The following is a 144,179-nucleotide window of genomic DNA, read 5'->3' as shown; positions in this document are numbered from 1 at the left end:
AACACTTTGGGAGGCTGAGGTGGGCAGATCAGGAGTTTGAGGTCAGGAGTTTGAGATCAGCCTGGCCAACATAGTGAGACCTTGTCTCTACTAAAAATGCAAAAATTAGCCAGGCATGGTGGTGTGTGCCTGTGATCCCAGCTACTCAGGAGACTGAGGCAGGAGAGTCACTTGAACCCAGAAGGCAGAGGTTGCAGTGAACAAAGATTACCTCACTGCACTCCAGCCTGGGAAACAGAGCAAGACTCTGTCTCCAAAAAAAAAAAAAAAAAAAAAAGATGTCACAAAGAAGACAATGCTTGTCTACAAAGAAGTGACATTATCAAAAAATGGCAAAGTGAGAACTTCCAAAAATTCTTTCTTCCATAAAAGCAATGAGAACACTGGCAGAATTTGTCAGAACCAACTATTTCAGAACTCTAGAAACAAATCAAAGCTTACAGCAATCTGAGGAGCATTTATTGAAGGAAAACAATGAATCTTCATAAGAACCTTGAGCTTTGTGACATTTTAACTTGACCTCAACCCATTCCTGCTCTTCAGCCCACAGTAACCTTGAAACCTAACAGCCTATAATCACAGGAATAACCAATAGCCTACCAGCCCCTGGAGAAGTTAGAAGGGGGCTGGAGCTCCTTTAAACCTCCATTCTCAGAGAATTGTCATTATTTGACCTGTCTGGAAGCCCCCTGCAAAATCCCACTCACAAGCCATGTCTTTATTTGACCTGACTCAGAGTTCATCCATTGTGAACATTCTTTTTTCCCCCTTTGGGGGCTTTTGTCAAAAACAATATGCAGAATTATTTAACATTGTACATGCCTGAAGGGAAGATAACAGTTTGGGAAAACAACAAGCTAACCAAAAAGCTTAAAAGGAAAACCTAGAGAAAGAAATTCCATAGTGGGTTTTGAAAAGAAGGCCATACATATGTGTAGGGCTGTGTACATGATCAAGAAAGACATGAGAAGGGCCTAAGCACTCACCTCTGGCTGACCTTCAGGCTCTCTGCAAGCAGACAGTGAAGACTAAACCAGAGTTACAAATTGCTTGGCCGAATATTGAAAGTGTGCCCCAGCATGCATACAGAGCCCCTTAACAAAGACTGGGAGACTTATTGGTTCTGGACATTTAAGGAAATTTCTGCCTGATCAATAACTGATCACTAAGCTAACCTGAGCAGAGGCTTCAGTGGTCACACACAATAAAAAATACAGACTTTAAGAATTAGTCCAGGAAAGTCACCAAATAAACAAATAATGACAACAATAACAAACAGCAAAAACAACAAACCCTAGGAAGAAGCAAGAATCTGATTTCCAGAGTTGTCACATGTTATTTAGAATGTCCTGTTTTCAAACAACAACAACAACAACAACAAACTTTCAAGACATGCATAGAAAAAGAAAGTATGGCCCATATACAGGAAAGAAGTGGTCAACAGAAACTGTGCCTGAGGAAGCACAGACATTGCACTTAATAGACAAAGCCTTTAAATTAGCTCTTTTAAATATATTCAAAAAACAAAAGAAATCATGTCTAAAGAACTAAAGGAAAGTATAAGAATAATGTCTCACCAAATAGAAAATATCGATAAAATGGAAATTCTGGAATTGAAAAGTATAAGAAGTGGAATGACAACTTCACTAGAGAATTTTAACGGCAGATTTGAGCAGGAAAGATAAAAAATAAGGCAGCCTTTAAGATTAATCCATTGAGGTTTCCCAGTCTGAGAAAAATTTTTCAAAAGAATTAAGAAAAATGAACAGAGCCTTAGGGACGTGTAAGACACCATCAAGTGTACCAACACACACACCATGGGAGTCTCAGAAGTAGAGAAGAGAAGGGGATAAGAACATTTGAAGAAATAATGGGCAAAAACTTCCAAAATGTTACAAAAAAAATTCATCTACACATCCAAGAAGCTCAGTGAACTCCAAGTAGGATAAACTCAAATAGTCATGCCTAGACACACCATAATTAAATGGTGAAAACCCAAAGACAAAGAGAGAACCTTGAGAGCATCCAGAGAAAAGTGATTCATCACATACAAAGGATCCTCAATAAGATTAATTTAGATGACTTCTTGTCAGAAAGTATGGATGCCAAAGTCAATGGAATGACATATTCAGAACACTGAAAGACAATGACTGTCAACTAAAAATTCTATATCCAGCAAAACTATCATTCAAAACTGAAGGAAAAATAAGAACTTCCTATATTTAAAAAAAAACAGACAGAATTTGTTGCTAACAGGCCTGTCGCGTAATAAATACTAAAGGGAGTCCTTCAGGCTAATATAAAAGAACACTACACAACAACTTGAATAAATATGAAGAAGTAAAGAATATCAGTAAAGGTGAACTACACAGGTAAATTAAAAGGCAGTGTATAGGCATTTTTTTTTGTAACTTTTTCTTCTATTTGTTTTAAAAGACAATTTCATAAAGCAATAATTACAAAACTGTATTGAGGGCAGGTGTGATGGCTCATACCTGTGATCCCAGCACTTTGGGAGGCTGAGGCATGGGCATTGCTTGATGTCAGGAGTTTGAGACCAGCCCAGGCAACATAGTGAGACCCTGTCTCTACCAAAAAATTTTTTAATTAACCACGCACGGTGGCACACATTTGTAGTCCTAGCTATTCAGGAGGCTGAGGCAGGAGTATCACTTGAGTCTAGGAGTTCAAAGCTGCAGTGAGCTATGATCTTGCCACTGCACTCCAGCCTGAGTGACAGAATGAGATTCTATCTTTTTTTTTTTTTTTTTTTTTTTTGAGATGGAGTCTCACTCTGTCACCCGGGCTGGAGTGAGATGGTGTGATTTTGGCTCACTGCAACCTCCATCTCCCAGGTTCAAGCGACTCTCCTGCCTCAGCCTCCCGAGTAGCTGGGATTACAGGTGCACACCACCATGCCAGGCTAATTTTTTGTATTTTTAGTAGAGACAAGGTTTCGCCGGGTTGGCCAGGTGGGTCTTGAACCCCTGATCTCAGGTGATCCACCTGCGTCGGCCTCCCAGAGTGCTGGGATTACAGGCATGAGCCACCATGCCTGGCCAATTCTATCTCTTAATAAAAAAAACTGTATTGATAGGCATACAGTATATAAAGATGTAATCAGTATGACAAAAACAGCACAAGGTAGGAGGGAGGTAATAGAGTTATTTTTTAAAAGTTTTTGTATGCTATTGAAATTGAGAAGGGATTAATCTGAACTTCATTGTTATAAGTTGTTAATTACAATTCCCAGGGTAATCACTAAGAAATTTACTTCAAAAAACACATAGTAAAGGGGGAAAAAAGGGTTTTTTAATGGTACACAAGAAAATACCTAGCTAATACAAAAGAAGACAATATGGATGCATAGAGGAATACAAAAGATCCAACATATATAGAAAACAAATAGTAAATGACAAATGTAAATTCTACTTTATTAGTAATTACAGTAAATATAAATGAATTAAACACTCCAATCAAAGGACAGATACTGACAGAATGGATTTTAAAACATTTTTCATCTGTGTGCTATTTATAGAGACACACTTTAGATTCAAAAACACCAATGAGTTGAAAGTAAAAAGATGGAAACAAATGTGCCATGAAAACAGTAACTAAAAGAAAGCTGTAGTAGCTATACTAAGATCAGATAAAATAGATGGTAAGACAAAGATATTTTACTAGAAATGAAAAAGGAAATTTTATAATAATAAAAGGATCAATCTACACAATAATTATAGGCTGTATCCTTTATCCAAAATGCTTGGGACCAGAAGTATTTCAGATTTTGGAATATTTGCACATACATAATGAGATATTTTGGGGATGAGACCCAAGTCTAAACAAGAAATTCATTTATGTTTCATATGCACTTTGTACACATAGTCTGAAGGTAATTTTATACAATGTTTTAAATAATTTTATGCATGAAACAAAGTTTGTATACAGGTACGTTGAACCATCACAAAGCACGTGAGGTCAGGACTAGAATTTGTCCCTTGTGGAGTCATGTTGGCACTCAGAAAGATTTGGATTTTGAGATGCTTCAGATGTCAGATTTTCTGATTAAGGAAATCAACCTGTATAAACATACATGAACCTAACAACAGAGCTCCAAAATACATGAAACAAAACCCAACAGAATTGAAGGAGGAAATAGACAAAAGGTCAATAGTTAGACACTTCAATAACCCATTATGATAATGGATGGAATAACTAGACAGAAGATCAACCAGAAAATAGTAGATTTGAACAATCCTATAAACAACTAGACCTAACATCTATGAAACATTCCACCTAACAACAGCAGAGAATTTGTTCTTGTTAGGTGCACATAAAACATTCTCAAGGATAGACCATATATTAGGCCATAAAACAAGGTTTAATAAATGTAAAATGATAGAAATTATATAAAGTATATTCTCCAACCACAATGAAATAAAATTAGAAATCACTACCAGAAGAAAATTTGAGTCCTCTCTCCTCTCTCCTCTCTCCTCTCCCCTCTCCCCTCTCTCTCCCCTCTCTCTCCCCTCTCTCTCCCCTCTCTCTCCCCTCTCTCTCCCCTCTCCCCTCTCCCCTCTCCCCTCTCCCCTCTCCCCTCTTTCCACGGTCTCCCTCTGATGCCGAGCCGAAGCTGGACGGTACTGCTGCCATCTCAGCTCACTGCAACCTCCCTGCCTGATTCTCCTGCCTCAGCCTGCCGAGTGCCTGCGATTGCAGGCGCGTGCCGCCACGCCTGACTGGTTTTCGTATTTTTTTGGTGGAGACGGGGTTTCAATGTGTTGGCCGGGCTGGTCTCCAGCTCCTAACCGCGAGTGATCTGCCAGCCTCGGCCTCCCGAGGTGCCGGGATTGCAGACGGAGTCTCGTTAACTCAGTGCTCAATGGCGCCCAGGCTGGAGTGCAGTGGCGTGAACTCGGCTCGCTACAACCACCTCCCAGCCGCCTGCCTTGGCCTCCCTAAGTGCCGAGATTGCAGCCTCTGCCTGGCAGCCACCCCGTCTGGGAAGTGAGGAGCGTCTCCGCCTGACCGCCCATCGTCTGGGATGTGAGGAGCCCCTCTGCCTGGCTGCCCAGTCTGGAAAGTGAGGAGCGTCTCTGCCCGGCCGCCATCCCATCTAGGAAGTGAGGAGTGCCTCTTCCCGGCCGCCATCACATCTGGGAAGTGAGGAGCGTCTCTGCCCGGCCGCCCATCGTCTGAGATGTGGGGAGCACCTCTGCCCTGCCGCCCCGTCCAGGATGTGAGGAGCGTCTCTGCCCGGCCGCCCCATCTGAGAAGTGAGGAGACCCTCTGCCTGGCAACCGCCCCGTCTGAGAAGTGAGGAGCCCCTCCGCCCGGCAGCCACCCCGTCTGAGAAGTGAGGAGCGTCCTCCCTCCTTGTCCGGGAGGGAGGTGGGGGGGTCAGCCCCCTGCCCGGCCAGCCGCCCCATCCGGGAGGTGAGGGGCGCCTCTGCCCGGCCGCCCCTACCGGGAAGTGAGGAGCCCCTCTGCCCGGCCAGCCGCCCCGTCCGGGAGGTGAGGGGTGCCTCTGCCCGGCCGCCCCTACTGGGAAGTGAGGAGCCCCTCTGCCCGGCCAGCCGCCCCGTCCGGGAGGGAGGTAGGGGGGTCAGCCCCCCGCCCGGCCAGCCGCCCCATCCGGGAGGGAGGTGGGGGGGTCAGCCCCCCACCTGGCCAGCCGCCCCGTCCGGGAGGGAGGTGGGGGGATCAGCCCCCCGCCCGGCCAGCCGCCCTGTCCGGGAGGTGGGGGGTGCCTCTGCCCAGCCGCCCCTACTGGGAAGTGAGGAGCCCCTCTGCCCGGCCAGCCGCCCCGTCCGGGAGGGAGGTGGGGGGGTCAGCCCCCCGCCCGGCCAGCCGCCCCGTCCGGGAGGGAGGTGGGGAGGTTAGCCCCCCGCCTGGCCAGCCGCCCTGTCCGGGAGGTGAGGGGCGCCTCTGCCCGGCCGCCCCTACTGGGAAGTGAGGAGCCCCTCTGCCCGGCCAGCCGCCCCGTCCGGGAGGGAGGTGGGGGGGTCAGCCCCCCGCCCGGCCAGCCGCCCCGTCCGGGAGGGAGGTGGGGGGGTCAGCCCCCCGCCTGGCCAGCCGCCCCATCCGGGAGGGAGGTGGGGGTATCAGCCCCCCGCCCGGCCAGCCGCCCTGTCCGGGAGGTGAGGGGCGCCTCTGCCCGGCCGCCCCTACCGGGAAGTGAGGAGCCCCTCTGCCCGGCCAGCCACCCCATCCGGGAGGGAGGTGGGGGGGTCAGCCCCCCGCCAGGCCAGCCGCCCCGTCGGGGAAGTGAGGGGCGCCTCTGCCCGGCCGCCCCTACTGGGAAGTGAGGAGCCCCTCTGCCCGGCCAGCCGCCCTGTCCGGGAGGGAGGTGGGGGGTCAGCCCCCCGCCCGGCCAGCCGCCCCGTCCGGGAGGGAGGTGGCGGGGGTCAGCCCCCCGCCCGGCCAGCCGCCCCGTCCGGGAGGTGAGGGGCGCTTCTGCCCGGCCGCCCCTACTGGGAAGTGAGGAGCTCCTCTGCCCGGCCACCACCCCATCTGGGATGTGTACTCAACAGCTCATTGAGAACGGGCCATGAAGACAATGGCGGTTTTGTGGAATAGAAAGGGGGGAAAGGTGGGGAAAAGATTGAGAAATCGGATGGTCGCCGTGTCTGTGTAGAAAGAGGTAGACATGGGAGACTTTTCATTTTGTTCTGTACTAAGAAAAATTCTTCTGCCTTGGGATCCTGTTGATCTGTGACCTTACCCCCAACCCTGTGCTCTCTGAAACATGTGCTGTATCCACTCAGGGTTGAATGGAAAAAAAAAAAAAAAAAGAAAATTTGAAAAATTCACAAACGTGGATATTAACACACTCCTGAGTGACCAATGCTCAAAGTGATAGATATTCTAAATACTCTGACTTGATCATTACAGATCCTATGCATGCAACAAAATATCACATGTACTCCATAAATGCATATAAGAACTATGTATCAATAAAAAACCAAAAGGAAGAAATTACAAGTATATTAGAAAATCCTTTGAGATGAATGAAAATGAAAACACAACATACCATACATGGGATGCAGCTAAAGCAGTGCTTAGAAATTTACAGCTGGAAATGTCAATATTAACAAACTAAGAAAGATTTCAAATCAATATCCTAAACCTCCACCTTAAGAAACCAGAAAAATAAGAGCAAACTTAACCCAAACAAGAAAAAGAAAGAAATAATAAAGACTAGAGCAGAAATAAATGAAACAGAAAATAAAAAATAATAGAGAAAACTCAATAAAAGCAAAAGTTGGTTCTTTGTAAAGATCAACAAAACTGGCAAATCTTTACCTATACTGACAAGAGAAAATAAAGAGAGAAGACTCAAATTACTAAATCAGGAAAGAGGTAACATTACTGCCAATCTTACAGAAATAGAAAGGTTTATAAGCTGGGCACAGTGACTCACACCTGAAATCCCAGCACTTTGGGAGGCCAAGGAGGGAGGATTGGTTGAGTCCAGGAGTTCAAGACCAGCCTGGACAACATGGAGAAATCCCATCTCTACAAAAAAAAAATACAAAAATTTGTCCGGTGTGGTGGCCCACCCATGTAATCCCAGCTACTATGGAGACTGAGGTGGGAGGATTGCTTGAGGCTGGGAAGTCAAAGCTGCAGTAAGCCATGTTTGCACCACTGCACTCCAGCCTGGGCAATGGAGCAAGACCGTGGCTCAAAAAAAAAAAAAAAAAAAAGGTTTACAATGGAATATTATGAACAATTGTATACCAACAAACTAGATAACCTAGAGAAAAATTGAGAAATTTCTAGGAAGAAAAAAACTACCAAAACCAATTCAAAAAGAAATAGAAAATCTCAATGAAACTATAACAAATAAAGCAATTAAATTAATAATCAGATCACTTCCCACAAACCAAAGCCCAGGACCAAATGGCTTAACTGGGGAGTTCTACCCAACGTTTAAAGTAAAATTAATACCGACTTTCCACAAACTCTTCCAAAATAAAGAATAGGAAGGGGCACCTTCTAACTCATTCTTTGAGATCAATATTACCCTGATACTAAAACTAGACAAAGACATCAGACAATAAAGAAAACTATAGATCAATATCCCTTATGAATAAGGACAAAAATCCTCAACAAAATACTAGCAAACCAAATCTAGCAACTTATAAGAAGAATTATACACCATGACCCAGTGAAATGTATCCCAGGAATACAAGATTGGTTCAACATATGAATATTAATCAACATAATACACCATATTAATAGAATAAAGGACAAAAAACACATGATCATCTCAAAGGACCCAGAAAAAGCAACTGAGAAAATCCAACTACATTTTATGATTTAAAAAAAAAAACTCAAAAAAATAGAAAGAAGGAAACATCCTCAATCTGGTAAAGGCCATCTACAAACAAACAAATCCACAGCTAACATCATAGTTAATGGTGTAAGACTGCAAATTTTATGCCTAAGATCAGGAAAAAGACAAGGATGTCTCCACTCATAACTTCTGTTCAACATTGTGCTGGAAGGTCTAGCCATGACAATCAGACAAGAAAAAATAATAAAAGGCATCCATTTTTCCAAAGTAGAAGTAAAATTGCCTGTATTCACAGGAGACAGGATCTTGTATGTACAAAATCCTAAGGAATCCACAAAATAATTGAACAAGTTCATCAAGGTTGCAGGATACAAAATCAACATAGAAAAATCAATTTTGTTTCTATATACTAGAAATGCACAACCAGAAAATGAAATCTAAAAAACAATTTCATTTCAAATAGCAACAAAATAAAATACTTAGGCTTTTACACTGAAATTACAAAACATCCTTGAAAAGATTTAAAGAACACCTAAACAAATGGGAAAACGTCCACGTTTATGGATTGCAAGATTTAATTTGCTAAGATGGCAAAATTCTTTGATTGCTCTACAGATTCAAAGCAATCTCAATCTAATCCGAGCAGACTTTTCTGCAAAAAGTGTTAAACTGATCCTAAGATTAACATATAAATACAAGAGACCTTTAATAAGCAGAGTAACCTTGAAAAAGAAGAACACAGTACGAAGACTGAAAAGTCCCAATTTTAAAACATATTACAAAGCTACAGTAATCAAAACAGTGTGAGACTTTCATAAAGATAGACATATAGACCAAAAGAATAGAATTGAGAGATCAGAAATAAACCCTTACATTTATGATCAATTAATTTTTGACAAAAGTGTCAAAACAATTTCAGAGGGGGTAAAATTGTCTTTTTAACAAATGGTGCTAGGATAATTAGCCAAAAAAATTTCTTTACAAAAAGAATTAATCGAACCCCTACCTCACTCTATATATAAAAATTAACTCACAGTGGATGCAAGATCTAAATGCAAGAGCTAAAATTATAAAATTCTTAGAAGAAAGTTAGGTAGAAATCTTTGTGACCTAGGATTAGACAAGAATCTCTCAGATATGACACCAAAAGCACTAGCAACAAAAGAAAAAAATAGATAAATTAGACTTCATCAAAATTTAGGACTTTTGGCCAGGCACAGTGGCTCACACCTGCAATCCCAGTGCTTTGGGAGGCCAAGGTGGAAGGATCACCTGAGGTCAAGAGTTCAAGACCAACCTGACCAACATGGCAGAAACCCATCTCTACTAAAAATTACAAAAATTAGCCAGGCATGGTGGCACATGCACCTGTAATCCTAGCTAATTCAGAGGCTGAGGTGGAAGGATCACTTGAACCCAGGAGGCAGGGGTTGCAGTGAGCCGAGATCACGCCCCTGCACTCCAGCCTGGGCGACACACTGAGACTGTCTCAAAAAATAATAATAATAATAATTAGGACTTTTGTGCTCCAAAGAATACTATCAAGAAAGTGAAAAGACAACTCACAGAATGAGAGAAAGTATTTGCAAATCATGTATCTTATAAGGGAAGAGTATTTGGAATATATCAAATATGTTTAAAACTCAACAATAATAAGACACATAATCCAATTTTATAATGAGTGAAAGGCTTAGACATCCAAAGATATACAAGTGGCCAAGAAACACATGAGAAAATGCTCAATATCATTCGTTATGAGAGAAATGTACACCAAAACCCCAATGAGATACTACTTAGCATCCACTAGGATGGCTATAATCCAAGAGACAGAGAATAACAAATGTCAGCAAGGATGTGGATAAATTGGAAGACTTGTGCGTTGTTGGCGGGAATGTAAAATCATGCAGCTGTTTTGGGAAAGAAGTTTGACAGTTCCTGAAAAAACTAAACATAGAGGGACTGAGCAATTGAACTAATTAAACAGCCATGGGCAGTGAAAACATGTTGAAATAAAAACATGTCCACAAATATTCATAGAAGCATATTCATAATAATCAAAGAAATGAAAACAACCCAGTGCCTACCCATTGATGAATGAATAAATTATGGTATATCCATACAATGGAATATTATTCAGTCATAAAAAGGAGTTGAGTACTGAGTTCTTCTACAACATGAATGGATTTTGAAAACTTTATGATTCATGAAAGAAGGCAAACACAAAAAGTCACATATTGTATAATTCCATTCATATAAAATGTCCAGAATAGGAACATTTGTAGAGACAGAAAGCAGATTAGTGGGTTAGAGGAAGGGGCTGCTATGTCTGACTGGGTGATCAGGGAAGGCCTCTCTACAGAGGTACCATTGGAAGAGTCCTGACAGGGTGTGTCATGCAGATTCCCTTGGGAAGCACATTCCAGGCAGAGGGAACAGCCAGTGCAAAGACTCGGAGCTTGTGGGAAGGGATAGGAGGCAGGGCAGGTAGGCAGAACTACGTGCTGTCAGGCCTAGAGTGCAGGATGGGGAATTTAAAGTTTCTCCTAAGGTAGAAGGAAGCTTTGGGGGGCCTTAATGGTACATGGAAGGTTGGGGGTTGGTTGGTATTGAAAAGACTTCCCTGGCTCTCATGTTTAGAATAAACTGGGGGGGTAGCAAGTGTAGAATTGAGTAGACCAGATCAGAGAGGAGGGAAGAAATGGACATGGCCCTATCCCCAGTGGGAGCTGGGAAAACAGAGACAAGCGGACACATTTAAGAAAGCTTGTTGGCCAGGCGCGGTGGCTCATGCCTGTAATCCCAGCACTTTGGGAGGCCGAGGTGGGTGGATCACAAGGTCAGGAGTTCAAGACCAGCCTGGCCAAGATGGTGAAACCCCGTCTCTACTAAAAATAAAAAATTAGCCGGGCGTGGTGGCAGGTGCCTGTAGTCCCAGCTACTCGGGAGGCTGAGGCAGGGGAATTCCTTGAACCTGGGAGGCGGAGGTTGCAGTGAGCCGAGATCGTGCCACTGCACTCCAGCCTGGGTGACACAGCGAGACTCTATCTCAAAAAAAAAAAAAAAAAGAAAGAAAGCTTGTGGAGCTAGAGTGGATGAGATTTGCTGATGCACTAATGTCCATCTCCCAGCAAGAACTTTTTCCTCTGTTCCTTAGAGGCTTTTATTCTTCCCTCACCCATGTGTAGAGAGAGAGCAAATGAGGGTATTTTTAGAAAGTCTTTAGGAGTGAAAGCTGAAGAGATGAAAGTTCCACTATCACCTGGACTGTCAAAACTGAAGCACGGCCTGTCCACAGACACAACTACATGGGAATGTTCGTGGCAGTTTATACCTAATAGCCCCACACTGGAAACCACACAAATGTCCATCAACAGAAGAATGGAGAAATTGCATGTATTCCTACAACAAAATACTATAGACAACAATGAAAAAAAACAGTCTACTGCCACCAGCAACAACACTGGATGCATCTCAAAAACGTTATATTGTGCAAATAAAGCCAGGCAAAATAGGAGTATATGCCTATGATTATCATACGAAGTTCAAGCACAACAAATTTAACATATAATGATAGAAAGCTGATAACTTATAGTGATAGAAATCAGTGGTTACCTAGCGGTGGGAAGCAGAGATTGACTGGAAGGGGGCACAAGGGAACTTTCTGGAAATCTAAAAATGTTCTATATCTAGATCTGGGGGGTGGTAAATGGGTATATATACTTTATTTTATTTTATTTTATTTTATTTTTTGAGACAGAGTCTCACTCTGTCCCCCAGGCTGGAGTGCAGTGGCACAATCTTGGCTCACTGCAACCTCCGCCTTCTGGGTTCAAGCAATTCTCCTGCCTCAGCCTCCCGAGTAGCTGGGATTACAAGTGTGCACCACCTTGCCTGGCTAATTTTGTATTTTTAGTAGAGATGGGGTTGCGCCATGTTGGCCGGCCACCGCACCCAGCCAATAATGTCTTAATAAAATATGGTGCTGACATGGACAGAGCACAGAAAATGCTCCCCAAGCATTTGGGAGCCCAGCAGCAACAAGGGGGGTGCCGAACTATGCTCTCCCCAGGCCTGGCTCTCAGGAGGGCAGCTGACTACTCTTGCATTTCCCCAACACCTGAAGGTAATGCAACAGCTACCACAGGTCTCATGTCATTCTCTCAAAGGGTTCTGAACTCTCTTTACAAAAATTCTGTTTCCCTCTTGAACGTCATCGTTGAAAATTCAAATGTCCCACAGATGCCGGGAAACAGCCCTGAGCCAGGCATGGGCTGGTTGAGGGGGTGAAAGAGGAACGACCAGCTCTGGTGAGAAGCCAGGTCAGGCTGTAGCTGCATGGGACAGTCTGGGTTAAAAGCACAGGCTCCAGAGTCACCCTGCCTGGGTTCAAGTCCCAGCTTTGCCCCTTACTAGCTGAATGACCATGGGCATGTCAGTTAACTGTTTGGAACCTCAAATTCTACCTGTGTGAAATGGAAATAATAATACCAGCCTCACAGGGCCCTAAACTTATGTATATATCTTTAAAGTGCAAGGACACCCCATCGCCTATATCTTAATGGATGGAATATCCTGTCCCATCCCTGACATTGGCTTTCTACCTCAATGTCCACCACTGCCCCACAGCTGGCCCTCTCGCTTGACTTTACACTCCACCAGCACCTACTGAGGCTGGGTGCGGCAGCTCATGCCTGTAATTCTAGCACTTTGGGAGGCCAAGGCCAGAGGATCACTTGAGGCCAGAGCTCGAGACCAGCCTGGGCAAAATAGTGAGACCCTGTCTTTATAAAAAATTTTCAAATTAGCTGGGTGCAGTCGTACACACCTGTGGTCCCAGCCACTTGGGCCCCTGAGGCAGGAGGATCACTTGAGCCCGGGAATTGGAGGCTTCAGTGAGCTATGACTGCACCACTGCACTCCAGCCTGTACAACAGTGCGAGACCCTGTCTCTAAAGAAACATAAAATAAAATAAAAAATAAACAAACAAAAACCTACTGAGCACTCTCCCACTGGAGACACACCACATGCTGCGGGGAGATGGCTGGAACCTGGCCTGTTTATGCCTTGGTCTCACCCTTCTTGTCCTCTAACACACTCTCTTCCTACCCAAGGCCTTCCCCTCTCCCCACCCTCACTCCTGTGGCTAACTCATACACACCCTTCAGATCACCCTGATGTGTCACTTCCTCTAGGAAGCCTCCCCTGATTCTGTCTGCTCTGCTCGTGTCTCCTCTGTATTCCCCACTAGCAGAAAAGCTCCTGGCATCTGTCCTTTTGCTGCTAAGTCATCTTCAGTACCCAGCACAGGACGTGGAACCTGCAGGCATCCTGCGAGTGTTTGCTGAATGAGAATGGGCGAATGAATGAATGACCATAATTCTGCCTGAGAAATTAGGGAAGGCTTCACAGAGGAGGTGACATTTCACTGAGTCCTAAAGGATAAGTGGAAGTTAACCAGGGGAAGAGTTGAGGGGCAGTGTGCATGGTTGAGGATTGTGGCTGAGCCCCGTGCCTTCTGGGGCCCAAAGGGGAGGAGGCCATTGAGGCTAAGATGTTAGGCTAAGATTTTAGGGCTTGATCCTGTAAACCATGGGTTGCCCTCCGCACTGCCTGGGCGCGAACTCTGTGGACTCTGGTCCAGCCAGCCTGGGTCTCCAAGATTCTAATGAACAGCCAAGGTTTGGGGCCCCTGCTGGGGCATCAAGAAAAAAGCCAAAGCTGAGGAGACTTTCAAGCAGAGAAGGAACATGATCACATCTTCAGACTTACCACTGTGCAGGGAGTGGTGCCGGACAGAGGAAGAGGGTCAAGTTCTAAGAGGAGGGTCAGCCTCAGGCCACTGTGCTTAAGATGACAGAAAGGGGAAATCAAGGGCGGTTCCAGCTCCCATTGTCTGTAGGGCATGAGGGAAGCAGTGTTGAGGCTGAGTGATGAAGGCAGTGAGTCGTGGTTTTACTGCTGTGGAAGTAGGCAGAAGATCTATGAGAAGCAGATGTTCACGATCTGTGTACCAGGCTGCACAGCTCACCCCTCTCAACACATACAAATGCACAGGCAGCCCTTCCCTCTGAAGCCAGCTGAGCATCGCTGGAGACCCCATCCTCACACCCAGCCTAGCTGAGAGTCTGGCTGAGATCTGCAACCTTATAAAAAATTGCCTGCGCACACATTGCCAACCAGACCCGGCACAACTCCAATTTCCACAGTATCAGTTTCCACGGAACAAGACAAGCAGTGGCTTCTAGAAGGAGCTTCAGGCTCCAATGGTTTTGCCTTTTCTCAGAAGCAATTGCTACTTTCATAAACACTGGGTGGGGGCGGGGGGAGATAGCACAGACAGTGGCTAAGCTATGCTCATTACAGGCAAGTACTGATACAGAGAAGAGAAAAAAAAAATCCAGCTTGTACTATCTCCAGATATCAGTGTTGTGACTTCTAACAGCATCCACTGTATCTTGTTTCATTACAACTGCCAAAAAGAAAAAAAAAAATTGAATTACCATGCTAACGTCTTCTCTTTTGGTGAAATCTGTGATTCTGGTACGTGGATATAAAATACATCATTAGTTGCTTTTAAACTTGTCTCTAATGATGAAAATAACATTGCAGGGCATGAAGGGGAGACATAAGTAAACTCAGGGGGCTGGCAGCACTGGAGAACCTCTCATAAGCCCGTAATGTGACAGTGTACTTTCTTTCTCCCTCCAAGATGACAGTTAATTCCAGACTAGGAAGGCTGTCAAAAATGCTTAGTTCTGCTCCACTTGAGTTAATTACCGGCCCTGGGGCAGGCTGCCCTCTACTCCTCTGCTAATGGGGCTGGGCTCCAGGTAAAAAATCCATTTGCAAGAATGTTTTCCTTGCTCCAGATCTAATTTATTGAATATCAAATATTTATGCCAATGCAATTAAAGTGACAACATTGCTCTCCCTTCTCCCCTGCCCCCAGTCCTAGACGAGCCCCGGATGGCTGACAGAATGCTTTATCCAGTCAACACAGGATGAAAGTTTTACTTGAGCTTCTAAAGCAAGAGCTTTAAAACCCCTTTAACCCACAAAGTCACCTGGGATTCTTTTATCTTCTTCTCCTTTGTAGGCAGCCACGTGACTGGCTATGGAGCACTGATTGAGATGCTGAGGCAGGAGGCTCAACTGTGGTTTCAAATCAACCAACACTTGCTGCAGCCCTCTGTGTGCCAGGCACCAGACAAGGCCCTGTGACTGAGCAAGATGGAATGGGCTCAGCCTGTTTCCACAACAATCTTGCAGCCTGACAGCAGAGACAACTTGGGGCATGCACAGAAGAGTGAGAAACACTGACGATGCAGATAAGCTGGAAGGTTCTAGGTATACGTCCTTAGAGATCTTGGATTGGGGATCTCCAAGGCTTGAAGGCCACCCAAGATCCCCTTCCACCCAACCAGACCTAACTACAGAAAGTTTCAGATCCAGCCAAGTGTATTTCATTTTTCCCAAAATGCTACTCCCCAGCAAGAGGGTCTCAGACTGTCCAGACCTGGAGCTTTGGGCCATTCATTCCCTCTTAGACAGCACCCAACCCTGCTCCACCCCCATGAAGCTCTTGCATCACGAGACACATGATTTGGCATCTGCCCCAGAGGAGTGATGGGTAAAGGTGAGCCCATGGACAATCACATGTGTACCCTCCCTGGTACACTCTGGAAATGGGAAAAAGAAATGCAGCTGGCTAAAGAGGACTTTCTTTTTCTTTTCTTCCCTAAAGCAAGGGAGCTCAGCAAAGCTTACGGCAGCATATTTGAGTTGTGCTATACCTGCTACCTGGCTTGAATTCCTTCAAGGCCTTGCAGGCTACACTCACCTCTCCCTTCTGACAATGGAACAGAGGCCTTTCCTTGGGGCTGAACTGGGTTGTGAAGGAGAAACAGGCATCACAAGGTGGGCCACATGGACAAAGGCCGAGTAGAGAGAATGCAGGACATTGCGTTCAAAGAACTAAAAGCAGATGGATTTTTATTGTAGCCTTAATTGCAAGGGAGCAAGCCCTGAGAATGTAAACATCAAATGAGGTAATCTAAGCATGTTAGAAAATGTCAAACTGTGGATAAATGTGAATTACTACCTATATCACTGAGGTGATGGGGAAACCAAGTGATATGTTATATGCATACTAGCATTACATAAATTATAGTTGTTACAGGATATTTTGGAAGATTAAGCTTCACCATGGACACTGATTTTAAAATATACCTATCTGTCTATTTCTTTTCATCCTACCTTTTTACAGCTGTTCATAAACTGAGAATTATGATCAATTTCTTCTCTGTTCTCTTTTCCAAATGAACACACTCTACCCAACTTTAACCTTTACTTTTAGATATTCTTAGTTTCCTGTCAATTTGACCACCATGCTTCAGGTTTGAAGCATTGTGATCATGTTTTATGGACAGACCATTCTTCTGGCTATGAGTATGAGGGTAAGAGAGTTGGTATTTATATCCCTTTTTATGTCTTCGGTTATCACCTGCTATGGTTTGACTGTGTCTCCCGAAAAGCATGTGTTGGAAACAGAATCCTCAATGCAACAGTGTCAGGAGGTGGGGCCTGTTAGGAGGCGGGGCCTCATGGGAGGTGTTTAGTCATGAAGGCTTCACCTCCATGAATGAATTTAAGGGTTTGAGGCTGTGAGTTTGACCATTTGCTCACTCTCTCGCCCTCTCTTTGCCCTCCCATCATAAGATGACATAGCAAAAAGGCCCTCGTCAGATGCCAGCCCCTTGATCTTGGATTTCTCGGCCTCCAGAATCATGAGCCAATAAACTTCTGCTCAATATAAATTACCCAGTCTGTGGCATTGTGTTACAGCAGCAAGAACTAAGACACCACCTTATTCAAATGTATTATCACACCACATCTAAGCTTCTGTCATAATTTGAGCTGTATATACTGCCTCGAAGCTTTGTCTCAAAATCATCTTCCTCTTAGCTGGTCAAATATCAATATTATGTTTACCATTAAAACTAACTGTAGTGCTCGCTTTGGCAGCACATATACTAAAATTAGAACAGTACAGAGAAGATTAGCGCGGCCCCTACACAATGATGACATGCAAATTCATGAAGCATTCCATATTTTTTAAGAAAAAATTATATACATTTAAAAAGCTAACTGTAAAAGGACCTCTACTATAGCTAATGTGATAAAACAAGAAAAATAATAAGGGGTAAAATGGTTGGAAAGGAAGAAACACATTTATCATTATTAGCAGGCAATATAATTACATATGAGAACACCAAAAAAATCACAGAAAAGCTATTCAAACTAACAAGAGAGGCCAGTAAAATGGTCTAATACAAAGTAGATTTGCAGCTGGACTCAATGGTTCATGCCTATAATCCCAACACTTCGGAAGACTGAAGTAGGAGGATTGCTTGAACGCAGGAGTTTGAGACCAGCTTGGGCAACATACCGAGACCCGTCTCTACAGAAAAAAATAAATAATTTTTTTAAATCAACCAGATATGGTGGTGCATGCCTATAGTCCAGGCTAATAGAGAGGCTGAGGTTTAAGGATCACTTAAGCCCAGGAGGTTGAGGCTGCAGTGAGCCATCTTCCCACCACTGCACTCCAGCCTCAGCAACAGAGTGAGATCATCTCAAAAAAAAAAAGTATCTATTTGTGTGAAGCAACAGTTTTCCTATATATAACAATAGCCAATTAGAAATAAAACAGAAAAATCTGGTTCATGATATACATCTAGCTACCTTACTGACATCTCCATAAGAATGTATCACGGAAATTTCAGCACAAAAGTGAATTTTGGATCTTCCACTCCAATATTTTCCTCCCCCAGTGCTCCCTAATTCCATGAAGGGCTCTTTCATCTGCTTATTTGCACAAGACAGAACCCTAGGATTCTTTCCCTTTCCCCTCTCCCATACTCCCATCCCCAAATCTGTCATCAAAGCCTGACAATATACTCTACGTCCATCCACTCATCCCTCCAACCCAACTGCCTCTACGTTAGTTCAAGCCTCCATTATCTCTCACCAGGACAACTGTAGTAGCCCTCACTCTTCTCCTCTTTTGTGTTCTTGCCCTCCCCAATATGTCTCTATGAAGCAGGCATAAGGACCCTTTAAGATTTTAAGCTAAATTACACTATTTCCCAGCTGATACCCTTCAGAAGCCAATACACCCCATATCCTCAGCATCACCTGCATGCCTTGGCTTCCCGTGGTCCTGAGGACCCTTCTAGCTTTGGCTCAAGCCAATCTCCTCCTCACTCCCTGTGCTGCAGCCATGCCAGCCCCCTTTTGTTTCCTTTAATGCCCCTAGTCTCTTTCCTACTTCAGGGCCTTCGCTCTCTGTCTTTCCTCCTGGGAGTAAGAATCACTGACCTTCCTTCAAGAAGACTGAGGAGAGCCAGAGGGCATTAGTCCTTGCCAGAGATCACCCTGACTTTCTGGGCCTCAGTTTCCCTGTCTGCAACCCCAACTCGTTGAACTAGAGATTCTCTCTGGAATTGCATGAGCTGAGATTTCAGTAAGAGTTGACAGCAATTGAACTGGTGGAGAAGGAGAATGGGAAGTGGGGAAGAGGACAGAGGGGAAATGGTCCTGGGGAAGAGGGCACAGAAAGAAAAGCCTAGAAAACCATGGGTAACCACTTTCAGGGAGCTTAAAACACTGAGTGCTATTTAGCAAAACAACTCAGATCAAATCTTAACAGGATTTGGGACCATCATAAAAATCTTGTCTGAAGACAGAAAAAGCCAATGAACTCGCCATATTGAAATATTAAATGCATGCACTATATTGAAAATTTGGTTCTACTGCATGAAAATAATCCACATTATCCAAAGCCAAGGGGGGAAAAAAAAGGCTATCCATGTGAACAGCTTCTAGCTAGCCAAAGAAAGGGATACCTTAGCTGCTTTTGTTCCTGGCTTTCACAGAGACTCCTGGCTGCCAACTCAAATCTTTCTTCCTAACAGAGCTTTGGTTTCACCCAAGGAAGCAGTCCAATTAAAACGCCACATTTCCCAGCTTCCTCTGCCAAGAGAGGTGGCCACATAGCATAGTCTGGCAAATGATACTTAAGAAGAGGCTGCTGGGTAGACTTCAGAGAGATGTCACAAAAGGCAGGGCTGGTACACATTCTTTTTTGCCCTTTGTTTTCCACCCTTTCTCCTTCTTCCTTCTTCAACCATCTTGTGACCTCGTGGTGATGATAAGGGACAGGCCAAGAGAATCAGAGACCGCCATGTAAATCCCACCTCTGCCACCTGCAAATTCTATGAACTTGGACAATTTGCTTAACCTCTCTGAGCCTCATTCTTGTCTGCAATATGGGAGTCATAATGCCTCACTTGCAATATTGTTAAGATTAATTGATATGTTCGTATTGTTCTGAGAAAAAAAGACAAATTTAGATAGTTTATCACATATAGGCCACAGCACTTCGTAAACCGTATAGCTCCAAAAAAAAAAAAAAAAAGCTAAATTGTTTATTTTTTCCTCCTCCTTATTTTGTAAGTGACAGATTCTTCTCCCAACCAAATCTAAAATACTTTAAAAATTAGGATGCTACATTTCTACATGACATTCTTTCATTATAGGAATGTCTATTTCTTTGACATCACACCAGTCCACTTTGTTACAGATGCTGCCAGAGGTCCTTTTCTATGCAGTCTGGCCACATGCAAATCACAAGTTATCTTGTATTCTCCAACTTTGCCATTAAAGTTAACTTGGGCCAGGTACGGTGGCTCACATCTGTAATCCCAGCACTTTGGGAGGACGAGGCGGGTGGATCACTTGAGCCCAGGAGTTCCAGACCAGCCTGGCCAACATGGCGAAACTCTATCTCTACAAAAAATACAACACTTAGCCAGGCATGGTGGTGCACTTACAGTCCCAGCTACTTGGGAGGCTGAGGCAGAGAATCTCTTGAACCCAGGAGGTAGAGATTGCAGTAAGCTGACATTGCACCACTGCACTCCAGCCTGGGTGACAGAGCAAGACTTTGTCTCAAAAAAAAAAAAAAGAAAAGAAAAAAGAAAAAGGAAAAAACACAAATAAATGTTATAAATGCCAAAAGGGAAACTATAGGTTTTAAAACTCTAAGAGGACTCTACCTACAATTATATGCTTATAATTTCAAAACTGCAATGAAATGGATTATTTTCTGGGAAAACATAACATTAAAAAATTGCTTCAAAAATTGCTTCAACAAAAACTAGACTATCTGAATAGAACAATAATAAAGGAGAAGTTTAAAGAAAGTTCTTAAAATATTGCCTCCTAAAATGGTTATAGCCTCAGATGATTTCACAGGTGAGTTACCTCACCTTTCACAAAACAAATAAATTTTGTAACATTAGCTCTTTCAGGGCATGAAAAGAAAAAGATGTAAATCTTTTTTTTTTGAAACAGGGTCTCACCCTGTCACCCAGGCTGGAGTGCAATGGCACCATCATAGCTCACTACAGCCTCCATCTCCTGGGCTCAAACAATCCTCCTGCCTCAGACTCCCAAAATGCTGGGATTACAGGCATGAGCCACCATGCCCGGCCAAAAGATGTAAATCTTATCAGTTCATTTTACAAAGCTAGCAAAACAATTGATATAATATTTTGGATGAATCTCAAAAACATGATGCAGCCAGGCACCGTGTAGTCCCAACTACTCAGGAGGCTGAGGCTGGAGGATCACTTAAGCCCAGAAGTTTGAGGCTGCAGTGAGTTATGATCACATCTGTGAATAGCCACTGCACTCCAGGTTGGGCAACATAGCAAGACTCCATCTCCAAAAAACAAATTTAAAAAACTTTTTTTAATTTTTTAATAAAAACTTTATGTTGAATGAAAGAAACCAGATACTGAGGAATACAAACTATATGATCATATATAGGACAAGTTCAAGGACAGGACAGACCAAACTAATCTCTGGTGATAGAAATCAGGGAAGTGGTTGCTGGGGTGTGGATCGAAGATTGACTGGAGGGGCCATGAAGAAATGTTCTGGGACCATGAAAATGTGCTATATCTTGATCTGGATGATGGTGACTGAGGTATATATATTTGTCAGAATTCATCAAGCTGTACACTTAAGGTTTGTGTAGTTTATATAAATGATATCTCAATAATGTCCTATTAGGAAAGACAAAACCTTGTAACTGTGACTTAAAAGATAGTCAACAACAACAAAAACAGGCCAATCACACTTAATATGTTATACATACAAAAATACTAAAAAGATACAAGCAAACATAATCCTGCAATAGACTGGGAGAATAATACATCAAAAAACTCCAAGGTTGTTTCAATATTAGAAGTCTATTACTATAACAATTTGTAGAAGGAAAAAACTATAATAATATTTAAATTAGTCTATAAAATTCATTTAATAAATTCAAATGAAAAATAATACCTCAAGATGATAAATAAAAATTAACATTTCAAACCAAATGCCAAAGTCATCCTTAACAGTGAAATTCAGGAGGCAACTTCATTAATGTCAAGAACAAAACAAGGATAGTCACTGTTCCCACTGCTGTTTACTACTGTTCTGAAATTTCTAAGCAATGTACCAGACCAGAAATAGATGTGAATCATAACTACAGGAAAGAAAGCAACAAAAGTATTATTTTCAGTTTGTGATAATATTGTCTTTCTAGAGAACACAAGAGAACCAACTGAAAAACAATATTATGACTGTATAAAAAATAAATATACACAAACAAGTAGTGATGTTCACTGAAGCAGTGTCATACTGAACAATTGGAAACCACCTAAATGTCCAATAACAGAAGATTGGAGAAGAGAAGTACGCAACACAGTAGAGTATTATACAGCAGTTAAAATAAATTAAGTAAAGAATATTAAGTGGATCTGGGTGTGGTGGCTCACACCTGTAATCCCAGCACTTTGGGAGGCCGAGGTGGGCAGATCCCTTGAGGTCAGGAGCTCAAGACCAGCCTGGCCAGCATGGGGAAACCTCAACTCTACTAAAAATACAAATATTAGCCTGGCATGGTGGCGGGCACCTATAATCCCAGCTACTTGGGAGGCTGAGGCAGGAGAATCACTTGAACCCAGGAAGCGAAGGTTGCAGTGAGCCAAGATCGCACCACTGCACTCCAGCCTGGATGACAGAGCGAGACACTGTCTTGAAAAAAATTTAAAAAGAATATTAAGTGAAAAAGAAAATGCAGAAAAAGTATGCACAATGTGATACTTTAAGCGTAATGTTTAAAAACACACTACTCAGTAAGCAACAAAAACACACAACCCAAATCAAAAACAGACAAAGGACTTGAGTAGACATTTGTCCAAAGAAGATATACAAATGGCCAATAAGCCTATGAAAAGATGCTCAACATCACTAATCATTAGGGAAGTGCAAATTGAAAACACGAGATACCACCTCACACCCATTAGGATGGCTACTATTAATAAAGGGGAGAGAGGCCAGGCGCAGTGGCTCACACTTGTAATCCCAGCACTTCACCTGAGGTCAGGGGTTCAAGACCAGCCTGGCCAATATGGTGAAACCCCGTCTCTACTAAAAATACAAAATTTAGCCAGGCATGGTGGTGTGTGCCTGTAATCCCAGCTACTCGGGAAGCTGAGGCAGGAGAATCACTTGAAATTTCGAACCTGGGAGGCAGAGGTTGCAGTGAGCCAAGATCATGTCATTGCACTCCAGCCTGGCCAACAGAGCAAGACTCCGTCTCAAAAAAAGAAAAAAGAGAGAGAGAGAGAGAAAACAAGTGTCGGTAAGGATACAGAGAAATCAGAGCTTTTGCACACTGTTGGTAGGAATGTAAAATGATACAGCCACTGTAGAAAACAATATGGCAGTTCTGCATAAAATTACCGTATGATCTAGCAATTAGACTTCTGGATATACACCCAGAAGAATTCAAAGCCGTGTCCCAAAGAGATATTTGTACACCCATGTTCACAGCAGCATTATTCACAATAGCCAAAAGGTAGAAGAAACCCGAGTGTCCACTGATGAAAGAATGGATAAACAAAATGTGGTACCGTATGTATGTGTGCATATGTATGTGTGTGTGTGGTGTGTGTGTATCTACATACACACACAAAAATGGAATATTATCCAGCCTTAAAAAGGAAAGAAATTCTGACACATGCTACAATATGGGTAAATCTTGAGGACATTAAGCTAAGTGAAATAAACCAAACACAAAAAGACAAATACTATATGATTCCACTTACATGAAGTCTCTAGAATAGCAAAATTCATAAAAACAGAAAGTAGAATGGTGGTTGTCAGGAGCTGGGGGAATGGAGGTGTCATTGCTTAATGAGTACTGAGTTTCAGTTTTGCAAGATGAAAGGACTTCCGGAGGTGGATGGTGGTAATGGTTGCACAGCAATATGAATATACTTAATATCGCTGTACTTAATATGCTAAATGGACTTCATATACCAAATTATTTAATTACTTAATTAGGTGAGTAATTAAATTAATCAATGTACTTAATATACTAAAATGGTTAAGATGGTAAATTTTATGTTACGTATATTTTACTGCAATAAAAAAATTGAAAAAAAAAACACACCAAACTACGCTGCTTGAAAAAATACAAAAACATGGATGTGAAAGATAACTTATCAATTTCTGGACATTGGCTGCCTCTGGGGAGACAGAAGGGGGAATGAGCTGGGGCCAGAGCAGGATATCAAGGGGCTTCTGATGGCCGGGCACAGTGGCTCACAACTGTAATTAATCCCAGCACTTTGGGAGGCCAAGGCAGGAGGATCACTTGAGCCCAGGAGTTGGAGACCAGCCTGGGCGACATAGTGAGACGCTGTCTTTACCAAAAATAAATAATAGTAAAAAAATTAGCCAAGCGTGGTGGCACATGCCTGTAGTCCCAGCTACTCAGGCTAAGGCAGAAGGGTCACTTGAGCCCAGGAGACTGACGCTGTAGTGAACTGTGATTGCACCACTGCACTACAGCCTGGGCAACAGGGCAAGACCCTGTCTCAAAAAAAAAAGAGGGGGGTTACTGCAGCTATAATTGTGCCTTGTTTAAAGAATAAAAAGTCCTGGGGAAAAACACTCTCCATCACCCAGGCTCATTGTGCCAGAAATAATCCCCAAAACTTCCCTTGCAGCCTTTCCACTCAATCCTCTCCCCAACCCCAGCAACCACACCTCTGATTTCCATCACCAGATGTGAGTTTTGCCAGTTCTTGACATTTATTTAAATGGAATCATGGATTTTCTTTCAGGCCTTCTTGGTCTCTCCCCAGAAGACACCTCCTCTGGGACACCTAGTCTCTCTAAGAGACCTGTAAGAGGCGGAGCCACGGTCAAGGGCCACACACCATCGTGTTCTTGGGCTCTGTGGAAGTCAAGGGATGCTGCCTCTCAAAGGAGGCTGCTCCTCCCAGGGCTTGGAACAAACACCTAGAGAACATGGACCAACCCCTCACATGCTTAACAGATCTCCTCTGTTACTGACCAAGATACTGCTATGTCAGTAGGACAATCCGTGAGGAAAAGACTTCACTCACAATATAGATAGATGACAGTTTCTTTTTTTTTTTCCTTTTTCTTTTTTTTTTTGAGACGGAGTCTCACACTGTCGGCTGGAGTGCAATGGCATGATCTCGGCTCACTGCAGCCTCCGCCTCCCAGGTTCACACGATTCTCCTGCCTCAGCCTCCCAAGTAGCTTGGATTACAGGCACACACCAGCACACCCAGCTAATTTTTTGTATTTTTAGTAGAGACAAGGTTTCACAATGTTGGCCAGACTGGCCTCAAACTCCTGACCTCATGATCCACCCACCTCAGCCTCCCAAAGTGCTGGGATTACAGGCATGAGCCACCACACCCGGCTAGATGACAGTTGCTTAATGTAAGCACTACTGACATCTGACACTAATAATTTTTGTGTGTAGGGGCTGCCCTGGGCATTGTACAATGTACAGCAGCATCCCTGGCCTCTACCCAACAGATGCCAATAGCTAGTTTCCAGTTGTGACAACTAAAAATATGTCCAGAAATTGTCAAATGTCCCCTGGGAGATGATCCCAGTTGACAGATGATAGATTGATAAATGATTGATTGATTGATTGATTGATTGATTTTTTTAACCTACAAATAAAATGTTTAAGATATATGCAGGGCCAGGTGTGATGGCTCATGCCTGTAATCCCAGCACTTTGGGAGGCCAAGGCAGGCGGATCACCTAAGGTCAGGAGTTTGAGACCAGCCTGGCCAACATGGTGAAACCTCATCTCTACTAAAAATACAAAAAACTAGCAGGACGTGGTGACGGGCACCTGTAGTTGCAGCTACTCAGGAGGCTGAGGCAGAAAAATCCCTTGAACCTGGGAGGAGGAGGTTGCAGTGAGCCGAGATCGCGCCATTGCACTCCACCCTGGGAGACAAGTGAAACTCCATCTCAAAAAAAAAAAAAAAAGATATATGCAGAAGTATTTGAAGTAGTGACAAAACTTTGTGGAGAATATAAAAAAAGATCTGCACAGTTAGAGAACATACCATATTCAAGGATAAGAAAACAATATTTCAAATGGATTATTTCTGCTTAAAGTCATATGAAAGTTTAATGGAATTGCAATTCAAACCTGGCTAGGGCCGGACGCAGTGGATCACACCTGTAATCCCAGCACTTTGGGAGGCCGAGGCGGGTGGATCACCTGAAGTCAGGAGTTCGAGACCAGCCTGGCCAACATAGCGAAACCCCATCTCTACTAAAAATACAAAAATTAGGTGGCGGGCACCTGTAATCCCAGCTACTTGGGAGGATGAGGGAGGAGAATCACTTGAACCTGGGGACGGAGGTTGCAGTGAGTTGAGAGCTGGACATTGCACTCCAGCCTGGGTGACAACAGTGAGACTCCAACTAAAAAAAAAAAAAAAAAAAAAAGGCCAAGCGCAGTGGTTCACACCTGTAATCCCAGCACTTTGGGAAGCCAAGGTGGGCAGATCTCTGAGGTCAGGAGTTCGAGATCAACCTGACCAACATGGAGAAACCCCATCTCTACTAAAAATACAAAATCAGCCAGGTGTGGTGGCACACGTCTGTAATCCCAGCTACTCAGGAGGCTGAAGCGGGAGAATCGCTTGAACTTGGGAGGCAGAGGTCACACCATTGCACTCCAGACTGTGCAACAAGAGCGAAATTCCATCTTGAAAAAAAAAGCAAAAAACGCCCTGGCTACAAAGTTTCTACAAGTTAAAAATATCAGTCTAAAGTTTGAATGGAAAATAAAAGAGGTTAAATAATAAAGAAAATTTTCAAAAATATAAATAATGGATTTCATCTACCAGATATAAAATGGGTTGTAAAATTATAATAATTAAAGCAGTGTCAAAGAATAGACATAGCTATGAAAGAATAAGCCTGAAAACCATCCGGAGTCTACACAGGAATTTAGTATTGATTAAAGTGGCACTTAAATTAATGGAGAATTTCAGCCAGGCGCGGTGGCTTATGCCTGTAATCCCAGCACTTTGGGAGACCGAGGAAAGCAGATCACTTGAGGTCAGGAGTTCAAGACCAGCCTGGCCAAAATGGTGAAACCCTGTCTCTACTAAAAATACAAAAATTAGCCGAGTATGGTGGCACGCACTTGTAATCCAGCTACTCTGGAGGCTGAGGCAGGAGAATCGCTTGAACTCGGGAGGCAGAGGTGGCAGTGAGCCAAGATCGTGCCACTGCACTCCAGCATGGGCAACAAAGGGAGACTCCGTCTAAAATAATTAATTAATTAAGCCGGGTGCGGTGGCTTACGCCTGTAATCCCAGCACTTTGGGAGGCCGAGGTGGGCGGATCACAAGGTCAGGAGATCGAGACCATCCTGGCTAACACGGTGAAACCCTGTCTCTAGTAAAAATACAAAAAATTAGCCGGGTGCGGTGGGGGCGCCTGTAGTCCCAGCTACTCAGGAGGCTGAGGCAGGAGAATGGTGTGAACCTGGGAGGCGGAGCTTGCAGTGAGCCAAGATCGTGCCACTGCAGTCCTGCCTGGGCGAAAGAGCAAGGCTCCATCTCAAAAAAAAAAAAAAAAAAAAAATTAATTACTGGGGAATTTTGTGGGGTGCTCAATAAATAATGCAGGAACAATTCGTTAACAATTTGGGGCAGGAAAAAGTTGAGCGTTTCATACCATGTATCAAAATAAATTTCAACCGGGCGTGGTGACTCACGCCTCTAATCCCAGCACTTTGGGAGGTCAAGGCGGGCAGATCACTTGAGGCCAGGAGTCTGAGACCAGCCTGGCCAACCTGGCAAAACCCCATCTCTACAAAAAATACAAAAAATTAGCTGGGCATAGTGGCGCACACATGTAGTCTCAGCTACATGGGAGGCTGAGGCAGGAGAATCACTTGAACCCAGGAGGCAGAGGTTGCAGTGAGCTGAGATCATGCCACTGCACTCCAGCCTGGGCGACAGAGCAAGACTCTGTCTCAAAAATAATAATAATAAAGTAAAATAAAATAAATTTCAAATCAATCAAAGAGCTATTATTTTAATGAAGCCATGAAAAACTAGGATAAAATATAGATTAATATTTTTTCTGATATCAAGAGAATATTGCTTGACTTTTCAAGCAAGAGGAGAAAAAGACAAAAGGAAAGACTCAAAAAAGAAAAACTGATATACTTGACTATAGTCATCTGCCTACCTTCTGTGTATCAGGAAGCACCACAAACAAAATTAAAATTCAAAAAACACTATTTGTCATATAATGAAGAACATAAGATCTAAAATTTCTTCTCCATCAATATGAAGAGGACAACACCCTACTCCCGTTTTTAAAATGGACAAAAGACACGAACTTGCAATCCACAGGAGTTAAAATAGGAATGACCAAAAGGCATTATGAAGTTAATCATGGCTGCTCTGCCTACGGAGTAGCCATTTTCTTTTTACTTTTTTCTCTTTTTTTTTTTTTTTAAACGGACTCTCGCTCTGTCACCAGGCTGGAGTGCAATGGCAAGATCTTGGCTCACTGCAACCTCCACCTCCCGGGCTCAAGCGATTCTCCTGCCTCAGCCTCCCGAGTAGCTGGGACTACAAGCGTGCGCCACCATGCCCAGCTAATTTTTGTATTTTTAGTGGAGACGGGGTTTCATCATGTTGGCCAGGATGGTCTTGATCTCTTGACCTTATGATCTGCCCACCTCAGCCTCCCAAAGTGCTGGGATTACAGATGTGAACCACTGCACCCTGCCTCCTTTACTTTCTTAATAAACTTGCTTTCGTTTTCCTCTGTGGACTCACCCTGAATTCTTTCTTGCACCAGATCCAGGAACCCTCCTTTGGAGTCTAGATCAGAATCCCTTTCCAGTAACCTCTTCCTAGCAAACCTCAAAGGGACAATACTGGAGAGAACCCTGACCCAAAGGAAATAGACTGCAGCACCAATTGGTTGACTTTGGATATCACCTTATGTTGAAATTTTGGAGTTATGAATGGCCCTCAGCATACCAATGCTGTCTGACTGAGCGCCTCTCTACCCTGGATACGAGAGACCCTAATAGTTAAGCAGGAATATCATGGCCCCTATTCAGCCTAAAGAAGCTGCAGAAGATGTATCTTCGTCCCTCTGCAACCCTTAGGATTAAGAATCCCCTTGCAATGGCTGAGCGCAGTGGCTCACACCTGTAATCCCAGCACTTTGGGAGGCCAAGGCAGGTGGGACACCTGAGGTGGGGAGTTCAAGACCAGCCTGACCAACATAGAGAAACCCCATCTCTACTAAAAATACAAAATTAGCTGGGCGTGGTGGCACATGCCTGTAATCCCAGCTACTCGGGAGGCTGAGGCAGGAGAATCACTTGAACCTGGGAGGTGGAGGTTGCAGTGAGGTGAGATCGGGCCATTGCACTCCAGCCTGGGCAACAAGAGTGAAACTCTGTCTCAAAAAAAAAAAAAAAAAAAAATCGCCTTGTAAAATGGAGGGGGTTCCAACCAGGGCGACTCCATCTTGAATAGGGGGTGGGTAAAATGAGGCTGAGACCTGCTGGGCCGCATTCCCAGGAGGTTAGACATTCTTAGTCACAGGATGATAGGAGGTTGGCACAAGATACAGGCCACAAAGAGTGGCTGATAAACAGGATGTGGTAAAGAACTAGCTGAAACCCACCAAAAGCAAGAGGGGGATGAAAGTGGCCTCTGGTCATCCTCACTGCTCATTATATGCAAATTATAATATATTAGCATGCTAAAAGACACTCCCACCAACACCATGACAGTTTACAAATGCCATGGCAACATCCAAAAGTTACCCTATATGGTCTAAAAAGAGGAGTAATCCTCGGTTCCAGGAATTGCCTGCCCCTTTCCCGGAAAACTCATGAATAATTCACCTCTTATTTAGCATATGATCAAGAAATAACCATAAAAATAACCAACCAGCAGCCCTCGAGGCTACCCTGCCTATGGAGTAGCCATTCCTTTATTCCTTTACTTTCTTAATAAACTTGATTTCGCTTTAAAAAAAGGAAGAAGAAAAAGTAGTTAATTGCTACCAGGTACAGTGGCTCATGCCTATAATCCCAGCAGTATGGGAGGTAGAAACAGGAGGATCCCTTGAGGCCAGGGGTTTGAGACCAGCCTGGCCAATATGGCAGAACCCCATCTCTACAGAAAAAAAAAAATAGCTGGGTGTGGTGGTGCACGCTTGTAGTCCCAGCTACTCGGGAGACAGGATGCAGTGACCTGGGGTGCAGTGACCACAGTACTTCAGCTTGGGTGACAGAGCAAAGTTAATACCATTGGAAATCTATATTACACAGATTAAAATATTGAGATACCATCATTCACCTATCAAATTGGCATGGGTTTTTTAAATTAATCTCCAGCATTTGAGAAGGGGCCCTGTGAGGAAAGACCATCCAGAGAGGCCTTTGGGTACCAACATTTAAGAGCATGGGCTTTGCAATAAGCCTGCCTCAGTTAAAAAAAAACCAGCCCCACCACCTGTTAGCTTTGTGGCCCACAGAATGTTATTTCACATCTTTGAGCCTCAGTTCAGATGCCTCTGAAAGTGGCAGTAACTGCAAGGGTAACCAAGATGCTGCATGTAACCACTTAGCAGAACACCTCGTGTAAGTCAGGGCTCAGTAGACTTAGCAACTGTCACTCTTGCCAACAAACATGTGTGCATGGAATGGTGTATTAGTCTGTTTTCACACTGTATAAAGAAATACCCAAAACTGGGTAATTTATAAAGGTAAGAGGTTTAACTGACTCACAGTTTCCCATGGCTGGGGAGGCCTCAGGAAACTTACAATCATGGCAGAAGGGGAAGCAAGCACCTTCTTCACATGGCGGCAGGAGAGAGAATGCTTCAAAGGGGGAACTTCCAAGCACTTTTAAAACCATCAGCTCTCGCGAGAACTCCCTCCTATCACTGGAACAGCATGGGGGAAGCCATCCCTGTGATCCAATCACTTCCCACAGGTCCCTCCCTCAACATGTGGGGATTATGGGGATTACAATTCGAGATGAGATTTGGGTGGTGACACAGAGCCAAACCATATTACATGGTGATACTTTGAAAGTCCTTTTAACACATGTTCTCAAGTGGACGTCCCTGCAGGCCAGGGTCCTATCAGAAAGGGCTGAAGGAGGTCATGTGGTTAAAGTTCTTAGCTGTGCCTGACATCCAGTAAGTGTGCAATACCTTCTAGCAATTAAAGGCAAATTGGAACAGGTAATGGAGGCTCAGAGAGATGATGGGATGAGGCCAAAGTTGCATTGGTAAATGGTGAAGCATGGCTTTGATCCACATTTGCCTAGTTCTAAATCTCTTTCCCCCATAACGTGTTTAGGATCCTGGCAAGGTCTTAGGTTCTTCTGAGAAGTGGATCCAGCTCCCAGTCTTGAAATGAAGTCAGCAATACAACCAGTGTTGGATCATGTGCAAAGGCTGGGGAGTTAACCTTCCTGGGTTCAAATCCTGGCTCTACCACTTTCCAGCTGTGTGTCCTTGGCAAGCTACCCAACCTCACTGAGTCTCAGTTTCCCCATCTGTAATACGAGGATGATATTAATATTACCTAACAGAGCTGCTGTAAGGATTAACTGAGATGATCAATGTAAAAGGCTAAGCACAATGCTTCAAAACATTAAATAAATGTCGTTGTTGTTTTATCACCACATTAATTTAGGCACCAGTGTCAGTTTGCCATGCCCCCTTCCTTCAATATGTTGGTGCAAGTTCCTTAAGCCTAACTGCTCGGGCAAGCCTTCTGCATTGCACAGCTCCAAAGGCACTGTTCATATCTATTCCGTTTGAATGGTGTCCTATGGACTTGTGCAGTGCACAACCTATACTCCTGTACATAGCATACTCAGAGCAAACTATGGGGCTACATAGAGGATCTGGATGTCAGAGTCTCTAGTGGGAAAGCATGAGCACCATGAAGTCAACAGAAGTGTCCCGGTTCTGGTGTCCTCCATCTTAAAGCTAGAGTCCAAGCTACTCCCAAAAGTCTGGGGGATATGCCTCACAGCCAGAAGGAGGAGCCAGTGAGAAATGGTAGGTGCCCTCAATACAGGAATGCAGTTTGGGAAGCTGGACTGCTGGGTAGAGAAACAGGACTTGGGCAAGCAGTGGTCTCTGGTGTAATTCAGGATCTCCAAGTAGATGCAACTCAGAGTCAAGGGAGAGGATCTGTGTATTCTGGTCATGGAAGACAACACATTAGATACTAGTTGCTGCTTCAGAGCATATACTACTATGTCCTGCACAAGAGTAGCCCAGCATTAAAGGTGGCAGAGCTGAGTCTTCAGTGGGCCACTTCATCCTTCTACTAAGCTAGCCACTTCATGTCTGCATGGTAAAAATAGCAAATTCTATGAGCACAAGCCCATTTCCTCACTGCACTTGCTGTGGCCCAAGGGAACACTGTGGCTATGAAGACACATTTCACAAGTTCGTGGATGGTGATGCTGCCAGGCCATAACGGAAATGAAAATCCAGGACATGTGTCTATTCTGGTAAGAACAAATTGTTTCCCCTCCATAGCAAATGGGGACCTATTAATCAACCAGCCACCAGATCCCCTCAGTGTGCTATGGCACCTCATTGAGGACTTGGTGAAGACATCTGCTGCTGGAACATCCAGCACTGAGCAGAGGGGACAGCCCAGGAAGTCTTAGTGTCGGATACATGCATACTGCTGTGGCCACATGGTGGTAAGTCTCTTGAACAATGGGCTGACCAGGGAATGAGGAGGATGGACACCCATGGGGCAAGTTATGTTGTCTACCAAGTACCTACATGGTAGACACTTAATTAACATTTACTGAATGAATATATTAACCTGATCATTGAGAGGCACAGGGGCAGGACCTGGACTAGAGTGAAAAGAGTCAAGCACTTGCCTTGAGCAAAAAATTTAAAGGAAGGTGCTCAAAATCTCAGTCATCAAGATAAACAATATTTTGCCAAAAAATTTTTAAAATAAAAATTAATGCCAAGATGACCAAAATCTCAAAATAGTACATTGAAGCAGGATGTGATGGGGCCAAGACAAGAGTGAGATGAGTGTGGCCAAGTTACACAAGCGCAGGGTTGGATCCCACCTTAAAGTTTGGATATTTTGTTTACAACGAATTTTTTGCATTGTTTTTTAAAGCATTGCTTAAAATAGTAATATTAAGGAAAATCTTGTAAAATAGTAAAATCTTGGTGGCTAAAGCTTATTGGCTAACCCCTTTAATTTCGTGCCCCAGGCAAGCGTCTCACTTGCCTTATCCTAGTCACTGCCTAGCACCATCTGCTAGGATTCTTAAGATTTTCCAGACTACAAACAGCATGCTGATCTGCCACCAGGCCTGCCAAGTGGTGGGGTCACTTGTACAGTTGTTGGACCAGCTATAGGACCTCTTTTTGCCTGCAGCTCCACTCAAAGCTGATAACCTTTCAGACAGGGTGGGCACTGGTTGAAATAAGGCCACCCAGATGTGAAGAGATGCATTAGGTATTAGTGCCTTCTGCCTCACAAGGGAAATCCCAAGAGGTCCCACACTTATAGACCCCAGGAGCTTCCCCAAAGTGACTGACCTGTGAGGGGTTTTTGTTTCTTTGTTTGTTTGGTTGGTTGTTTTTTAAGAGTTTTTTTTTTTAGAACAGTTTTAAGTTTACAGAACAAGTGAACAGAAAGTACAGAGAACTTCCATATATTCCCTCTCCTTCTCCCATGAACCCTGCAAACAGTTGACCTATTATTAATATATTGCATTAGTGTAGTACATTTATTGTACTTGATGAATGAATACTAATATATTATTAATAACTAAAGCCTACAGCTTAGAGTTCACTCTCTGTGTGGCACATTCTATGTGCTTTGGCAAATGTCATGTACCTGCCATTACAGCATCATACAAAATAGTTTCACTGACCTAAAAATGCCCCTGCTCCACCTATTCATCCCTCCTTGCCTCCTTCCAAACCCCTGGCAACCACTGATCTTTTTACTCCCCCCATAGTTTTGCCTTTTCCAGAATGTCATATCATTGGAATCACAGAGTATGTAGCCTTTTCAGAATGGTTTCTTTCACTTAGCAATATGCCTTTAAGATTCTTCCATGTCATTTTGTGGCTTGATAGCTTAAAAAAAAAAAATCACTGAGTGATGCTCCATCATGGGGATATACCACAGGCAGTTTATCCATTCACCTACTGAAGGACATCTTGGTTGCTTTCCAGTTTTGGCAATTATGAATAAAGCTGCGGTAAACATCCATGCATAGGATTTTGTCTGGACCTAACTTTTCAACTCATTTGAGCAAATATTAAGGAGCGTGATTGGCCATGAGTTTTTGGTGACCAGGACCTCCTGGACATGGGCCCTTTATTAACTTCCAGCATCCACAGGCATGACTTCTTCAAGGGAGTTGACCGGTAAGATATTTTATGAAATGGAGAGACCATCAGAGTCTCTCACACCCAGACACTGGATTGTCCTTGAAGCAGGAAGGCAAAGGTGTACCGCTGCCCCTATCAGGAGAAGGCAAATGATTTCTAGAGGTCCAGTTTAACGGAAACAGACAAAGCAAACTTTCCCCACCCCCGGTAATGCCCCCGCCCTAGAAAGAAATTGTGTCAGAGAACAAAGAATGGAGAAAAGGGTTGTATTTTCCAATTTAGCACAAATCTCTTCTCCCCAGATGTAGCAGGGTCCAACTCTTGCCTTTGTGTTTGTTCTCTAAATGAGAAAGAGCTTTTACCTGCAATGATTACTTGCCACAAGGAGATCATAATTAACAGAGAAAACACATATTTCCAAGGAGTCAGAAAACTGTTTTCTAACAACAAATGAAAATATAATTAACGTTCCACAGTTCTTTTCTCTGGAGAGATTTTTTTTCTTACTTTCTACAGATTTAAAGGAAAAAAAATATACTAGGAGTATGTTATGGGTTGTTCCCAAAAAAGATAGGTTGAAGTCCTAACCCCAGTAACTAAGAATGTAACCTTATTTGGGAATAGGGCCATTGCAGATATAATTAGTCAAGATGAGGTCATACCAGAGTAAGGTAGGCTCTTAATCCAATATGACCAGTGTCCTTATAAGAAGAGAAGAGACACAGACACCCAAGAGGAGGATGCCATGTGACCACAGAGGCAGAGACTAGAGTGACACAGCTGCAAGCCAAGGAATGGCAAGGATTGCTGGCCAATGCCAAAAGCCAGGAAGAGGCAAGGAAAGGTCCTCCCCAGAGTCTCAGAGGAGCATGGTCCTGCGGACTTCAGACTTCGAGTCCTCAGAACTGTGACAGAATACGAAGCTGTTGTTTTTTATTTTTATTTTTTATTTATTTATTTTTGAGATGGAGTCTCGCTCTGTCGCCCAGGCTGGAGTGCAGTGGTGCAATCTCAGCTCACTGCAAGCTCTGCCTCCCGGGTTCACGCCATTCTCCTGCCTCAGCCTCCCAAGTAGCTGGGACTACAGGCACCCGCCACCATGCCTGGCTAATTTTTTGTATTTTGTTTAGTAGAGACGTGGTTTCACCATGTTAGCCAGGATGGTCTCGATCTCCTGACCTCGTGATCCACCCACCTCAGCCTCCCAAAGTGCTGGGATTACAGGCGTGAGCCACCGTGCCCGGCCGAGGCTATTGTTTTAAGCCACCCCGCTTGTGGCACTTTGTTACCGCAGCCCTAGCAAATTAATACAGAGCAGAATCACCTGATGCTTCACTTTGCAGATGAATGCCTGAGGCCCTGGCAGGTGCATTGATTTACCTGAGATCCCAAGCAAGTGGGAAGCAGAGATGAGACTCGAATCAAGGTCCACTTGACCTGAAGTCTAGTGTTCATTTCACAACATGACTCCCTCTCCTGTGTGTGGCACCCTTGCCTGGGGCAGCCAGGTTCCAATCTGGACATGCACTACATTGGGTTCAGCACCTGGGCAACAGGTGAACACAGGCCTGGTGTACTCAGATGTAGAAGGCTTTAGAAACCAAGGTAGAAAAAAATGTATGTGATGAGTGAGGAAGGAAGGGTAAAAGAAGAAAAGTGATTAATATTGACTGAGCTCCGTGCCAGGTGTTTTATACATATTGTCTCATTTACCTCCCACAATAACCCTTGGGTATAGGTATAATTATTCTCATTTTTCAGATTAAAAACTGATTATCAGAGAAGCTAAATAACTTGCCTAAAACCATATGGCTAGCTGGTGGGGAGATTCAGACCCAAGTCTATAGGACTCCAAACTCCAAACTCCATGTACTGTTTCTGAGTAGTTTCATCTCTTCCCGTGGTGTTTTTTGTTTGTTTGTTTGTTTGCTTGTTTGCTTGCTTGGAGACAGGGTCTGGCTCTGTCACCCAGGCTGGAGTGCAGTGGCACAATCACAACTCACTGCAGCCTCAATGTCCTGCGCTCAAGCCACCCTCCCACCTCAGCTTCCCAAGTAGCTGTGACCACAGGCGTGCACCACCAACCAGCTAATTTTTGTATTTTTAGTAGAGACGGGGTTTTGCCATGTTGCCCAGGCTGATCTCAAACTCCTGGCCTCAAGTGATCTACCTGCCTTGGCCTCCCAAAGTGCTAAGATTACAAGCATGAGCCATGGTGCCTGGCCTCTTCCCATGGTTTTATTGGTCATCTTTAGGTTAGTGGCTCCTAAATTTTTATCTGCAGCCCCACGTCTCGTCTCCCTGTTCAATATCTTCATTTTAACATCTCACATGTCCAAATTCAGCATGTCCAAAATTTAATTCATCACCTTCCACCAAAAAACTGGGTATCCAACCACCAAGATGCCCAAACTAGAAACCTTGGAAGCATCCTCGACTCCTCTGCTGCCTCACGCCCACTCCCTTCCCCCAGCCCCACCATACAAACCCGACAATTCACCAAGTCTATTCATCCATCCTCTTTCCACTTCCACTGCTTCTGCCCTGGTCTGAGCCGCCATCATCCTACTCCTGGGGAGCTGTAATCTTCTGACTGGTCTCTCTGCCTTCACTCTACTTTCCCTTCCACAGTCTAGTGTCTCTTCTGCAGTCTAGTTTCCCTTGTGCAGTAGTGAGAGTGATTTCTTGAAGCATCACAAATCTTATCACATTATTGTCCTGATGAAAACCCTTCAGCGACTTGGGAGGCCGAGGTGGGCGGATCACGAGGTCAGGAGATTGAGACCACGGGGAAACCCCGTCTCTACTAAAAATACAAAAAAATTGGCCGGGCGCGGTGGCGGACGCCTGTAGTCCCAGCTACTCAGGAGGCTGAGGCAGGAGAATGGCATGAACCCAGGAGTCGGAGCTTGCAGTGAGCCAAGATCGTGCCACTGCACTCCAGGATGGGCGACAGAGCGAGACTCTGTCAAAAAAAAAAAAAACCCCTTCAGCTGTCATTGTAAATTCTCATGTGCTATTCACTGTTATAAGCCCTTTACATATAGCAACTCATTTAATCCTAAAAACCACCCTATGACATAGGCACTAGTTTGTTCTTCTGTTACCGATGAGAAGATCAAGATGCTGAAAGCTTCAGCCACCCATCCAGGGTCTCACAGCTAGCAAGTGGCAGAGTTCATGCTCTTATGAGTTACACTAAACATTCTTCTCAAGGATGCCATCTGCTCTGAAGATAAAAGTCCAAAATCCTTATCATGCATGCAAGGGCCTGCAGGGTTGCACCCCTGCCTCCATCTCTCTATCCCATCTCCTCTCTCTCTTTCATTCTTCTCAGGTCCACAGCAAGGACTGAGAGGTTTTTTTTTTTTTTTTTTTTTTTTTTTTTGAGACCGAGTCTCACTCTGTTGCCAGGCTGGAGTGCAATAGCATGATCTTGGCTCACTGCAACCTCTGCCTCCTGGGTTCAAGTGCTCCTCCTGCCTCAGCCTCCAGAGTAGCTGGGACTACAGGCGCACACCACCACACCCAGGCAATTTTTGTAGTTTTGGTAGAGACGGGGTTTTACCATGTTGGCCAGGCTGGTCTCAAACTCCTGACCTCAAGTGATCCTCCCGCCTTAGCCTCCCAAAGTGCTGGGATTATAGGTGTGGACAAATGGCCCCGGCCGGGACTGGAATTTTTTAAAACATCCTCAGAGTCTCAGAGCTTCTTCCTGCCTCAGGACCTTTGCATGGGCTCTTCCCTCTGCCTAGAACATGGCTGTCCCCCATTTTTCAATGTTGCTTCCTCAGAAAAGCTTTCTGTAAGCCCCAGACCAGGTCAGCTTCCCTGTGTTATGCTGTTATTGTCACCTGTACTTTTTCTTTGTAGTACTTATGACAATTGTAATAAACTATGTGTATTATTTTATGGCCAATGTCTGCTTTCCCCCACAGACTGCAAGCTCCAGGAGTGCAGGAAGCTTTGTTTCCCTAGGACATTGCCTGGAAAACTGATGTTCAATACAGTGATGGGTTGAAAGAACAAACAAAATAAAGAACAGAGAATAAACGAATGAAGATATTGTGCTACTCTTCAGCTGTCTGTCCAGCCAAGAGGCACATTTCCTGGTGTAATACCTTTTTTCTAAGGAGAACATCTCACACTTTAAGTGTATACACAAATCACTTGGGAATCTTGTTAAAATTTCGGATTGGATTCAGTAGCCTCAGGTGGGACCTGAGAGCCTGCATTTTGGACAAGCTCCAGGTGATGATGGTGATGCTGGTCCTGGAGCCTTACTCAAAGCAGCAAGTATTTAAACCATCTCTCACCTCGGTCTCTCTTTCATGAATGTGTCTTTCAAGTTTCTTCCCCTACCTGCTGATGGCACCCAGTTATTAAAAGAGGGCTTTCTGTGAACTTTTGCAGTGAGTGAAGAGTGCCTCCTCCTTGCTGCTGAATTCCTCCCACAGTCCCCCAGGGCAGGGAAGGAAACAGTCCCTCCTCTCCCTTTATCCTGTCTTATTGAGGTTCTCCTTGTAGTAGCTGTTGCTTCCCAACCCATACACCCTGTCTTGTTCCACTTTCTGTTGCTATAACTTAATATCTGGGACTGGGTAATTTATTAAGAAAAAACATGTATTTCTTACAGTTCTGAAGGCTGGGAAGTCCAAGGCTGAGGGGCTGCATCTGGTGGGGCCCTTCTTGCTGTGTCATAATGTGGTGAAAGCATCACATGATGAGAGCCAGGGAGTGTGCCAGCTCAGGTTTCCTCTTCCCATAAAGCCACCAGTTCCATTATGGGTGCCCCAGCCTGATGACCTTATCTCATCTTAATTATCTCTCAAAGGCCCCACCTCCAATCAACATATGGATTTGGGAATTTGGTTTCCGCAACATGAAATTTAGGGGGCACATTCAAACCATAACACCCCTTTTATCAGACTAGTACCCCAGCCCCTGGGTCCTGTGAGTCCTGAAGGCTCACCCTGTTCCCTTTCCCAGAGACTTGACTTTGGCAGATCTGCCCCCTCTTGGAAGCTACTCTCTTCTCACTCCCATCCCCACCAGTGGCAACCAGTAGCTAGTGACTGACGTGGAAGTACAAATGCCAGTCCCCTGGCCTCAAGTGGGGGCCAATCTGTGGTACAATTCACACTCCAGAGCTTCCTGTGGATCAGGTTAAAGCTGATCTCCAGCTTCAGGTTCTTCCCCTACCATGTCCAGCTCCCTTCACTCCCCATCTGCAATAATTTACTCTCTGCAAAAATTCTGCAAGAATCTCCATCTAGGAAAGCTGACTTAAGACATCCTCTCCATCAGATCCTCTTTCTCCTCCCTAAGGAGTTCTCTACTCTCTTCTTTCTTCCCAGCCATAATGGCAGATGCAGAATGCCAGAAACTAGAAACCAGTGTGCAAATAATGGAACATACCTTGGGAAGTACAACTAAAATATCACACAGAAGAAACTCTAGCACCTTGAGCACCATGCTGCCATCCACACTCTCAGCTGCAACCCTAGCATGGCCCTGGGGTTCTGTCTCTTACAGGGAGGCCACCCACCAAGCCAGGGAGGAATTGTGGCATGGTTTCCTCGCACGCTGAATCTAAGTTACCAGCAGATGCTTTGTCCGTGAGCCTCGCCTGGCCTGGCCCTGGCCTTCCCAAAGCAAAGCCCTTCCCTTGTTACCATGGTGGCCATGTGCAGGAATGGAAATACAATGGGAACAGACAGGAATCTGGAGAAAAGAGAGACATCATCTTCCACGCCTTCCTGGCACCTCTTTCTTTGGCCCATTAGGAAACCCACACCCTCTTCCCCCAGCCTATCAGCTGCCCACATTCTGGGACCCAGGATCTTCAGAAGTGCTTTTGATCCCTGCTATGTGTATGCGTATGTGTATGTGTATGTGTATGCGTATGTGTATGTGTATGCGTATGTGTATGTGTATGCGTATGTGTATGTGTAGACATATGGCTGGAGGCACTGAGGGAAGCGAATGTGCCCACAGGCCCAGGGGCAGTGGAGGAAAGGGGGAAGAATGGTGAAAGGAGAGGGTTAAGGAGCTGGCAGCCACACAAACACCTTCCACACTGCACTCCTTGCCATTTCTTTTCCGTGAATTTAAATGCATTCTGTCACACTGAGTTATGTCACCCGGAGGAAATGCCCAACTCGGCGACGTTTTTAAAGATTATTTTTTAGATCACCTATCACTATCCATTTGAGGAACGATTGTTCAATCTGAAAAAAATAAACTCAAAACTGTCCCCATCTAAGCAAGATGGAAAAATAACTTTCCCTATTCTTTTATTTTCTTTCTTTTTATTTTTTTAAGAAGGTTTATTTCTGAAGGACAGGTTTGAAAATCAGTTTCCACCTTGGCATCTGGCTGGATTTAAGCACCTCTGTAAGCCTTGTCATACGAGTAAACAAATGAATGGACAGCCAGCTGTGTGACCTCAGGCCATTCATTTCACCTCTCTGAGCCTTAATCTCCTCAATTGTTACACTGAGATAACAATACCGACCATGACCATCAAATGAGATGATGCCCAGGACAGTCCTTGAGTGTGTAAGGTGTCTGTTCCACTAAAGTGTCAATTCCTCAAGGGCAGGGAGCAGGCTCGGGCCAATTCTGCCCTCCCAATGGAGCTTGTATAGGACCTGGCTCACAAGAAGTGCTTAATACATGTCAGATGGATGAATGGTTCAACGGATGATGGTTTGGTGGTTGGATGTCTGGACATCCAGAGAAAGGGATGCATGATACAGGGATGGATGGATGAAACAGTAGGCTGAAAAATAGTTTTCAAAATAGCAAACAAATAATCCCAAAAAAAGCCTTTATTTGTAGTGTTCTCCAATTTCCATGGCGTAAATGTTCCCACCATGGCTGATGTCAAGCCACCAAGTGACATCATTAAATGCAGAGTCAGAAACAGACAGGCACAATCAGCTCTTAAGAGACTGTAGAAGCCACCTCCCACACCCAACAGATGGGTGGGTGGGTGGATGGATGGAAGGAAAGAAGGAAGGAAGGAAGGAAAAAAGGAAGGAAGGAAGGAAGGAAATGAGGGAGGGAGGGAGTCAGGAAGGGAGGAAGGGAGGGACGGAGGGAGGGAGAGATAAGACAGGAAAGGTGGGGAAAAGGAAAGAGGAAGAGAATAGAGCCAGAATAGATGTTTACCATGGAAAAGAAAAGAAAAATACTCAGGGACCAAAGGGAGTGCCAGGAAGAGAAAAACTCAAAGTGGTAGGAAACCTCGGTTCCCCAGCCCTCATCATGGACCACGTCTGAGTCCACCCAACTCCTGGAGTAAATTATTTCTTCTTAAGAACTGATTGGAGAGGGAGCTACTTAGTCCAGGACAATGCTCCTCAATTATTTTTAAGAATTAGAGGCCAGATGTGGTGGCTCATGCCTGTAATACCAGCATTTAGTGAGGCTGAGGCGAAAGGATTGCTTGAGCTCAGAAGTTCAAGACTAGCCTAGGCAATATAGCAAGACCCTGTCTCTACAAAAAAAAAAAAAAAATTGATTAGCTGAGCTTGGTGGTGTGCACTTGTGGTCCTAGCTACTTGGGAGGCTGAGGTGGGAGGATCGCTTGAGCCCAGGAGGTTGAGGCTGCAGTGAGCTGTGATTGTGTCACTGCACTCCAGCCTGAGTGACATAGTGAGATCCTGTCTCAAAAAAAAAAAAAAAAATAGGAACCTTTTTTCAAATGAAATCTTACTTGGAAGCTCAATAATAATTATAGCTGGTATTTACTGAGCATGTACTATGTACCAGGTATAGTCTAAGTGCATTACATGGAGTACCCCATGATCCTCCTGACAGCCAAGTGAGACAGATGCTCTTACTATCCCATTTACCAGTGTGGTCAAAGCACTTGTCCAAGTTCACAAAACAAGCAGAAGTTCCAGAATTTAAGCCCAGGTGGTGACAGCAGTCCTAACCACTCTGTTCTCCTGCCCTAATAGATCAAAAGGAAAAGAAGTGGCTGCCCCGCTGAACTGTCCCTGAAGGACCTAAGCCCAGCAACTCAGAGGCCCCACACAGAGCCAGGTTCTTGGAAAAGAAGCAGGAAGAACAAGTGCCAGTCCTGGTTCTGCCCATAGCTGGCTGTGTGTCCTTGGGAAAACCTCTGGCCCTCTCTGAGCCTTGGTTCTCTCACTTATAAAACAAGTGGTCATCTTTATAAATGAGAGAACCGAGGCTCAGAGAGGCCCAGAGGGGATTGAAGTGAGCCCCTTCAACCTCCTGGGCTCAAGTGATCCTCCTACCTCAGCCTCCTGAGTAGCTGGGACCACAGGTGCACACAGATGGCCAGAAGGGGCCATGGTGAGGGACTGGTGATAGAGCCCCAAGGCTCAGCAGGTTGTCCCTCCCTCCCTCCCTCCCTCCTCCCTTCCTCCCTCCCTGCCTCCTTCCCTTCCTTTCTATAGCCATTATAGATTATGCATTGGACAATTCTCCTCACAAGAAGGGTCTGGAGGCCTTCAGAAAAGAATAACTCAAGTAAGCCACGCTGTATATTTTTTATATACCTCTGGGGCACCAGGACCCATTTGATTTATAATAAAATGCATCTACTTTTGAGCTGATATGACATTCTTGGAAAACCCTGATAGTAATCATATCTCTAATTAAATTAAATCTTGTCGGGCTCATTTTCTTCTCAAGGATAGTTATTTTTACAGTCATTTTTGTTAATGCAAAGTAATAGTAACTTAGTTTCTAGCACTGCCTTCATGTACAATTTTACAACTATGCATGCAATTAAATGTGTTTTTATGGGGAAGAAAAACAACAACAAAGAGCAAAACCAAACAAGTTGGTCAGCCTGGCTGAGTATTATTGTCTATGCGACTCCTATCCCTTTGCAAATCTAAAGAAGAAATACAGATTATTCTCCCCAGAGAAATGCAACACTTACTAAACTTTGGATATAACTATGGGAGGGGAGGCATGAGGGGGACACAAACCCCGGGAGCTAGGATAAAGGACGGTTTTTGCCCGGACAAGAATGTCTCTGAGGTCCCAGGTAATTCTTCAGGTCCACAATTCAATGTCCTTAATCAATGCAGAAAAATAGCCCAAAGCCACGCAGACACCACCTGAGATTTTTAACATGAAGAATGCTCCTGATAAATAAAACTCTTAATGAAATACAAGCAATTAAGCTAAAAGTTCTATCAAATGCAGCCTGTCACTCAGCAGCCTGACACTTAATTGAATTTCTCTTTCCACCCCCTGGCTCCTTTTCCCTGATAAACAAATTCATTCACTGCAGATCAAGTTTCCCTAACCCAGAAACCAACGATAGTCAATCAACTAATTGACACAACAAAGACTTCTATTTTTTTAAGTTCCCCTAATTAAAGTGGAAATGAAATTTTATAATACTCTGGTGCCTGGTATTAATTACTCTGTGGTTAACCCTCTCCCTCCTCCTCGGGGACCTGGCAGCAGGAAGTGGAGGATTGGGAAGTCCCAGACCCAGACACAAGTCCAAGTTCCAGCTCTATCCTGAGTTCGCTGTGTGATCTGGAGAATTTGCTTCCCTTCTCTGTTTTCCATCAATTGTAACACAAGGGATAGAACTAGGTGACTGCCAAGGCTGCTTCTGGCTCTAACTTACATTTTATGATCCAGAGGACAGCATCATGGCATAGTTCTCTCTCTGTGACTCACAGGTTTGCCAGCACAGCTGCCAGAAGCTCTCTCGCAGCAGAGAACCAAAAATACAGCCCATTTACTTCAACAGGCTCCCTCTACCTGACAAATGCAGCAGCCAGGAATGTATCCACTGCTCTTCCCCGGCATCCATACCCACATTCCCAGGTACACCCCCGATACACACACATTCATACAAACCTCTCTTTGAAGCACACTCCTTCACACACTCATCTCTCTCACACATGCACACACACAAATACATCAAGACCAGGTGCACACACACAAGACACACCCTCATGCAGGCACACCTGCATACAAACATACGCCCCCTTACAGAGCAAGTCCTGTCAATCAAGGCCATTCACACGCACACAGACACACACACTACATGCTCCTGAAACACACATATTGAGATGCATGCCCCTTTAGACAGATCTCCTCAAATCTGTGCACACACGCATCTCCCTCACCCCTGACACAGAGGCACACACGCGTGTAGCCCAGACTCCTTTTTCAGGCAAATCACCTCCAACAAGGCCATGCACACACGTTTACACACTCACATGCCACACACACTCACATGCACCCCTCCTCACCATCACTGTCAAATATGAGCTTGGGCTGCGTTTGAGGAGGTTATCCAATCGCAAGAAAGCTTTGGCTGGGGCAGCCCCAAAGATCTCCAAAACCTGACCGAGCAGGACCTTTCCAAACTGTCTGCGTTCCAAAGTCTCTCATTCACCCAAGGGTTCCTGAGTGTCGCCGCTGTGCCCGGCACTGCATGGGGAGGAGCATGGTGAATGGGACAGACACGGTGCCTCTGGAGGCGGCTCTCTTCCTGGCAGTTCCCAGCCGCCAGGACATGTGTGCCCAGCCCAGACTCCCTAGCAGGTAGTGAGGACCCCATCCCCGGACACTGACACATCCAGGAGTCTCATTTAGAGGCAGCATTTTCATGACATCATGGCCACAGGATGGCCTTTGGGTCAGGTCTTACGAGACAAGAGAGGGTGCACCAGGCAGAGACACAGTATGAACAAAGACAGGGAGGCTGGGATCGGGGTACTGAAAGGCAGCACGATGCAGGGGTGTGGGCAGCCCAGCTCCACTGCCCGCTGCCTGCAGGGCTGGGGCAAATCACTCAACATCTCCAAGCCTCAACTACCTCACCAACAAAATGGGGACAATAGCAGTAGCTGTCAGAGAAGGACCACCTATTGACTCCACAAATAGAGATCGGGCAGCTACTATTTGCCAGGCACTTGGGGTTGCTGTGCAGAGCAAAGAGGGTGATGAATGCCGGCTCCTGGTGCTATGCCCAGCCTGGCAGGACCCCCAGGCACATGATGGGGTGGAATGGGCAGAAGGCCCGGACTGCCAGTGGGAAGACTGGTACCTGGAATGAATGAAGAGCATGGAGGCTGGGAGGGGCAGAGGCTGAGGCTGGAGTCGGGCTGGGAGGAGGGGGCCGTGGTGAGGGACTGGTGATGGAGCCCCCAGGCTCAAGCCGCCTATCACTCTCCACAGTCTCACACTGTCTCAGCCCCAACCTCGCCTTGTCCCAGCTCCATTCCTCAAGGAACCCCTTCCAGGGAAGGGGTCTGGCTTCCCCTGCAGCTTTGCAAATCCAGGCTGGGAAAGTGGGGGCAGCGGGCACTTTTCTTCCGCCTTGGACCTGGAGCGGATGCTCTCCGCATCTAATGCCTTCTGTTTAGCTCATCTCCCTGTCTCTGTTTTCATGTTTTCCTCTCTCACGCTGGCTGTGTGGAGCACATCTCAGAAAATACTTGCTTTTGAAAGTTGTTGCCATAACAACCACTTCATTACACGCCAGGCCCAGTATCTCAGAAATGCAGAATCTTTCCTTAAAAGCGTGCGCTGCACATCAAAGGGGAATAGGAGCTCATTATTTTTACATTATTTTGCAGGCAAATAGATATTTTCCAATACACGTTTCTTTTCTAAGTTGATTTTCTTGTTCAGTGGAAATGCACATTTCTTTCTTAACGCTTTCCTGCCTGCAGGGTGCAGGGCCTCAAAACAGGGCCCGAGTTCCTCAAAACAGGAGAGAGAAAGCATTTCTTTGCTGGGCTATTCATTCCTTGGTTCTCAACACAGCGGCTTAAGATGGGTGGTTTGCTCTAACTCGCAATTTGATTGCACCTAGAAATTCTAGAAAAGGCAGGCATTGTTTATGTAGCATCCACACACTTTCACTCATCTGACTTTGTGCTAACCAAGATTTTGTAATAAGTGAAGCTAATTATTTAAGGAGCCAAATCAAAACCAAACCAAACAAACTTCACCATATGGGATAGAGATGTGGTCCAGGATCTTATTTTCTGAACCAGAGGGTGCTATCCAAATTTCATAGTTCTCTGTGAGTGCCTAGCATGTCTCTCTCCCTCGCCAGCATGTAAACCCCATGATTTTTGTCTGTTTGGATCACGTCTTTATCACCAGCACCTAGAACAGTGCCCGAGCCTGCAGGCACTCAGTAAATATGTGCTGAATGAATCAACGAATATGCTGTGAATACTGTAACTTCTAACAATTCTGCAAAAAATGGGGTAATCAACCCCATTAGATAGATGAAGAGTTTAAAGCTCCAATAAGTTAATTTGATAATAATATTAAGAAAAATAATAAGTGCTAACTTTTTTGTTTGTTTGTTTTGAGACGGAGTCTTGCTCTGTCGCCCAGGCTGGAGTGCAGTGGCATGACCTTGGCTTGCTGCAACCTCTGCCTCCCAGGTTCAAGCAATTCTCCTGCCTCAACCTCCCGGGTAGCTGGGACTACAGGCGCACGCCACCACGCCCGGCTAACTTTTTGTATTTTAGTAGAGATGGGATTTCACTGTGTTGCCCAGGCTGGTCGTGAACTCCTGAGCTCAGGCAATCCGCCTGCCTCAGCCTCCCAAAGTGCTAGGATTACAGGTGTGAGCCACCACACCCGGCCTAATTTTAAGCTTTTTATTGAAGCATAATATGCATATAGAGAAGTGCACGTAAGTGTACTGCTCCCCCACTTTTCATAAACACCCCTGGGTAACTAACACTCAGATCAAGAAACAAAATATTTAGAGGGAGGAAGAAGACTGTGATCAGGACTAGCTTCAGGGGTAGCCTCACTGTAGTTCCCTAAACTGCAGCAGGTTTATCTTATGTAATCTTTTCAATGTTTTATTTAATTTTTTTGAACCAGGGCCTGGCTCTGTCACCTAGGTTGTAGTGCAGTGCCACTATCACGGCTCAGAGCAGCCTCAACCTCCTGGGCTCAAGCAATCCTCCCACCTCAGCCTCCAAGTATCTGGGACTACAAGTGCGTGCCACCATGCCTAGCCAATTTTTTTTTTATTTTTAGTAGAGACAAGTCTTGCTATGTTGCTCAGCCTCGTCTTGAGCTCCTGAGCTCAAGCAATCTTCCTGCCTTAGCCTCCCAAAGTGCTGGGATTACAGGCATGAGCCACCACGCTGGCTGTTATTTAATTTTTAATTGACAAATAATAATTGTATGTATTTATGGGGTACAATGTGATGTTTTGATATATGTATACATTGTAGAATAATCAAATAAGGGTATTAAACTGGCATATCCATCACCTCATATATTAACCATTTCTTTGTGGTATGAACACTTAAAATCCTCTTTTGGCTATTTTGAAATATACAACATTTCAAAATTCACCTCCCCGCTGCATTATTTCTATCTGTTCTATTTTACAACAAAAATGGCAAACCCCCATAACCAATATCCTGACCTCTAATATCACAGATGACTTGTGCCTGTTTTGCGATTTCTATGAATGAAACTGGACGGTAAGTGCCCTTTTGTGCCTGTTTCTTCCTGTCATTAGAATGATTTTGAGGCTCATCCATGTTGTTGCATGTTGTTGACCATCATTCATTTCCCTGCCAATAGCGGCTAATTTTTCATGAGCATTTACTATGTGCTCTGTAAACTCATTTAATCCTCCCAACACTCTAATATGAAAGCAGTATTAAAAGTGATTTGCCTAGACCAGCCAGGCACTGTCTGTAACCCCAGCACTTTGGAAGGCCAAGGCAGGGAGATCACTTGAGGTCAGGAGTTCAAGACCAGCCTAGCCAACATGGTGAAAACCCATCTCTCCTAAAAATACAAAAAGTAGCTGGGTGTGATGGTGCGTGCCTGTAGTCCCAACTACTTGGGAGGATGAGGTACAAGAATCACTTGAACCCAGGAGGTCAGGATTGCAGTCAGCCAAGACCGCATCACTGCACTCCAGCCTGGGTGACAGAGTGAGACTCTGTCTTTAAAAAAATAAAAATAAAAAAGCCAAGCGTGGTGGCTCTCGCCTATAATCCCAGCACTTTGGGGGGCCGAGGCGGGCGGATCACAAGGTCAAGAAATTGAGACCATCCTGGCCAATATGGTGAAATCCCGTCTCTACTAAAAATACAAAAAAAGTAGCTGGCCATGGTGGCTCATGCCTGTAGTTCCAGCTATTCAGGAGGCTGAGGCAGGAGAATCACTAGAACCTGGGAGACGGAGGTGGCAGTGAGCTGAGATTGTGGTATTGCACTCCAGCCTGGGCAAAAGAGGGACACTCTTTGCCTAGAGCCCTGCAAACAGGGAGCAGAGAATTGAACCCAGAACTTTATGATCCCAAAGCTCCTGCTTGGTTGTTGGTAAGCTCTTTCCTGGGTGACTCAAGGCTATGGCTAAGAACAGTCAGTGGCTGCGCTAGGCCAGAGTAGAGCGCTCTGTGCTCTGACATTGAGTGGCCCCAGCATGCCATCCTGGCCTTGTGTAATTGCTTTGATATTTCTCCAGTTCCTGACCTCACTGACAGGCTTCCAGCTACTCCCTCCTACTGGTATCCATGTGCCTGCCAACAGCCATGCCATCAACTCTCACTTTACTAAAAATAGTGGAGTTATTAGACTTGTGTACAAAACAAAAGAAAATGGCCATGAGCAAGTGCCTGCCTGTGCATGTGATTACAGGTGACGAGGTCCATGGTAGTTTGCTTCCTGAGTCCAGGCAGAAGTGTGTAGTTAGGTCAAGTGCCACTCTGGTGAGCTTAGGAAACTTTTCCCTTTGTAACTACCAGGTTAGGGGCTTGAGAGCTTCGGCCTTGTAGTATTTCTGTAGTTAGTGATGATGGTCAGTACAAACAAGGTAGCTGAAGTCACATTAGTCCCGAAATCCCATTGGACAAGGCAGCAAGGAGAAGGCCAGGTGCAGTGGCTCACTCCTGTAATCCAACATTTTGGGGGGCCAACTCAGGAGGATCACTAGAGACAGGAGTTTAAGACCAGCCTGGGCAACATAGCAAGACCCTATCTCTACCAAAAAATAAAAATAAAAATTAGCAGGTGGCCGGAGTGGGAAGATTACTTGAGCCCAGAAGTGAGTTTGAGATTACAGTCAGCTACAATTGTGCCACTGCAATCCAGCCTGGGAGACAGAGCGTGACCCTGTCTCTAGAAAAAGAAAAAAGAAGCCAGGAGCAGGACAAACACAGAAGCCCTTTGCTGCTCTCAGTTCTGAGGCAGAAACGAGTGCCGAATGGTATCTGAGAGGGACTGGTTTCTTGTCCCATGGCAGAGCTAGGGTCTGCAATCCCAAGCTTTCATGGTCTGTTCCCACTCTACTCTTCTGGAAGGTCCCCTCTCATCCCCTCATGCCCCAAGGTCTGCCATGCATTTACCACATTTGGGGCCTGTGCAGGGAGCTGGGGATGCTTAGCACAAAAAGGACAAGGCCCAGACAGCGGCATCCCCCACAGCCTCCTGCCCCTCTGCTAAGCATCCCTGGAGCACTGCCCAGGTCTGGGTAGCACAGTCTCACTTGAGTCCCATCCGGCCTGTCCACCCCTCCATCCAAGCACCACTCACTCTACTGAGCACTTGTTGGCTCTCAAATTTTTTTAATGAAAGACTAAATCTTCTCCCCATTCTCCTTACTGCTCTTGGAAGAAACCAATTTTGTGTCTCTTGACCAAAACATTCCTAATTACCTATATTAATGTCTGTTCTCTGCATTCTCTCCTGAGCCAGTTTTTAACATCTTACTGGTCCCTTCATTAATTAATGAGCTTAAAAATCTTTGGCACACATTTGAAAAAAAAAAAAGAGAGTGAATCTATGCCTTTGGAACTTTTGCCATGAGCGTGTGCACCCCGCCTTCCTGGGTTTCACACTCCCCTAGACCCAGGGCCTGATGCCAGAGAGAGCCTCTCTTCATGAATAAGGACAGCTCCTTGCTTGTTTTCTGACGCTTTTTGCAGCAGCCCCGATGGCTGTGCTGTAAAAAGCCACTCCACCCTGGGCCCAGAGCGTACGTTTGGCAACTGTGTTCCTTTAATGGATGCACACGTGTCTATTGTGAGTACAAACATAATGGTCTCCATGGAGATATGGTCACGATGACTAATTAGACAAAAGACAGTGTATCTCAAGCCTTGAAAGACGTCATGGATGTCATAAACGAACATCGTCTTATTCAGTTGCTGTATTCCTTCTCATTTCTCCCTAGAAACATCAATACATGGTCCCTAGCAACATGACCTTATTATGAAGTCACACTTTTTTTTTTTTTTTTTTTTGAGAAGGAGTTTTGCTCTTGTCACCCAGGCTGGAGTGCAATGGCACAATCTTGGCTCACTGCAACCTCCGTCTCCTGGGTTCAAGCCATTCTCCTGCCTCAGCCTCCCATGTAGCTGGGACTACAGGCATGCACCACTATGCCTGGCTAATTTTTGTATTTTTAGTAGAGACGGGGTTTCACCATGTTGGCCAGGCTGGTCTCGAACTCTTGACCTCAGGTGATCCACCCGCTTCAGCCTCCCAACGTGCTGGAATTACAGATGTGAGCCACCACGCCCGGCCTGAAGTCATACTCTTTAGCCACCTGGTCAGAACCTTTCAGATCCTCAACTGCAGGATTCCAATCCTGGCACACATTCCCAAGGCAGCCATGGGGCACTCATTCATGGCTGGCATTTCCTGACTGGGCTGTCCAACTACAGCCCTGCCTGCTCAGTCTTATGATGGCTGCTAAGGGGACCAGGGATGCTCCAAGCTACGGGGCCCTCACAGCTCCTTCCATCGCACCAGCCTGACTCAGCCATCAGCTGCCCCACTGGGCTCACCCCAATACTGATTTGTTTCAGGATGCCAGATGGGATTTTTCTTATTGTGCCCCTCCCCAACAAGGCTGGGGCAATGAGTATTAAATATCCTGCGTTCTGGTTTTGGTTTTGGTTTTTGAGACGCAGTCTCACTCTGTTGCCCAGGCTAGAGTGCAGTGGCACCATCCTGAATCACTGCAACCTCCGCCTCCTGGGTTCAAGTGATTCTCATGCCTCAGCCTCCTGAGTAGCTGGGACTACAGGTGCCCACGACCATGCCCAGCTAATTTTTGTGTTTTTAATAGAGACGGGGTTTCACCGTTTTGGCCAGGATGGTCTCAAACTCCTGACCTCAAGTGATCCTCCCCCCTCAGCCTCCCACTGTGCTGGGATTACAGGCGTGAGCCATCACCCCACGTCTGAGTTTTTGTGTTTTAAGGGACAAGGCCTTGCTCTGTCATCCAGGATGGAGAGCAGTGGCACAGTCACAACTCACTGCAGCCTCAAATTCCTGGGCTCAAGCAACCTTCCCGCCTCAGCCTCCCAAGTAGCTGGGATTACAGGTGTGTGCTACCATGCCCAGCTGACTATCCCACATTCTAAAGGGAAGCTATCTTTCTCCCCAGGGAAGTGCAATCCTAGCATATTTTCACACCCTCAGAAGTGAGAACATATTTCTTCCAGAAATATGCACTGCCCCAATATGCTTTTCCACTTTCCTGCCCCTCATCCCACCATGATCCCAGGCTACAGGAAAAATGTTAAGAACAAAAAATATCTGGACCTCAAACTATGGCAAAATCTATCGCAGACACACTGAGAAATGAGTCCAAGTTCACACTGTATAACAGCAAAAAGAATATTTGAACAGAAATGCCCACGCACAAGTAAGAAACTGATGGAAACTATGCACACACACTCCCACCAAAACCCCCAAGAAAAAAAGCACCCAAAAGACAAAGAATCCAGCCTAGAAGAAGATATAACCCCAAAACTGGAAGAAAACTTCACATAGGTGCTCTCTGCTATAAAATGACGGAACAAGAACAGGAATTTGGTAAAACAAACTTTCAAAGATGAGTTGATTAAACAACAGAATGACACACAAAAGAGAGACCTAAGGAAACAAATTGAAATCAAATAACATTACAGAAGTCCCAAATTAATGATAAATGTCAAAATCAGAAGAGACCCTGCTGAAAATGGAATTATGAATAGACAGATAATAGATATTAAGAAAAACAAAGATGTGAAAGCAATCAGAGCCAGGTGTGGTGGCTCACACCTGTAATCCCAGCACTTTGGGAGGCCGAGGCAGATGGATCACTTGAGGTCAGGAGTTCCAGACCAGCCTGTAACAGGGTGAAATCCTATCTCTACTAAAAATACAAATATTAGCTGGGCATGGTGGTGCACGCCTGTAGTCCCAGCTACTCGAGAGGCTGAGGCAGGAGAATTGCTTGAACCTGGGAGGCGGAGGTTGCAGTGAGCCGAGATTGTGCCACTGCACTCCAGCCTGGCAACAGAGCAAGACTCTGACTCAAAAAAAAAAAAAAAAAAAAAAAGATGTCATCAAAATTTGGAAGATTAAAAAGTGAATGAATGATTGGTAATTGGCCCAGCAAATGAGAGAAAGTTAAGTCCTATGTGTGCCTGCAGGGTGAAGAACCTGAGAACAGAAAATCTATTTGAGCCACAAAACTCTGCATCAACCAGAATCCCTCTGAAAGGTGGGGTGCAAGAGAGGCTGAAAACAGAAATGGCTGAGAGTCTGTTTGATGAGCATTTAGAACACAGACCCCCTTTTATGAGCCTGCACAGTCAGGTAATGGTGCTCCCCACCCCCAGCAGGTGGGAAATTTACTCCCTGCAGATGTTGAAGCCAGAGACTTGAAAAGGAACACCACACACAGCCAATAATAGGCATGAGATACTGTGATGAAAACATTAGAATTAAGATTTACATTGCTTCCCCTTCACCTTCTGCCATGATTGTAAGTTTCTACGGGCTCCCCTGCCATGCGGAACTGTGAGTCTATTAAACCTCTTTTGTTTATAAATTACCCAGTCTCAGGTAGTATCTTTTTTTTTTTTTTTGAGACAGAGTCTCACTCTGTCACCCAGGCTGGAGTGCAGTGGCGTGATCTTGGCTAACTGCAACCTCCGCCTCCCAGGTTCAAGCGATTCTCCTGCCTCAGCCTCCTGTGTAGCTGGGATTACAGGAGCGCACCATCACACCCAGCTAATTTATGTATTTATAGTAGAGATGGGGTTTCACCATGTTGGTCAGACTGGTCTCAAACTCCTGACCTCATGATCCGCCTGCCTTGGCTTCCCAAAGTGCTGGGATTACAGGTGCCCAGCCTTCGGGTAGTATGTTTATAGCAGTGTGAGAATGGACTGATACAGATTATCTTCTAATTATGTGATTCTCTGGAAAAGGCAAATCTACAGGTACAGAAGGCAGATCCGTGATTGCCAGGGTCCAAGTGAGGAAGGAGGAGCCCATCAGGGGCAGAGACTGTTGGGGATGATGGAGCCACTCCACATCTTGATGGACACATGGCTAAGCTTATTCAGAACTCAGAGCACTAAGTGCGCACATCTGTGAAGGGTACATGAGAAAAGGACAGGAATGGTGATATGGTTTGGCTGCGTCCCCACCTAAATCTCATCTTGAATTGTAGCTCCCATAATTCCCATGTGTTGTGGGAGGGACCTGGTAGGAGGTAATTGAATCATTGGAGTGGGTCTTTCCTGTGCTAGTCTCATGATAGTGAATAAGTCTCATAAGATCTGATGGTTTTATAAAGGGGAGTTTCCCTGCACAATTTCTGTTCTCTTGTCTGCCGCCATGTGAGATGTGCCTTTCACCTTCTGCCATGATTGTAAGGCCTCCCCAGTCACGTGGAACTGTGAGTCCATTAAACCTTTTTTTATTTTTATTTTTGTAAATTCCACAGTCTCAGGTATGTTTTTATCAGCAGCATGAAAATGGACTAATACAAATGGAAAACTTGGTTACAGACTTTTCATAGAATATCGCCTGTCTTCTGATTTAATGATGAACAAATTCACATTACTCTCAAAAATCCTATCATTGGATTAATTTAAGTATTTTATCTGAGAAGAATACCATTGTTAATTGTGCTTATAATAAAATACAAAGATTTGAAAAAACTATGTAACTCCAATAGCAATGTTTTTCCATGTAACTCCAATAGCAATGTTTTTCCTAATCTCTTGTTAAATTTAGGGGGATCTTGACCAGGCATGGTGGCTCATGCCTGCAATCCCAGCACTTTGGGAGGCCAAGGCGGGTGGATTACTGGAGGTCAGGAGTTCAAGACCAGCCTGGCCAACATGGTGAAACCCCATCTCTACTAAAAATACAAAAATTAGCTGGGCATGGTGGTATGCACCTGTAATCCCAACTACTCGGTAGGCTGAAGCAGAAGAATCACTTGAACCCAGGAGGCAGTAGTTGCAGTGAGCCGAGATCGCACCATTGCACTCCAGCCTGGGCAAAAATAGTGAAACTCCATTTCAAAAAAAGAAAAAAAAGAAAACTTAGAGGGATCTTTTAGGAACCAATTCCATTGGTGATAATGTAATATTTATTTAAGATTCAGATTCCTTTGGTTTTGTTTCCTTGTCTTCTGTTTATGTTAAGTAAAATTACCTCTAATAACTTTTACTTTCAAAAGTATCCCATTTTATAAAAGTAGGCCTATGTATCTCTCCATCTAGAGACTCCACATAGAAACATAGCTTGAATGATGGTTTTGCAGGGAGGAAACTTGGGATGTCCTTTGTTTTATCTATTGTAGCTTTTCTAAATTTTTTGACTTTCAAGGCATCTGAGCTTTTTTTTTTTTTTTGAGACAGAGTCTGGCTCTGTTGCTCAGGCTGGAGTGCAGTGGTGCGATCTAGGCTCATTGCAACCTCTGCCACTTGGGCTCAAGTGATCCTCCCACCTCAGCCTCCTGGGTAGCTGGGACAACAGGTGCGTTCTACCATGCCTAGCTAATTTTTTTGTTTCTTTGTTTTTTTTGTAGAGATGGGGTTTTGCCATGTTGCCCAGGCTGGTCTTGAACTCCTGTCTCAAGCAATCCACCCACCTTGGCCTCCCAAAGTACTGGGATTACAAGCATGAGCTACCACTATGCCCAGCCTTCATCTGTGCTATTTTTATGAAAACAGTAAGTCCTTCCCTGACCCCACTGCAGCTGGAGTCACATCTCTCTCCTCTCTCTTACCCATGTCCCTCTTCCTACTCCAGAGCTGTTGCCACACTCATCCCCACCCTTTTCTGGATTCCAGTCTTGAGGGACAAGGGTTCTGTCTTGCTCCTCCCCATACCCATGGAGTGCCCTAGTGCACACAGTAGGTCCTCAACACATACAGCTCAAATAAAGGAGACCACATGCCAAGGAGAGAAACCCATCATGAGTCTGCAAAGTTAAACATCTGAGTTTTCAATCCTGAACTGGGGTGATGGTCCCGCTGTCTACTTTCCCACAAAGTGAGAGAGAAATCAAGGGATAGGGAGAATGTGGCTAAAAGCCCTTCGCTCACAAGAATGCTGGGAGACCAAACACAGCCTCCGACATCTCACACCTAACATCTGATAAGATGTCTTTCCTCCTAGCAAGAGACTGAGCCTTAGACAGGAATCCAGGGGTTGGGATTCTAGAACCATGAGTACACAAAGTTGAGAACATGACGGAGCCACTGGAGCCGGGAGGACATCGAGGTTAAAGCAGAGATGGAGCAAATAAACCCACAAGATTCCTTGGCATTCTTGAGTTCAACATGAATCACTTGTAAGCTGTCCTCAAGGACTATGATTGGGATCATTCGTTATTTCTCTGAGGGATGGGTTCAAATCGTGCACTGCAGAACTGGGGGCAGGTGCTGAAGCTGAGTCCCTTAGCCAGCGAGAGAGGCAGCCACCGCCAGGGCCTCTCAGCACGGCTCTGCTCCTCTCTCTTGGTCCTATGTGTCCCCAGCTACTCCCACAAAGTGATGAAACTTTGCTTTTTGTGAGAAAGGGCCCTAAAATAAATCCAACTGCTCATGTTGGTGATGGGACAGAAGAAGAAGTGAAGAAAGATTAAAGGCACCCAAAAAGATGATGATGTGGAACTACATACTGGAAAGTGGTATCCAATTATCCTGAGGCTCAGATCCACCATTGGAATGCCTTCAACGTACACGCAACACAGAAACCAGAAGGTGTGACTCAGGAAACTGTCAGTGAGGCTCCTGCCATGAGCAAAGATACTTGCCATAGAAAGCTCCGTTTATTCCTTTTGCGATGGAGTCTCACTCTGTTGCCCAGGCTGGAGTGCAGTGGTATGATCTTGGTTCACTGCAAGCTCCACCGCCCGAGTTCAAGCAATTTTCCCATCTCAGCCTCCTGAGTACCTGGTATTACAGGCGTACCCCACTATGCCCAGCTAATTTTTGTATTTTTAGTAGAGACGAGGTTTCACCGTATTGTTCAGGCTGGTCTCGAACTCCTGACCTCAGGTGATCCACCTGCCTCGGCCTCCCAAAGTGCTGGGGTTACAGACGTGAGCCACCGTGCCCAACCTCAGTTTATTCCTTTATTGATCCTTCATTCAATTCAACCAATGTCGCTGATGTGGTCAGGCACTAGGCTTGACTCTAAGGTTGTAGCAGGGAGAGGAGCAGAGATGCGGCTTTTGTGGAGCTTATATTCTAGTGGGGAAAGAATCAACAAATACCTGTCAGGAGGAGATATAATAAAATTAAGAGGGAAAAAGAATAAAGAGTGAAGGAAGTTGATATTTTATTGCAGGAAGCTGATATTTTAGGTAGAGTGGTCAAGAAGAGCCTCTCTGGGATGGAGAGAATGGAGCAGAAACCGGAAGGAGGGGAGAGAGGGAGACTCATGGGTATCTGGGGCAAGAGCTCTCCAGGTAGAGGGAAAAGCAAGTGCAAAAGCCACACAGCAGAAATGTGCCTGAAGGAATAGCACGGAGGCCAGAGAGGCTGGAACGAGGTGAGCAAAAGCAGAACAGCAGGAGATGAGCCCAGAGAAGGACCAGGGCAGACCCAGTGAGGTCATGGAGGCCCTGGTAAGAACTTGGGCTTTGACTCCTGGTGGAAGGGAAACCATCGGAGGGCCTCGAGCAGAGACTTCGCCATCTGACTCAAGCCTTAACAGATCCCGCAGCATAGAGAGTCACCTACAAGGTGAGCAAGTTTGGAGGAGGAAAGGAGCGAGGAGGCTTCTGTTTCTGTCATAACCCACGTTGTTGGCCAGTGGCTTGAATAAAAGTAGCAAAGTGGAAGTGGTGAGAGGAGCTCCGATTTGGGATATCATTTGAAAAACCAGAGGCCGAGATTGGTGGCGCACACCTCTAGTCCCAGCTACCTGAGAGGAAGATATTGGTTGGATCTGTGTCCCCGCCTAAATAGCACGTTGAATTGTAATCCCTGGGGTTGGAGGTGGGGCCTGGTGGGAGGTGACTAGATCATGAGAGTGGTCCTTCACAAATGGTTTAACAACATCCCCTTGGTACTGTTATTGTTGTGTGAGTGAGTGAGTTATTGCAAGATCTGGTTGTTTAAAAATGTGTAGCAGGCCGGGTGCGGTGGCTCACGCCTGTAATCCCAGCACTTTGGGAGGCCCAGGCAAGCAGATCACGAGGTCAGGAGATCAAGAACATCCTGGCTAACACGGTGAAACCCCGTCTCTACTACAAAAATACAAAAAATTAGCCGGGTGTGGTGGCGTGCGCCTGTAGTCCCAGCTACTTGGGAGGCTGAGGCAGGAGAATGGCGTGAACCCAGGAGGTGGAACTTGCAGTGAGCTGAGATCATGCCACTGCACTCCAGCCTGGGTGACAGAGCAAGACTCTGTCTCAAAAAAAAAAAAGAAAAAAAAAAAGAGTGTGTAGCAGTGCCCCATTTTCCACTCACTCCTACTCTGGCCATGCGATGCGTGTGCTTCTCCTTCACCTTCTACCATGACTGGAAGCTTTCTGAGGCCTCCTCAGAAGCCAAGCAGATGCCAGCATCTGTATTGCCTGCAGAATCATGTGGCAATTAAACCTCTTTTCTTTATAAATTACCCAGTCTCAGGTATTTCTTTACAGCAGTGCGAGAACAGATGAATACAGAGGATCTCTGGAGCCCAGGAGTTCGAGCCCAGCAGTAAGCCGTGGTCACACCACTGTACTCCAGCCTAGGCAACAGAGTAAGACCCTGTCTCTATAAAACTGTAATAATAATAATTTGAAAAATCATATTCATGTGTCTAGGGGATGGATCTTCAGATCCATCCCTAGAGGGTATCAAGGGTTGAGCAAGAATATTTACTTGTGTCAAGCCATTTATATTTATTTTAGTGTAACTTAAAATTATGCCTTATATTCTTAAATACATTACTGATGATAATTAATGGTGGCTTATGTTCAATTTCAGTTCTGTTCTCATTTTGATAAGAATAACCAGTCAGGTGGCCAGGCACAGTGGCTCACGCCTGTAATCTCATCACTTTGGGAGGCCAAGGTGGGTGGATCACTTGAGGCCATGAGTTCAAGACCAGCCTGGCCAACATGGCAAAACCCCATCCCTACTAAAATGCAAAAGTTAGCCGGCACAGTGGTGCATGCCTGTAGTTCAAGCTACTCAGGAGGCTGAGGTGGAGGGATGGCTTGAGCCCAGGAGGCAGAGCAATCACACCACTGCACGGCAGCCTGGGCAACCGAGCTAGACCCTGTCTCAAGAAAAGAAAAGAAAAAAAAAGAATAACCAGTCAGGGCACTATAATCTCACATGGGTAACTGACCTGTAGCCAACCCCACTGTTTGGAGTGAAGTTCAGGTCCAGACACAAGCACTTACATACTTGATGTCAGACATCCAAGGCAGGCGGTAGACGTGGGATGCTCAGGAGAATACGCCCCATGTGGCATCTGATCAAGTCTGGCTTAGGTGTAAGGACAACGTTCAGGACAAAAACTATGCCTTTCCCATTTTACCATTGAGGATGCCTTAGACAACCAACAGAGTGGACGGTGTAGGACCACAGCCCTGCACAGCGACGTTCTTGCATCACTCGGCTCAACCACAGGAAGTCTCACACCACTGAGTCTGACCACAGGAACGGGCAAATGAAAAGTCACGCAGCTCTATGGGCAACGGAACTTCCCTGCCTCCAGTTCCTGGCCAGGAAGTGGGGGCTGGGTGGAGAAATCTGGAAGCTGCCTGCTTACCTACCAGGTCTCCACTCTGTTTCGCTATGAAGCCTCTAAGGCTTGATACCTGTGAATGGATGTATTTGTTGTGAGAAATAAATGAGATGGTGGGGTCAGTTTCCAAAGTTAACGACAGTTCGAATCAAACAGGCTTGGGCACACATGCCATCTCTACCCCTTGCTCCCTGTGTGGCCTTGGGAAAATTACTTAGCCCCTCTGCCCCTCAGAGGTGGGAATAATGTGAGAAGGAAATGAGTGCCTGCACTTGGCCCTTAGAAAGCCCCAATCCACGTTCAGCCCTGATACCAGCTTCACGAATGTTCCCTTGTAAGTCCCAGAGACAGGACTTCCTGAAGGGTCCAGGTGCCTTCAGGCCCCCTTGGGTCTGTGAGTACTGGACCACATGCATCCCCAGATTAGACCTCAAGGACTTGGAATCCCCACATCGGGCCACAGTGGATTTATGCATCTCCAGACAGGACCAAGGGACTCACGCATCCCCAGATTAAACCACTGACCCACAGGGCAAGGAACTAGGGTGGTTTGTTCTCAGTGGAGTCTGGAGAAGGAGATTTCGAGTCGCTAGACTTCATTGGTGGGGGCAGCAAATGGGGAGTGAAATAAACCAACACTCTTGGGGAACTCTAAAATGCTCAAAAGGAAACTAAAACCCAGGAGCTGAAGGTAACATCCAAAGTCACACCACCAGCAAAGGCCATAGAACAACAAAACTAGAGAAGTTCTTGGAGAGCATCTGGTCTAGCCCTTCATTTTCCAGATGAGGAAACTAAGGCCCAAAGAAAGGAGGAAGTTAACCTAAGCCACATGGTCCACTTGTGGCAAAGCCATCCCTCAGACTCAGATCCCAGATTTGAGGTCTGGCGTCCCCTCAATTCCCCAACACCAGCACCCACGTTGCACACCCTTCACCATCTAGCAGAGATCTCCCCAGGGCTGCCATGAGCTGCCCCATGACACTCCAAGGAGCTGATGCAAAACATTTTGTTTTGCACCATGCCTGTGGTGACAGCTGAGTTAAACCGAATGTTCACAGTCATTATGCTCAGAAACTGAGCAAGAGTTCCATCTATTGGGGTTTCAGAATGAATCAGATTTCCAAACTCTCCTCTCTCCACCTCAGCGCATGTCTGTATATGGTAACCTTTCAAAAGTGAGTCTAATAATTAGTCATCTTGGCCTAGTTCAAGACAACAGTGTGTTCTCCAATTTCACTTTGTTTTCAACAAGACAGCGATGCCAACGGTAATGTTCACTGTGGTTAAACACGCTTCTCAGCTGGTCCCTGCAGGCGGCCAAGACAGCTCTGGTCCCCGCAGTTGCCCAATGCTTCCCCACAGCTCTCTAACCAGGCTGTACCCTCTGCCCAGATCCACCCCCACCCCCAATATTGACACCAACTGTGTACCAGGCACTACATTAGATGCTTTGGGCTCATCATTACATGTTATCCTCTTTGCAAGATAGATGGTTCTCTTGTTGCCCCATTTGAAGATGGGAAATTTGAGAACCTGAGGGTACTGGTCCTTGTCTACTGCCCACACCCCAGGTCTAGCCAGTCCCTCTCTTCCTTCCTGCTCCAACCACACTCTTCTGCCAAGGCAGTGAGCTCATTTCCACCTCAGGGCCTTTGCACATGAGATTCCTCTGTCTGAAACACTCTTCTCTCTGACTCCACCTAGTTCACTCCTTCTCACCCTCAGATCTCAATTCAAGCATAATTTCCTAAGGGAAGAATCCTTCACATCCTCAGGTTCCTAGAGCTCTTTTCATCCACACAGCACCCTATGAATCCCTCCTCCTTCAAGGCAGCTCCTATAAATTGTAATTTTATTTTAAATTTTTTGTAAAGATGGGGTCTTGCTATATCGCCCAGGCTGGCCTTGAACTCCTGGCCTCAAGCAACCCTCCCACCTTGGCCTCCCAATGTGTTGCGATTACAAGTGTGAGCCACTGCGCTCAGCCTAACATGTAATTTTATATTTGAGGGATTATTTGCTGCTATCTGGCTCCTCCACACAGGCATGAATTCTAGGAGGGCAGGGATGGTGTCTGTGTTGCTCACCACTATGTCTCCACACACAGAAAGGACACATGGTAAGGGTTTAGTTATCATATATTTATGGATGATGGATGGATGGGTGGTCAAATGGAGGGTGGGTAGATGCAAAATGCTTAACGAAGAATTTGCCACCCATCCAAGTAAGAGGTGGGCCCAAATGCAAGCCCAGGCTTCCGACCGGCAATCCCTCTTGGTGTGTGTGATAATCCTCCGCACACACACACACATCACCCCCAAACTCTGACCCTGGGAGACAGTGCCCACCTCCCTGGAGCAGTGTTCTCAAAACTCCCCTGATCAGCACCCCACTGTCCAAACCCCCAGCTCCCAAGCCACACACCTGGAGCTTCAGGGATGCTGATTCTGTGGGTCCAGGAAGGCCCCAAACTCTACACTGTTAACAAGCACCCAGGTAATTTAGAAGGGAGTGTGTCCCAGAGCTCGTTTGAGGATCTCTGGACTAAGGTGAGTCCAGGCAAACCCGCATCCCCAGGGAGAGCCGCCCAGCGCCACCCCAGCCTCCCGCGTGGGAAGTGGCCGGGAGCCACAAGCCGGGGCCGTGCTGCCCTCTGGTGGTGCATAGCGGCACTGCAGCCTCTGGGCTCCCTGAAGGAGCACCGGCCGCCGGCGCCCCAAGGGCCGTGGTGTCCTGGTGGCCCACGTCGGCCTAGGTCAGCGCACCTGGGTTCCAGTCCCTGACCTTCCAGAGACCTCCCCAAGACTTTTTTTTCCCTTCATGAATGGAACATAATCAACGTTTCCCAAACTTCAGTTCTTTGGGTACCACCTTCATCATCTTGCCCATCTCATTTATACATGCTATTCTTTACTTAATTTTTCTCTGAATTGCCGGGTGTGGTGGTGGCTGTCTCCAGTAGTCCCAGCTATTCAGAAGGCTGAGGCAGGAGGATGGATCGCTTGAGCCCAAGAGTTGGAGGCTGCAGGGAGCTATGATCACCCACTGCACTTCAACTTGGGCAACAGAGCGAGAACCTGTCTCAAAAAAAATTTTTTTAATAAACCTATTTATGTATTATAATTCATGTTAAGAGAGAAATGAATACCCACAGTAAACAGAGGTGGATTTCACTTGCCATAAATGGTGGGCTGGGGGAGAGGAGGGGACATGGTGGGGAGGGGATGAAAACAAAACCAGGATTACCAAGATTTTCATAAATAAAAAGACTGTCATTTTACAAACAAAACAAACAAGGGCTTTCCTAAGTGGTGAAACTATAAAGAACAGCAAAGAAATTAGCGTTATAAAAATTAGGATAGCCAGGCACAGTGGCTCACGCCTGTAAATCCCAGCACTTTGGGAGGCCAAGGTGGGCGGATCACTTGAGGTCAGAATATTGAGACCTGCCTGACCAACATGGTGAAACCCTGTCTCTACTAAAAATACAAAAATTAGCCCAGCGTAGTGGTGCACGCCTGTAGTCCCAGCTACTCGGGAGGCTGAGGCAGAAGAATCGCTTGAACCCGGGAGGCAGAGGTTACAGTGAGCTGAGACTGTGCCACTGCACTCCAGCCTGGGCGACAGAGCGAGACTCCATCTCAAAAAAAAAAAGGATAGTGCTTTTCTATGGGGGTCAGGAGGCTGTCATGGGAAGAGATGGTGGGGGCCCCAGGGAACCCAGTTCTCCTTGTTTGTGTAGGATATTTTTACAGTCCTGTGTTAACCTGCACATATGAGCTTTATGCATTTTTTCCTGCATTTTATGTGTCACAATAAAACATGTTATAGAAACAAAAAGTAACCAGTGAAATACAAGTAATTTACAAAGGCACACCTGAAAACAGGAGAGATGAGGCTAGGCGCAGCGGCTCACGCCTATAATCCCAACACTTTGGGAGGTCAAGGCAAGAGGACTGGTTGAGCCCAGAAATCTGAGACCAGCCTGAGCAACATAGCAAGATCTTGTCTCTACAAAATATCATTTAAAAATTAGCCAGGCATGGTGGCATGCATCTGTAGTCCCAGCTACTCAGGAGGGTTGCTTAAGGCAGGAGGATTGCTTAAGCTCAGGAGTTTGAGGCTGTAGTTAGCTATGATTGCACCACTGCACTCCTGCCTGGGCAACAGAGTAAGACTCTGTTTCTTAAAATAAAAGAGGGGGTGACACTGAGAAGCAGGTCAGGGGTGACACAACTGCTCAGGGGACAGTTTCAGGGGTTAAATATCCCAGAAACAGAGTGACCATCCAGGGGGTCCTGTGTGAGAGGCAGCTCCAGGCAGCAGCCCTCCCCCCACCCCCACGCTCCTTTCTTCTTCCCTACCCTGCCCTGAGCTCCCTGTATGGAAGCTCAAAGCTCAGAGTGGATTTCTGGAGGCCAGGGTGGTGTGGTGAAAACAGCAGGAACCCACTCTTGGGGGACTATGAGCACCCCAATCACCAGGCGGGTGGGGAAAATTGAGCTCCTTTCAGTTCAGTTATGAGTCCCAGAGACATTCATGGCTATTTACTGCTAGCATCCGTTCTGATTCGTTGATGCCTGTGCCATTCAGTTGTCAAATATGTTTATGATCAGCCCCGCTAAGATGCATTAAAACACATGTGTATTAGTCCGTTCTCACACTGCTATAAAGAACTACCTGAGACTGGGTAATTTATAAAGAAAAGAGGTTTAGGCCAGGCATAGTGGCTCACGCCTGTAATCTCAGCACTTTAGGGGGACGACGTGGGCGGATCACCTGAGCTCGGGAGTTCCAGACCAGCCTGACCAACATGGAGAAACCCTGTCTCTACTAAAAATAAAAAAAATAAAAATAAATTAGCCAGGCGTGGTGGCGCATGCCTGTAATCCCAGCTACTCGGGAGGCTGACGCAGGAGAATCACTTGAACCCGGGAGGCGGAGGTTGCAGTGACCCCAGATTGTGCCATTGCACTCCAGCCTGGGCAACAAGAGCGAAACTCTGTCTAAAAATAAAAAAAAAAAAAAAAGAAAGAAAGAAAGAAAGAAAGAAAGACAGAAAAGAGGTTTAATTGACTCACAGTTGCCCAGACTGTACAGGAAGCATGGCTGAAAGGCCTCAGGAAACTTACAATCATGGCAGAAGGCAGAGGGGAAGCAGGCACATCTTCACGATGGCAGAGCTGGAGAGAGAGCACACGAAGGGGGAAGTGCCGCGCACGAAGGGGGAAGTGCCACACACTTTTAAACCATCAGATCTCATGAGAACTCACTCCCTACCACGAGAACGCAAGGGGGAAATCCACCTCCACGATCCAACCACCTCCCACTAGGGACCGCCTCCAATTTGACATGAGATTTGGGCAGGGACACAAACCCAAACCATATCAATATGTAATTACTGAAATTAAAACTGTCCACCAAAACACCATGAAATGTCACTCACATACCTCCAGTGGGGCACGGTGGGGCACGCAGTGCATTTTAGGACGTGGTGGGCATTACCTGGCCCTGCACAGGGCGACTCTAAGAACTAAACGGGCACTCACAAGTGCTGAGCCCCACACAAAGTGTTAACGTGGTTAACACGACAGCCTTCCAGGAAGCTGGGAGCTGGGATATCCCCAGCACGGAGGACAATGCTGAGACAGACCCACAGGGCGCAGGGGCTCCCATGGTAACTCACAAGTGCTCTGCAGTTTGCCTGTCTCTCCTGCCTAAACAAGGAGCAGCTGGGGAAACTCAGGCTTGGCCAAAGCACCAACCATTCCCTCTCTCCCTCCACCACCTCCCCACCTTTTTTTTTTCCCTTCATTTTTCTCCTCTTTCTTCCAAGGAATTCAGAGTGCAGGTCCCACTATGAGTTCCCAGGCGAACCCACCTCTCCCGACTTCCTAAACTGTGAAAGGAAAATAAAACTTGGGACTCCAATTCACTCTACCCAGAGGAAAAAAATTAAGCTGAAAGCTGAGTCATGCAAGAAACCGCCTTCCCTTTTGTGCCTAAGCAGATAGGTAGAGATAAAAGGCCAGATATCTCCAATTACTCTGGTTCACCTTATCTTACTTAAAGTGCCAATTTACTGAGTGCTAGATGAATACATAATTGACGAGTCCCCCATCTACTCCTTTTCTCTTGCAACATGTGAATTCAGTAATATGACCACACCCTCCCTCGTTCCCCTCCAGCCTGCTTTTCCCCTTTAAGTACTGACACCCTCAAAATCATCTTTGTAGAAAGGCACAGACTGTTTCTGTGATTCTGTGTTCTGTTCTGGGCATGTCCTTAACTTCGGCAAAATAAACTTCTCAATTGATTGAGGCCTGTCTCAAATACTTTTAGGTTTACAAAGCCCACTCCCATTTTTACTAAATGTGTGTCCACACATTTGGGAACAAAAGACACTGGGGACTCTAAAAGAAAGGAGTCGGGCACAGCGGTGACTCACGACTGTAACCCCAGCACTTTGGGAGGCCAAGGCAGGTGGATCACCTGAGGTCACTTCAAGACCAGCCTGGCCAGCGTGATGAAACCTCATCTCTACTAAAAATACAACACTTAGCCGGGAGTGGTGGTCACGCCTGTAGTCCCAGCTACTCCGGAGGCTGAAGCACAAGAATCGCTTGAACCCAGGAGGCGGAGGTTGCAGTGGGCTGAGACCATGCCACTGCACTCCAGCCTGGGCGACACAGCAAGACCCTGTCTCCAAAATAAATAAAAGCAAGGAGGGAAGGAGAGGGGCAGGGGTTGAAAAATTACCTATCGGATCCTGTGTTCACTGTTGGGTATTAACAGAAACCCAAACCCATATCACAATATATACCCACGGAACAAACCTGCCCACACACCCCCCTGAATCTAAAATTAAGAACATTAAAATAAATCAATATGTGTCCACACACAGAGAGGCAGCCTGGAAGACTAGACGCCAACACATTCTTTTCTTCTTCATACAATGTTTGCATTTTCCGACTTCTTTTTACAACAAAGTCTGAAAATGAGAAGCGACCACGCAGCTGTGTGTGCAGGCAATAAAGCATGGTGTTGAGCAGGAAGCCCTCCTATGAGAAGAAGGAAGTCAGGGGCTGAGTCCTCATGGTGCCCTTCAATTGTTAAAGACCTTAGGCAAGTCCTTACCCTGTCTGGGCTTCAGTTTCCCCATCTGTTCTTTAAATCAAGCCCCCCTCCACCCATCTTTCCGCCCTGCCGTGGGCCCTGGAAGGTTGGCCCCTGTGGACTGCATCACCCACACATCGTTGCTGGCTGGCTTCCAGGTTTCGGACGCTGGGAGGAGAGAGAGAAGTAGGGATATTTCTTCCCGCTTCCTTCCTTCTTCAGGTCTCATTCCGGGCAGTGGCTTAGTCCCTCAACCCCAGCTCTTGCTGGGTGGTTCTACTTTCTGTCTCCAGCTGTCAATGGACTTCAACAGCATAATCCCCTACCCCATCCCGGCAGGCTTCCCCTTGCTGCTGGTGCCTGGGAGCCTCTGCAGCCTTGGTTGGGCTCTTTGCCCCGCCCACCTCTCTATAATAGTCCATGAAATCCAACTGAGTAGGATTCTGTTCTTTGCTGGAACTTCAAGCAATACAAGGAATGAGTAAAAATACTCGTATAAATACTATGGAATGAGTATAAATTTCCCAGACTATATCTTCAGGGATTAAAAACCTATTACTTTCTCTATTTCTACATATTTAATTTATCTGAGTTTTTGTTTTTGTTTTTGTTTTTTGGTCACTCTGTTGCCCAGGCTGAAGTGCAGTGGTGTGATCTCAGCTAACTACAACCTCTGCCTCCCAGGTTCAAGTGATTCTCCTGTCTCAGCCTCCCTAGTAGCTGGGACTACAGGCACGAGCCACCGCTCCCGGCTAATTTTTGTATTTTTAGTAGAGACAGGGTTTCACCATGTTGGCCAGGCTGGTCTCAAACTCCTGACCTCAACTGACCCACCCACCTTGGCCTCCCAAAGTGCTGGAATTACAGGCATGAGCCATCGCCCCGGCTTATCTGAGCTTTTAAGCTCCCATTTCCACTGAAGGTGGGAAACAGTTGCAAACATGAAGTACAGCAGCCACTTCACTCCACTGTTCTTTAGGTAAACACTCACTGCATTCAGATTTCAGACACGCATCCGGCATGCATACACACACACACACACACACACACACACTCCACCCAGAGGTGGTGCAGCTGGTGTGGGGAGGGGCTTACCTACCACTCCAGCATCTGGGGTGAGTCGCCTGGCTGGGAGGGTTCCTCGCTGACCTCCCTGGAGTCTGAGTCACCCCAGTCCCCACTGCCTCTGCAGAGGTGACTATAGGTCTGCCATGGTCCCTGATCACCCATTCCTGGGAGCCTGAGCCCAGCCAGGACAGTCATCCACCCCAGCTACGTGCACGCTCTCTCCAGGGGTGTGAGAACTCTAATCTGCTCCCTCACACTGTGCAGGATCCCAGATCCCCAGGAGGCTGTCCTGAGGCCACTGCATTCCAACACCTCCCTTTGGCACTGCTGCTCCACCAAAGTGGGCTTCTCTGTGAGTCTTCCAGGATCCCTACAACCTTAACATGGGTTTCTATCCCCTGAGGGATGGGGTGCTGGACTCATTCTTGGGGACCCAGTAACTCCTATCCCTAACCACACCTCCTCCATCTGCTCTTTTCCGAATCATCTCCTTTTGGGCAAGGAACATTCTTCACCGTCACTCATTCTTCCCCACCCTGTGCTTCACGGTGTAAGTCACAAGCTCTGGGTCCCCGTGGCTTTGTGCGTGCTGTGCCAAGCCAAGCATAGGAAACTAAAAACACAAAAAACCTGCTGCAGCCTCCGCCTTCCGCGTACAAGCCATTCTCCTGCCTCAGCCTCCTGAGTAGCTGTGACTATAGGTGCGCGCCACCATTCCAGGCTAGTTTTTGTATTTTTAGTAAGAGATGGGGTTTTGCCATGTTGGCCAGGCTGCTCTCGAACTCCTGACCTCAGGTGATCCACCCATCTCGGCCTCCCAAATGGCCGTGGTGAGCCACCATGCCCGGCAACACTCTAAAATTTGACTCTCATTTCACAGGCTTCTCTGGGGTCCTCCCTTCCCTGGGATCTAAGCCTTGAGATCTACTTTTAATAATAGTGATGACCTTCAGTAGCTCTTCCAGCTGTGATCAGCTCTGAATCATTCATTTATTCAAAACAAATACTTCTTGAGCACCTGCTATGCACCAGGTGCTGTGCTGGGCACTGGAGATACAGCAGTGAATTGAAAAAGACAAGGTGCATGCTTCTGGGGACTGATAGTCTACTGGGGGAGGCAGGCGTTCATCAGAAAATAGAAAGAAATAAATGTAAAATGACAGGTGTCATATAATGCTATGAAGGAAAGGCATGTGAGGCTACGAGGGTACAGAATAGAGGAATTTAATTGAGTCAGAGAGTTCACGGGAGGCTGAGCTCCAAAGGCCAGGCAGGAGCTTCCACACGTAAAGAAAGAAGACAAGAGAAAGCAGGAGATGCCAAGGCCCTGTGGTGGCAGAGAGCACAGAGCCCAGGAGTGGCCAGGATTGGCCAGTGTGGCTGCTGTGCAGAGAGGATAGGAAGGAAGCGCATGCCAGGTATGGCAGCCCTCGGAGGGTGCAGAGCCTTGTTGGCACCTGAAGGATCCTGACTAAATCTTAGTGTAGAGGAAGCAGAATGGGGACAGCCTGCCTGCATTTCTAGACCTTCCCTCGGGGTCAGGTCTAGAAGACAGAGACCAGTAGGGAGTTGGGAGACTAGTTAGTAGACTACTGCCTTAGACTAGGCGAGACATAATAGCCAATAGGACTAGAACAGTGGTGATGAGGATGAAGAGAACTGGATTGATTCAAAAGCTGTTCAAAAGTTAAGAATAACAGGACTTGGTGATTGATTAGATGTGGGGGAGGTGGAAAAGAAAGGAATCACAACTCCTGGTGTGCAGGACTGAATGGAAGTGGATGGGTGATGTCAGCAGAGGAAATGGGTGATGGTTAATTTTATTCATCAACTTGACTGGGCCACAGGGTACCCAGATTAAACACTGTTTCTGGGTATGCCTGTGAGAGTGTTTCTGGCTGAGATGAGCATTTGAATCAGTGAACTTGGTAAAGGAGGTGGCCCTCCCTAATGCGGATGGGCACCATCCAATCTACTGAGGGCCTGAACAGCACAAAAGGCAGAGGAAGGAGGAATTTGTCCCTTTTTTCCTAACTCACCGCTTGAGCTGAGACATTTCTCATCTTCTCCTGTCCTCCAACCAGGATTTATATCATCATCTCCCCTGCTTCTCGGGCCTTTGGACTTGAACTGAATTCTACCATCAGCTTTCCTAGGTCTCCAGTTTACAGATGGCAAATCATGGGACTTCTCAGCCTCCATAATCACGTGAGCCAATTCCTCATTTTTCCTATCCTGTTCATTCTGTTTCTCTGGAGAACCCTGACTAGTACAGATGGAGACTCTAAAACAGGACCAGGTTAGGGCAGGAAGGTCAGTTTTAGATTGGTTTGGAGAAGGTTAAGTATGAGGTATCCATGAGATGTCCAATGTGGATTCACAGGCTTGCACTATGCAGATGGTTTAGACCTCCAGATGCATATTGGTGAGTTATCTACATCTAGACAATAAGAGAGAAGAGAAAACTAAGCTCACAGGACTCCAGCATTTGATGGCCTAGCAGCAGAGAATAAGATTGAGGAATCCAAACAGCAAATTCAGAAATAGGGAAGAAACAGTACAGAGAAAATAAAAGCCAACAATGAAAATGCAAAAATACAGGGCTGACCACAAATAATGAGGCATGCAACCTATTGCATATGTCCAAAATAAATATTAAAGCTGAAGATACACAATATGTTAAAATAATTTTTTATTAATGACCAGGTTAGGGTAGGAAGGTCATAACCATCTGGTTCTGAAAATCCCAAATAATTTCCCCAAGTGTGAAGTATATGAAAAGGGCCAGCTATGGTGGCTCACGCTTATAATCCCAGCACTTTGGGAGGCCGAGGCAGGTGTATCACTTGAGGTTAGGAGTTCAAGACCAGCCTGGCCAACATGGTGAAATCCCGTCTGTACTAAAAATACCAAAAAAATTAGCCAGGCATGGTGGTGCACACCTGTAATCCCAGCTACTCAGGTGGCTGAGGCAGGAAAATCGCTTGAACCCAGGAGGCGGAGGTTGCAGTGAGCCAAGATCATGCCACTGCACTCCAGCCTGGGCAACAAAGGGAGACTCCGTCTCAAAAAAAAAAAAAAGAAAAAGAAAGAAATACATGAAAGGAAGTAAAAGAAGAATGGCATGGGGAATCATATCTCAGACTGGACATGAGATAATGGTCAATAGTACTGGAGTAGTAGTGATGAGGATAAATTGGAAAGATCCAAAATCTGTTCAGAAGTTAAGAGTTGCAGGACTTGATAATGGATTTGACATGGGGAAGGAGGAAAAGAAAGGAATCAAAACTCCTGGTTTGCAGGAGTGAATGGAAGTAGATGAGTGATGTCGTCAACCAATGAGATGGTATTCTGGTTATTTTTATTCTTGCCATTTGATAAGTAAACAAAATGGTCTCAATATTTTTCTATTTAAAATAACTTCTGATATAATAAAGGATGTATAACTTCTAAGACACCAAAGAAAACTAATTCAAGAAAACATGGCTCGCTAAAAACAAAAAGCATAACAAGATAACAGAATTAAGACCACGGGTAACAGCCGTCATAATAAATGTGCATGAGTTAAATTCATCTAAAATGCTTAGGTTGAATCAAAAAGCAAAATCTAAACTACAGATTGTTAGACCTCAAAGAAGTGAGATGTTTAGTGTTTTGTTTTTGGCTTGGTGGTTATGTTTCGTTTTTTTCAGTGACAGGGCCTTGCTAGGCTGCCCAGGCTGGACTTGAACTCTTGGGTTCAAGCAATCCTCCCGCCTCAGCCTCCTGAGTGGCTTCAACTACAGGCACATGACACCACGCCTAGCCAAAGTGAGGTTTTAATGATATATGATGGCAGCTCGCTGGAGGGAATACCCAAGTCCTACCCTGCCCATTAACCTTCCTCATGAAGTTCCAAGGAACAGATTCTCAAAAGAAACAAAAGAAAACGGAAAACGTGTTTCCACATTATTATAATGACGTTGCAGACCTAACCAGAGGCTCCATGGAAACCCAAATCTGGATCTGACGGCCAGCTGTTCCAGAGAACCCCTTAGAATAGTTCTTAGAGTACATGGGTTGCCAGATTCAGCAAATAAAAATAGAAGACGCCTAGTTAAATTTGAATTTCACACAAACACTAAACTTTTTCTTTTTCTTTTCTTTTTTTTTTTTTTTTTGAGACGTAGTTTCGCTCTTGTTGTCCAGGCTGGAGTGCAATGACGTGGTCTCAGCTCACTGCAACCTCTGCCTTCTGGGTTCAAGCGATTCTCCTGCCTCAGCCTCCAGAGTAGTTGGGATTGCAGGCACCCATTAACCTTCCTCATGAAGTTCCAAGGAACAGATTCTCAAAAGAAACAAAAGAAAATGGAAAACACGCCCAGCTAATTTTTGTATTTTTAGGAGAGACGGGGTGTCAACATGTTAGTCAGGCTAGTCTTGAACTCCTGACCTCAGGTGACCCACCCATCTCGGCCTCCCAAAGTGCTGGGATTACAGGCGTGAGCCACCACACCCAGCCTAAACTTTTTTTAAATATAAATATGTCCCAAGCAATATTTGGGACATTGTGCTAAAGAAAATTATTCATTGTTTATCTGAAATTTAACTTGGCCTCCTGGATCGCATGTAGCAACCCAGCACACCATAACAGGTGTGTTAGAAAATGAGAGCCAAGAAAGGGGCAGATGGCCCCCTCCCAGACCCAGGAGGACCAAAGTAAAAGAGGGAGCAACCCTCCCACCAGGAAAACTGGGTTCCTCAATCTGGAATCCCAGGTCAGCAGCTCCTCCTGGAGAGAAGACAGAGTGAGAGCAAAGGGCAGAGCTTTCCCTCCCCATACACAAATAGCTTGTTTACAAAAAGCCCACGGCCAATGAAATGCTACATAAAGGTTAAAAGCAAAGGGATTTCCAGATGACTGACTCTGGGATCCATTTAACTGCTCCCTGCCAAATGCTTGCTAAAATGGTCAAAGGAAAAACACAGGAAAATCTATATTCACATGTAAACCAGCGAGGAGGCCAGACACATGCTAGAAGCCCTTGAGGTGAACTGGAACATAAGGCGGACCCGGCAGAGTGAGGAACCGGCCCAGTGCTGTGTCTGGTGGAATTGGCCCACACCGACTCACTCACATTTCCACAAGACTGAAAGACCAGGATAGCTGAAACCATAGGGCTAGAATTTACTTCTCAATTCAATCAGCTTCACTTTTGCTAAATGCCTAGTCTAGGAAAAGATTGTCCTGAGCACGGCAGTGTTTAATACGATCTTCTAGTCAGTCTTCAGTTTACAGATGAGAAGCCTGCACTGGAGGAGCACTGGTTTGTTCAAAGCGACCAGTCTATTAGGTTTTGAATCCAATTCTCCTTACCCTCTGCCGCAGTGTGGCCCTCGCCAGGGGAGAGGGGCCGGGAGGGGCTGGCAAGGGCTGGCAGGGGGTCCTGCCCTCTGTCTGGGATGTGTTCTCCTGCCCTGGCCTTTCAGAGGGGTTCCTCCTGTTGTGCTTGAGAATAGTGGTTGCTGTGTGCTTGGGTTCCTGTACAGTCCAGCTGTGCTTAGACCATGGCTTTGTGTGTGTGGGCTTCTATAAACCACCTCTCTGGGCAGATTTCTCTAATCTCTGCTTTTTTATTTTTATTTATTTTTATTTTTTGAGACAAGGTCTAGTTCTATTGCCCAGGCTGCAGTGTAGTAGCACAATCACAGCTCACTGCAGCCTCAACCTCCTGGGCTCAAGCAATTCTCCCACCTCGGCCTCCATAGTAGGTGGGACCACAGGCATGTACCACCACACCTGGCTAATTTTTTCATTTTTTGTAGAGATGGAGGCTTACTATGTTGCCCAGGCTAGTCTCAAACTCCTGGGCTCAAGTGATCCACCCACCTTACCCTTCCAAAGTGCTGGGATTATAGGCATGAGCCACCACTCCAGGCTAATCTCTGCCTCCTTAGCCCCCTAACCAGTCCCCCTGCCTTTCTTGCTGCTCTTAAAACCACAGGCCCCAGAGACAGAAAATAAGATGGAAACCTGTCCACATCACTTCCTTACTTGAAGCCTTCCTCAGCAACCCATCACTTCGGCACCCAGCAAGGGTGCCCTCAGGTCTGAACTCCATGTGCATTTCCACCCCTCCCCTGCCACCCCACTTTGTAGGGGACATCTCATATATAGTCCCCAGCCCAGCCGCTCTTACTGCCTCGGTGCTTTGCTCATGCTGGCCCACCTGCCGGGAACACCCTTCCTACAGCCTGTTGGTTCCTGCTTATCCTCCAGGCCAGCTCAGTCCTTATCTGAAAGACAGCAGCCGGCTGTCCCCTCATCCTTGCACTCACTGTATCCTGATCAGAAGGATGTCTGTCTGTCTTCCCACCAGAGATCTTTGACCCATAAGGTCAACACCATAAACACCTGAGCTCACCTGAACCTGATGTCACAAAAAGCACAAGAGTAAGCCGGGTGCGATGGTTCATGCCTATAATCCCAGCACTTTGGGAGGCTGAGATGGGGAGATCACCTGAGGTTGGCAGTTGGAGACCAGCCAGACCAACATAGCTGTATTAGTCTGTTTTCATGCTGCTGAATCACTTGAACCCGGGAGGCAGAGGTTGCAGTGAGCTGAGATCTTGCCACTGCACTCCAGCCTGGGTGACAGAGCAAGACTCCATCTCAAAAAAAAAAAAAAAAGGCACAAGAGTATTTTAGTTTGGCAGGCTTGGGCTGCACCCCCAACTCTGTCACTTGCTACAGGTCTATCTCAAGGAGTGTTACTTTACCTGTTTTCCTCACCTGTTGACAGCTCTTAAACCACTGGTAGCTTGAAATTGGCCATGGTGGGAATATTGACACCATGGAAATTGGCAGATGCTACAAATGGATGATTTTTTTAAAATGCTGGCTGTTTAAGCATTTGTGGGACTGACTACCCCATAAGTCACCAAGTAAGAAGACATGAATCTCTAAGTTGGAGGGACCCATGGCACAAGTGGCCTGCACCCCACCTGTATCCCTGTGACTTTTCAGTGTGCTCTGGCCAGCTTCCACTTCCAGCCTCTGCAACTAGAAATGAGGCTCTTGCTCCCAGAACTGCCCATGCCTGGCAGGTTGGAACTGCCAAAGACCTTATGATGCAGGGCAGGCAAGCCCCAAAGTGGAGCTCAGTCCACAGGGGTTCTTGGCTTTGCCCAGGAGAGAATTCAAGGGCAAGCCAGAGGTAAAAGAAAACAGCTTTATTGAAGAGACGGTGTTATAGCTCTGTGACTGTTCCTGCACAGCAGGGCTACCCCATAGGCAGAGAGTAGCTGCTCAGGGCACTTTTGCAATCGTATTTACACATACTTTTAATTGCATGCAGATAAAGGGGCAGTTTATGCAGAAATTTCTAAGGAAAGGGTGGTAACTTTGAGGTCATTGCCTTGAAAAGGGGTGGTAACCCTGGGTGTTGCCATGGCAACAGTAAACTGACTTAACACACTGGTGGCTGTGTCTGATTGAAAGCTGCCTTCACCCTAGCCCTGTTTTAGCTAGTCCTCAATCTAGACCAGTGTTTGAGCCCCACCTCTGGAGTCAAGTCTCACCTCCTATCTCACAACCCCAGAAATAGCTTTTAACAAATGACTCTCTTGAGGGTTGGGGTGTAAATGCCCCAGCTCCCCCACCCCTTGGGTGGGGTAGTTCTGAGTTGAGTGTTTTGTATCACTTCCCACAGTTTCCCCTAAAGGCCTCAGATGCCCACTGAAGTAGACAGCTGAATCACGTGGGGGATTTTTCACACTTTGACCTTTGAAAGTCTTTACTAGTTTCCATGCTTTTCTAAATATAATTTTTGCTTGATTTTTCTTGTTACAGAAAAATATGCCCATTAAAACTTTAGAAAATACAAAAAAAGGCTGGGCGCAGTGGCTCACGCCTGTAATCCCAACACTTTGGGAGGCCGAGGGGATCGGATCACCTGAGGTTGGGAGTTTGAGACCAGCCTGACCAACATGGAGAAACCCCGTCTCTACTAAAAATACAAAAAAGTAGCCAGGTGTGGTGGCACATGCCTGTAATCCCAACTACTCGGGAGGCTGAGGCAGGAGAATCGCTGGAACCTGGGAGGTGGAGGTTGCAGTGAGCCAAGATCACGCCATTGCACTCCAACCTGGGCAACAAGAGTAGAACTCTGTCTCAAAAAAAAAAAAGAAAAAAAGAAAAGAAAAGAAAAGAAAATACAAAAAGTTGTTATAATTTTTGGCTCTTATTAGTTTTAAATATTGGTATGTGCGTACATCTATAAATGTATCTTCCTTACTCTTTCTCCACAGCCTTACCTGCACTTCCCGAATGAACTACTTATATCTGAAATCTCATCTTAGGGTCTACTTCTGGAAGAACTCTAGCATAATACCAGTAGAACTCCACAAAACTGAAAAGCTCAAAGCAGCAGGTGGCAGAGAAGCAAATGCCACTGGGTATCGCTGAGGACTAAAGCTCAGCGCTGATGTTGCCCCTGCTGAAGGGGCAGGAGGGCTGGCCCATCCCATGGTGCCACAGGCTGTGGCCACATCTCACGCCCTCCTGCGCTGATGTTGGAATGAGTTGTGGGTTGTTCCTGAGGTCCAGCTAACTTTGGGCTGCTACAACAAAGAGAAAAACCCTTGGGCGCATCAGTAAAGTCACTACACAGCTTCACTCCTTGGTTGGGTCCCTCGATAACCAAGTCTCCAAGAGCAAAAGGACAGAGAATCCAGCCTGAACTGAGACAGCCTCAACATCAGACAGAAGCCACATGGACACACTCCACTCCAGCAGAGAAGCAGCTCAGCACTCACAGATGGGCCCAGAGATGAAAAGGAAGAGGTCAACTGGGCACTGTGGCTCATGCCTGTAATCCCAGCTACTCGAGAGGCTAAGGCAGAAGCCAAGAGTTCAAGACTAGCCTGGGCAACATAGTGAGACCTTGTCTCTAAAACAAATTTTAAAATCTTAGCCAGGTGTGGTGGCAGGAGGATTGGTTGAGCCCAGGAGTTCCAGGCTACAGTGAGATACGGTTGCACCACTGCACTCTAACCTAGGTGACTAAGCAAGACCCCCGTCTCTAATTTTTTTAAAAAAGGAGGAAGTTGGCCGGGCACGGTGGCTTATGCCTGTAATCCCAGCACTTTGGGAAGCTGAAGTGGGCAGATCACAAGGTCAGGAGTTTGAGACCAGCCTGGCTAACATGGTGAAACCCCATCTCTACTAATGATACAAAAAATTAGCTGGCCATGATGGTGCATGCCTGTAATCTCAGGTACTCGGGAAGCTGAGGCAGGTGAATCACTTGAACCCGGGAGGCAGAGGTTGCAGTGAGCTGAGATCAAGCCATTGCACTCCAGCCCGGGCGACAGGGCAAGACTCTGTCTCAAAAAAAAAAAGGAAGAGTTTGGCTGGGCACAGTGTCATGCTTGGAATCCCAGCACTTTGGGAGGCCAAGGCAGGTGGATCACCTGAGGTCAGGAGTTCGAGACCAGCCTGGCCAACATGGTGAAACCCCATCTCTACTAAAAATACAAAAATTAGCTGGGTATGGTGGTGGGCACCTGTAAACCCAGTTACTCGGGAGGCTGAGGAAGGAGAATCGCTTGAACCCGGGAGGCAGAGCCTGTAGTGAGCCGAGATTGCACCACTGCACTCTAGCCTTGGTGAGGCAGAGTGAGGTTATACCTGAGAAATGAGTACTGATGACCCTTAACAAATAGTTACTCCCCAAGAAATAGAAAACCTTAAAACAGAGTTTTCTGAACTAGTTCCACAGGAAACTAGCTGGTAGAGGTAGCAACAGGTGCTAAAGAGAAAAGGCTGCCCCGGGAGACACTGAGTGAAGCAAAGGTTCATGGTTGGCTTTTCCTTAGGCCTTCTTGGATCTGTGCTGATGTCCACTGACATTCCCCAGGAGAAGGTACAGTGTGACAATCCCCAGAGCAGCTTGTAGGACTCGCATTCCAAGCAATGCCAGCTTGGAAAAACAAGCATTATTTAATAAATAGGTATAAACAGGGAAGACATTTAATTCAAACATCTGTAAGGAAGTGACCAAAACTGATGACATTTTAGGCCACCAAGAACACCTCACAGGCACTAACGAGCCATCGTTTTCTCAGGCCACATTATCTATCCACTGTGCAATAAAAACAGAAATTAAAAACAAAAGGATAGACAACAACAACAAAAAAATGAAATCACTTGGAAATTTATGCCTAAATAACTTGAATCAAAGAAAGGAACAAAACTGCAGTTATGGGCCATTCAGAACATCATGACAATTGGAACTCCACGTAGCGATACTTAGGGAATGAAACCGAAGTACGCCCCATAGCTGCAAATGTTTCTGTTATTCAACAAGGAAGACTGAAGGCAAATGAAGCATCCAACTTAAGGAGCTAGAAAATAAGCAACACGATAAACCCAGGGAGAGAAGCAGAAATACAGATAAAAACTAATGAAATAGAAAACATAAAAATCCATAGAACTGATAAATCAAAGACTCGGTTTCTTGTAAACAGCTGTAGGACACCCAGCCTTGTGGAAGCCCAATAAAGGGAGGGGTCACACGGCCAGGCGCGGTGGCTCATGCTTGTAATGCCAGCACTTTGGGAGGCCAAGGCAGGTGGATCACCTGAGGTCAGGACTTTGAAACCAGCCTGGCCAACATGGCGAAACCCCATGTGTACTAAAAATACAAAAGTCAGCCAGGCGTGGTGACAGGCGCCTGTAATCCCAGCTACTCGAGAGGCTGAGATGGGAGAATTGCTTGAATCCAGGAAGTGGAGGTTGCAGTGAGCCGAGATCGCACCACTGCACTCCAGCCTGGGTGACAGAGCAAGACTCCGACTCAAAAAAAAGGTTGTGGGGTGGGCAGGGGGAGGGAGTAGGAAGCAAGTGAGCGAGAGAGAACACAAAAACACATTACAGAAGTCAAGGAAATGTAATCAAAGACACAGAGGAGAGGTTTCAGATTAGAAGAGTATTAAATGCATGCAGTGTGCTAGTCAGCTGGGAGAGTTCAGTGGAGAACACGTGTCTTCCTCAGCTTGGGCTGCCCTAAGGAAATACTACAGACTGGGTGGCTTAAACAACAGAAATTTCTTTCTCACAGTTCTGGAGGCTGCAAGTCCAAGATCGAGGTGCCAGCAGGGAAAGGTAAGGCCTTTCTTCTTGGCTTGCTGATATCAGCCTTTTTTGCTCTGTGCACACCTGGCGTTTCCTCTGTGCAGGAGTAGAGAGAGCTCTAGTGTCTCCTCCTCGTCTCCTAGGGACACCAGTCCTATCAGATCAGGGCCTCATCCTTATGACCTCATTTAAGCTTAATTGCATCCTTCAAGGCCCTATCTCCAAAATCAGTCACATTGAGGGTTAAGGCTTGTGAAAGGAAAAATAAATCTTGGGACCCCAAAATCACTAAGCTAAAGGGAAAAGTCAAGCTGGGAACTGGTCAGGGCAAATCTGCCTCTCATTCTATTCAAAGTCTTCCCTCTGCTCACTGAGATAAATGCCTATCTGATTGCTTCCTTTGGAAAGACTAATCCGAAATGCAGAAGAATGCAACTGTTTGTCTTTTATCTGCCTATGACCTGGAAGCCCCCTCCCTACCTTTGTTGTTGTCCCGCCTTTGTTTCCAGTTGTCCCGCCTTTCCGGATGGGATTAATGTACATCTTACATATACTGATTGATGTCTCATGTCTCCCTAAAATGTATAAAACCAAGCTGAGCCCCGACCACCTTGGGCACATGTCGTCAGGACCTCCTGAGGCTGTGTCACGGGGGCATCCTTAATTTTGGCAAAAGAAACTTTCTAAATCGACTGAGACCTGTCTCAGATATTTGGGGGTCACAGGCTTCAACATATGAATTTGAGAGGGACGCAATTCAATCCATAACAGCACACTTTTCTAGAAAAATGAGAATTGCCAAGAGAAGTAAAAAACCATGGAATCAACTTTAAAACTGACAGAGGACTATTTCCCAACAGGGTGTGGGTCAGAGAGTTTAGCAGACAAGTTCTCTCAGACTTTCAAAGAATGTTTGTAGGCTGTTTAAGCCATCCAGAAAGCAAAAAAGAGAATGTGCTCTGATTCAGTTTACAAATCTAGCATAGCTGTGACATGGAACCCGACAAAGACAACCAAACGTCACCCAGTCAGGCATTTTAACCAGAACCCAAGTGATTCCTGGCCACATTATAGTTTGAGAAATGCTACATGGTGCTACACTCATTGTCACTACATGAAGAGAGTTTTCTAAATAAGGTCCTTGAGTCAAAGGAGTTGGCAGGTGCCCAGACGGCTGAGACCAGAGAAGCCCTTGGGCAAGGGGCGGCCCACAGAGGCGGTCAGCATGGAGAAGCCCTGGGCCAGAGCCCAAAAGCCCATGGGGGCTACCTATGCTGTCCACACCTGTCTCTTGGACATGGCAGGGAGACTCAAGGAGCCAGAAATGGAGTGGCCACCCATACTAACGCCACATACACACAGCTTGAGTTTAGCATGCTTAGGATCTCCTTTAACCTGCAGGAGGTGCCTGGGGCAGAGGGCACAGTGTTGACACTAACTGCTACAGGGTATGAGGAGGCGGTCAGCTCGGTGTGCAACCTAACAACTGAACTGTCTGGAGAGGTAGTGAGCTCCCCATCGCTGTCTGACCATCCTCCAGGGATGCTCTGGGGGGCATGCCGGCCCTGGGAGAGAAGCTGGCCTGCATGACGTCAGACTCTCTCCTCGCCTGGAGACTTCAGATTCATGATGACTAATCCTCCGATGGCTGCATCCCACCCCATAATGATAATTGCTGACTCAGCTAACCAGGACATGCCATTTCTCATTTTCAGAAAACACTGTTTCTGCACACTCTGTGACCTCCTCTCCATGCCTGTGTTACCATCTGTTGGCAGCATCTCTCAGGATGAAGATCAGCAGGGAGGGGAGTGAGAGGAAAGCAGGTCCGATCTTATTTGCAGCACTGGTCACACATGCACAGACAGGGTTGAAAAGTTTCTCACAGACAGATGTGTGTGCATCCCTAGCTCCTCTTGGGTTGCCATGGTGAGCAACCTCTCAGGTCCCAGGCTCAGAGCAGGTGCCAGGAGGAGGCTGCAGGCTTGAGGACCATTCAAGATGTCCATTAGAAGCACAAACAGCCGGGCGCGGTGGCTCACGCCTGTAATCCCAGCACTTTGGGAGACCGAGGCAGGCGAATCACGAGGTCAGGAGTTCGAGACCAGACTGGCCAACATGGTGAAACCCCATCTCTACTAAAAATACAAAAAATTAGCTGGGCATAGTGGCGGGTGCCTGTAATCCCAGCTACTCAGGAGGCTGAGACAGGAGAATTGCTTGAACACGGGAGGCAGAGGTTGCAGTAAGCCGAGACCACACCACTGCACTCCAGTCCGGGCAACAGAGTGAGACTCCATCTCAAAAAAAAAAAAAGAAGAAGCACAAACAACCCCAGCCTTCCCTCTCTCCATAATGGACTGAATCTCAGCCTGCCACACTAATAGGTGCGTGGCCACAAAGAAACCTGCAACAGCAATGTCTTACTCCTCATTATGTGGATTTCAATGATGGATACAGTGCTTTCATTGTGATCTCCATATGCAGAATTTAAAAGCCTCTCTCAGCCAGGCACATGTAACCTAGGCTTTGGGAAACCCTCGCAAATAATTTTTCAAGGACAATAAACCACAAACGATCAAAGACAACCAGAATTACAGAAGCCTGAAGACTCCAGCCTGGGCCACCTCTGGTCGGAAGCATGAAAAAGACTATGGCACTAGGGATTAAAAAGTCACTGTCAGCCGGGCATGGTGGCTCACGCCTGTAATTCCCAGACCTTTGGGAGGCCAAAGTGGGAGGATCACTTGAGCACAGGAGTTCAAGACTAGCCTGAGCAACATAGAGAGACTATATCTCTACAACAAATAAAAAAATCAGCCGAGTGTCATGGCTTGCACCTGTAAGTCCCAGCAATCCGGAAGCTGAGGTGGGAGGATCACTTGAGCTCAGCAGTTTGAGATGGAGTGAGACTAAATCTTGCCACTGCACTCCAGCCTGGGTGACAGAGAGGGACTGTATCCCAAAAAGAAAAAAAGAAGATTGCTCTCAGCATCATTGGCAGACACTGCACCAGGCTTGGGGGTGTGGAAGAGCAGATGCTGAACTCCCTGTTAACTCCCAGTAAGGACAACACTATAGTTCCTTTTAAAAAATATTATTTTAGGCCAGGCGTGGTGGCTCACGCTTGTAATCCCAGCACTTTGGGAGGCCGAGGTGGGCGGACCACAAGGTCAGGAGATGGAGACCATCCTGGCTAACACGGTGAAACCCCATCTCTACTAAAAATACAAAAAATTAGCCGGGCGTGGTGGCAGGCGCCTGTAGTCTCAGCTACTCGGGAGGCTGAGGCAGGAGAATGGCGTGAACCCAGGAGGCAGAGCTTGCAGTGAGCGGAGATCACACCACGGAACTCCAGCCCGGGCGACAGTGCGAGACTCCGTCTCAAAAAAAAAAATTATTTTAATATATTTTTTGAGACAGGGTCTCACTCTGCTGCCCAGGCTGGAGTGCAGTAACACAATTTAGGCTCACTGCAGCCTCAACTTCCCAAGCGATCCTCCCACCTCATCCTCCTGAGTAGCTGGAACTAGAGGCATGCACCACCACAGCAGGCTAATTTTTGTATTTTTTGTAGAGATACGGTTTTGCCATGTTGCCCAGGCTGGTCTCGAACTGCTGGGCTCAAGCAATCCGCCCACCTCAGCCTCCCAAAGTGCTGGGATTACAAGAGTGAGCCACTGCACCCGACCATGTTTCCTTTAATAGTGGGCTGTAGGCTTGAAGAAAATGGGCTCTGTGTTACATGCATGATATGGAAGGTACAGTTTACCAAGGACACTCAGCAGAGCAAACCAGGAGCTATCCCTAGGGTGAGTGGGTTGGGGTACAGGGAACACAACTTCTTGGCCTCACACTCCTCATAGGAGCCAGCTTGGTTTGAGGCACTAGAATTCCACTGGTCTGGGGTAAGAGCCAGATCTCAAGATCTCAAGAAGCCCCAGGAGAGCACTGAGTAAGCCATTGATCCCCCACTCTGAGCTAGGACTTTGGGTTTTCTTCCATGGGGAAGAATATGCTCCGTGTGTGTGGAGAAAAGAGAAATGAATGCTGGTGACGAGAAGGGCAGACTGGGGAAGCCCTCAGGACTTCCCAAAGTTCCTATTCTCCTCCTTCTGGGCATGTGGAAAGACCGTACCTCCTTGCTCTTTGAAGTTAGGTAGGACTTACTTTGAACCATGAAACAGTAGCGGAAGTGATGTTTATCATTTCCTGGTGGAAGCTCGCGCATGACTCCCCACATCCCCTTCCTTCTTCTAGAAGGAAGCAAGTGTTGCTATGGAGGCTCCATCAGCCTGGCTCCATTAACCACAAGGAGCAGATCCCCAATACCCCTCCCCAACCCAGAAACCTGCTTTAGACTTGAAAGTGACTCATAAGCCTTCGTTGTTTTAAGCTCCTGAAGTTTTGGCACTGTACGTTATTGCAGCCTGACCTTGCCTATCCTGACTGGCACACCCAGAATAAATGGCGTAGTTATGAAAGATGCCTTTTTTTAGAATCCTTTGTCTAATCTTTTGTCTATACCTGGGTTCCCATTACAATTTCTTACTATGACATCAGTGAGTGTCATGTTGCTGAATTGTCTGCATGTCATATGATAGTAACAAGACATCCCACATGTATGATCAGTTGCAATTATGTAACAATGTAGACAAAGCCAATCACTTCAATTCTCAAAAAAGGCTGAACACCATAGCTAGGATGTGGAGAGATGGAAAAAGTGTCATTTATAATGACAAAAAAAAAAGAAAAAGAAAAAACCATAAAGCATCATAGATTAATTTTTTTTAACATGCAAAAAATAGAAAGAAAACTACCAAGCCTACCTGAAAAGACACCATCAATAGAGCTTAGTAAATACCACACACACACATATACACACACACACTCACACACACACCTTCCCCAAGGTCACATGGCTGGTAAGTGGCAGGAGGTAGAATTTGAATACAGTCAGCTTCCTTAACCACCACCAAGAATAGGATGGGTGAGCTTTTTCTATAATGGGCCAGACAGAAAACATTAGAGGTTTCTGGGTCATCTGGATTCTGTTGCAACTACTCAAATCTAGCTCAAAAGCAGCCAATGGACAATATGTAAACAAATGGGTGTGGCTGTGCTTCAATAAAACTTTATTTACAAAAGCAGATAGCCATCTGGATTTGAATCATGGGCCCATAGTTTGTTGACACATGATCTAGAATAACAAATCCTTGAAGATACTCAAGGCTTTTGGGGGGAAAACTAATAACAAGCAGAGACTTGCTCTATCAGATATCAGCACATAAAATAAAGCTACAAAAATTATTTGGAATTGCATTATATTTATGTATCAATTTAGGATGACTATGTAATTTATGTAATTTAGTTTACAGAGAATATTCATTTATGATTTTGAGTCTTCCTATTCAGGAATATGGTATTTCTCTACTGTCACTCAGATCTTGAGAAACAATTTAACGGGGTGGGGGGTGGGAAGGAGCTCCAGGCCAATTTTTAGAAGAAATCCTACCTAACACCAGACATGTAAATAGAATGTCAGAGGACCAAAACCACTAACACCCTGAGATATGTGTCAATTGCGTCCATTCAGACTTTGGTCCAGTTCTGTGAGGGACAACGGCAGGGTCGACCTAAGATGGGGCGTTTTATAGGAAATGTTTCCCATGTTAAGCTGGAACACCAAAAGGCTTCACCTTCTGCGATATATGAATAGATTTAAACCCTTCCCCCACCCCCAAGGAGACTAGGCTGCTGTGGGCCTCAGCAGAGCAGAAGGGTAAAGAAAGACAGCCCTGAGAATCACATCCAAAAACCAGCCCTGGCAAAGCGCAGGGGCTCACACCTATCATCCCAGCACTTTGGGGGGCTGAGGCGGGTGGATCACCTGAGGTCAGGAGTTCAAGACCAGCCTGGCCAACATGGTGAAACCCGTCTCTACTAAAAATACAAAAAATTAGCCGGGCATGATGGCGGGTGCCTGTAGTCCCAGCTACTCGGGAGCCTGAGGCAGGAGAATCACTTGAACCTGGGAGGCGGAGATTGCAGTGGGCCAAGATCGCACCACTGTACTCCAGCCTGGCAACAGAGCGAGACTCTGTCTCAAAAAAAACAAAAACCAAAACAAAAAACAAATACGTATAGTTAAAAGACTTAAGTCACAACATACATCCATGAACAATTTTAGATGGCAGCATTCCCAAAGCCATCCACCCCTCCCAAGCAGTGCACAATAGCCTCTTCCTGATGACTTAGGCTGCCCATTGTGACAACCGGTGACTGCAGCTTGACATCATAGTATATCCGTGAGTCAAGCGGCTGTGGGTTTTTGGCTCTTGCATCTGCTATAGTTCTGTCTCGGGTGCCATTTGCTAACTCTGTTCTCTGTGTAGCTGCTTTTGGCAGCTCCTCATCTCTCTTCTAATCCACCACTCACGGTCCTAGAGAACAGACCACAAGTTAAGACCGTCACCTACAGAATCCCAAGGGCCAAAACTGGGCAGAGGACAACTCCATCCTTCTTACAAAAGGGCTTCTCCACAAGAAGCATTTCCGTTAGACTCTAGCAGTGAGATACCCTGCTTCAAGAATTTCTCATGGAGCCAGAAACCTTTGAAATTTGCCCTTATGATCCTCACCACCGAATCCCACTCAGCAGATTCCAGTACCACCTGGCATCGTGCAGGAGAAAGAACCCCAAGAAAGCCAAAAAGATGGCCACCTGCAAATACAACGCCTGCCACGTGGTCCGCATCAAAAATCTGGAGGAACATGAGGCTGTTTGTGTCAACAGGAGCGCTGTGGAAGAAGAGGACACCGAGAACCCTCTGAAAGTCAGTCCTCCTAGTTCAGAGCAGAACGATGACACCCAGCAGGTCTCACCCTGCCTTCCCAGCCCCGATATCTGGAATGTCGATGGCGCTAATTGCCAGCATGTGTTTGTCCTTAAGACTTTTTTTCCTCAAAAGGTTGTTTGTGAAAATGACACGAAAGAGTCAGCAAGAGAGACCAGTCCCCAGAAGATCCTCAGACCAGGACAGTAAACTGTCAGCTGAGGAAGGAGCACACGCCTCATAAATGCATGGAAGAACGTGCAATGCATCAGAATAAAAGACATGCAAAGTAAACTACCCTGGGCTACCTCTTTTTTTAACCTGGCAGATTGATAAATATCAAAAGGCTTAAAATACTCTGCTGGCAAAGGTAGGGCAAAATGGGCACTTTCATAACATTGGTGAGAATGTCAGTTGGTACAACCTCCACAGAGGGCAATTTGACAATAGCTATAAACATTATCAATGCATACAGGCTTTGATTGAGCAATTCCACTTCCAGGCTTCATTCTGTAAATATAATCACACATGTGGAAAATGAGCTAAGTACTAGCTTATTCACTGCAGCATTATTTGCAGCAGCAAAAAAGTTAGAAATGAGCCAGGTGTGTTGAATCACAGCTGTAGCCTGTTACTCTGGGAGCCGAGGCGAGAGGATCGCTTGAGTTCAGCCTGGGCAACATAGTGAGATCCTGTCTTAAGCAACAAAAAAAAAGTCAAAAATGACCTAAATATCCATTAAAAGGGCCTGATTAAAAATAAGTTATACTGCAGCCATACAACAAAATATTATGCCGCCTTGAAAAAAAGTGAGGAAGCTCTTTCTGTGCTGATATAGAAAGGTTGAGACACACTGTTGAGCTCAGAGGTCAGCAAACTTTTTCTGTAAAAGGCCAGATGGCAAATATCTTAGCCTTTGTCAGCCACGCAGTCTGTGTTGCAACTACTCGGCCCTGCCACTGCAACATGAGAGCAGCCACATATAATACGTAAACAAATGAACAGAGGTTCCAATAAAATGACTTACAGCCACAGGTGGCAGGCTGGACTTGACTAGTGGGCCATGGTTTGCCAACCCCCAGTTTAACTGATAAAAACCAAGTCCAGGCCGGGCCCGGTGGCTCATGCCTGTAATCCCAGCACTTTGGGAGGCGGAGGTGGGCCAATCACCTGAGGTGTGGAGTTCGAGGCCAGCCTGGCCAACATGGCAAAACCCCATCTCTACTAAAAATACAAAACTTAGCCGGGCGTGTGGTGGGCACCTGTAATCTCAGCTACTCAGGAGGCTGAGGCAGGAGAATAGCTTGAACCCGGGACACAGAGGCTGCAGTTAGCCGAGCTCACTCCATTGCAATCCAGCCTGGGTGACAGAGCGAGACTTTGTCTCCAAAAAAAAAAAAAAAAAAAAAGGAAAAAGAAAAGAAAAAACAAAAACAAGTCCAGAACAGTCTATACAGTATGCCACCATTTGGGGAGAGTTGCGGGAGAATACATGAATATGTATGTGCTTGCTTTTGCATAAAACTTCTCTTTAAGTATACTCTAGAATGGACATCTGTCCACAAAGCCTGAAATGTTTTTTCAACCTGTTGCCTAATAGAAAAATTTACTTGCCTCTTCGCTAGAAACTGATATTGTCTGCCTCCAGGGAAGACAAGAGAGAGCCCTTCTTTACTATTGACTCTTTAGAATCTTTTACATGGGAATGTATATGAATATGTTATCTGGTCAAAAATTAAACTATATTTTTTTAAACAGCAGGTAGAAGACTTAAGTCCTTTGAAAGTTTTTCAGGAGGAAATCTTAACTGTTAAGTTTTTTTTGTTTTTTTGTTGAGACAGAGTCCTTGCTCTGTCGCCCAGGCTGGTGTGCAGTGGCGCAATCATAGCTCACTGTAGCCTCAACCTCTAAGGCTCAAGCAATCCTCTCGTCAAAGCCTAACAACTAGCTGGGACCACAGGCGTGCACCACCATAACTGGCTAGTTCTATTTTTTTGTAGAGATGGGGTCTCACTATGTTACCTAGGCTCACTGCTTTTTTTTTTTTTAAGTAATCATAACTTTGCCACCCGGCTGGCCCCTTCAACTGCTTACACGAAGTATTATAAACAAAGACTTCTTGGGGGGAAAAAAGTTCTGGATGACAGTGATTAATGAAGTGCATGAACTAGAGAACTGACATACAGGAAATAGGGGGAAAAAGTGATGTGGAGAATGTATGTCTATAAACCATAGGCCAACAGGACCAGGAAAACTTACTCTTCCTGAAACTCCCTGAATTGGGCCATAAGGGAGTGAGCCTAGTGGAAGCGCTACCCACAGGGGCTCTGTCAAGACAGAGCAAGATAGAGCTGACGTCTGTCACTATGTAGTGGCAGCCTGGAGCATTCTGTAGGTATCCTCCAAGCTCCCAAAAGGCAGCTGGCCACCAGGCAGTGGGGAAAGGCAGCCCCACTAACCCTGGGCAACAGGCAAGCTTTGCAGGTTCATGCTGAGGGTTCCTGGCAAAGAGAGTGCCGTGGAAAAGCTGTGTCTTGGGGCAGAGGGTGCTCTGGCTGGCAGAGGAAGAAGAGAGAGGAACTATATTCAGGTCAGGTGCCTTGCTGAAATAATTCCATTAAATCCAGGCCACAGAGTATTTTTATCTCCAATATACAGATATGAAAAGTGAGTTTCAGGAAAGCTAAATGACGGCCGGGTGTGGTGGCTCACACCTGTAATTCCAGCACTTGAGGAGGCCAAGGTGGGCAGATCACCTAAGGTCAGGAGTTCAAGGCCAACATGGCGAAACCCAGTCTCTACTAAAAATACAAAAAAATTAGCTGGGCGTGGTGGTGTGTGCCTGTAATCCCAGCTCCTCGGGAGGCTGAGGCAAGAGAATCACTTGAACCCAGGAGGCAGAGGTTGTAGTGAGCCGAGATTGCACCACTGCACCCCAGCCTGGGCAATAGAGCAGAACTCCGTCTCAAAAAAAAAAAAAAAAAACCTAAATAATGTGCCTTGGTTCACAAAGTTAGTGCATGGCAAGTGGCCTAATTGAATCCATCCCCAGCAGTTCCACTCCTAGATATGTATAAACCAGATGGGCATGACAGTTCACCAAAACATGAGGATGACATGTGCATAACAGCACTATTTTTTTTTAATTTAAAAGTAAACTTTAATTTCGAAAATGCAGACGTGGAGAGGGCAGACAGATCACACACAAGGCTACCACTTCACACTTGGAGGCTGGCACAGCAGCCGGGCAAAGGTGCTCCTCACTTCCCAGATGCTGTGGCAGCCAGGGAGAGGTGCTTCTTACTTCCCAGACTGTGGGGTGGCGAGGCAGAGGTGCTAACAGCACTATGTGTAATAGTCAGTCTGGAAGCAATCCACACATCCTTTGAGATAATGGGTAAATTGTGGAAGTCACACAATGAAAAACCAATATTGTAAATTTCAAAATTGAGAAGAGTAGACTTTAAATGGTCTCAACACACAAAAAAAGTATGTGAGGTGATAGATATGTGAATTAGCTTGGTTTAATCATTCTACTGTGTATGTATAAACATATCAAAACATCACATCATACCCCATAAACATATACAATTATTTGTCAATTAAAATTAAATTGGCCAGGTGTGGTGGCTCATGCCTCTAATTCATCCCAGCCCCACTTTGGGAGGCTGAGGCGGGAGGATCACTTGAGCCCATGAGTTCAAGACCAGCCTGGGCAACATAGTGAGACCATGTCTCTATAAAAACATTTTAAAAAATTAGCCGAGCGTGGTGGTGCACCTGCAGTCTCAGTTATTCGGGACGCCTGAGGTGGGAGGATCCCTTGAGCCCAGGATTTCAAGGTTGCAGTGAGGAAATCACATCACTACACTTCAGCCTAGATGACAGAATAAGACCATGTATAAAATAAAATAAAATATAGAAAATAAAACAAAATGGTCATGAGAATGAACAAATGATAACTACCCAGATCTACTTGGATGAATCTCACATAATGTGAAATTCTGTTGACATAATATTTAACGAAAATAAAAAGGCAAAGCAAAGCTGGTGTTTGATGTTAGGATGGCGGTTACCCTTCGTGGGTGGAGAGGGGGTTTCCAGTGCTGCTCTTGTTCTGTTGTTTGATCTGGGTGCTGGTTATGCGAGTCCGTTCACTTTGTGAAAACATATCCACAGCCACGTGGGATTCATGCACTCTTCTGTATGAATATTGCACTCCGATGGAAAGATTTTAACTGAACCTCTATCTAACGCTTATGGTTTTTTTCTATGGCACCATACTCCTACCCTGGCTGACAGGTATTGTCATTGGCCGCTGCCATCACATGGGCTGCAGCAGGGAGGCACCTGTGGCAGGGAAGCGCAGCGGGAGCTGCACACTCCATGGATCTGGTGCTCCCCAGGGGCCGCTGCAGCTGCCCAAATCTCAGCTGCCAACCCAGGCCTCCAGCTCCACAGAGCAGGCAGGAACCCTGCCCTACTGGACGGGGCTGCAGCTGCCCAAACTGCAGCTGTGGATCCAAGCCTTCCCGTGCTCTTAGCGGGGCTGGGAGCAGGCAAGATCTGCCTGTCTGGGTGCAGCTGCAGCCACCCGACTGGCGGCTGCAGACCTGGGCCTCCTGCTCCACAAAGTAGGCAGGAGCTGGGGACAAGCAGGATCCCCACCCCTTCCAAGTTGGCGGGGCGGGAGCTCCCTGGGTGCAGCTGCAGCGGCCCTCCCAAGTGCAGGACCTGGGCATCTCTGCAGCCTGCATTCTCAGGCGGGGAATGCTCCCCATCCCTGCAGGCTCGGGGTGTCTGCTCCCGCTGCCTGGACTCTCTCCTCTCCAGGCACCTGCTCCAATCTGGGAGCAGGGTTGGGGCTGCACCCCAGGGGCCATGAATGGCAGCGGGAGTCAGATTCCTGGGCAGAAGGGGGCGAGTCCCCAGTAAGGCCCCTCCTTCGGGCCAGGGAGGGCCTGAAGGCTGGGAGCCAGCTGCCAGTCCTGAGGGCCGGAGTGGGGACTTGTGGTGCTCCCTCCCTGCTGCCCATGGCCACCCACAGAGCAATCAGCATGCACTTTACCCTCTCTGAAGTCTATAAAAGTCCCGGGCTCAGCCAGAGCAGGAGAGAGGACAGAGAAAGGGATGACCAGCTGCAGAGAGGAGCTACTGTCTCTGCTGGTAACTGGAGATAATGGGACAAACAGTAGCAGAGAGGAGCAACATCCTCCAGGGCCTCCTCTCTGCTGAGAGTTAACACTGCAGACCATCTGCCTACAGACAGAAGTTACTCACTGAGGGTCTCCTGTGAACTGTTGTAACACTCAATAAAGTTTCTCTTAATCATGTTCACCTTCCACCTGTCTGTGTACCTCCTGGACACAGGACAAGAACTCGGGTAAAGATGCCATCAGCCACAGATGTTTCTGGCCAGAAAAGTGACAACCCAAAGAGCCCATAACAGTATGACACAGAGGATGGCATGGAATGGGGCATACTAAAATGCCAGACTTGCTGTCCAGGATTGGGCTCAAGTCCTGACTCAACCACTGTCTACCATCTTCCCTCCCAGCACTCACCTGAAACGTGGGCACTAATTTCTCCTTTGCAGGGTATATTGTGTGTAACAAAGAAATGAGAAACATGTAAAAACATACTAAGTAATAACATACTAAGAGCCCATGTTATCTGAGCACCAAGTATGTGCCATGTTCTTCCCAATCCCTTCAACAAGTCTGAAGTTGAAGGATTCTCCCTATTTTACAGCCAAGGAGCCAAGGCTCAGTGCATTGAAGAGACACACAGCTCCCAAGAGCTAAGCTGGGTTTACACCCAAGTCTGTCTGATCCAAAGTAAGAGCTCTACCCAGGACTGCAGGAGGACCAGGGAGAGTCTGCCAGATGCCATGAGCCATATCTCTCCCCAGTGCCTTCAGCTCTGGGGAACAAGACACAGGTATGGTCACAGTGGCTTTGAACTCCAGAATCCTTCACCCCATTCATTTCCCGCAAAGTTCCTGGAACCCTAGGTCTCCTGTTTCTCCCCAACCCTGATGAGCCCATGGCTCAGTGTTGATTTTCCTCAGTGATACACCAGGGTCTGCTGAAAAAGTGGCTAATTAAGACTCCCAAACTACTCCTGGCCTATCAAAACTGCTCCTGCCCCAGTCCCTGCCTTGCTCTGAGAAGGACACTTTATCTTTATCCTGGACCACGTTAAGTACTCACATGTCCCAGTTCCTCATGCCAGCATCTGTATCAGTCAGCTTCTGCTGTGTAACAAACCATCCTCAATCTTAGGGCTTAAAGCAATACTGATTTATTATTCTCATGACTTTGTGATCAGATGGGCAGTTCCTCCAGTCTGGGCCAGATCAGGTGAGGCTGGATGGTTTAGGGTGGCCTTACTCACGTCTGGAGTCTCAACCAGAACAGCTAGAATTCTCACCTCCTTCAGCAGATTCTCCCAGAGTCCCTCAGGGGCAAAGTCAACCACATGACCCACTCATGGGAATAGCTACAGGGAGCAGTGATCCCTAGGGAGCCATTGCTGGAACAATCTACCACAGCCTCTATATCTGTGAGCCTCTCACCTCCAGGCCATGCTGGTCACCAAATGCCAGACAATCATCTGGATCTTGCCAGAATGGCAGATTCACCCTCTGCCATTTTTTTTTTCCAAGATAGTTTTGCTCTTGTTGCCCAGGCTAGAGTAAGTGCAATGGTGCGATCATGGCTCACCGCAACCTCCGCCTCCTGGGTTCAAGCGATTCTTCTGCCTCAGCCTCCAAAGTAGCTGGGATTACAGGCATGCGCCACCACGCCCAGCTAATTTTGTATTTTTAGTAGAGACTGAGTTTTTCCATGTTGGTCAGGCTGGTCTCAAACTCCCGACCTCAGATGATCTGCCTGCCTCGGCCTCCCAAAGTGCTGGGATTACAGACATGAGCCACCACGCCCAGCCTCCCTCTGCCATCTTAACTAAGCCTCATCTTTCCCTCCTGCCTGTCCCTCTCCCAGGCTGACAGCAGCACCCCCACTCCTGTACTACCATTCTGAACTCAGGCCCTCTGCCCCTCAGCGCTATCTGGCTCTTTCTTGCTTGCCACACTAGCCTGGGAAACATCAGGCCTGGATCAATCCTCATGACCAAGTTCCCCAAACTCCTGATCAAACAGCAGCTGGGCCCCCAGCACCTCCTGAGTGGCAACCAATCTGCCTTCCCATGTGGGCTCTCCCTGTCCCCATGATGGCCAGGAGCTGTCAAATCTGACTCCTCCCCACTTTCTCTGAGCAGATGACTGGCCTCACGGTACCCCCTGCTTTACTTCAAAGTTTGTGTTCCCTCTGGCACATTTTATATCAATTGGTTGGTTTATATCTGTCTGCTTTTTAGAATTTAAGCTCCATGGCCGGGCGCAGTGGCTCACGCCTGTAATTCCAGCACTTTCGAAGGCTGAGGCACGCAGATCACAAGGTCAGGAGATCGAGACCATCCTGGCTAACACGGTGAAACCTTGTCTCTACTAAAAATGCAAAAAAAAAATTAGCCGGGCATGGTGGTGGGTGCCTGTAGTCCCAGCTACTCGGGAGGCTGAGGCAGGAGAATGGTGTGAACCCAGGAAGCGAAGCTTGCAGTGAGCCAAGATCGCACCACTGCACTCCAGCCTGGGCAACAGAGCAAGACTCCATCTCAAAAAAAAAAAAAAAAAAGAATTTAAGCTCCATGAGAATAAGGTAGTTTTTTGGTTTTTGTCTTTTGAGATAGGGTCTTGCTTTGTCACTCAGGCCGGAGTAGAGAGGCACAACCACAGCTCAAGAGATCCTCCCACCTCAGCTTCCTGAGTAGCTGGGACTACAGGCATGAGCCATCACGCTATCATGCTAAGTTTTTAAAATTTTTTGTAGAGATGGGGTTTCACCATGTTGCCCAGGCTGGTCTCAAACTCCTGAGCTCAAGTGATCCTCCCACCTCAGCCTCCTAAAGTACTAAATTACAGGCATGAGCCACCACACCCGGCCTGGTTTCTATCCTTTATTGCTATATCTTCAGCACTACAACTATGCCAGACATGTGGGGGTAGGGTTGGAGGGTCCCTCAATAAATGTGGTTTTTTGTTTTTGTTTTTGAGACAGTGTCTCCCTCTGGTTGCCCAGGCTGGAGTGCAGTGGAATGATCTCAGCTCACTGCAGCCTCGACCTCCTGGGCTCAGGTAATTCTCCCACCTCAGCCTCTCGAGGAGCTGGGACTAAAGGCACATGCCACCATGCCCAGCTAATTTTTTGTATTTTTTTTTTAGTAGACAGAGGGTTTCATGATGCTGCCCAAGCTTATCTCAAACTCCTGGACTCAAGCAATTTGGCCTCCCCGGCCTCCCAAAGTGTTGGGATTACAGGCGTGAGCCACCATACCCGGCCTAGTAAGTATTTATTTAATGCATGAACCAAAGAACAAGCCCACAGCACACAGAGCTCAGTGAGGATGGTATGTTAAGCTTGCTGTTACCTGCAGCCACTCTGTTCTTTACAGCCTCCTCCCTCCAGGACAGGAAAGGGCCTGAGGGCAGTCCCTGGGAATGAGCAAGACCTCAGGCAAGAGAGGGCATGGGGTACAAGCCCCTGGAGCCTCACAGGCGTCAGCTCAGAGTGTAGCCAGTCAACGCCCTGCATGTGAATCACCCACTGGTGGTTTGTTAAAAATCCCTTTTTGCAGGCTCCACCCCAGGTACCTGACTCAGAGGGCCCAGGAATTTTCATCATCAGCCTGCAGCGCACTGCATTTGAGTTTGACAAAGTTGTTCCACCGAGTCTTGGTGTGAGCTATAGGAGACAAGGTAATGCAGCCTCCATCCTCACCGTGGGGCACAGGTCATCCACCTTGGGTGACCAAGGCCTGTAGGGAGCGGCCAGTGACAGAGCTTGGGGAAGAAGTTGGGGAGGGGATAGGCTCCATGCTGACAAATCACAAAAGCTCAGGGCATGAGTTAGGTGTGGTTCATCCATGGAACCTGCAGGTGCATGCAGCCCAGCCACATGGGCTGCGGGGTGCGGGGTGCAGGGTGGGAAGCACAGAGCCCCCGCCCCTCCTCGGCTTTAGATCAAGAACTGGGACACTGCCAGGACCAGGCACGGCATGCCTGCATGTGAATGGACAGGAGTAGGGGGACTGTAGGTGGGAGCTCAGCAGGGAGAAAGGGGTGTGTCTGAGGCCAGACACATCTGAACTCTGGCACCCTAATTAACTCAGTCCCCATCCCTCTAGAGTTGGCCGCATCTCCTGCCCCAGGTGAGGACCTGCCCCAAGTCCGCTCAACCTCTGCCCACAAGGATGTTCATGTGCCTGTCCCATGAAGCCCGCTGCTGAAAACATCAATTCCTCATTTAGACATTCTCAGACTTGGCATCTTCCCCTCTTCAATCCCCAGTGACTCTTCCCAACCACCTGCCAAGCACTGTGCTCTGTAGCCACAACCCTAGGGATTTAGGGCCACAAGGGCAGAGGCTCTGGCCCATCCTGGCCTCCTGCTCAGCCTTGGCCAATGGGGCTAGAGGGTTCTGCCCAGCTGCCTTCACCCGTCTTCCTTGCTTACTGGTCTGACCTGGGGGCCACGCTCAGCTTGAGGCAGGGGCTTGTTAGTGGGCAGGTGAGCCACCCAAGGCAAGGGGCAGGCAAGGCCCTACTGCACCAACCCATCGTCCTCCTCTGCCCCCAGTCTCTGCCCACCCCCGCCCAACCCCATGGCTAATAATACTCAGAGCTTTGCAGAGATGCCCACTGGGTGCAGAGACGAGAGAAATTGCTCTCATCTCATCGTGCCCCTCTGTGGAAACAGGGTCAAGGGCTCAGGCCTGGGCTGTGCCGATAAGGCTGGCCTCTGAGGATGAGCATTCAGGTCCCTATATCCCAGAAGAGGCCCCTAGGTCACCAGGGAACCATGAGCAGGGCCCAGTAGAGAGGCAGAGTCCAGACCAGCACAAAGACAGAGGCAATTTTATTCTTCCAAAAAAATGCACCAAGAGAGGGTGAGCACAGGAGCACCCCTGGCCACATCCCCCATCCTAAGCAGGGTCTGAGATGAGGCCAGGCCTGACGTGGGCTTGGGAGAAGCTGACTGAGCTCCCTGTGGCCTTGGGGAGGGAACCAGGCAGACCTGGGAGTGGAACTATGTTGTTAGCACCAGGAGCCGCCCACAGCTGGGCTCGGCAACAGGGCAGCGCATGGCCCTGTTGCCTCCACCTGAGAGTCTGGGGAGGGGCTGGTGGCAGAAGGCTCCCTGCAGGAGGTCACCTGAATGACTCTCAGATTCACAGACCCCCTCTGCCCCCACAACCCCTGTAAACATGAGAATGGGCTCGTGACACCCTCAACACCTCAGGACAAGATGAGGGTCCGAGATGTGTGGCTGGGCTTCAGGCGGCCCAGGAGCTGCCGGGCTTTCTCCTGCATGAAAAGCTGGTCCCTGGTCCCCCCGCAGGCCACCGTCTTCCAGGCACTGGACATCTGGGAGGAGGCAAGAGGGTTACCATCCAGGCAGGGACTATGTGTTCCCAACAGACCCTGGTGATCCTGGCCAGGGAAGGGTAGAGTTATAAGCCTCCCTCCCCTAGAAGCCAGAGCCTTCTTATTCTCTCTCCACATTCCCTGTGACCCTGGACAAGTCACTTCCTGGCTGTGGGCTTCCTCAACTGTAAGTAGGAAGCTGGACAAGGAGACATGGCCATGCACTGCCCGCCCCGTGCAGCACCAGCCTCGAGGAGAAGCCACAGCCAGGAGGCGGGTGAGAAGGAGCAGTGAGACGGGTCAGCAGCCTGAAGCCAGCCCCTGCTTGAGGACAGACATGTACTAAGCAAACCAAATACAGGGATAATGACTTAGTTACAAGTGAAACCCAGGCCACAAAAGAGAGAATGGCAGAATGGGGGTATCTCTACAGAATGTAGGGTCAGAGAAGGCTTACCCCTAAGGAAGCAGCATTGAGACTGAAATCAGAAGAGTAAGTTAAGCAAATGCAGCCACGGGAAGTAGCAGGAAAAGCACCCAGGCAGAGGAACAGCCTATGCAAAGGCCCTGAGCTAAGAAGGTGGGCACTGCAGGACCCCCAGGGATGGCCAGCACTCAGCCCTGAGCTAAGAAGGCGGGCACTGCAGGACCCCCAGAGATGGCCACAGCACTCACAGGGGCAGGTGTCGTGAAGTGGCTTCGGGGCTTCTGGGCCACTGCTGCCTTCTCGGGCTTGGCCTGCAAGAAGCCCTGGTTGAGCAAGCTGTTGTCTTCTTTGATACCTGACAGGGTGAGGCTGGAAGGGTTTGAAGGGGCAGTTGTCGGCTGAAACCAAAACCAAGTCAAGGAGTCACCATTTTGCCAGAAGCTGTGAGAGGGAAGAAAAAAACCCGCAATCCCACCCCAGCACCACCACCTGGCTGCTGAGACCTGAAAGAGGATACACACTTTTCCAAGCCTCAGTTTCTGCTTTCAGATAGGGAGTTTACATGAGCTTAAGCTTACTTTATACTTAAAAGATTAAGCAAAGGGCCAGGAGCGGTGGCTCACGCCTGTAATCCCAGCACTTTGGGAGGCCAAGGCAGGCGGATCACGAAGTCAAGAGATCGAGACCATCCTGGTCAACAGGGTGAAACCCCATCTCTACTAAAAACACAAAAATTAGCTGGGTGTGGTGGTGGGCGCCTGTTGTCCCAGCTACTTGGGAGGCTGAGGCAGAAGAATGGTGCGAACCTGGGAGGAGGTGGAGCTTGCAGTGAGCCGAGATTGCACCACTGCATTCCAGCCTGGGAGACAGAGCGAGACTCCGTCTCAAAAAAAAATTAAGCAAAGAACTTAATCTTGTTCTAAAGAACTTACTTAAAAAAAAAAAAATCAAGTAATCAAGTAAAGAAACGTGTGTGCGTTTCAGAGCCTGATTCAGTGGTGTGTCTGGAGGCACAGTCAAGTACGTGGGGGCACATCAGCCCTGGGATGGGTGCCGTGCAGCCCCCAGGCCATAATAACATAATCAATAAATGTGGAGTATCACTGAGCATTATCCAGTAATAACATACTCAATAACGTTGCCTTTGTCACATAAAGCCTCAGGAGGAGCCAAGGCTGTTCCTAGTTTTCCTGGGACCAGAAACATCCACAAGCATCATAAAGACGCAGCTTCAACCCCAAGCACAGCGGAGTTGCACAAAGCCCCTCCCACGCCCTTCCAGTCTCTCTGCTCTGCTTGGCACTGTGCCCTCCTGACTTAGGCTTGGCACCCCTTTTATAGGCTTTTAACTGGGGCTCAGGGAACCTGAAAGATCCCAGAGAGCAGTGATGGTGTCAGAACTCAAACCCAGGCCCACCTGACTCAATCTGTGCTCTTCACTCCCTGCAGTGATGTTTTTTTCTTTGCAGTAACCTGGCTGCAGATTCCCAGCCTGTCAGAGACCCCTAGCCAGGACAAGGTTTCTCTGCAAGGACCGTGAGGGCAGCAGTCTACTTGGAAGATCAGGCAACCCTTAACCTTTGTTCATGACACCGCCATGCCTCTCACCGCCTCCCCACTCTGAGCCAGGGCAAGCCAACTCACCCCATTGTGAGCAGAGAGGGATCAGCAGCACACCCTGGCTTCTGGGGACCCAGGCTCTGCACAGGCAACAACCCCCTTTCTGAGGTCGACCTGACTGTAGCACCCGGTACAGCAACTCCACTGGCCTGGGGGCCGTATAGCACCCATCCCAGGACTGATGTGCCCAAGTGCCTGGCTATACCTTAAGACACATTACTAGGCTGGGCACGGTGACTCACGCCTGTAATCCCAGCACTCTGGGAGGCCGAGGCAGGCCGATCACCTGAGGTGGGGAGTTCGAGACCAGCCTGACCAACATGGAGAAACCCCGTCTCTACTAAAAATACAAAATTAGCCGGGCGTGGTGATGCATGCCTGTAATCCCAGCTACTTGGGAGGCTGAGGCAGGAGAACAACTTGAACTCGGGAGACGGAGGTTGCAGTGAGCCGAGATGGCACCATTGCACTCCAGCCTGGGCAACAAGAGTGAAACTCCAATTCAAAAAAAAAAAAGAAAAAAAAAGACACATCACTGACCCTCTCTGGGAGGGCACAGGAGACCCAGACACATGTTTTTAAAACATGTCCTAGCCGCGCAACTCTGCCAAACAAAACCTTCTGTGAGAGACAAGCAGAGCTGCTGACTGAAGCCATGAGTGGGTGCCCGGACCCACCCTCCCTGATAGCCCCTCCCTGCAGAGCCCAGGGTTCCAGAAGCCCAGTTGGAGAGTCACTACACTAACTCCACCTTGAGGGTCCTCTCCAAAACTCAACAGTTCCAAGGAGCAGAAGCCTTACCAAGGATAGAGACTTGGGCAGTGTGGACATCATCAGCTTCACATCCTCATCCACAATGTCAAGAGCCAGAGACTTCCGGACTTTCTTGATGGGGCTCCGCCGCAGCTAGGGGTTGGCAGATAGAAGGGGGTTAGGGTGAGTGTCTGGATTCCCCATGGTCAGCACCTGGATGGTCATGGCCATGGATGGTCACAAAACCAGGCCTGCTGCAGTGCAGACTTGGAGCAAGGCCCAGCTAGTGGGAATCTGCTGTCAGAAGAATGGGGTGGCTGGGAAAGTTAGGCCCCATGGCCCCATTAGACTCTGTACCCAAGGTAGACCCCATCCTGCCAGGTGCTGCGACAGTGAGCAGGAACACAGCATGAACCTCCACCACGAAGTGACCTGTTCTCACCCCGAATGGACCAGACACAGCCCCTCAAACAGGCCCAGCAGAGAATCACCCCAGTAACACCTAAAATAGCACCCACAGGCCAGTAATATGGGAACACAAACACCTCAGGACAAGCCCCTCTACAATGCCTAATACAATCAAGAAATGCCCCATTCCTAACCGTGCACCTCACAGAAGCAGGTCCAGGGTCTGCTCCGATACCAGGGAGCGGCTCTGAGAGTCACACCCCCACTCTACCCAACAGTGCACTCAGCAGGGGCTGCCATGGCTCACAACCATCCCCACCAAGGAGAGGCCAGGGAGGACCCTGGAGGCCAGAGGCCAAGTTCTCTCCACGTGCACATGGGGTGCCAGCTCGGGCAAGTCCCGCCCAGGCTGACCGCCCACCTCCCCTCCTTACCTAACACCCTGTACATCCCACCGTTCCCAGCTCTCCCTTGAGGAGAGCAGTCTGGGAAAAAGGAGCACTAGGAGACTCGAAGGGATCGCGCACTGTCATGAAAGCTAACGACGCAGTGGGAGGGAGGCTGGCATAGAACGGAGGCTTGGGACAGTCCCTTCCCTGCCCCCCTGCCCAGGAGTCCCTGCAGACTCCACCTCACCTGAACCCATTCCCCCACCCCCAGCTCATGCAGCTTGACACTCAGCCAGGCACTGCCTGGCCTGGCTGGCTCATCCCGACCGCCTCGCCTCCACCCAAGATTCCTTTGGAACCTCCCTTTCTGCGGCCCTTGGTACCCTGTGAATTCAGTCATGGTGTGTCTGTCTAGCATCTGTCTCTGCCCCCTGAACACTAAGGGGAGATCCAGTCTGGGTCGTAATCGCTGCTCCATCCACCACATCCAGCCCAGCCCCACTTGAGCAGGGTCCGAACACAATGCTGGATAAGTAAGTGAATCCTTCAAAGCAGAGCAGAGGAGGGTCCCAGAGACACTGTCCTTATCTTGTCAGTTTCCTCAACAACCACCATGCGAAAGGGGGCAAAGGGGATATGCTACGCCCCCATTCTCCCCAGCGCCTCACTTTCTACAACCTGTCCCCAGACGCCTCCCCCATGCCACGGCTCCAATTCCCCCTGCCCAGGCTCTCCCACCCCTACCCTACTCACCCCAGGCTTCCTCTTCTGCTTCTCGGGCCTGACGTCGTCCTCGATGATGAGTTCGATGCCAGCCTCAGAGCGCAGCACCTCCTTCAAGTCCTCCTCCAGGTGAGGGGTCTGTGGCTGTGGGTAGGCATGGGGCAGCCCACGTGAGGCACCACACTCGGGCTGTGTGTGTGTGGGACTGTGGGACCAACCCAGCTGCAACTGGGCTGTCCTGGGTAAGGCAGGAAGGAGGCCTGACGCCAGGATGCAGATCTCACACGCACCATTCACAACCACTAACTGCTGCCTTGGACAAGCAGCTGATGACCTTGGTTCCCGGGGGCCTGCCATGGCTGGGAGCAGCCCAGAGACGCACTGTAACCCTCACACAGCCCTGTGCAGTAACTGTCATTTTAAGCAGGTAGAAACAGAAGCTCAGAGATCAACAGCCTGGCACACAGTCACACAGCTGCTGAATTAGGACCCCGACAGCTCAAAGCCCAGGCTCACTCAACCCTTTGTTCCACACTAATGGGGGCTCTCAAACCCATTTCCCGTTCTCAGGCCTCGGGGTTCCAAGGACCTCTCCAGCTTCAGGCAACAGAGAACAGGGGAGGGCGAGTGCTACTAAGAGTGAAAGGTGAGAATCACAGCCACTCCTCATAAGTCATCCGAAAAGCCCCCGCAAACTTTAATTACAGCTGCCAAGGTCATGTGATTTTCCCTCACACCTGTTTGGAGAGCATGCAGATATTTTAGTACAGAGGAGCCGAATCTCCACTGCAACAGGAAAGGAGCACTAACTAGTGCCTCACCTCGGCTCATGTAGCATGGTCCGTGGAAAGTCTGCTTGACTCAGAATCAGTTCCATGGCAGGCCCAAGGGAGCCTCAGCCCCCAGCCACCTTGGGCTTCATAGGAGGCTCCATGCAGTGGAGAGAGACAGCAGGGGGACCCGCTGCAGACCTTGTTCACAGTCCAGTGCCTCCACAACCATGCCTTTCTCTCACCCTCCACTGATTTCTAAAACACCTGTGTGTTTCAGAAAGCCCAAGGTGCCAACTCCTTTTTTCATAGAGAAAACACAACCATCCCATCAACTGGGAAGAGCAGGGGAGAAGGGCAGCCTGCACACTGCAGGAAAGACGTCCCCGAGGGGCTTTCCCGTGCTCTGTAGAGAACTGGGAGTTGGTCAGAGACAGGCCAGAGCAGCAATTTGCCACTTCTCTGAACTAGGCCCAGTGCTTATCTTTGCCTGAAAGTGTTTAAGTTATTTGTATTTCACATCAGTCTCCCCCATCCTGAGGCTGAGTGTCACGGGATACCACCATGTCTCTAGCACCAGCCGGCACGTGCTTGCAAACTCAGGTGCTCAGGAGCAGTCGGAGGAAGTGACAAAGAGCAGCCTCAGCTTCCCCATTTATATTATCAGGATCTCTGCATCTTCTCAGGAGAAAGAATCAAATGAGACCTCAGAGGGAAGGGTCCTGTGGACTGAACATGGTTGGATGAACCGAAGGGATCCCACTGTGCAGAGATCCACGGCAGCGACCACACCACGTACCAGGGGCTTCAGGGGTCCGTACTTCTCCAGGGCGTTCTTGAACGGGGTTGGCGTGTGGGGAGTGTTGTCCATGGAGTACTTCTGATCTGGGGTTACAAACCTGCCAGGGGCCAGAACGGGGGAACTAGTGACAGGATAGGGGCCGACGCCAGGCACTCTGCTGCCCTGGCTCCACCTTCCCCCAGTGTGACCTTTGGCCCCAGCACAGGTTCTCGTCCCATCCCTCTCCCCACCCTGCAGGTCCAAGTCAGGGGCTCGGGGGAAACAGAAGGGAGAGGGGAGTCTAAGAGGGGCCAGGAGCCCCAGACGGGTGGCAGATAGCCGAGAATGCTGCTCAGTCATGGTCCAGACTTGGGACTTTCCAGAAAACAAGGCAGTCCGTGGCCACACTTCAGGAACAGTGAGAGGGGGCACGGAGCAAGGTGGGAACCCAGGAAGATCCCATCCTGCCCAGCTCTCCCTGGAGAGCCTGTGTGAGAAGGATGGTGGCAGCACAATGAGGGAAAGGAGGGGCAAGAGGTGAGGCCAGCATCTTCCCAGGTCTCCCAAGAGTTCACCGAGGTGATGGACACGTAGAGGGAACCCTTCAGCAGAACAGAGAAAAACCCAGGATGGTCTGGTCCAGAAGCAGAACTATAAGATGCTTCTATCAGATGTAGACCCACCATGGGTGATTTCCACCTGCCCTAGAGCAGGGGGGCAGAAAAGGCACCTCACGCCCCAGAGCGCCAGGGCTGGTGGTATGGGGCTGGGCCAGGCTGGCTGTGGGCAAATGTCAGCTCTGAAGGAAGCTACCAGGTTCCACAAACACGAACCCTTGTGTGCTGGTATGTGACCTTAGTCACCTGGAGATACCACCATGGCTGACTCTCATGGCATAACCAGGGAACTTAGAGGATGAGAGAAACACCCCAGGTAGCCAGGGACCTGGGTGATGAGGCCAACTCCTAGGAACAGCAGCCTGCGGCCTCGCCGCCTCCACTTCTCGCAGCTGGCCAGCCACTCCATGGGGAGATAAAAAACTAGAACAAATGCAGACCATTCTTTTCTTCCTTCCTCAGGACCTAGAGATTAGGCAGGGATCCACAGTCTCTTCCCAAACCCTTGTTATCCCCCATCTGGGACACACAGAGATCCCCCTCTGTAAGGAAGAGTGAAGACAGATAAGCACAAGTCAAATGTACACATCTTACAGTTCAAACCACAATTCACAGAGGTGAATCTGAGCCTCTCCAGCATCTCCATGGGACATGGAGTTTCTGAGGAACATGAGAAAATTCCAGAACCTCTTTAATTCGTGGCATCAACAAGGACTAAGAGCACACACATGGCCAAAGGCAGTGGTTCACGCCTGTAATCCTAACACTCTGGGATTAGTGTTAGGCTGACAGGAGAGGATCACTTGAGGCCAGGAGTTAAAGAACAGTCTGGGTAACACAGACTCCATCACTACTAAAAATAAAAAAATCAGCCAGCCATGGTGGTGCTTGTAGTTAGTCCCAACTACTCCAGAGGCTATGGTAGGAGGACCACTTGAGCCCAGAATTCAAGGCTGCAGTGAGCCATGATTGCACCACTGCACTCCAACCCGGGTGACTAAGAGAGACCTTGTCTCGGAAAAAAGGAAAAAAAGAGTGTATATACACACATTAGAAAACTCAGGGAGAGGCCGGGCCTTGTGGCTCACCCCTGTAATGCCAGCACTTTAGGAGGCTGAGGCGGAAGGATTGCTTGAGTCCCAGAGTTCAAGACTAGCCTGGGCAACACAGTGAGACCCTGTCTCTCAAAAAAACAAAAAAATTAGCCAAGCATGGTGGTGCACACCTGCGGTCTCAGCTAGTTAGAAGGCTGAGGTGGGAGGATCACTTGATCCTGGGAGGTAGAAGCTGCAGTGGGCCATGATCACACCACTGTATTCAACCTTGGGGACAGAGCAAGACTGTCTCAAAAAGAAAACTCAGGGAGGCAGGGAGGCTGACTTGAAAAGGGAATTCAAAAGATTGCTTGGAGATAAAAAATGCAGCTCTGTAAATCAGAGAATTCAGCAAGTTGGAAACCACAGACAACCAAACTGGTGAATCAGAAAACAATCCCATCATGTTCTCCGAAGATTAAGGAAATGGCTTAAGATGGTGAAGAGGCGTATGAAGACGAAAAAGACACAGAGACCAATCCAGCCTATATATGAAGGAATTCCTAAGGTAGGAGAAGGGGCAGACAGGGAAAGAAAAACTAAAGAAATAAACACTTCCTCAGCTCAAGGTTTGAATCTTTAGTCTGATATGAAAGCCGGGGGGGAAAAAAATAGAGAAATACCACACCACCATACAGCCTGTCAAATTTGAGGGATAACTAAAGAGACTCTCTACAAAGGAATAACAGCTGGATTACAGCTCACGCCTGTAATCCCAGCACTTTGGGAGGCCAAGGCAGGCCATTTGAGTCAGGAGTTCGAGACCAGCCTGGCCAATATGGCTAAACCCCATCTCTACAAAAAAATAGAAAAATTAGCAAAAAATATAAAAATTAGAATTCATCACCAGCAGGCCCACACTACATGGTTAAAGGATGGCCTTCAGAAGGAACCAGATGGAAATATGGATCTAAAGAGGAATGAAGAGCACTGGAGATGCTTCTTCCTATGGAAAAAAGGAATTGGAAGGAGGCAGCAAATGAGGCCACATGGATGAGAAAGAAAGGGAGAGAGAGAAGTATCAATGCCTTTTGTAGTGACAGCATCTCTGTTTAAGGGCTTAGATGCGAAGTTCAAGATTCTGGTTTGAACGGACAATCATTTCTCACGAAACCTATCTAAGTTACGCTTTAGATCAACTCTTTAGAGACTGATTCTTTTTTCTCTCTTTTTTTTTTTTTTTTTTTAAAAAACTAGAAAGAGAGTTACGCTTTGTCACCTAGGCTGGAGTGCAGTAGCCAATCATAGCTCACTGCAGCTTCAAACTCCTGGGCTCAAGCAATCCTCCCACTTCAGCCTCCCAAGTAGCTGGGACTACAGGCACACACGGCCACGCCCAGCTAATTAAAAAAATTTTTTTTGGCTGGGAGCAGTGGCTCACACACGTAATCCCAGCACTTTGGGAAGCCGAGGCGAGTGGATCACAAGGTCAGGAGTTTGAGACCAGCCTGACCAACACGGTGAAACCTCGTTTCTACTAAAAATACAAAAATTAGCTGGGTGTGGTGGCGCATGCCTGTAATCCCAGCTACTCAGGAGGCTGAGGCAGGAGAACTGCTTGAACCCGGGAGGCGGAGGTTGCAGTGAGCCAAGATTGCACCACTGCACTCCAGCCTGGGTGATAAAGCAAGACTCCATCTCAAAAAAAAAAAAAAAAAAAAATTTTTTTTTTTTTTTTTTGTACAGACAGGGTCTCCCTATATTGCCCAGACTGGTCTTAAACCCCTAGTCTCAAGTGATCCTCCCACCTTGGCCTCCCAAGCGCTGGGATTACAAGTGTGAGCCACTGAGCCGGACTTTGGAGACCGATTTCTGACTACGGGATTCACAAATCTTTTCCCGAAATTATGTATCACTATCAGGGCTAAAATTCCTGAGCTGATTTCTGAATCACAAAATAGCGATTTCCTCCTCCAGCAAATGTATCAAGCAGAGGAACAGTTAAGCAACTCTCTCTACCTGGAATTTAGAATCATGATGACCCAAGGAAGTAAACTTATTGTAAAAGCACTTCCATTGTAAAAGCAGGCTGGCGAGCAACCTGTACAGGCTTCCAGACAGAAAACGCCATGCTCCGTAAGCTCAGAGGACAGGAATGCAGTCTCCACTCTTGATAGAGGGACGGGCACTTCCACCCTGCACATAAGGCTGTTCAAACACAACGAATTTGCACCTGAAACCTTAGGAAGGGGAAGAGATTATGTTTTTCAGGCTAATTTGGACTCTCCATTCCTGAGACAGAAAATTATCAAATGAGGGCCAGGTGCAATAGCTCACGCCTGTAATCCCAGCGTTTTGGGAGGCTGTGGCAGGAAGATCACTTTAAGGCCAGTTCAAGACCAGCCCAGATAAAGTAGCAAGACCTCACCTCTTAAAAAAATTTTAGCCGGGTGTGGTGGCTCACGCCTGTAATCCCAGCATTTTGGGAGGCTGAGGCAGGAGGATCATGAGGTCAGGAGATCGACACCATCCTGGCTAATACGGTGAAACCCTGTCTCTACTAAAAATACAAAAAATTAGCTGAGCGCAGTGGCGCACGCCTGTAGTCCTAGCTACTTGGGAGGCTGAGGCAGGAGAATGGCATGAACCTAGGAGGCGGAGCTTGCAGTGAGCCAAGATCGCGCCATTGCACTCCAGCCTGGGCAACAGAGCAAGACTCCATCTCAAAATAAATAAATAAATAAGTATTTTTTTGATTAGCTGAGCATGGTGGCATGCACCTGGAGTCCCAGCTACTCAGGAGGCTGAGGCAGAAGGATCACAAAAAAGGAAACTATCAAATTAAAAAATACAAATGAGGAAAAGCAAAGGTGGAGCCCAAAACTATATTGATAAAAATGATAAATCGTGGTGGCCAGAAAGGAGAGGGCTTTCTTAAAACAGTCTTCGGTGTTATTCCAAGGGTGCCCCCTCCCCACTGTTCCACCAGTGGTCCCAAGGCCCATGGTCTGGTGTTGCTGAGGGAGAGGACGGCGAAGGTGGGGGGCACTGCAGCACTCACGCAGCATGTTTCTGGTGCAGGGGTGTCTTGTCCCGGTGCAGTGGTGTGGTGACCACCACCTTCTGGCTGCACACTGGGGTGGATGTCAGCGAGGGGCTCTCCAGCTCCAATGTGTCCTGTTTGTTCCAGAAGTTCAGAAACTGCCAAAGAAGAGAGAGGGAACAAGACAAAATGATGACCTGCATTTGTATCCCTGAGACCTCAGGGGATCATGGGGAGAAATCCTTGAGCCTCTCCCCCAAAACGTCTGCTCTGATACTGAGGTCCCCTCTTGACCCATCAGACACCCGAGAACAAGGACTGGGACAGATCGATGCCAGGAGCCCACCAAGCAGGTTCACACAGGCCTCTGGGCTTCCGTCACCCTAATCCTAGCTTTTGCCATCTCTACTCGAGTGCTGACGACGCAGTTAAGGCACAGGAAGCCAACTGTGGGAGAGTGGCTCCTTCTCAGAAGAAATACAACTAGCTCTGAACTGACCTGTGAAGGCAAAAGGCATGTGACAGTTGTAGTGATGCTGGTGGCGGTGGGGTTATCATTTAGAGGGCACCTTCTCTTGCCAGTGCTAAGCACTTCACACAAATAATTTCAATTAGTTACCACAAATCCTGAGACATAGGCACTATTACTATCCCCCTTTTACAGATAAGAAAACCAACGCTTAGAGAGGTTTTGAGTCTTGCACTGAGTGCTAGAAGTGAGAATCAAATCTAGATCTAAGCCAACATCCATCCTTTGAAGCACCCCCCTCTCTTCCCTCCCTGCCCTGAAGGTGCTATAATAGAGAGCCATCTGCAAACCTCAGGGTCACCACCCTAAATGGGGTCTCTGGAGTAGAGCGGCCACCACGCTCCATCATCCTGAGCTTCCCAAATAGTAGCTGAGGGACCCGCTGCCTTCCTTCTCCAGCCAGCAGCCCTCACTTGCGGCATGTTACAGGCTGACCTGTGTCTCCCCCAAATTTACATCCTGAAGTCCCAACTCTCAGCACCTCAGAATGGGACTGTATTAATACTTGGAGATAGGGCCTTCAAAGTGGTTAGTTAGGCCAGGCGCGGTGGCTCACGCCTGTAATCCCAGCACTTTGGGAGGCCGAGGCAGGTGGATCACTTGAGGTCAAGAGTTCGAGACCAGTCTGGCCAACCTGGTGAAACCCTGTCTCTACTAAAAATACAAAAAAAATAGCCGGGCATGGTGGCTCATGCCTATAATCTCAGCTACTCAGGAGCCTGAGGCAGGAAAATTGCTTGAACCTGGAAGGTGGAGATTGCAGTGAGCTGTGATCGTGCCACTGCACTCCAGCCTCCAGCCTCCAGCCTGGGCAACAGAGCGACTCTCAAAAAATAAAGTCATTAAAGTGGGCCCTAATCCAATAACGGGTGTCCTTATAACATTATAAAATAAGAGGTTTTACAAGAAAAAGTAATAGATTAGGACACAGGTGACCACGTGAAGACACAGGAGCCGCCAGCATCTACAAGCCAAGGAGAGAGGCCTCAGAAGAAACCAACACTGCTAAATTTCTTGTCAAATCCACCGAGTCTGTGGTACTCTGTTAAGCAGCCGGAGCAAACCGACACAGGGTCTCTCTCAAAATGCCACTAGCCATCCTGACCCGTGATGACAGGGTGGCCTCCTGCACCAGGCCACCTCAGGGCCTCGCTCTCTCCCACAGCCTCACAGGAAGAACAAACCTAATGAGAGCCAAAGCCCTAAGTTATACCTAGGACCACCAAGGCCCTGCGCCACCCCCCACCACTCCACACATCCACTCTGTCCTTCCTTTTCTGTGCCTTTGGTCAAGGTGCTCAAGGAGACCCAGCCCAGACACCTCTCTGCAGGAAGGCCAGGTGCCCCCCATGACCTCTATCTCAGAGAGACCCTGGCACCCATCCCGGCTCCCGAGGCTCTGTGTGTTACTAACAGAGCACCCAGGGGCAATACCCAGAACAGTGAGTTCTCAGTGACTTCACAATTGCGATCACATGGCACTTCCCACCCTCTATTCTGGTTAATTCATTACAAGCCCATCCCCAGCACTGGCTATCCCAGGTCTTCCCAGGACCAGGCAGGGCCAGCCAGTGCTGGGGACAACCCATCATCTTCATCTTTGCTCCCCAGTGCTAGCAAGTCTGCTATGAAATAGGTTCCATACATGGACTGAACAAACACGACAGTTCTCTTCCTCTCCTTCATTACCCAGTTACCAGCATCCTCCTCCTCCTCCTGGCAGTCTTCCTGGACTTGCCCAGACTAGATACACATATGCAGCACCATAAGCCTTCTCTTTCATCCTGATTATCACATTTTCTGAGTCGTTAACTGGTCTTCCTACCAGAGCATAAGCTGCATGAGGGCAGAGCCAGGTCTGGTTTTGCTCACGCTTGCCCCAGCACTGAACACTAGGTGTCTGTACCGACCCAATAAGTAGCCAGAGTGGGGTCCACGCACCTGGGAGGGCGAGAAGGGCAGGGTCTTAACAGGTGTGCTCTTGGGCGTGAGGCTGTTACAGGAATCCAGGAAGGACAGACTGGTGCTATTCTCAGTGACAGGGGACAGAGCCACACGCCTCTTCCTCTGCCGCTTGAGCACAGAGGGCGGCGTGCCAATGCCAGAGCCCCCGACTTCAGTGCTGGGGGAAATGGGGATCAGCTCGCCCCGGCTGCTCCGGCTCAGGTCTGAGATGGTGTGGCCATCCAGGCGGTACTCGGTCACGCTGGGCACCGGGGCGGCAGGCTGGCGGGGTGGCAGGACTTGCTGCTGATGTGACGCTTGCAGCTGCACTAGGCTGTTGTTGATACTGTCCTCTGCAGATGGTTCCTCAGGGAGGTCAAATTTACTCAGGTCACACCAAGCATCAGGGTCCTGTCCAGGGAGGGAGGTTAGGAATTGCAATTACTATGCTCTTAATACAAGAGGACTCATTCATTAAGGGAAATATTTAAGTGTCAAGTATGATCCCACAGCCCAGGACCAATCATTAATATTTCATGCATTTCCTCAAAGTTTTCTATGACTATACATCTATATTTTCATAGATTCTTTTTTTCTTTAAAGAGACAGGGTTTCACTCTGTTGCCTACGCTGGAGTACAGTAGCACAATCACAGCTCACTGCAGGCTTGAACTCCTGGGTTCAAGTGATCCTCCCGCCTCAGCCTCCCGAGTAGTTGGGACTACAGACATGTACCACCATTCTCGGCTAATTTTTTATTTTTTACTTTTTTTTGAGACGGAGACTTGCTCTGTCGCCCAGGCTGTAGTGCAGTGGTGCAATCTCGGCTCACTGCAACTTCCGCCTTCCGGGTTCAAGCAATTCTCCTGCCTCAGCCTCCTGAGTAGCTGGGACTACAGGCGTGTGCCACCACACCCATATTGGCCAGGCTGGTCTCGAACTCCTGACCTCAGGTGATCTGACCACCTTGGCCTCCAAAAGTGCTAGGATGACAGGTGTGAGCCACTGCACCCGGCTTCAGCTAATTTTTAAAAATATTTTTTATAGAGACTGTGTTTCACTGTGTTACCCAGGCTGGTCTCAAATTCCTGGGCTCACGTGATCCTCTCACCTCAGCCTCCCAAAGTGCTGGGATTACAGACATGAACCACAGTACCCAGCCTGCAGATATTTTTATAGAACGAAATATACAGCAGTGAATGGGATGTCACTCATCATTGATGCCTCCTTGGGGCAGCTCACAAAAGTTATTTCCAATCCCCACAATTCTGCTAGGGAAGCATTACTTTCCTTTTCATACCAAGGAAGCTGAGCTAAGGGGATTCGGTCTTCCCGAAGTTACTCACTCAGCTTCTAGAACAAGCCCGTGAGTCACTACAGGTTTTCCCTCCTTTACCCAATAAATCACAACACAAACCAAAAGGCTTCTGGACACAGAGGCTTCCACTTTGGTCTTTGCGTTCTGGCTTCTGAGTGGACCCAGACACTAAAGCCGAGTTCTGGTTCCCTGGGGTAGTTCACTCCTAAGGGTGGAGGCCAGCTGGGGGGCAGGACCGACCTCAGGCCCACACCCCAACTCAGGGAGGACCCAGCACTGACAGTGTCTGGTAGACCAGAAGTACATCCTACAAGGACCACTGAAGTGGACGGAGCAGAGGAGGGAAGATGGGATTTCCACACAAGCAGTAACTCCCCCAACAGGCACTGAAGGTCATTGTGGAAAGAGCCTGAGCTCTGAGCCGGACAGCAAGGTTTAACTCCTGTTCCTGGAGGTCACCGGCTGTGTGAACCTGGCCAAGTCTCCTAACCTCTCTGAGCGTGGGGTGCTCTCACTGTTGATGAGTCCACTACCCACCTCACAGGCTGTTAAAGACCAACTAAGAGCCTACACATTAGGTAGCAAGTGATGGGCCTGGCACACGGCAAGCACTCCAATGTTAGGTACTGTAATTACTCATTAAGCACTGGCTCTGGCAATCAGTGGGTGCTCAATACAAGCGAGCTGTGCCTGCCAAGCACAAGAAAACAGAACGGTCTGGGGTAAAGGGAGGTGATGCTGTGGTACACACCGTGTGCCAGGCAAAGAGGGGCCAACTCTCATCTCAACACTCCCCTCAGGGCTGGGGGAGGGATGGGGCCCAGTGCTTGCTTCAGAGCTGTGCTGAGAATCCAAGAACATGCTAGTGCCTCTGACACTCCCTGGAGGTGGGGGCACCACAGACAGACCCTACAGCTGGGTCCAGTCCCAGCCACTGGGGTCAAGAGGTGAGACTCAGAGTAAAAAAGGCCTGAGTAGATGGTCCCCCAACCCTTCATCGGATAGTAGCAGGAGCATAGCATGGCAGTCAAGACCACCAAGTATACTTGCTGTGCAACCTTGGGTACACTACTTGACCTCTCTGAGCCTCAGTTTCACCTAAAAAACAGAAATGACACACCTCACAGGATACCACGCAGACTGTATGTTAAGCTCAGACCCTGGCAGTTAGATGTTCTAGGATGGGAGACACCTGGGTGGAAAGGCGAACACGGACCCCCATACTGAACTCCCCACCCTAGTGACCAGGCCTCTGGTCTTTCACTTCCCAAAACCCGCTCTACACAGCAGGCCTGGCCGATGCAGCCAGGAGCCAGGGTGTCACACCAAGAAGCCCTCCTCAAAGGACACAACCACACAGCCAACACAGTAACCACAACACGGGCTCAATGGCTGCCCCACCCTGAGTAACCAGAACCCACTCACCACTCCAAGACCAGCACCAAGACTTGGCATTTCCTGGGCTCCTCTTCAGGGAGACCCAACCATGTGTGATGCCACAAATATCACGCTGTCCTGTGCTGTCACCTGCCAGTCAACCTTTAGGACTCAGTTCAGTGCCACCTCCTCTGGGCAGCCTTCCCACCCCGCCCTGTGCCATACATAGAGGTCAGATGCCACCACAAACTCCTGCTGCACACACCAGGAGCTCCCCAAGGATAGGGACTGCATGCTGACAACCCTGGTGTCCCCAGCCCTTGGGTCAGGGCTAGGCATTCAGCCTCAAGTCAGTAACTGTTAGCAGGGCGATGGAATGAGCAAAAGGATGTGGACCCGAGAGAGAAGCACTTCCTGCTGGGGGTGTTCTGTGCTCACTGTGAAGTGTTGTGACCAACATACCGACTCAATCAAGTCCAGGGCTTCAGAGAGGCTAGAACCCACAGCGGGGATGAGGAGGTTAGCTGCCTCCACCACCCACTTGTAAGGCAGGCTCGTTTCTGGCGGGGAGCCTTCCTGGTCCTCACGCTTCGGGAATTCCTCCAAGGGCTCTGGTGTTCGCACTGCGTCCAGATCTGTAGGGATGGGCTCCTGTTCCTTCGGTGTGGTGGCTGCTGCAAGTTCCTCCTCACTGCTTTCCTCCTCCTTTATGGTAGGAGGGACGGAGGGCCAGTTGGTCAGAAGACTTCCCTGTAAGACACAAGAATACACCATTTGCATTTCGCTGAGATATAGACTATATAGTAGTTTCCAGCTAAAGCACACAACCTGAATCTAAGAAGGAAATTGTGATGAACCCAAATAGAGAAACATTCTACAGAATAATTAGCCATACCATATACTTCCAAAATGTCAACATCATGAGACTAAGAAAGGCTGACTAAAGGGATAGGACAACTAAATGCAATGTCTGGTCTTAGACTGCATCATGGACAGGGAAAAATGGAATATAAACTGTAGATAAAGATCCTGAATTAGGCTTAAATTCCCTGGATTGAATATAACTTTATTGTGGTTATGTAAGCAAATGGCCTTATTCTTAGGAATCTATGCTACATAACTAACTCTCAAATGGCTCAGATGAAAGAAGTAATACACAGAGGTTGGGTGCAGAGGCTCACGCCTGTAATCCCAGCACTTTGGGAGGTCGAGGCTGGTGGACCACCTGAGGTCAAGAGTTCGAGATCAGCCTGGCCAACATGGTGAAACCCTGTCTCTACTAAAAACAAAACAAAACGAAATTAGCCAGGTGTGGTGGCAGGCACCTGTAATCCTAGCTACTCGGGAGGCTGAGGCAGGAGAATTGCTTGAACCTGGGAGGCAGAGGTTGCAGTGAGCTGAGATCGCGCCATTGCACTCCAGCCTAGGTAACAAGAGCAAAACTCCGTCTCAAAAAAATTAAAAAATAAATTTTTAATGCTTAATAAACATTAAAAAATAAAAAGACCAGGTACAGTGGCTTATGCCTGTAACTCTAGCACTTTGGGAGGCTGAGGCAAGTGGGTCCCTTGAGTTCCTGAATTCAAGGTTGCAATGGGCTATGATCACACCACTGCACTCCAGCCTGGGCAACATAGGAAGACTCTAATAAAAAAAAAAAGGGAGGGGGGAGGGGGCTGGGTGTGGCGGCTCACACCTGTAATCCCAGAACTCTGAAAAGCTCAGGCAAGAGGACCCCTTGAGGAGTTCATGAGTTCAAGGTTGCAGTGAACTATGATCACGCCACTGCACTACAGTCTGGGGTACAGAGCAAGACCCTGCTCATTTAAAAAAAAAAAAAAAAAAATCACGCCTGTAATCCCAGCACATTGGGAGGCCGAGACGGGCGGATCACGAGGTCAGGAGGATCGAGACCATCCTGGCTAACACAGTGAAACCCCATCTCTACTAAAAATACAAAAAATTAGCCAGGTGTGGTGGCAGGCACCTGCAGTTCCAGCTACTTGGGAGGCTGAGGCAGGAGAATGGTGTGAACCCAGAAGACGGAGCTTGCAGTGAGCCGAGACTGCGCCACTGCACTCCAGCCTGGGCTACAGAACGAGACTCTGTCTCAAAAAAAAAAAAAAAAAAAAAAAAAAAATGCGGGGTGTGGTGGCTCACACCTGTAATCCCAACACTTTGGGAGGCCAAGGCAGACAGATCCCTTGAGCCCAGGAGTTCGAGACCAGCCTGGGCAAACCCCATCTCTATAAAACAAACGAACAAACAAAAAGTGAATTTTATTGTATGTAAATTATATCTTTATAAAATAAAGAAAAAAAGCTACCAAACTGGGAAAAAATAGTTACTACATGATAAAGGAGTAGCATCCTTAACATACAAATAAAATGTACAAACCAGTAACAAGATCAAAAAAAAAAAAAAAAAGACAACCAAGCCAAATAACAAATTAAGGGGTAATCTGTTACTCACCCTCATTAATAGTAAAAGAAATGAAAACCAAAACAATGAATCAAAACATCACATTGCACACCATAAATACATGCAATTTTTTTTTTTTTTTGAGACGGAGTCTCACTCTGTCGCCCAGGCTGAAATGCAGTGGCGCGATCTCGGCTCACTGCAAGCTCCACCTCCCAGGTTCACGCCATTCTCCTGCCTCAGCCTCCCTAGTAGCTGGGACTACAGGTGCCCGCCACCATGACCGGTTAATTTTTTGGGTTCTTTTTTGTATTTTTAGTAGAGATGGGGTTTCACCATGCTAGCCAGGATGGTCTCGATCTCCTGACCTCGTGATCCGCCTGCCTCAGCCTCCCAAAGTGCTGGGATTACAGGCGTAAGCCATTGCGCCCAGCCCTTGTTTTTTGAGACAGAGTCTTACTGTTACCCAGGCTGGCGTGCAGAGGCACACTCTCAGCTCACTGCAACCTCCACCTCCCAGGTTCAGGTGATTCTCATGCCTCAGCCTCCTGAGCAGCTGGGACTACAGGCGTGCACCACCACACCCGGTTAATTTTTTATATTTTTAGTAGAGATGGGGTTTCACCGTATTGGCCAGGCTGGCCTCAAACTCCTAGCCTCAAGTGATCCGCCCACTTCAGCCTCCCAAAGTGCTGGGAATACAGGCATGAGCCACCGCCCCTGGTCAATATATGCAATTTATTTGTTAATTATATTTTCATAAAGCTGAAAAAAAAAGATCAACTCCAAAGTAATTCAATCAAAATAAGAACATGATCATGCATTTGTTGCTCATTAAAACTGGCAAAGATTTTTTTTCATATAACCATAGCCGGTATTGACAATAAGGCTGGAAACAAGCAGTCCTATATACTGCCTATAGCAGGATTAAACAGTACAATCCCTTTGGCAGCAATTCGGCAATGCTTATGAAAACTTCAAATGTCCACACTATTTTACCCAATCATTCCACATCTATAAAATCAACCAGCCAGGCGCAGTGGCTCACGCCTGTAATCCCAGCACTTTGGGAGACTGAGGTGGGCAGATCACGAGGTCAAGAGATCGAGACCATCCTGGCCAACATGGTGAAACCCCATCTCACTCTGTCGAAATCCTGGGCTCAAGTGAACTTCCTGCCCCAGGCTCCAAAGTAGCTGGAACTACAGGTGTGTGCCACCGCACCAGCTTTTTTTTTTGTAAAGACAGTCTCCCTATGTTGCCCAGACTGGTCACAAACTCCTGGCCTCAAGGAATCCTCCCAACTTGGCCTCACAAAGTGCTGGGATTACAGGAATGAGCCACCATACTCAGCCAAAAGGGTTCCCCCCACCACCAAATATATTTGTCCATCTCTAGGAATTTCTCAAGAAATAACTGCACAAAGAAGCAGTCATTTGGCCACAAGGGTGACTGTTAAGAGTTTTATCTCTAATAACAAAAAACCAGTAATATCCTTATCTTCATCAGTAAGAAACTAGTTAAATAAATAGCACACCAGAAAGACCACATTGGAGAGACACGGGTAAGGCTGAAATCAACACAGGCCCGGCATGGTGGCTCATGCCTGCAATCCCAGCACTTTGAGAGGCTGAGGCAGGTGGATCACCTGAGGTCAGGAGTTCAAGACCAGCCTGGCCAAAATGGTGAAACCCCATCTCTACTAAAAATACAAAAATTTGCCAGGCATGGTGGCGAATGCCTATAATCCCAGCTTCCCAGCTACTCAGGAGGCTGAGGCAGGAGAACCACTTGAACTTGGGAGGTGGAGGTTGCAGCGAGCAGAGATGGCACCACTGCACTCCAGCCTGGGCAAGAGCAAGACTCTGTCTCCAAAAAAAAAAAAAAAAAAATTGACCTCCTGTGCTCAGGGTCATGGTCTGGGGCTTGGTCCCGCCCAGCCCAGCACAGCCAGCACTCCAGACACTCAAAGTGTCAGGGGACAAAAGCCAAGTCAATAACTGGCTTTCAGCACAGTAGAGTTTTTAAGAGACTAGAGATCTGTTCACTCTGTCCTATGCTGAAAGTCTTCTATGAGTCGGCTGATGCCCGCTGTTTCTCTTTGTGGAACGGAGACCTTTTCTTCAATCAGAAGTAAAAGATCAAACACATACTACTTAGATGTACAAGAAATTGTCAGAAGTAGACTCCTCCGGTTAAGAGATGCACAGGGAGTTGAAACTAGAAAAAGAAGTCATTTTACTTTTCATTTTATACCTTTCTCTGCCCTTTGAAAGTTACCCCATAGGTGCATTCATATTGGGAAATCGAGAGATATTCTCTAAAATTGAAAATTCAAGAAATAGAGGCAAAAACATAATATATCGCTCTAGCAGGGCATTGTGGAAGAATTGTAACTGTCAACAAGTTATCTCTACCCAGTAAGAAGAGGGAAAAAGATTTTTAAAAATTATTAAATAGTTCACACCATGACAGAAAAGATTAGAAAATAACAAAGGACAATTGTGTTACCTACCACACATCCGGCATCATCAAATCTTAATGTTTTGTCATGCTTGCTTCAAATTTTTATTTATTTATTTAATTTTATTTAATTTTATTTTTTTGTGACAGAGTCTCACTCTGTCACCCAGGCTGGAGTGCAGTGGCGTGATCTCGGCTCACTGTAAGCTCTGTCTCCCGGGTTCACGCCATTCTCCTGCCTCAGCCTCCTGGGTAGCTGGGACTACAGGCACCCGCCACCACGCCCAGCTAATTTTTTGTACTTTTAGTAGAGACGGGGTTTCACCGTGTTAGCCAGGATGGTCTCAATCTCCTGTCCTCGTGATCCGCCTGCCTCGGCCTCCCAAAATGCTGCAATTACAGGCGTGAGCCACCGTGCTCGGCCTTCACATTTTTATTTTATTTATAAATAAAAGCTGGAGTGCAGTGGCGGGATCTCAACTCACTGCAACTTCCACCTCCCAGGCTCAAATAATCCTTCCACCTCAGCCTCCCAAGTAGCTGGGACTACAGGTGCACAAAATCACACACAGCTAATTTTCCTTTTTATAGAAATGGGGTTTCACCATGTTGCCCAAGCTGGTCTTAAACTCCTGGGCTCAAGAGATCCAAAAGCCACAGCCTCCCAAAGTGCTGGGATTACAGATGTTAGCCACCACACCCTGCCCAAATTTTTATTTTGAAAAATAACCTTTAGAGATATAGCTAAAAAATATAAATAAAAACTTTGCTCTGGTATATAGGACAGTGGATGTTAACATAAGTATATACTGATTTCATTTTTAAAACTGCAAATGTAGCTGGGGCATGCTGGCTCACGTCTGTAATGCCAGCACTTTGGGAGGCTCAGGTGGGTGGATCATTTGAGGTCAGGAGTTTGAGACCAGTTTGACCAACATGGTGAGACCCCCATCTCTAAGAATACAAAAATTAGCCAGGCATGGTGGTGTGCACCTGTAATCCCAGCTACTCGGGATGCTGAGTTAGCAGAATCGCTTTAACCTGGGAGGCGGAGGTTGCAGTGAGCTATCATATAACTGCACTCCAGCCTGAGCGACAGAGTGAGACTCCATCTCAAAACAATAAATAAATAAAAACTGCAAATGTAGTGCCAGACATGGTGGCTCACATCTGTAATCCCAACACTTTGGGAGGCCAAGGAAGGCGGATCTCTTCAGGCTAGGAATTCAAACCCAGCCTGGCCAACGTGGTGAAACCCCATCTCTACTAAAAATGCAAAAATTAGTCAGGTGTGGTGGTGCATGCCTGTAATCTCAGCTACTCAGGTTGCTGAGGCATGAGATCGCTTGATCCCAGGAGGCAGAGGTTACAGTGAGCCAAGATCACACCCTACAACTCCAGCCTGGGCATCAGAGCAAAACTCTGTCTCAAAAAAAACAGCCTGCAAATGTAATACTATAGGATTTTAATTGTTAATTTCTAGAAAAGTCAAAATTATAGAGACAGAAAACAGATCACAGTGCAAGGAGCTAAGGGCCGAAAAAAGGCTAAGAAAAGGAGCACAAGGGAATTCTGGGGTGATGGGACTGCTGTATACCTTGGCTGTGACAGTGGTTACATGGCTGTATGCTTTGTCATAACTCAAAACTGTTTATTAGAGTACGTAAATTACAACTCAATACATTTTTTAATTTTTTTTAATTAAAAAGATAGAGACAAGGTTTCACCATGTTGCCTGAACCGGCCTCCAACTCCTGGGCTCAAGCAATTCGCCAGCTTCAGCCTCTCAACTTGCTGGGATTACAGGTGTGAACCAACGCACCCAGCCACCTGATTTTTTAATTGCAAACATGCTTTCAGTTTTAAAAAATTAAAATGAGCAACAGGTAAGAAGGCGGCCACCAGCAAGGAGAGATGGAGGCTAAGGATCTCCTTAACTAATTCACAGTTTTATATAATCAGCTTGCTCTGCTATCCTTCATCTGCAGGCAGACAAGTGCCAGTTATGTGCAGAAGTCTCACAAGGCCCCAGAAGCACATAGCCCACTTGTAGACTCTGTGGCAGAAACTGACCAATAGCTGTGGACAAGGTGTTCAATGAGATGGTGTCAGATGAATGTGAAATCAAACCAAGCCAAAGGCTGAGCAGCTGTCTCACCTGGCCTTCCGTGGGCTGGGCACTCTGGAGGCCGTCCTTGTCCTCGAGCTCCAGCAGCAAGTACACAGGGGGCTTGCAGTCTTTGGACTCGCTCAAGAAGCCTCCTGTGTCCACCTTCCTTTTGATGGTAGAGTTCCAGTGATTCTTCACAGCATTGTCTGTCCTGCAGGGGGGCAGCAGGGGGCCTTTGAACCCCAGCTCTGTGGGTGGGGTGCCACCAGGCACATCACTAACCTCCCTAAGCCAAGTTCCTGTTCCTGTAAATGAATCTTCCACTAGATGAACTCTAAGGTCTCTTTCAGTTCCAAGATGAAGCCTCACAAGCCTCTAGCCCTAATAATTTACAGAGCATTTCCACGAAGCTCTGTGAAATAAGCAACTGAATCATTCAGGCTATGGCAAAAATTATAAAATGGCACCAGCTACTGTCGGGTTCAGGTAAAAAACAAAATTTTTTTTAATTTAAAAAAAAAAAAATTGCCAAGTGCGGTGGCTCACCACGCCTGTGATCCCAGCACTCTGGGCGGCCTAGGCGAGCAGATCACCTGAGATCGGGAGTTCGAGACCAGCCTGACCAACACAGAGAAACCCTGTCTCTACTAAAAATACAAAATTAGCCAGGCATGGTGGCACATGCCTGTAATCCCAGCTACTTGGGAGTCTGAGGAAGGAGAATCGCTTGAACCCAGGAGGTAGAGGTTGTGGTTAGCCAAGATTATGCCATTGCACTCCAGCCTGGGAACAAAAGTAAAATTCCACCTCAAAAAAAAAAAAAAAAAATGTATATATAAGACCAGGAACAGTGGCTCACGCCTGTAATCCTGGCACTTTGGGAGGTGCTGGGCGTGATGCCAGGCACCTGTAATCCCAGCTACTTGGGAGTCTGAGGCATGAGAATCGCTTAAACCCGGGAGGTGGAGGTTGTGATGAGCCGAGATCGCGCCACTGCACTATAGCCTGGGCAACAGAGTGAGACTCCATCTCAAAAATAAATAAAAATGAAAAAAAAATTTAAAAATTTTTAAAAATTATAAAACTGAAGATAAGTGCTTGGAACTCTCACCCCCTTCCCTGCCCAGTTCGAATGTGTAGAAGCCATAAGCAACACTGTCTGCTCATTTCCACTGAGTCTCACGCTGACCTCAGATGCAAGGCCTGTTCACCTCCCACAGACTGATAAGTGGCCAAAGAGGGCAGAAGGCCCAGAACTGTTCACCTCCCTGAGCCTTGGTTTCTTTATCTGGAAGGTCAGAAGACTACGTCATACTCCATCACTCACTGAAGATTCAGGGAGGAGACACATCTACAGTAGAACAGTAGCATAAAGCACAGAGTAGATTAGCAGAGAAACATGTAGTAATAAAGGCATAGAGTAATACAGAAGGATGGGATAGTACCACAAAAGTGTATAGAAGTATAGTGGTGAGAAGCAAGCGGCAGGTCAGGTGCGGTGGCTCACGCCTGTAATCCCAGCACTTTGGGAGGCTGAGGCAGGTGGATCACCTGAGGTCAGGAGTTCAAGACTAGCCTGGCCAACATAGTGAAACCCCATCTCTACTAAAAATACAAAGGTACTGTGCTGACACATAGTAGTCACCACCTTCTTTGGAGTGCCAAGCAGAATACTCTTCCCTTGAAAAGTGAACAGAGAGTAACAGCTTAACTGAGCACCCAGTCTAAGAGGATATCCTCAGATCATTTGCACTCTAAGCCTTCAGGGACACAATGCTCACTGGGCAAAGGTGTAGGGTAAGGGGTGCTCCTGGTGCTTTGCCCAGATCCTCTGTCCCTACAGCGAATCCAATCCCCCAGCTGCCGGGCATGCTGCCGACGGCTTCTACTATGACTTTATCTGCATAAGAGCCCTTGGAAGCAGATCACCTAAGGTCAGGAGTTCAACACCAGCCTGGCCAACATGGTGAAACCCCGTCTCTACCAAAAATACAAAAATTAGCCAGGCGTGGTGGTGCATACCTGTAATCCCAGCTACTCAGGAGGCTGAGGCAGGAGAATCGCTTGAACCTGGGAGGCGGAGGTTGCAGTGAGCTGAGGTCACGCCACTGCACTCCAGCCTGGGCGACAGAGCAAGACTCCGTCTCAAAAAAAAAAAACAAAAAACAGCTCTTGGAAGGCACAACCAAAGATGCCCCAGGAGTTCCCCAACCCATGTACACATGCGCCCTCCTCATATGTACATACCTCGCATGTATACATGTGAACACACACACTCCTTGGCCTTATAGCAGGCCAAAGCTCTATTTTCCAAGACCCCATCCCTTGCTTGGCCCCTTCCCTACTTTTCTCCACTCCTTCCCTCACAGGTGAGAACCTTTCCAAGAGATCCCATGTACCTGAAACTCTTGAGTCACAGGTTCCGCTTCCAGGGAACCTGACCCAAAACACCTCCCCAGCCCTCCCACTCCCCAAGACCAGAGTCTGGGGTGCCCCAAGCTATAGTGAGACTCATTCTTTTGCTCGCATATAAATAGCACCCACTGTGTGCCAGGCATTATTGTAGGCACTGGGGATCCATCGGTAAATAAGACAGTTAAATCTAGCAGGGGAGATGAATGTTATCTTCAGCTACAACTGGGGTACACACTACTCTGCAGACAGGTGTGGGCACAACACAGAGGTCACCAGAGACCAACCACAGTCTGGGAGAACAGAGAAAACTTCTCTGAAGAAATAGCACCTCCACTGAGAACTGAAGGATGAGAACACATTAGCTACACAATAGGCACAAGTGGGAGTGCACTGCAGGCCGACAGAGGAGCACTAGGAGCTCTGAGAAGAGCTCAGGGTTCGAGGGACTGAAAGGAGGCAAAGCAGCTAACACCGAGTAAGCACAAGTGACAGTGGATCAAGGTGAGGCTGGTGGCACCTGTGAGCCAAACAGGCCATGGGGGGAAAGAAGCCAGAGTTTCCAACCCAAGTGTCAGGGGAAGCCCCAGAAAGATGACACATTCAGGTTTGAGCTTTGAAAAGGGATCATTTCAGACTTTGGGGAAAACACACCATCTGGCATTTTCTTTCCCTGCCAGGACCACACTGCCATGACAAAAAAAGGGATTCAAAATAAAGCAAGGCAAAAATTCACAAGGACAAAGAGAAACAGGTAGAAGACAGCCACTAGTAAGAGATTTTTTACAAGTTTTCATAAGATGGAAAACAGGGGAACAATATCCAGCTTAGGGCCAGGTGCGGTGGCTCACACCTGTAATCTCAGCACTTCAGGAGGCCCCAGGCAGGCAGATCACCTGAGGTCAGGAGTTCAAGACTAGCCTGGCCAAGATGGCAAAACCCCATCTCTACTAAAAATACAAAAATTAGTCAGGTGTGGTGGCGGGCGCCTATAATCCCAGCTACTCAGGAGGCTGAGGCAGGAGAATCACTTGAACCCAGGAGGCAGAGGTTGCAGTGAGCCGAGATCATGCCACTACACTCCAGCCTGGGTGATAAGAGCGAAATTCAGTCTTAAAAAAGATATAATATTGACAGAGAAGTAAGCTATTGAAACCACAAAATAAGAATAGGGTGCCAGGCCAGGTGTGGTGGCTCATGCCTGTAATCCCAGCACTTTGGGACCAGCCTGGGCAACATAGGGAGACCCTGCCCCTACAAAAAATTTTAAAACTAGCTGGGTATGCTGGCATGCGCTTGTAGTCCCAGGTCCTTGGAAGGCTGAGGCAGAAGGATTGCTTGAGTTCAGGAGGGTGAAGCTGCAATGAGCCATGATTATGCCCCTGCACTCCAGCTTGGGTGACAGAGTGAGAACCCTGTTTTAAAGAGTCTGGGCATAGTGGCTCATGCCTGTAATCCCAACACTTTGTGAGGCTGAGGTGGGCAGGAGGTCAAGAGTTCGAGACCAGCCTGGCCAACATGGTGAAATTCCATCTCTACTAAAAATACAAAAATTAGCCAGGCATGGTGGCACAGACCTGCAGTCCCAGCTACTTGGGAGGCTGAACCAGGAGAATCGTTTCAACCTGGGAGGCAGAGGTTGCAGTGAGCCCGGATCACGCTACTGCACTCCAGCCTGGATGACAGAGCGAGACTCTGGTCTCCCAAAAAAAAGAATAAATAAAAAATAAAAAAAGAGTGCCAGAAAAGGGAGGAGCCCTTAGAAAGTAAAATTTTTAGGGAAAATAATTTCAAAAAAAGAGAAGATAAGAAGTCTCCTAGAAAATGAAGCAAAACAGATGAAAAATAGGAGAAAAGATCATGGAATGCTTTCAGTATTTAGGGGAAAAAAAAAAAATTTTTTTTTTTTTTTTTGGAGACAGTCTCGCTCTGTCGCCCAGGCTGGAGTGCAGTGATATGATCTCGGCTCACTGCAACCTCTGCCTCCTGGGTTCAAGCAATTCTGCCTCAGCCTCCCAAGTAGCTGGGATTACAGGCTCACCACCACATCCCGCTAATTTTTTGTATTTTTAGTAGAGATGAGGCTTCACTGTGTTGGCCAGGCTGGTCTCAAACTCCTGACCTCAAGTGATCCACCCACCTCAGCCACCCAACGTGCTAGGATTACAGGCATGAGCCACCATGCCCGTCCATAAACATTATTATTTTAATAACTATCATACATTATTGGAGCAATAGGGACATATGGGGAGTGGGAAAGCCTAAGAAAGCTAATCTCCCATAGCAGAGGATCAATATGAAAAATGGCACATCACTTAAAGAGATAAAGAACTCAAAAAGATGAGTCTGTTTTAGTAGAGACATTTAACAGAGTGGTGACAAAGACTGATGTTTTTCATTATTAAACCTTTTAAGAAAAAGAAAAACAAAAAACACCTTTTAGCAGATTATAGTACTACCTGATTTTTGATCATTTTCTTCTTAAAGAAAGCCCATCTACCCCACATCTCAAGCCTATTCTGTGTTAGAAGAAACTGAAGTCGAAGAGAAGAGGCTAACCAAGAAGACACAGTGAGCTGGGAACAGGATGAGAACTAGACTCCAGGGTTCCCGATTTCTTGCTGAGGCCTCCCTTATCACCATCTGTTCTTTTAAGCTGACAGAAGACAGGGCCTTCCCTGGGGAACCACCCTTCCTCCTGACTATGCATGCCTCTGGGAGCCCTGGAGCCGAGGCTGGGTGTTACAGAACAAGAGCACAGGACCACAATACCCACCCAGGAACCCTCCTCCATCAGAAACACGGGCCTGGCCTCCCGGGAACCTGCCCCAACCCCCAAGAAGACAGCTTACCTCCCTGGCAACATCTTGGCGATCTCAGCCCAGCGGTTGCCCAGCACCTTGTGGGCCTCGCAGATGATGCGGTCCTCCTCCTCGGTCCAGCAAGACTTCTTCACCTCAGGGTTGAGGTGGTTGTGCCAGCGTTCACGGCACTGCTTCCCCAGCCGGCCCTTCAGGTGCTTGGCAATCAGTGTCCACTGCTTTGTGCCGTACTTCTTAACCAGCTCGATGACCTTAGAGAAAAGTCTCTGGGTAGCCACTTGCACCGGCCCCTCCCTCACCCCCACCATAGCCCTTCACATTCACCTGAGCCTTGCCATGGCCCTGAGAGGTGCCACCTACCACATCCCCTCAGGCAACACTGAGCGAGCTGCAGGGGATGCCACCCAGGATGACTTTGTGTAGCCCACAGGGCCTACCTGAGGATCTGACCGCATCCCCCTCATTTATTGCCTGGAATAAATCTAGGCCAAGAATACCAGAGACCCTTTCTAGAGTAGAGATCAAGTGGGGGTAAACAAAGGCGCCAGAGTCCTGCTTCCCTCTCCAGGGCTCAACCCAATAAGCTAAGTAGAAAAGAGCAGAGGGATGAGGAGGAACAACACACACGGAGTCCAAACTAAAGGTGGGAAATAGACTTTCCCACACCAGCCAGGCCCCAGGCTGCCGCAAGACCCTCCAGCACTTCCATGGAAATTGGGAGGGCACAGGCTGAGCCATGGTAGCAGGCATGGCGGGCTGACCTAGCCAGACCTGAGTCCCCACCTGCCCTCAGTCAGGCTTCCTAGCTCAGGACACAAACCACAACATACGCAGCCACAAGAGCCAGGCCAGGCCCCACCTACACAACAGACACACGCGTTCTCATGTGCACACAGGCCACAAGAAACTGGGAAGAGTGGATGCTTCTTTTGGCAAAGATTTTGGTGAAGAAATATTTGACTTCACTTCTGTATGGTTTAAATTTTTATAGCAACCACATGTCACTTTGATTTTTTTTTTAAAGATTTTATGTTTTCACTTTTTATTTTTTATTTATTTTTTTTGAGACGAAGTTTCGCTCTTGTTGCCCAGGCTGGAGTGCAATGGCACGATCTTGGCTCACCACAACCTCCGCCTTCCGGGTTCAAGTGATTCTCCTGCCTCAGCCTCCCAAGTAGCTGAGATTACAGGCATGCACCACCATGTCCGGCTAATTTTGTATTTTTAGTAGAGACGGGGTTTCTCCATGTTGATAAGGCTGGTCTTGAACTCCCGACCTGAGGTGATCCGCCCAACTTGGCCTCCCAAAGTGCTGGGATTATAGGCGTGAGCCACCGCCATTTTTTTTTGAGACAGTGTCTCACTCTGTCGCCCAGGCTGGGGTGCAGTGGGGCGATCTCAGCTCACTGCAACCTCCGCCTCCTGGGTTCAAGCGATTCTCCCGCCTCAGCCTCCTGAGTAGCTGGGATTACAGGCACACCAAGACACCTGGCTAATTTTTGTATTTTTTGGTAGACAGGGTTTCACCATGTTGGCCAGGCTGTTCTCAAACTCCTGGCCACACCCAGCCAAAAAAGTATTTTCAAACTAAATTTTATTTTATTCTTAAGAGACAAGGTCTCAGGCCAGGCCCGGTGGCTCACGCCTGTAATCCAAGCACTTTGGGAGGTCGAGGCGGGTGGATCACCTGAGGTCAGGAGTTCGAGACCAGCCTGACCAACATGGCAAAACCCCGTCTCTACTAAAAATGCAAAAATCAGCCAGGCGTGGTAGCATGCACCTGTAATCTCAGCTGCTCGGGAGGCTGAGGCAGGAAAATCGCTTGTCCCTGGGAGGAGGAGGTTGCAGTGAGCTGAGATCATGCCACTGCACTCCAGCCTGGGCAACAGGAGCGAAACTCCATCTCAAAAATAAATAAATAAATAAATTTTATTTCGTTCTTTTTTTTTTTTTTTTGAGACAGAGTTTCGCTCCTGCTGCCCAGGCTGGAGTACAATGGCGCCATCTCGGCTCACTGCAACCTCCGCCTCCCCACTTCAGGTGATTCTCCTGCCTCAGCCTCCCAAGTAGCTGGGATTACAGGTATGGGTTACCACACCCAGCTCATTTTTGCATTTTTAGTAGAGACGGGGTTTCACCATGTTGGTCAGGCTGGTCTCAAACTCCTGACATCAGGTGATCCACCCACCCCGGGCTCCCAAAATGCTGGGATTACAGGTGTGAGCCACCACGCCCAGGTGTTTTGTTTTGTGTTTTTTTAAGAGACAGGGTCTCACTCTGTCACCCAGACTGGAGTGCAGTGGTGTGATCGTAGCTCACTGTAGCCTTGAACTCCTGGGCTCAAGCAATCCTCCCAACTCAGCCTCCCAACTACAGGCACCCCACCACCACGCCGAGTTAATTAAAAATTAATTTTAAGGCGAAGTGCCAGCCATGGCTCATGACTGTAATCCCAGAACTTTGGGAGGCCAAGGCGAGAAGATAGCTTGAGCCCTGTAGTTCAAGACCAGCCTGGAAAACATAGGAAGACCCTGTCTCTACAAATTAAAAAAAAAAAAAAAAAAGGCCGGGCACAGTGGCTCACGCTTGTAATCCCAGCACTTTGGGAGGCTGAGGTGGGTAGATCACAAGGTCAGGAGTTCAAGACCAGTCAGGCCAACATGGTGAAACCCCGTCTCTACTAAAAATACAAAAATTAGCCGGGCGTGGTGGCAGGCGCCTGTAATCCCAGCTCCTCAGGAGGCTGAGGCAGAGAACTGCTTGAACCCAGGAGGCGAAGGTTGCAGTAAGCCAAGATCACGCCATTGCACTCCAGCCTGGACGACAGAACAAGACTCAGTCTCAAAAAAATTAAAAAGGAAAAAAAAAAAAGAACAGGAATGGTGGCTCATACCTACAATCCCAGCACTTTGAGAGGCTGACGTGGGAGGATCATTTGAGCCCAGAAGTTCAACCAGCCTGGGCAGCATAGTGTGATACTCTCTCTACAAAAATTTTTCAAAAAGATTAGCCAGACATGGTGGCACATGTGGCACCAGCTACTTTAGAAGCTGAGGTGGGAGGATTGCTTGGGCCTGGGAGGTCGAGGCTGCAATGAGCCGTGATTGTGTCACTGTACTCCAGCCTGGGTGACAGAGCGAACCCCCGCCTCAATCAATCAAAAAAATTAGCCAACACTCTCCAGCCAGTGCAACAGAGTAAGACTCGTCTCAAAAAAAAATTAATTTAAAAATGCCTAGTTCCAGGCCAGGCACGGTGGCTCACGTCTGTAATTCCAGCACTTTGGGAGGCTGAGGCGGGTGGATCACGAGGTCAGGAGTTCAAGACCAGCCTGACCAACATGGTGAAACCCCATCTCTATTAAAAATACAAAAAAATTAGCCAGGTGTGGTAGCACGTGCCTGTAATCCCAGCTAATCAAGAGGCTAAGACAGGAGAATCGCTTGAACCCGGGAGGCGGAGGATGCAGTGAGCTGAGATCGCGCCACTGCACTCTAACCTGAGCGACAAAGCGAGACTCCGTCTCAAAAAAAAAAAAAAAATGCCTAGTTCCCTTCATCTCCCTCTTTCCCATAAGCCATGCCTGCCTCAGTGGAATGGCATCCTCTGGGCTGGTATCGAGGAGAAGAGATGAGGGAACTCCCAAGGTAGCCCCGGGCAGTCATGGCACTTATTGCCTCTTCTAGGTTGGGGACATCCCCAACCTCTCTGAGCCTTGCTCTCTCCATCTGTAAAATGGGACTAACAACTTCTGCCCACCTCACAGGACTGCTGTGGCGATCAAAAGAACGCATCTGTGCCCTGTGAAGGTCACAGGGTGCAATCATCATTAAATCAGGGATAGCAGCAGCTGCCATTTGCTGAGAGCAAATGTACAGGACCTGCAAGCCCCCTACAAGCATCACCTGCTTAATTCTCATGACAACGCTGCACTGCTACTGCTCCCCTCCATGGGTGGAACAAGAGAAGCCGAGTAATCAGCCCAATAGCCCTCAGACCATGAGTGAGGAAGCCTGGAGACACTCTGAAACTTGGAATCTCAGGGCTGGAGCCAGGGCAGCATAAGAGTGTCCAGACTGGCTGGTAGACAACTCACACCCAATGCTCAGCTTGACACCCCCAACCCCAACACAAGGCAATCTCACAGTCCCCAGGTACACTGGTGGGTGAAGACCCACTGTGTGCAAGGCACTGTCCCAGCAGTTACTTTTTGGTCTTCCTCTTTGGTCCATGGCCCCTTGACAAGGTCTGGATTCAAAACTCTCAGCCACCTGTACTGGCATTGCTGGTCAGTGCGGTTCTGGGAAAAGAACAGAAGAACAAACCAATCTGTGAGAACTTCTGGGACCTCGGGCTGGGGGCCTGGTTAAGTACTAGGCTCAGGGGCCTATGGCCTGGGACTAGGCACACCTTGGGTAGGTGTGTCCTGTTCCATGCAGCCACCACTCACTGCAAGCCCACATGCCGGAACATGGGCGGTTTCCCTTTGCTACACGAGAGGGCAAACTCGGGCCCCTGTGGGAAGCCGCCCCCTACCAACCGAACACAAGGGTCCACCATCACAAGTCTTTAATTCCTTGTATGTCAGGGACCTCTGCTTTTTTCTAGGAGAGCATTTTTATTCCCTGAAGAGTTCAGATTACACGGAAGAGGGGGAGATGAGGAAATGGGGCAGGAAGGGATCTGGTGACATGCTTTCTGAGCAGCCCAGGCAGTAAGACATATGGCAGCTCCTGCCACACCCCCTCCCTCCCAGACACCTGTGGGTCAGGGGTGGGAGGGCCTGAGAAGGAGGTCCTAAGGGGAACCCCCTCACCATCAGGAGGCTCTAAATACTCGAATGTGGTAGCACCTGCCAGCCCTGCAGGGGCCTCACCATGAAGCCTGCTGAAAGCATCACTTCCCCTCAGTTTCAGTCTCACTGTTGAGAAACCAAACACCTGTTCACTCCTGACTTACAGGAAGAAATGCAAATATGCACCACATGCTGCAAATGTCTCAGAGCCTGAAGACCACCAGGCATGCTGAGGAGCTGGAAGATGTTTACAGCAGTGTACCCTGAATGCCAGCTTGGGAAGAGAGATCCTACAAAGGTCCATTTGCCCTGTTTTATTTGGTTTTGTTTTCAGGGGCTGAGTAAGGAACTCCCTTTTCCCCTCCTTGGCAAAGTCTGTCCCAGGCACACTGTTCTCCCAGAGCCCTTGCCCCGAGGGAGGGCCACAGCGGGACTGTACTCACAGGGAAGTGGCTGGCCAGGAACTTCCAGTCCTGCTGTCCAAACTGCCTCACCAGGGCCCTCAGCTGCTCGTCCTGCCAACACCAGAAAGACAGGGGCTCAGCACACATACGTGCAGAAAACCTCAGGGCTGCCCGTGACAGAGCCCAATCTAAAAGAACAGCCTCGTTCATCCATTCCGTCATGAAGTGAATACGTACAAGGTGCCAGGCACTACAGCTGCAGCAGCAGGCAGCAAAAGAGCTGCCCCTGATCTCATGGGAGGGAGCCAGCTGCCAATGGAAGGTTCACAGGAACAAAAGTAAAGCCACCCCCTGCTGGGAGATATGGAGAGGTACGTGGTGACTGCCTACTCAGGGACACTAAGGGACAGGTTCCAAGGAAATGCAGAATAGCTAAAACGGAAGAAGCAAAACAGATCCAAGATGATTTTGGAGGGAACCATAGGGGCCAGACCATTCGCAGCATCAGTTCAACCATCTATCATGCAAAACCACTGATGTGTTTGAACAGTGGGTGGTCACAGTCAAACGTTCTATAAAGAGAACTTTATAAAGTTCTCTTTGCCTGCTACAGGGTGGGAAAGGGGCTGGAAGGGAGCCGAGCGGACATAAGGAGGTCATTACTGAACTCAGGCCAGAGCTGACAGTGATTCAGCACTAGAAGCTGGAGGTCTGGGCAAAAACAAGAGTAGTTAGAAGACAGGCTAGTATCTATCAAAATAGCCTCCCGAAATGAACTACCAATTCACGCGATAACATGAATCTCAGTGTCACTATGATGTGTGAAAGAAGCCAGACACAGGAGGGTACATGCCATATGATTCCATGCACATGAAGTTCTAGAAAATGTAAACTAAGCTATAGGGACAAAAAGTGGTTGTCTGAGGCCAGTGGTGGAAAGGGATGAACAGCAAAGGGGGGCAAGGAATGTCTTGGGGACAATGGAAATGTCCTATAGCCCGGCTGTGCTGGTGGTTCTACTGAATTGTACTACAAATGGTGGTAGTTAATTATATATAAAGTTTTCCTCAGTCAAATCGATTAATATATAAAGAAAATGTCAAGCCAGGCGCAGTGGCTCACACCTGTAATCCCAGCACTTTGGGAGGCCGTGGCGGGCAGATCACGAGGTCAGGGGTTCGAGACCAGCCTGGCCAATATGGCGAAACCCCATCTCTATTAAAAATACAAAAATTAGCCAGGTGTGGTGGTGGGTGCCTGTAATCCCAGCTACTCGGGAGGATGAGGAAGAATTGCTTGAACCTGGGAGGCGGAGGTTGCAGTGAGCCGAGATCATGCCACTGCACTCCAGCCTGGGCAACAGAGCAAGAGTGAGACTCCGTCTCAAACAAAAGAAAAAAGAAAGAAAATGTCATGCATATAAACAATGGATATTACTCAGTCGAGGGAATTCTGACACATGCTACAGCATGGATGAAAGCTGAGGACACTATGCTAAGTCAAATAGCCAGACAGGGCAAATACTCAGGATTCCACTCACAGGAAGCATCTAAAATAGTCAAAATCAGGCAGGGAGCAGTGGCTCACGCCTTTAACCCCAACACTTCAGGAGGCCGAGGCAGGTGGATCACCTGAGGTCAAGAGTTTGAGACCAGCCTGGCCAACATGGTGAAAGTTCGTCTCTACTAATACAAAAATTAGCCCAGAGTGGTGGCGGGCGCCTGTGATCCCAGCTACTTGGGAGGCTGCAGCAGAAGATTCACTTGAACCCGGGAAGTGGAGGTTGCAGTGAGCCAAGATCATGCCATTGCACTGCAGCCTGGGCAACAGAGCAAGACTCTGTCTTGAAAAAATAAAATAAATAAATAAAATAGTCAAAATCACAGAAACAGAGTAGAAAGATAGCTGCCAAGGGCTGGAGGGTGGGAGGAGAGTGAATTCATGTTTAATTAGTTTCAGTTTTCCATCCTTTTTTTTTTTTGAGATAGGGTCTCTCTTGGTCACCCAAGCTAGAGTGCAGTGGTGCAAACACAGCCCATCGCATCCTCAACCTCATGGGCTCAAGTGATCCTTCCACCTCAGCCTCCCAAGTAGGTGGGACCACAGACACACACCACCATGCCTGGCTAATTTTCATTTTTTTGTTGTAGAGACAGGATCTCACATGTTCTTCAGGCTGGTCTAGACTGCCTCAAGCAATCTCCTGCCTCGGCCTCCCAAAGTGCTGGGATTACAGGCCTGAGCCACCGTGACCCACCAAGTTGGTGGGTATTTTTTGTTTTGTTTTTAATGATAGGGTCTTGCTATGTTTTCCCAGCTGGTCTAGGACTCTTACACTCAGGCAATCCTCCCGCTTCGGCCTCCCACAGTACTCGGTTTACAGGCATAAACCACCACACTCAGCCTCGTTTCCAATTTCAAAGATGAAAAAGTTTTAGAGATCTTTTGCAAAACAATCTGAAAATACTTAACACCACTGAACTACAAAGTTAAAGATGGTTAAGGGGTAGATTTAAGGGGGAGGAAAAGGGGATAAATTTAAAGTGAGGTGGTTTTGTCACACATACAAATTTATATGTGTATATATGTATACATGCTCCTAGACAGAAAAATTGGTCACAACGTGGCCCACGACAGGTATCAAAGCCCTCAACTACAGCTTGGCCAGAACCAGCACAGGCTGGGCAAAGTCACCATAAATTCTCTGGGTGAGCCAGCCCAGGACACCCTTCCCTACCTATACCATGCCCCCTCCCTGCCCTGGCCAGGCTCTTACCTGCTTCCTTCTGTGTTCCCCAGTCCATTTCTGGCACCACCACCCTCCCTGACAACTGACCTGGATACTATCATTTCCAAACTTACATTCTTCCCACCCACCCTGGGACTCCCCAACGTGGTCAGCTCCATCCCCGCACTGCCCTCTCCACAGCCACCTCTTGCTTGCCTGGCACAGCGCCCTCTCCCACTCCCTCAGCACTGGTCTCTCAGCCCCAGCCTGTGCTCTATATGTTTTTTTTTTTTTCTTTTTGAGACGGAGTTTAGCTCTTGTTGTCCAGGCTGGAGTGCAATGGTGCGATCTCAGCTCACTGCAACTTCCGCCTCTGGGTTCAAGTGATTCTCCTGCCTCAGCCTCCCAAATTGCTGGGATTACAGGTGCCCACAACCACACACAGCTAATTTTTTGTATTTTTAGTAGAGACAGGATTCAGCCATGTTGGCCAGGCTGGTCTGGAACTCCTAATCTCAGGTGATCCACCCATCTCAGCCTCCCAAAGTGCTGGGATTACAGGCGTGAGCCACCACGCCAGGCCACCCATCTCTCTTATCGATCCCCCACACAGCAGATGAACTCCCCTGAAGCCCGGCTACATTCACATCACTCCCTGCATTAAAAACCTTCCATCTTTGTCCAGTTCAGAGTTAGAAAAAACAAACCAAAAACCAAGCTAACCTGGCTCTGCATTGAGAGCTGAACAATCCTACAGCTTCTAAGCCCAACATTCAAGGTCCTCGAGGAATCAGCCCCAGTGTATCCTTTCATCTCCGTCAACCATTTCTCCCCTTCAAGGACCCTTCCCTCCAACCAAACTGGCCTCCTGTACTGGCTTTCCTCCACCTATAGCCCCTTTCCTGATCTGACTTACCCACTTTTTGCACACTGTAGGTCTTCCCTCACTGCTAAATTTCCAAATCCTCATCCTTAGCTCAAAGGTCACTTTCTCCACATAAGTTTCCTTAACCTCTTCAGGCAGCAGTAATCTCTCCTTCTAAAGGTACTTGCCATCCACTCATCTTACAATTATCAGGTGCCCAGAGCTACAACAGTGAGAACCAACAGACACTGATCCTACCGGTGCCGCGGATGACCACAGCACATTCCAGGGACCTGCACACGGTCTTATCTCTCCATTCCAGAGAGAAATCTGCTCTGGGGTAGGAACTTGGTCTTGTTTATTCTTCTAAGCCCACAAGAGCCAAATATAGTCCCTGGTCCACAACAGGATGAGCAGAAAAGGTTTGCTTTGCACGCATCTGGAAAAACATCTTTCATGATTTAAAAGGAGTTTACCACTCACACAGCAAGTTTTAGAAAAAACAAAACAAGCTAGTCATGGTGGCTTCTGCCTGTAATCCCAACACTTTGGGAGGCCAAGGCAGGAAGATTGCTTGAGCCCAGGAGACCAGCCTGGGCAACATAGCAAGACCCTCTTCTCTATTTAAAAACAAAAAACAAAAGCAATACAAATAATACAATACAAAAAAAAAAAAAAACCCAATCCTAAAATTAAAGACATCTATGATGTTAACTATGGGTTGAAAACAAAACAAAAAACACTGAAGAACTGAAGACACTAAGAAAAACTGAGGTAAAATAAAAAGGCCAGTAGAAGTCTAAAATGGTACAATCAATTAAGAAAAAGGCAGTTTCTGTAAAACTAAACATACACCTACCCCATGACCATACCTATCTTCCCAAAAGAAAGGGAAACATGTATTTGCAAAAAGACTTATGCAAGAATCTTCAAGGTAGCGCTATACATGATAGCCAAAAACTGCAAACAGTCCAAACATCCATCAACAGGTGAAACGCTGTGTGGTATACCCATACAATGGACTACTATCCAGTGACAGAAAAGGACAAGTTACTGAATCACCCAACACAATGCTGAGCAAAAGCCAGATGCAAAGAATGTAACCGTATGATTTCATTTATAGAAGATTCAAGAACAGGCAAAACATATTATCCTAAGCAAACACAGGAACAGAAAACCAAATACCGCATATTCTCATCTATAAGTAAGAGCCAAACACTGAATACACATGGACACGAAGAAGGGAACAAGGAGACCAGGGCCTACTTGAGGGTGGAGGGTGGGAGGAGGATGAGGATCAAAAAACTACCTATTGGGGCTGGGTGCAGTGGCTTACGCCTGTAATCCCAGCACTTCAGGAGGCTGAAGTGGGAAGATCACCTGAGGTCAGGAGTTCAAGATCAGCCTGGTGAACATTTTAGTAGAGACAAGTAGAAACCTTGTCTCTACTAAAAATACAAAAATTTACCAGGCGTGGTGGCACGTGCCTGTAATCCCAGCTACTTGAGAGGCTGAGGTAGGAGAATCGCTTGAACCCAGGAGGCAGAGGTTGCAGTGAGCTGAGATCACACCACTGCACTACAGCCTGGGCAACAGAGAGAGACTGCCTTAAAAAAAAAAAAAAACTACCTATTGGGTACCACGCTTATTACCTAGGTAACAAAATAACCTGTACATCAAACTCCCACGACATGCAATTTACCTATATAATAAACCTGCACATATACCCCTGAACCTAAAGTTAAAAACCACACACACACACACACACCCCAAAAAGAAAAAGGCAAAACAAATCAAATCAGCAATTGCCTGGAGCTGGGGAAGCCTGACCACAAAGGACCACAGAAAACTTCTTGGGATAATCAGGGTGGTGCTTACATTGGTATATGCATTTGTCAAAAGTGATCAAACCGGCTCACCGTAGTGGCTCACGCCTGTAATCCCAGCACTTTGGGAGGCCAAGGTGGGTGGATTGCTTGAGGTCAGGAGTTCAAGACTACCCTGGCCAACATGGTGAAACCCCATCTCTACAAAAATACAAGAATTAGCTGGGCATGATGGCGGGTGCCTGTAATCCTAGCTACTCAGGAGGCTCAGGCAGGAGAATCGCTTGAACCCAGGAGGCGGAAGTTGCAGTGAGTGGAGATCACACCATTGCACTCCAGCCTGGGAGACAGAGACTCCATCTCAAAAAAAAAAAAAAGAAAAAAAACTGATCAAACTGTTCACCATAAAAAGGGGCATTTGGCCAGGGACAGTGGCTCATACCTATAATCCTAGCACTTTGGAAGCCTGAGGTGGGAGAAATGCTTGAGCCTAGAAGTTTGAGACCAGCCTGGGCAACATGGCGAGACCCTGTCTCTACAAAAAATACAAAAATTAGCCAGGCGTGGTGGCGCATGCCTGTGGTTCCAGCTACTCAGGAGGCTGACGGGGGAGGATTGCTTGAGCCCAGAAAGTTGAGGCTACAGTGAGCCATGCTAGCACGGCACTCCAGCCTGGGTGACAGAGCAAAAACCCTGTCTCAAAAAGGAATTAAAAAAAGGGCATTTGATTGCATATGATTACATATAAATTATATTTCAATCACATTTATTATAAAATAAAAAGATGGAGCTAGAAGGAAACCAATTCAGGGCTTGATGTCAGAAGGTTCAATACAGTTAATTATTTTAGAAAAAGAAAGTGGGAGTTGGCAGGGTGCAGTTACTCATGCCTGTAATCCCAGCACTTTGGGAGGCCGAGGCAGGCGGATCACCTGGGGTCAGGAGTTCGAGATTAGCCTGGCCAACATGGTAAAACTCCGTCTCTACTAAAAAATACAAAAATTAAGGCCGGGTGCGGTGGCTCACGCCTGTAATCCCAGCACTTTGGGAGGCCGAGGCGGGCAGATCATGAGGTCAGGAGTTCGAGACCAGCCTGGCCAGCATGGTGAAGCCCCAGTATCTACTAAAATTACAAAAAAAAAAAAATTAGCTGGGCATGGTGGCGCATGCCTGCAATCCCAGCTACTCGGGAGGCTGAGGCAGGAGAATTGCTTGAACCTGGGAGGCAGAGGTTGCAGTGAGCCAAGATCATGCCACTATACTCCAGCCTGGGTGACAAAGCGAGACTGTCTCAAAAAAAAAAAAAAAATTAGCTGGATGTGGTGGCTCACGCCTGTAATCACACCTTCTCGGAAGGCTGAGGCAGGAGAATCGCTTGAACCCAGGAGGCAGAGGTTGCAGTGAGCTGAGATTATGCCATTGCCCTCTAGCCTGGGTGACAAAAGCGAAACTCTGTCTCAAAAAAAAAAAAAAGGGGGGGGGGGAGTTACAGACCTGGCCAAACCTCCTAGCAGTCAAAAGGCAAAAAGCACAATCAATGTCCATGACATAGAACATGGCAGCTGCTCAGGAGACACAATGGGCCCTGAGGTCTAGGACACACATCCCTTTCCCACCCACTGAGTCCTCAGAATTGAGAGTCCCCCAGAATGCTCTGAGAAGAGGCATGAGGACAATCAGAGGACCCATCCCTTCCTTCACCAGCTCCTCCTCTTCATCCCATCTGATGAGACATCAGGTAGACACTCCAGGCTCAGTTCCTCTGGACAGCCCCCAGCTGCCATCAACCCTCTCTTCCCCATGGCACTCACCTCCTCATGGGTCCATTTGACCTTGCACTTGCTATCCCTCTGCTCCGGCACATCTGAATCTGTGTCCTGGTAGTGCAGCTCATCCAGATCCTCGCTATGGGGAAAGCAGGCCAAGGGTCAAGGATGGTGTGTCCATATGTTTTACATAATGGAGAACGTGTAGGCAGCAGCCAGCCCACCCTAGGGAAAGGTCTGGGGGAGAGAGGCTCTTACTTTTTCTTCTTTTTAAGACATAGGCACTTCTGCTTCACTTATTTTTATTGAGACAGGGTCTCACTCTGTCACTGGGCTGGAATTCAGTGTGGCATGATCGTAGCTCACTGCAGCCTTGAACTCCTGGACTCAAATGATCCTCCCGCCCCAGCCTCCTAAGTAGCTGTGACTACAGGGGTATGCCACCACGCCCGGCTAACTTTTGTATTTTTTGTAGAGACGGGGTCTCACCATATTGCCCAGGGTGGTTTTGAACTCCTGGGCTCAAGCAATCCTCCCACCACGGCCTCCCAAAGTGTTGGGACTATAGGCATAAGCCACCACACCCGACCTCACCTCTTTTTAAATTTTTTAATGAAATAGGGTTAAGAGCTACTTTCTTCTTTTTTATTTTCAGGAATGCCCTAGTGATTTCAAAAGCTGTAAAAAAAAAAAAAAAGAGGCCAGTCACAGTGGCTCAAACCTGTAATCCCAGCACTTTGGGAGGCCGAGGTGGGTGGATTGCTTGAGGTCAGGAGTTCAAGACCAGCCTGATCAAACACAGTGAAACCCCATCTCTACTAAAAATACAAATATTAGCTGGGTGCGGTGGCGCATGCCTGTAATCTCAGCTACTCAGGAGGCTGAGGCAGAAGAATTGCTTGAACCCGGGAGGTGAAGGTTGCAATGAGCCGAGATCATGTCACTGCACTCCAGCCTGGGTGACAAAGCAAGACTGTCTCAAAAAAAGCAAAGGAAAAAGAAAGTTAAGATTTCACCAAGAATATTATGTTCAAAATCAGACTATCGCTTTTTCCTTTCAGTAACAAACCTGCATGGATATTTTAAGGAATAAAGTTGATGAAGTTAACAGGCATCAAGATTTTAAGAGATATTAGTTATTTGGAAAAAAAATTCTGAATATATTCTCTATGTCCATTTGTTGTTTTTCTTCTTTTAGGGACAGAGTCTGGCTCTGTCACCCAGACTGGAATGTAGTGGCATAATCACAGCTCACTGCAGCCTCCAACTCCTAGGCTCAAGCAATCCAATCCTCCCACCTCAGCCTCCCAAGTACCTGGAACAACTTGCATATGACACTATGCCTGGCTATTTTGTATTTTTTTGTAGAAACATCTCACTATTTTGCCTAGGCTCATCTGGAACTCCTGGCCTTAAACAATCCTCCCACCTTGGCCTCCCAAAGTGCTGGTATTACGGGCCTGAGCCACTGTGACTGGCCAAGTTGTTTTTTCGTGTGTTGATTTTTTTTTTTTTTGTAATGACAGGGTCTCAGTATGCTGCCCAGACTGGTCTTGAACTCCTGGGCTCAAGGGATCCTCCTGCCTCAGCCTTCCAAAGTAACTTGGATTACAGGTGTGCACCACCGTGTCTGGCTTATGTCCATTTTTGCAAATCCCTTTTCAATCCTTGCCTACACACAGGCATAATTAATGGAGAGAAAAATCAGTGTACAATTGCCTACACACAGGCATAATTAATGGAGAGAAAAATCAGTGTACAGTATCTATTTTTTTTTTTTGAGACGGAGTTTCACTCTGTCACCCAGGCTAGAGTGAAGTGGCGACATCTCAGCTCACTGTAACCTCTGCCCCCCAGGTTCAGGCGATTCTCCTTCCTCAGCCTCCTGAATAGCTGAGATTACAGGCGCCTGCCACTGCGCCCGGCTAATTTTTTTTGTATTTTTAGCAGATACAGGGTTTCACCATCTTGACCAGGCTGGTCTTGAACTCCTGACCTCGTGATCCACCCGCCTTGGCCTCCCAACGGGCTGGGATTACAGGCGTGAGCCACCGCGCCCGGCCCAGTGTACAATATCTTCTAACGCGGCTGTAGGGGAAAAAAAAAAAAAAAAACAGTACGAGCTGCTTTGAATTCTGAGTGTTTTTACTCTACCAGGCAATCTTCCAAGTTGCTCCAAAAAATCCTCGTATTTATCCAGTTTAATAGTTACAAAAATGGAAATCGGGCCAGGTGTGGTGGCTCACACCTGTAATCCCAGCACTTTGGGGCCAAGGCAGGCAGATCACCTGAGGTCGGGAGTTCGAGACTAGCCTGACCAACATGGAGAAACCCCGTCTCTACTAAAAATACAAAATTAGCCGGGCGTGATGGTGCATGCCTGTAATCCCAGCTACTCAGGAGGCTGAGGCAGGAGAATCGCTTGAACCTGGGAGGCGGAGGTTGCGGTGAGCCAAGATCAAGCCATTGCACTCTAGCCTGGGCAACAAGAGCAAAACTCCATCTCACACACACACACACAAAAAAATGGAAATCAGCCGGGCGCGGTGACTCATACCTGTAATCCCAGCACTTTGGGAGTCCGAGGTGGGTGGATCACAAGGTCAGGAGTTCGAGACCAGCCTGGTCAACATGGTGAAATGATGTCTCTACTAAAAATACAAAAAAATTAGCTGGGTGTGGTGGCATGCGCCTGTAATCCCAGCTACTCGAGAGGCTGAGGCAAAAAAACTGCTTGAACCCAGGAGGCGGAGGTTGCAGTGAGCAGAGATCAGAGATTGTGCCACTGCACTCCAGCCTGGGCGACAGACGAGACTCCATCTCAAAAAAAAATAAAATAAAAACCCACAAAAATTAGCTGGGCATGGTGGCATGTACCTGTAGTCCTAGCTACTCGGGAAACTGAGGCAGGAGAATTGCTTGAACCCAGGAGGCAGAGGTTGCAGTGAGTCAAGATCGTGCCACTGCACTGCAGCCTGGGCAACAGAGGGAGACTCCGTCTCAAAAAAAAAAAAAAAAAAAAAAAGAAATCATAGGATCCACCTCCAGAGATGTCAGGTGCTTGAGGAAGGTTAGTAATCTTTCCCCAACTCCACCCGACAGGACCTGCATCAGGTCACGTTGGTCAGGTAAGTTGCTAGGTCAGACATTTGTAAACTGGAAAAAGCTTACAGGTTTCCAAACAAGGCAAGTCTAGGTCTTGTGACCAAATGAAAGAAGGCTTACTGTGCTATCCACATTACCTTCTCCTTGTTCTCCAGAGCTCACCGTTGCTTCCTAGAGTCACTCCTATACTTCCATAGCACATGGGAAACCCTCCTGTCTCGGGCCCTTACTCTGCAACTGCCTGTCTCCTCCACATCATCTACAAAGGTCAGCTCCACCTTGGCATCCCAGGGTTTATCACCAAAAGGGCTTAAGAAATGTTTGCCCAGGGACTGACTGAATATACAAATAAATGAAAAAATGTGCAAAGCTGCTGCCTATTAGTCAATAAGAAATACTAATTAAATTTTTTAGGCCAGGCAAGACCCAATTTCAAAAGAAAAAAATTTTCAGAAATAGGAAAGGAGGGACGGTGTCTACAGTCAGCAATACAGAAGGATCTGGAATTCATTCCTGACCCAGTTCATGGGTCCTCCACCACTTCAACATAGAAGGCAAAAATCCAGAAGATACTAATAACAGAATGAAGCTGGCTTTAAAATCAACTGCCCCCAGACAGCTCGTGACAGAAACCATCTTTGCTTCTCCAGCATCCAGCACAAAGGCCTGGCTTCTAACAGAAGGTCAGCAAATATTCTTTCAAGGATGAAATGATGTCTGCATGGACACTCCCTGGTGCTCCAATGCTGTTTGTTTGTTTATTTATTTATTTTGAGATAGAGTCTCGCTTTGTCACCCAGGCTGGAGTGCAGTGGCATGATCTCGACTCACAGCAACCTCTGCCTCCTGGGTTCAAGAGAATTCTCCTGCCTCAGCCTCCCGAATAGCCGCGATTACAGGCGCCTACCACCACGCCCGGCTAATTTTTGTATTTTTGGTAGAGACGAGGAGTTTCACCATGTTGGTCAAGCTGGTCTTGAACTCTTGGCCTCCCAAAGTGCTGGGATTACAGGCATGAGCTACCACACCCAGCCTCCAATGCTGTTTGATAGGGTCAGCATCTCAGACAGCTGGGGCATTTCTGTGAGATGATATACTTTACCATACGTGCTGGCCATCAACTTCACCCACATTCTCATTATCCCCCTTAACAGATGCGGAAATTGAGGCTCAGAGGGGTGAGGCCACCTGCCAAGTTCATAGAGCGAGGCTCTGAACCTTCCTAACTCCAGACACCTGCAAGTCCTCACATCCTAATCCCAGCTGAAAAAGTTGAGTCCAGTTAGTGGTGGCAACCACATTGTGGTCCAACATACCCTACCTTTTGCCCTTCAACGTGCTGGGCTCTGCTCCAGGACAGGGGTGAGTCAGAGACAAAGCGGGAAGTGGGGCACTAGGGCAGAGGAGAGTTACAGCAAGTGGCCAGGAAATGGGCTGAGGGCTGTGGAGCTGCCATCCTTCACACGGGAGGGGTTCCTCCACTGAGCCCCTCATGGGAGAAGTAGCCCAGGACCTGGGGTGGTCTAGAGGCAGTCACTCCTGGAATAACTCTTCCTGAACAAAAAATCAGGATGGCGCCAGGCTAGGTGGCTCACACCTGTAATCCCGACACTTTGGGAGGCCAAGGGGGGAGAATCCCTGGAAGCCAGGAGTTCGAGACCAGCCTGGGTAACATAGTGAGGTGAGACACAACGCGAGGCCACTCCCGCCCCCTTCCATCTCTACACAAAATAAAACACGCCAGACGCGGTGGCTCACGCCTGTAATCCTAGCACTCTGTGAGGCCAAGGCGGGCGGATTGCCTGAGCAACACAGTGAAACCCGTCTCTACTAAAAATCCAAAAAATTAGCCAGGCGTGGCGGCGTGCGCCCATAGTCCCAGGTACTTGGGAGGCTGAGACAGAATTCCTTGAACCCGGGAGGCAGAGGCTGCAGTGAGCCGAGATTGTGCCACTGCACTCCAGCCTGGGCAACACAGAGTGGCTCTGTCTCCTAAATAATTAAATAAATTAGCCAGTTGTGGCGGCCCGTGCCCATAGTCCCAGCTACTCAGCCTGCAGTCCCAGCGGGCTGAGTTGGGAAGATCACTTGAACCTGGGAGGTTGAGGCTACAGTGAGCTATGACAGCACCACAGCACTCCGGCCTGGACTGCAGACGGAGACCCTGCCTCAAAAACAAAACAAACAAAAACAAAAAAACACAAAAAACCAGGGCAGGGTCTGATAGGCGCCTGAACAGAAAACTCTTCCTGGACATTGGCGCTGCCCTGGGAAAGTGGGGCCTGAGGAACACAGTCCCTGTGCTCAGATCCCTATCCTCAGCCTGAAAGGGCAAAAATCTAGAGGGATGGAAGGCTTCATCTTTAGATGAGGCTATCGTCTAAAGAGGGACCGAAGGTTGGCCGGGCAAGGTGGCTCACGCCTGTAATCCCAGCACTTTGGGAGGCCGAGTCGGGCGGAACACAAGGTCAGGAGATCGAGACCATCCTGGCTAACATGGTGAAACCCTGTCTCTACTAAACATACAAAAAATTAGCCCGACGTGGTGACACGCGCCTGAAGTCCCAGCTACTCGGGAGGCTGAGGCAGGAGAATCGCTTGAACCTGGGAGGCGGAGGTTGCAGTGAGCCAAGATCGCGCCACTGCACTCCAGCCTGGGCGTCAGAGCGAGACTCCTTCTCAAAAAAAAAAAAAAAAAAAGAGGGACCGAAGGTTATCTGAGCTGCAGCGATCCAGGCAGGGAAGAGGTCAGGACCCCACTGTCCTGTCTCCCAGGCAGGCTGAAAAGCTTGGAGCTCAGGCCCCAGGCGCACAGGTGTAAGACAGGGATCTGGAGCCACAGACCTGGCTCCGGGCTCGGCTCTGCCACTTAAGTCTCTGGGGAAATAAGTAAAATGGAGACCGCAGTTCCTGCCTTTGCCCCAGGGACTCTCTCTCTCCCCCGCACCTTCAACCCCAGCTGCCCAAAACTCCTCGTGGGAACAGGAAGAGAGGTCTCAAACCGAACCAAGCTGGGGCGCGGAACCCAGGTGGGAGAGACAAAAGAGCCACCAACTCAGCACCCTTCTCAGTCCAGGGGAGAGGGCTTGGGGGACTCTGTGCTTCCCGGAATGTTAAGGAGCAAAGCCCACCCACCAAGTTGACCCAAAACTAGGCTGCAACAAGTGCCTCCCAGGCTCGGTCTCCCACTGGCTGGGACTTGAAGACTCCCTCTCGCTCCCAGGGGTCGCCTCCCTCGCCGGCGAAGGCCCTGCCAGCTGACACCGGCCGGCCCACCCCCATCCCGCAATTAGGCGGGAGACAAAATGACATCATGCACGGCTTGGCCCGGGTCCCAGGAGACCCGCCCGTCCCAGCTCCGAGGCCCAACAGGCCTGGGGAGCCGCGAGGGACGCCCAAGAGCCCCCCAGCTTTACGCGCGCCCCTGCCTCAGAGGGCCCAGGACGCAGCATTTCCGCGGAAACACCCCGCCCCCAACACACACACACACCCCAGCTTGGTGGGAGCCTGGGGAGGGTCGGGGGTAGCTGGGTGGGGGAGGGGTGAGTTAAAGGGAGGGGGAGGGGCCCAAGCCCTCCCGGCTCGTCTCACCAGCGCGTCCGCCGAGACATCCCCCCGGCCCGGACCGCGCCGCGCTCGCCCGCCCGCCGGCAGAGCCCGGAGCGGGAGCCGGGCCGGGGTCAGGACCCGGGCTGCTCCGGCCGCTCCGGGCCCCGGGCCGCGCTCGAAGGCGTCAGCGTGTCAGCAGGTCCCGCGCTCCCCGCTCGCAGGAACTGCAGTCGCCGCCGGCGCGGGTTGAAGCACTTTTCTATCTCCCGCCAAGCGCGTCGGCGCCGCCCGGTCCTGGCGCGCGGGCGCCGGGGGAGGGGCCTGAGTGAGGGGCGGAGCCAGGGGGCGGGGAGGGGCGGGGCCTGCGGGGCGGCACCTGCCCAGACCCTCCAGGGCCGGCTGCGGGACAGGGGCGGCGGCCGCGACTTCGGAGTTGTGGAGCGGGCCGGGATGTGACCGAGGCCTGGCTCAGGTGTCAGTCCGGGGCGGCCCAGGAGTATCCCACATAGCGAAGACCGAGGAAGGGGAGCGAGGCGCGAGCATGGGAGAGCCAGCCAGGGAAAGCGCCAGGGCGGAATCCCCCACGCTAGTCCAAGCCACTCCTGGGTCCCTAGAGCCGCACCCTAAAGCGGCTCCTCACCCTACCTGTGCCTCTCCCTGCTTCCTCTCCTGCCTCCAAGAGACCCTCCTTAATAGACTTTATTTTTTGTTGTTCATTTTTCTTAGAGGCAGGGTCTTGCTCTGTCGCCCAGGCTGGAGTGCAGTTTCGCGATCATAGCTCACTGCAACCTCCACCTCCTAGGCTCAAGCGATCCTCCTACCTCAACTCACGAGTAGCTAAGACCAGGCACTCGCCACTACACACGGCTGATTTTTTTTTTTTTTTTTTTTGTCCAGCTTTGTCGCCAGGCTGGAGTGCAGTGGCGCGATCTTGACTCACTGCAACCTCCACCTCCCGGGTTCAAGCGACTCTCCCGCCTCAGCCTCCCAAGTAGCTGGAACTACAGGCGCACGCCACCACGCCCCGCAATTTTTTTTTTTTTTTTTTTTTTTTTTTTTTTAGTGTTTTAGTAGAGACGAGGTTTCACCATGTTGGCCAGGATGGTATAGATCTCCTGACCTCGTGATCCGCCCGCCTCGGCCTCCCAAAGTGCTGGAATTACAGGAGTGAGCCACCGCGCTTTTTTTTTTTTTTTTTTTTAAGAGAAGGGGGTGTCTTGCTATGTTGCTGTTGCCTAGACTGGTCTAGAAACTCCTGGGCTCGAGAGATCCTGCCGCTTTGTCCTCCCAAAGTGCTGGGATTGCAGGCGTGAGCTCTTTCCAGAATTTAAAACCATCCTCCTCTCCCTCAGGGTAAATTCC

General features: G+C 47.6%; 2 protein-coding genes and 1 non-coding gene across 3 annotated transcripts; 2 read left to right on the top strand and 1 right to left on the bottom strand.

Moving 5' to 3' along the window:
* The first annotated feature begins 17,314 nt into the window (after nt 1–17,314).
* LOC112438056 (U6 spliceosomal RNA) lies at nt 17,315–17,421 on the top strand. Its single transcript, XR_003026554.1, has one exon. It is a non-coding gene; the product is annotated as a U6 spliceosomal RNA (small nuclear RNA).
* A 65,140-nt stretch (nt 17,422–82,561) lies between these two features.
* On the top strand, nt 82,562–88,655 carry GTSF1L (gametocyte specific factor 1 like). Its single transcript, XM_055105095.1, has one exon. The coding sequence runs from the start codon at nt 85,097–85,099 to the stop codon at nt 85,541–85,543; it is 447 nt and encodes a 148-aa protein (XP_054961070.1). The 5' UTR covers nt 82,562–85,096; the 3' UTR covers nt 85,544–88,655.
* A 6,637-nt stretch (nt 88,656–95,292) lies between these two features.
* MYBL2 (MYB proto-oncogene like 2) lies at nt 95,293–143,137 on the bottom strand. The gene is made up of 14 exons (XM_003825908.5): nt 142,860–143,137; nt 136,209–136,302; nt 129,018–129,089; nt 127,987–128,079; nt 123,810–124,030; nt 118,594–118,756; nt 112,014–112,301; nt 108,854–109,267; nt 106,402–106,541; nt 101,708–101,807; nt 100,169–100,282; nt 98,667–98,771; nt 96,494–96,643; nt 95,293–95,818 (listed from the first exon to the last, which is right to left on the bottom strand). Exons 1-14 carry the CDS (start codon nt 142,877–142,879, stop codon nt 95,690–95,692), a joined length of 2,103 nt encoding a protein of 700 aa, XP_003825956.1. The 5' UTR covers nt 142,880–143,137; the 3' UTR covers nt 95,293–95,689.
* Nucleotides 143,138–144,179: the final 1,042 nt, after the last annotated feature.

The sequence above is a fragment of the Pan paniscus genome, chromosome 21 (assembly GCF_029289425.2).
Source record: "Pan paniscus chromosome 21, NHGRI_mPanPan1-v2.0_pri, whole genome shotgun sequence".
NCBI classification, from domain to species: Eukaryota; Metazoa; Chordata; class Mammalia; order Primates; family Hominidae; genus Pan; species Pan paniscus.
The sequence above is the reverse complement of the archived record's forward strand: the minus strand, read 5'-3'. Positions and strand labels throughout refer to the sequence as shown.

What these genes read in the sequence shown, in the direction of transcription:
- GTSF1L (XM_055105095.1), top strand. Translation starts at nt 85,097, where the DNA reads ATGGAGCCAGAAACCTTTGAAATTTGCCCTTATGATCCTCACCACCGA.
- MYBL2 (XM_003825908.5), bottom strand. Translation starts at nt 142,879, where the DNA reads ATGTCTCGGCGGACGCGCTG. An exon ending in TCAAATGGACCCATGAGGAG is followed by an intron (nt 129,090 to 136,208) that starts GTGAGTGCCATG and finishes TGGTGTTGGCAG; the next exon opens with GACGAGCAGCTGAGGGCCCT. An exon ending in CCCTGGACTTGATTGAGTCG is followed by an intron (nt 109,268 to 112,013) that starts GTATGTTGGTCA and finishes CTCCCTGGACAG; the next exon opens with GACCCTGATGCTTGGTGTGA.